The sequence below is a fragment of the Vigna unguiculata genome, chromosome 11 (genome assembly GCF_037176805.1).
Source record: "Vigna unguiculata cultivar grain cowpea cultivar isolate G323 ecotype 2 chromosome 11, ASM3717680v1, whole genome shotgun sequence".
NCBI lineage: Eukaryota > Viridiplantae > Streptophyta > Magnoliopsida > Fabales > Fabaceae > Vigna > Vigna unguiculata.
This window is the reverse complement of record NC_140802.1, coordinates 41,542,628-41,667,860: the sequence shown is the minus strand read 5'-3', so window position 1 is coordinate 41,667,860 and position 125,233 is coordinate 41,542,628. Positions and strand designations below refer to the sequence as shown.

The following is a 125,233-nucleotide window of genomic DNA, read 5'->3' as shown; positions in this document are numbered from 1 at the left end:
AGGGGTGTGAAAAAAAAAATTAAAGTTTTCCTTAATGTAGTTATCTCTAAGTTCCAACAAGTAGTGGTTCGATTATTTATGTACACTTACGATGAAATTATTAAACTCTATTGCAAAGTGTTGGAAATGATTTATTATATAAGAAAATTATTTTTCAAATGGTTGAATAATATTTGCCAATTGATATAGTGGTTTATGCTAAGAAAAGAAGTAATATTTTTTTCTGTTTTTGGTCTGAATTTTTAGAGAGCTTTAAAGATTTTTCTTTTATGAACTTGTTATTGAAAAAAGAATAATTTTAAACTTTTCTACATTTTAACATAATGTCTTCTTATATCTTAAACAAAATCTTAAATCTAAATCTACGAAACTAATAGCTAACCTTATCACTATATTTTAAGTTTGTTTAATATTAAGTTTTTTAATACGGGAGATATTAGGTTGATTTAGTGATAAAATTATAATGGAGATCATGAAAATTGTCGATTCAAATTCCTCCTAACTTTGTTTAAATATAAGATGGATTAAAATATTATATTTATTTTCTTTTAAAATTAAGAACTAAAATATATCAAATCTTTGAAAAATGAAGAATTATAAATTTGGGTCAAATTTTAGAGACTAAAAATATTTTTAATTAAAAAAAATAATTGTTTTAATCTCATATATAATCTATGTAATATCTTAAAAAGTAAAATTTAAATATAATTTAAGTTTTATAAAACTGGTTTATGAAATATGATTTACACTTGATTTATATATTATATTTCTTTATATGAGAATTCAAATAAAATATCCTCTTATATTTTAAAATTAAATTGATAATTATTATTATAACGAAATACATAATATATATATATATATATATATATATATATATATATATTAAGATTGTGTCACTATTTTAATCATTAATATAGTTCTATATTTTATTTCATAGAGACGAAAAAATTATATATAAAAGTCAAGTTTGCGACTTTCAAGTTGACTATGGAGTATTTTCTGAGTATAAAGTGGGTGTTGTTTATTGACAACTGTTTATTATTAATTTGTATGTGTTAATCAGCATCTTCTATATAAGTAAACATTAAATTTCTCCATTTTTTATTCAAGCATACGATTGAGTTTAAGTACTTCATAGTAAATATAATATGACAATATTGCATAATAAAATATTTTTAATATATTACAGACATGAATATTTGCACATCATACACTTACTGTTTAGAATTTATTGCAAGTATAATTTCTAAAATAATGATGATGAAGTTTATTTGTTGTGTGTTATTGGGGAAAAGATATTTTGATCATACTATAAAAATTATCATTTCTAAAAAATAAACATGTCTTTTTATAATGAATTATTGATAAGTTCTTGAAAAAGAAATAAGGGTTAAATATATTTTTAGTTCCTCAAGTTTTAGTGAAATTTGAAATTAGTCTTTTTTCAAAATTTTATATCAATTTAATCTTTCATATTTAAAAATGTGCGAATTTAGTCCTTTTAACCAAATTTTGTTAAGTTTATCTGATGTTTCAAATGCATCTCATGATAGTATTTGAATTGTTTATACCGTTTGACACATTTTCACTCCAATGTTAACTCAAATATTATCATAAAATATGTTTAAAATGTCAAATAAACTTAACAAAAATTGGTAAGAATGACTAAATTCATGTATTTCTATAGATGAAGGACTAAATTGCTATAAAATTTTAAAAAGAGACTAATTCCAAAATTCACTAAAACTTGAGAGACAAAAAAATATTTAACCCAAAAAATAATTATTACGTCGTTCATTATCATCTTTATTCATTCTATTTATCACTTTTTAACTTGCAAAATCAATTTGAATCAGCATTCTCAAACAATTAAGAGATAAACTACAAATAATAAAGGAAGAAAGTTTAACTAAGATAATTAATTAGCCATTGAGGAATAATAAATAAACTTCCAAGTTCTCTGCTTTGTCATGATGCTACCATCTAGAATGTTCAGAGTCAAATAAATGCACTGTTTTCCAGTGGTCTATGGAAACTTTACATGTTTAAAATTCAATTTTAACTATTTTAATATATATATATATATATATATATATATATATATATATATATATATATATATATATATATATATATATACTTTAAGAGTACTGCATTTGATGTGCTTATTTTATTTCGAGTAATGAGATGCAACAGTAAAATTAACCTAACTTTTGAAAATATTAAATGCTTTTTAGTACACGGTTTCATAGTACCAACCATCACTATCATGAAAAAATTGTAATTAAGGATTACCTCACCTAGGAAATTTTTATTTCCGATTAAGGATACTGTTTCGGGAAAAATACATGAACAGGAATAATGAAGAATATCTTGTTTAATAAATTCCTCATGTATTTGAATTAATGTTATTAATTTGTATTGAAAAAACGTGAGTGGTTTTTATTAGTGTAGTATTATTTTTATTGATCTGCGTTTAGATACTTTACTAGAAAAGAATGTCTTCAAAATTGATTATTTTTGGAGTTTCTAAATCAATTTTATGACCGATTTAAATAACAAGTTATGAGAAAGAACTATTTCCTTTTACATTGTGTTATAACCAAGATGGTTAAAATTAAGATTATACTTAGGTGGTAATTTATATAATCATAAATCGTGATATAGTTAGAGTTTACTTTTTTACAAACATAATATACTCATGTATATAACCAAGAATGAAAATAAAATTATTTCCTTGCCAAACTTAATCACTTTCTAAATACAAATGAAAATATACATATAAATAATTACTAATTTAGTATATGTTAAATTGTATTTTTACAAATTTTATGTTCTTACTATCTCAAGAAAAAAAGTTATTATACTCATTTTTAATTGGATAATGTTGTGGTGTTATAACTTTGTATTAATTTTAATTGAAAAATGAATTTTAATAATAATTGTATTAACTTTTAATTAGATAAAATGCGGTGACAACACACATAAAAATAAATTTTTTTAATTACATTAACTTTTAGATAGGTTTAAGTTTAATTTGAGCTAAAATAATTCTCTCAAAAAGATAGAGAGATCGTGCAATATAAAATTTAAATAAAACAAATATTTATATGATTTTGTACGACGATCTTATCATTATACTGTGTTACGATTATGCATGAGACTTAACTCGTAAATATTATGTAAAATCGTAAAATCTTATAATTTTATGATTTAAATATCGATTTTGACTATTTAACTTCTAACAATTTATTTACAAAATGTTTGTTATTTGATTTAGATGAAATATTTCTAAAATGGAATATGAAGTTTTCAAGAGTTGAATTGCTATCTTGTAATAAGAGCATATGAGAAATCTAGTCATAGAAGATTCTTTAAATATTTCTAAAAATAATTAATTATTATATGATATCAATATATCTAATTTGTTTGGCAAAGATTTTGTACACCTAATAGTCATATGTCGTTTAGTGTCGAGGTCAATGTAATTTAAATATTTTTTCCTCTTCCAAAAAATCATAAAAGAGTTATAAATTCCAGAATAGACAATAATTCGATTCATTTTATAACTTGACCGAAAAGATTTATTACATTACACTAGATAATACCACATTACTTATGAATCATGACAAAAATAATTTAAATACATTTTTATTCTTCAACTTCCAATATGTTTTTTTGGACAAAATTAATTTTAGAAAAAAATCTATAAAAAACATACAAGTCAACTATTATACCAAAGACAAGTCTCTAAGCACAAATATATGAATACTATGAGTAAATAAATGTTGCTACAAGGGTTTAGGATACCGTATAATCACTTATGAAAAAGGAAAATACAATCAACAAAGAAAGAAAAAACAAACATCAATAAAATTCCTAAGGAATGTCATAATTTGTTTATACTATACATTACTTCTAATTTGTTCTTATTAATACTTTTGAAATGATGTGTTTGTATTAATGGCTTACCTTCCATTGCTTTGTCAATGTGTTTACTTTCGGTTCCTCTTAGAAATTGCAAGACATATTCTTAGAGAGTTTCATATTTGATTGTTCTTGGAGAACAAAAAAGAACTTCAACTAAAACGAAAAATAATAAACAAAATAGAGTTTCGGGCTTTCAAGCCCATCTAGTTTTCTTAGTTCCAAGCAAGCAAAACGGGTTTTGTTTTTCAGCACTCATGATTTTGCACCCCATCCTCTTTTGGAATTCCATTTTTATCCTTGTTTGTTTTATTTGAAGTTGCTTCCATTTGCAATACGCTTTCCACAATATATGAGATACATTGTGCAAGACCTTTTTGAAAAAAATTATGGAAAAAACTTTTGGAAATATATAATAAACTTTCAGAAACAAACTTTTCAAAATGCATAAAATATATTTCAAAAGTAATTTGTCAAAACTAATCTGTAAAACAAGTTTTTCAGAATATGAAGAACTATCTCTTCTCTTCTTTCACTCAAAGGGTGCAGTTGAAAATAAAAGTGTAGTAAGAAAAATAATAACAACAACAGTGATGATTTAGTCTATTTCATAGGTCTTTTATATAGTAAATTTTGTTGCCATAATTTTTTTTTAATTATTATATGTTTTTTCGTAATTCGATTTTATTTATGACTTGATTATTATATTTTTTTTTGTAATTATATAATAGATTATTTTTTAAAAGTAATAAAGAAAATTGTAAAAATTGAAATAACACATTCTTTAGTTAAAGAAGTATTTTTTAATATTTAATAAATTACAAGCCAAAATTTTCATATTAATAATTTGAAATGTAATCATGAAAATATTTTTATAATATAAAATTTTCAACACATAAAAAGATAAAATTAGAATAATTTTGTTTAAAATAAAGTTTATATCAAATATAATTATTTAACTAACAACAAATATCTAAGAAAAATAATTATAATTTGAAGGATGAATCTTTTAATATGTACAATTTGTTTTATAGTTATAATTATAAATATACTCAATTTTATTTTTTTTCTCGTATTAATAACAATGAATAAATATATAATTTTTAAATTTATTGTTTTGGTTTTCAAAATTATTCATTAGGTCCACCACTAATCCAAATACGACTTACCAATATGGTTAAAAAATTTAAAATTTACCTATTTCGATAATAATATAGTTAAAATATCCCATTTTATCATTGTTTTATCCACTTAACAATAATTTATCAAATGTATTTATTTTCCTATTCAATATTGTATTTTTGTTATGTATAAAATGAATAATGTTAATTAATACTGACTTTAATGTATGTAATATTAAGTATTATATAAAATATTATGAAAAAGAAACAGAGATTAATAAAAATAATGAATGTATTATTTTATCTATGTCTAGATATTTAATATTTTTCTAATGTTAAATGACACTATAATTACTTTCTTTTATATATATATTATAATTTATAAATGTAATAACAAATACTATATTAATTTTTTAATAAACCCGAACCAAAATTATATTATTCTATAATTTAATCTGATTAGTGAAATAACATACTAAGAAGGAAGATTAGTAGAGTTCTCATCTCAATTTTTTATATAAAAATTATTTATATTTATTTTTATAAATACTTTTTAATTATCTTAATAATTTAATAATAATTTTTATTTTAATGAAAATGGGTTATTTTTTATATACATATTTTTACTATTTTATTTTAGCCAATATAATTTTTTAAATTAAAATAACTACTTATACAAAATGATATGTAAAATAATTAAAACAAATACTTATAATAAAACTATTAAAAACATTTATATTTATTTTATAATTATTTTTATAATTTACTAATATTCATAACAATAATTCTTTTATTTTTTATTATATGCGTAAAAACTTTATTAAATTATAAAATGATTTTTAATTATTAAAATGAAAATTCAATAAACTACAAGATATTTTTTATAAAAAGATAATTATAAAATAAATAATTTTATTATAGATAACTTTTTTATTTATGAATAACTATTTCAATTTAAAAAGTAACTATTAAAAAAATTATACATAAAAAATAATTTTGTTATTAATTGTATAGATAATAATCGAATAAAACCTGTATACACGAGTTTACAGAAATAAATAAAAATACTGAATATTTTTGTTTATACACATGCAGACACCAGATTTTCTTTGTTTTCGTTTTGGAAGATAAACAATTGTTTATACATTGATTTTGAATAAAGTATTTTATACTACAATATATTTTTATCCTTTAAAATAAATAAATAAATTCTAATTTATGTTTGATCAGTTTGATATAGGAATATTTTGTATTGATTTTGAAAGAACATACTTTAAGATAACATATTTATTTATGCTGAAAATTAGGAATTATTTTAAATTCTGTTACTCTGTTTGTTACTTGATTTTGTATTGAGATATTTAAATTCTATTACTCTCTTCTAGTCCGTACTTTGTTTACTCTGACATGGACTTCAGAGAAGATTTTACCCTCGTGTCGGAGCAGCGCCGGGAGTTCGCCACCGCCGAGGTCATGGAATCCGACCTGGAATTTGCCTTTCGTCTCCAATTGCAGGAGGCTCTCGAGGTCTCCCTCGCCGTGAATCCGTCGTCTTCCTCCGCCGTTCTTGAACAGCCTATTGTTGAAGTTGAAGACGCAGTGAACCTGACCTCACTGCAGAACGAAGAGTTGGCGCGTGTGGAGTGCGAGTTGAAGGACAGGGAACAGAGCGAGAGGGAAATGCAAAAGATGAGGGACGATCTCAGTCGAAGGTTTCACGACCAGAAGGTGGCGAGGGATTTATTGTTGATTTCTGAGGCGGATTGGCAGGAGTGGGGCGATCACTTTGAGAAACCGTTCGGTGAGGGTTCATCGTCGTCGCGTAAGACGGGGACGGAGGAAGGGATGGTTAGGGTTTACTTGAAGGGTTTGGTGAGCGAGGAAACCGTGAGCGGGAAGAAGGTTCTGTTATCTGGGATAGGGGTTGCGATCTGTGACGGAAGGAATAATTTGCTATTTGAGGTTTCTAAGTCGGTGATTGGGAATGGCACTAGCAAGGTTGCTGTGGAGATGAAGGCCTTGATTGAAGCCTTCAATATGGCCCTTTCTTTGGACTTAAAGCGCATAACCTACTACACCGATTATCTTCCGCTTCTTCAATTTGTGAGTCCTTATGAACATCATTGTGGTTAAAGATACACGTCTTTTTAAACCTTGGTCGTTTACTTGCGAGTTACGTTAAGGGGCAAATGTAGGTTTTATCATTTATGAATGTGACGTGGGTTGTCTTTTTTATTTTTTTCATTGGGAGGAGACACTTTTTTGTGATATTTACCTGAACTAGAGATCAAAAGGGTCTTGCAGACTAAATATTTTAATTGCTAATTGTAGGCACTAATACAAACACGTGCAATTCTTTCATTGTTGAATTGATTTGGAGAATTTGTTCTGATAATAGACCTCATTGTTGATCCATTAAAGATTGGGTGTTTGGATTATGATGTGGCTGAAATTTCATTTTGTTTGGTGGTGATTTTAGGAAGGTGGGAACCAATGAGTGAGATGATATGATGTTATGTTTTTTTTTTTAGGGTTTTGATATCTTTTTTTTTTGTGGTAGGTGAGAGGAAAATGGTCTGCAAGGCAGCGGAAGATTGCCATGTTGGTTGATCAAATTCGTGTGCTTCAATTGAAGTTTACATACTGTGATTCAAGGCTTTTGGCCAGAAATGATGTCAAGTTTGCATTTAAGCTTGCGAGAGATGCCATTGTGTCTCAGTCTATGAGAGCCACGGAACCTGGGAGTACGAGGAGTTTGAATGAAACCTGTGCTATATGTTTGGAGGATACTGATGCCAGTCAGATTTTTTCAGTTGATGGATGTCAACACCGCTATTGCTTTTCTTGCATGAAACAACATGTTGAGGTGAAGTTGCTTCATGGAATTGCGCCTAAGTGCCCTCATGAGGGATGCAAGTCTGATCTTCTGGTTGACAGCTGCCAGAAGTTCTTGACTCAAAAGTTAATTGATACCATGCGTCAACGGAATTTGGAAGCTTCAATTCCTGTTGCTGAAAAAGTTTACTGCCCTTATCCACGATGTTCTGCATTAATGACAAAAACTCAGGTCTTTGAGTACTCGAAAAATCTTATCGGTGGATCTGAACTATCGGGAGCCAAAAAATGCTTAAACTGTCATGGCCTTTTCTGTTTTAACTGCAAGGTCCCTTGGCATAGTGGTATGACATGTTTTATTTACAAAACGTTGAATCCCAACCCTCCTGCTGAAGATTTGAAGCTGAAGTCTCTGGCATCAACGAGCCTGTGGCGGCAGTGCGTGAAGTGTAACCATATGATTGAACTTGCTGAAGGTTGCTATCACATGACTTGCAGGTATAGTAATAATACTTGCTTAGTTTTATCTTCTTTCGAATACTTTTATTTTTCCTTTTTCCTAACAATGGAAAGTGAGCGTATACAATTCCCTGTACACATAACTGTTAACAATTAACCTACATTTAGTTTTTTACTTATTTATAGAGGCGCATTTGTAGTAGTAACAGAGTTTTACTAATACACTATACTGTTAGTTAAAAGTTATTGAAAATTGCAAATTCATGAGAGACTAATGGAATAAAAATGAGACTCAAAAAAACTTGTGTTTAACTAAAAATTTAACTGATAGCAGAGAGTAAGTTTCAATTTGTCTATGCTATACAAGAAGCAAGCGTAATTGGATGGGTGATGTGGAGTACATGTAATCTTTAATAACCTGACTGAAGTTCAAAACACACACGCACATAGATAGATATAGGAGGGATGGAAACAGCTGGATCAACAAAATTAACTTTTATATAGAGTTATTGACAGTTGTAATATTTGGTTTGGTAAAAGTTACATCAGTGTAATAATTTGATCATTCTGCTTTACGTGTGTATGATAGAATGCTGAAATCTTAGTGTTTTTTGTAGAACTAATATTAAATATGGACAACAACAGCCTTTCACACTAGGCAATGTTGAGTACATGGCTTACACAATGTTTTAATGAGCTCGGTTAAAATCTTAATTTTCAGGGTTATGGTTTTATTGTGAGACCCATTTATTAATTCTCTCCAATGTCCTTATTGGTTTTCCTCTAACCACTTCATGTAGTTAAAATTCATTCAATCTATCATCCCTACTGGTGTTTCCATAGGCATTCTTTGTTTGTGATGAATTGGACCTAGTCACATTAACCATTGTTCTCTTATCTATTCCATGATCGGTACCCACATCAATATTTTCGTAAAATAAGTTTTTGTTCTGTCCTTTTCTGTGTTACTACTCATTCATCTGATCATACTAGCTTCTGCTACTATCAGTTTTCTTTTTTGCAGTTGTGCCGTTAAGGGCCAACATTCAGTATCATAAAGTATAATTGGTTGTAGAAGTACGATAAAATTTTCCTTTGAACATATGATTAGAAAAATAGTTCTCATTGTCATTGCAGTAGAGATGACTCAAACTAAGAACTTTAGTTTGTAACATGCATATTACGTAAGTAGTTTCTTATTTGGATGAATGAAGAAGAACCAAGTCATTAGTGTTGAATTGCAATATCATCAACGGGAGCAATAATATGTTGGCCCATTGCTACTTTCACTTCTAATGCATGTTTTTATTTTATATAATTCCCCGTATTTCTTGTGATTGCAGATGTGGTTTTGAATTTTGCTATAACTGTGGTGCTCAGTGGAAGAACAAAAGAGCAACGTGTTCTTGCCCACTCTGGGCGGAGGACAATATTTGGTTGGAGGAGAGAGATCTGGACGTGGATGATGACGACGATGATGATCCCTTTGGATGGCTTTGATTATTATGATGGTTACTAAGCAGCTGACTGATTGATCAGGTTGATGGTCTCCTTCTAAATCTAGTAAATATTCGTATATCCTAAATATATTACTTAGCAAAGTTTTGTCTGTCTTTTTATTTTTTTCTCTCCTTATTTATCTCTCCATTTAATTTTACACTCAGTCAAGCTCCATTTTTTTGTCAATACACTGTAGCCAAGTGCGTCCTTCCCTCAGTGCATTTAAAAATGAAATAAAATCTTTTATTTCCCTCAATTTACTCTTTTCAGTTTCCTTTGGCTTTGCTTAAAAAAACACTTTTTTGAATGAGTACAATGTCTTCAGACAAATCAACCAAAAGGACAACGAAGTATATGATGATGTTATTTTAATGTTAACTTGGTCGCCTATGAATACGTTGAAAAACAATTATTTTCACTCCTAGTATCATCATGCTTCAACGAAATTGCGATGAAGTTACTGATAGGGAAAATGGGCACACACGAACACGATTGATGTGACTTTCTTTGACGGTTTTAGATAAGTTAGTGACGATGTTATGGTTGAGATGTAATGTGTAATCTTCTCTTTAATTAGCTTCCTGTATTGTTTGCCTTATCATTGAAAAATCGTCATTTTTTTATTCAGAAATTTAGAGTTACAGTTATCTGGGCACGGGTTGGTGATAAGTGTCTGATGGTTAGTGTCTGTAAAAGCTGAATAGAGTTTTAAGTTTGTAACATCTTATAGTGATGATGGTCTAGAATTATATTTATAGATTTAGAAATAGTTATTATCCACTTTATTATTTAGGGGTAGTGGGTGTTGTTGAAGAAGATGAAATAAAATTAGGGTTTTTTATTTTAGGTAGGCCTCGAGTCTAATTCTGAAAACCAAATATATCAAAACTTTTTGTTCTCAAAATAACAAATTTCGGTCTTAGAGCAAGTATAAGAAGTTTGGTGTTTTTAATTCTGGAAATGGAAATTGAATAAAGCTCACCTGGGATAAAATATCTTAATTGTGTTGCATCTTGCTTTACAAGACCTATTATTCCATTACCATAATAAGATAGATAATAATAGTTGTTTTTAGGTATATAAATATATTTATACACTATCACTATAGGAGACTCATTAAATGTTACCTTTATTCAACTTTTTGCAATAACAGTTACCAATTTTGTTTAAGATACGCAGTTACCAATGGAATTATGGAAGAATTGATGAGTGAAAAGAGGGAATTTTGTCATCCAGTAACGGTTACACCTGAACTTGTATCGTGTCATTATTTCAACAATAATTAATTAACTTTATAAAAAATCATTAAAATATAAATATAATATTATCAAATAATTAATATAAAAGAACATATATAATGTCAAATATTTAAAAGTAAATGATAATTGTATAATTAAATAAAAGTAAATAAGTTATATAAAATATTATAACATTACACGTAAATAAATTTTAAAACAACCAAAAAATTGTTAAATAGATAATCAAAAAGTTGCTAAATTTTGAAAATATCAGTGAAATAAAGTTGATAAAGCTAGTTAAGAGATATTTCTAAAAAGTTATAAAAAATTATATATTTTAATTTAAAAATATTTTAAATTTCTCTTATTTTCTAAATTATAATGATTTTTTTTCGTATACTAATAAAATCAAAATCGTAAAACGTTACTTAAATGAAATCTATGATAACTTAGAAAACGCTGTATTTAAGAAATTATAAAGTGTTTAACATTATAAAGTATTTAACATAATGGATATTCAATTACTTTAATATTAAACTATTAAAGTATAAATATAGAAATTTTATAAATGGGTTATACTAGTAGGATGATTTTTATGGCGAACTCTCTAAGTCCAATCAATTTTTCAAACTGAATAAGTTGATTTTCTTTTATTTTTTTTCTTGTTTGGTTTCAATTTTTGTGTATGTGGGAAATCTTGGCCCACATGTGTCATGTGAGTTTTTTTTGTGAATTTCTGCTTATCAGTAGTTCTGATTGATGTTCCCATATGTGATTATAGATTGAGTTGTGAGCTCTGTTATCTTTGAAGGAGGGTTTGATACATACTTTTTCGGGTTGTTTGAGTTATCTCGTATGTAAAGAAAGTTAATTGCATTATTTTAAGTTACAAAGATGTTAGAATTGTAAATTTTATAATTGTAATGTAATTGGTTGTTGTATATGAGTTGTGAAATAATGTGTGATATGTGAAAATTATGGAATTTAGGTTTTTAATATGCTCATTTGAGAATGTTTGATGATTTGGTATTGCATCTAAGATCAATTAACATTGATAATTGTGATGAATTCGAGTTTTGGTATGTGTATGGCATCTGTGAAGGTTCTTAGGATGTTTAGACTGATTTGGAGATGCACAATTATGCAAAATCCTGTTATGTAGAGTTATGCAAACTCGTTGGATGAATTTAACTGACTTAGGAGTCACTGGACGAGCATTTACTCGTTGGGCGAGTTGTTGAAGGATTTTTTTCCTGGAGTCCCAATGATAAACTTGCTGGATGAGTCATCTGGTCTCTGGTCGAAAGGGCATTTTGCACTTCTCGTCCAACAAGAAGATGTGCTTGCGAGTAGATTAGAACCTGATAAATTGTTGACTGATTTATTTTATAAACTTGGTAACTTATGAATGATTGATTGAGAGATATTTGATGAATTAGAATTTGTTTATACTAATTTAAGGAGGATTAGTAATGGAATTTTGTAGTGTATGCATTGATCTAGGGGTCCAGTTGAAAGTTATCCTAACCCTAAACTCAAATAACCATTCAAATTCTTAAGTAGAGAGAAATGAGGTATGTGGTGAGAGGAGTAGGAGGTCCTAGTCTAGGGGTTTTATCTTGACCAAAGGTGTTAATGGACTAACCTTGTATGTAATAGAGTATAACTCTTTGTTTATCGCTCTGCAGAGCATGAGATGCCACTACAAGTGCACAACTTATTAGGATCCGATATCAATACAAGTATCCGGATAATCATAGTTTGAAGTCTTTACATGAAATTGAATGATATATTATATATGATTTATGTATCTTTATTTGTAAATGATTTAATCTTTTAATTACACTAGCTTATCATTTTCTTTGTGTCTTGTTTTCTGATGTCTGTTTTTCTTTTACATTGATCACTTAATTGGTGTGAACAGCTGAAGATTCTATGGTTGGGCCAGTACAAGGAAGAGATGATGCAGAAGAGATGATGCACCTGTTATCTTGTGTTCAATGTTTACATTTTGAAAAACTCCAAACTTTTAGATGGTTATGTATAACATTTGTATTTCAATTTATTTTATTTTGAATGACTCTAATATGATATTTATATTTTAGAATTATATGCTTTGATTTTATCAATTATGAAATGTTTTGTTTAATGGGTTAGACTCATAAATGGGATGTCACAAAATCAAACTAGTAATAATTTGAATTTATACTTAAATCTTTTATATCGTGAATGTTGTGATATGACATTAAATTATTATATGATAGTACATGAAATGTATTTATACAATTGTGGTGATAAAAATATCTTTATGAGAATAAGTTAAGAAATAAAAATAATTATCTAAAAAAATGACTAAAATAATATTCTACATGATAAAAAAATAATGCAAATGTTAAAAGTGATTAAATGCATGTCTATAAACAATATAATACACAATTGAATGAAATTACATAATATATATATATATATATATATATATATATATATAATTAAGGATATAATAAAATTTAAAATACTTTAAAGATTTAATAAAAAAAATTCGATATCAAATTAGTTGAATTGTTGATAGATAGTGAAAAATATTTGAACGAAACAAAAAAATTATACAAATGAAATAAAAATTAAGGATCAAATAGAATAAAAATAATTTTTTTTAAATTAACTAATAAATGAAAGATTTGCAATCAAACATTTGAAATTGAGAGAGTTAAATATTTTTATGTTAAAAAAAATGTAAACAATAAATAAAGTACTAAAGATGATTAGAAATAATCAAATGTGATATTTAAAAATTATTTGATTAAATAAAATTAATAATATTTAATTTGAACATAACTACACAAATAAAAAACGTGTAATCAAATTATGATAAGAATGGAAATACTTTAGAAATGGAATGAATTTTGTGAAAATAAAATAATTCAAATAATTAGAAGAAATGAGAAATAAAATTACAGAAAAAAAAATTACAAAACTAAATGCTAAGAGACTAATACATATATATATATATATATATATATATATATTTAAAAATTTTAAGTTTATTTAATAAACTATAAATAATTTAATAATTTAAATAGAAATAAGACGAAAACAAAAATAAATATTAAGATGATTGTGAAAACATAGACGATATGTATAATATATATATATATATATATATATATATATATATATATATATATATATATATATATATATATTTCTAAAACAGTCAATATAAGAATTTTATGTAAAAATAAAAACAAATTCGAATAATACACAAGAAACCAAATATATTTACTATCCTTAAAAGAAAATATGACCATCTATTATGTGTCAGGAGAGGTTGTCCAAAAATTTTACCTTAAACTTAATTTTTATGGTGATATAATCTATAGTATAATTAAAGCGTTCAAAAACTAAAACTGAAAAAAACAAAAGAGAATCCATTAACATTGATTTTTCTTTATATTTTTTAAATTATTTTTTTCTAATTCGTTCAAGTTTCATATTTAAATAAAAGAAACTGTAGATAGTTAATTATTATACATAATATCAGCTATATGTGTTAATTCTAAGAAAAAAATATTACAAATCTTTTAATTTAGACACTCGCTTATCACTCCATCGTCGTTTATCTTCGTCATCTGTAATTCTCAAAAAACAAACTACATGATCATAAGTGTTTCTTTATCTTTGTGATATATATTAGAGTGTTGGGAATAGTCAAAGCGTGAGTCAAAGTTTCATATTGAATAGAAAAGACAAAGTTAAACACTATATAAGAATAAAGACCCATAACAACATTGCCTTAAGATTTTTGTGTAAAAGTGGTGTCTAAGGTCTTATATGTGTAAGACCTAATGTCATATAAGGATATAGAACCACAATTTCTCAATAATTATGGGGTCACCGAAGTGACTGGCCGCATATGAAAAGAAAAAAAAAAAAACAAGGGACTCACCCTTGAGAGAGTCAAAGTCTCACATTGAACAACATTGCCTTAAAATTTTGGGTTAAAGTGGTGTTTAAGGTCATATAATCATATGGAACCACAATCTCTCACTGACCATGTCTTATGACCATAACCATATCATATATGAGAAAATATCTAAACCTATCATAGAGTTACTTTAGTTTTGGATTTTCAGCTTATTAAACAAAATATAAACACATATTTATATAATGAAATTTGTAAAATTTAAAAATATATATAAATGATATTTCGTGTAAAGTTTTGTAAAAAATACTTATTTATGAAGATTAAATCAAAGTGAATGTAGAGCTTTGATTTGATTTGATTGATCAAGTTTTTAACTTTTCTTCTCAGAACAAGAGTTGGTGGGCACAAGAATCTGATCCCATGCAACAAACAAAAAGATAACACCGACAGAGAGTTATCATAAACCTTTTGAAATGCAAAGAAAAGTTAAACATGTGACTCAACCTCACATTCTTTCTTTGTTCTAAAAAATTAATTACGTTGGCTAAACTCGTTGACTAATTACCTTTGTTTGGATTAACGTGTGGACCCACTCCAACTTCCAACTACAAGGAAAGATCATGGACCACTTATATTATATATATATATATATATATATATATATATATATATATATATATATATATATATTAGATGTTTAATTAGTGAGTTTTTTTGTTTTGTTTCAATATATCAATTATCGGTTAATTAATATTTTATTTTATTAAAACAATTGTAGAGTACCGTAAGTAGGTTCTAAAGATGACAGAAGAACTTTAAATATACTATAAATATAAAATTATATTTCATAAATCATCTTAAAATTCTATAGTCATTACATAAACATGATCTAAAATCAAATAATAAATAATAGAATTAAATGTATTTTTCATCTCCAAACAATCTTTTAAAGTTATATTTTGCCTTTTAATTAAACTTTATACTTATTTTATCTTTATATTTTATGAGAGTTGTGTAAAATAATTTTGTCACCAAATTGCACTTCAAAGATATATTATATTTTTCTATAAAATTAAAAAAAAAGTTAATTAAGCCTAAATCAACCTTATCAAATCAATTTATAAAATAAGATTTATGTTCACTAATATACATCTTATGTGTGTGATTATACATTTTTAGATAATGTGAGATAATTGACTCAACAAATAATAAAAACTATGACAAACTTTTGATGACTGTGATATCATTTAAATAAGTGAATTTTATGACATACAACACCAAATGATAAGATGAAATTTGCATTTATTTATAATAAACTGTAAAATTACTCTATCTCTAATTAATGTGAAATTAAAAAAGTATATATATCACATTAGCGTGACATTATACATTAATAATGATATGATAACGTTCTAATGGTAGGTGACACAATAAACCCAATAAACATAAATTTTCACTCTATTGTGATAAATTTTAGATGATGTTCCTTTTCTACTATCTTAATGTCTTAAGAATCTTGCTTATCATATAAGACTTACTTTATTTATTGTTACTTTATTTGTTGTTTGTTAAAAATAATGATTTACACAAATTTAAAAAAAAGTAGAGACAAGATGGATAAATAATTTAGTATAAGAATAATATTTTGTAATTGTGTATATTAATCAAAAAATGATATTTTATAATTTTTATCTTGATTTTCACATTAGCGTTAGTTCCACTTTATTCCAAATTTAATAATTAAATATTTTTCTTTGTTTTTCTGAATTGAGAAAAAGAAAAAAGCCTAATGCAAACATGAAAATAAAAACAAAAAAAAAAATATAAAATATTATTTTTTGTGTCAAATACAGTTCGGAAGAGAAGTTATAGAAAATGGTTGTAAAAATATATTTTTTTTAATTAATATACACAATTATAAAAGGTAATCCTTCACTGTATTCATAATATATTATTTATTATTTACAAGTTGAATAATCTAAACCAATAATACAAGAAAATACTAAATTATTAATGAAAAAAAATTGTTAATAAAACATATATAACTTATTAATGAATATCGATGAATTGAAAAATTATAATTATTCATTGACAAATCATCATTCTTATTATCCACGAAAATATTTGTTGATAAAATATATCTCGATAAATATTTATGTTAGTACAAGAGTGTTAAAGTTTTTGCTTTGCTCTTTGATTATTTCGTTATAAAATTTATTGATAAATTGATTGGTAATTGATTTTTTTTAAACTCATCCGTTATATTTTAAATTGTTGATAATTTTTTTTTTAATTTGTTAGTAATTTCATCAATATATGTTTTTTTTTAAATTTGTTGTTAATTCCATTGTTAATTATTTTTTAATTTGTTGTTAATTATTTTTTGGTATAAATACATATTTGGTACCCAAACTTTTTCGGAAAGTTCAATGTGGTACCCGAACTTTAGGAATGTTCAATTTGGTACCCCAATTTTCTAAAGAGGTTCAATTTGGTCCTCTCCGTTAAGTTGGAGTTAACACTGTGTCCGTACAGGACACGTGTCAAGCCATGAAATTTTTATTTTATTTTTTATTTTTTTTCAAAAAATTATTTTTTTTTTCAAAAAAATTAAAAAAACTGCCACGTGTCAGTTTATCATCGTGCCACGTGGCAGCTTACAAGCATGACATGTGGCAGTGTAATAGTTGTTTTCAATTTAGTACCCCAATTTAAATTTTTGGTTCAATTTAGTACCCAAATTTTTTAAAATGATCTAATTTCGTCCTTTCCTATTTGAGACCAAATTAGTAAATAAGCTTAATTATAATTTATATAAACATGTTAAAATAATTGTTTTGAATTTATACATCAAATCACTACACCTAAATATTCAAATTATTTTATTTTTTACAAGTGTAAAAAATTTCATGTATAAAAAATTACAAAGGTTAAAATAATTTAAGTATTTAGGTGAAATGATTTGATGTATATATATTATAAAAAGTTATTGTAACGTGTATATATAGGTTATAATTAAGCTTATTTACTAATTTGGTCTCAAATGGAAGATGACGAAATTGAATGATTTTAAAAAATTGGGGTACTAAATTGAACCAAAAATTTAAATTGGGTACTAAATTGAAAACAACTATTACATTGCCACGTGTCATGCTTGTAAGCTGCCACGTGGCACGATGATAAACTGACATGTGGCAGTTTTTTAAATTTTTTGAAAAAAAAAATAAAAAAAAAAATAAAAATTTCATGGCTTGACACGTGTCCTGTACGGACACGGTGTTAACTCCAACTTAACGGAGAGGACCAAATTGAACCTCTTTAGAAAATTGGGGTACCAAATTGAACATTCTTAAAGTTCGGGTACCACATTGAACTTTCCGAAAAAGTTTGAGTACCAAATGTATATTTATACCTTATTTTTTTTAAGATTGTCCATAATTAAATTTTCTTAAATTTATTGATAATTATTTTTTAAAATTTTTCAGTGAAGTTGATACTAAAGTTTTATTGACAAAATATTTGTTATGAATTAATTGAAGATGAATTAAAAGAAAAAAAAAGAGAATGAAAAAGTTGAAGAAGAAAAAGAAACAGATGAACAAGAAAAAAATTTAGTAAAAAAAATCAAATTACGATATTTATTAATAAATAATTACCGATAAATTTTAATTTTTTAATCATTAAATAAAATTTTCTAAATATTGACAAAATTTATCTACAAATATTTTACCAAATCTGTTAATAATTTTAATTATCAACGAATTTTTTATATTTATTGAGAAATTTTGTCGGTCCATAATTTTATGTTTTTTCGGTACAATTTTTGTTGAAATATATACTAACACTTTTATTAACGCTCTTTTACAGATATTAAGTAAAAACAAATAAAAGAAATTATATTTTCTTAAGTTAAAACTAACTTAATATATGTCACTTTGTAAAATATATATATATATATATATATATATATATATATATATATTTAAAAAAAACACTCATTTATTTTTTTCTTCTGCGTACAAAGAAATCTATTCAAGTATATCAAAATCTTATTTCTTGACATACTCGTAGAACGAAAGCTGTATGTGGGGAAATTGACTATTATTATTTTTTTAAAATTAGTCTCATGATTTACGTGAAATTATCTACAAATTCCATCAACTACAAAGAACACTCATCGAGAAGTTTTCATTCATCTCTTTCTTTTTCATAAAATAGTTATAATTTTACAGTTTCTGTATTTCTCTTTATTTATTATCAATTAATTTTGAGTTTTCCATTTTTTATTTCCCATTAGGTGAACTTTTAAATCAAATGGTCCATGAGATGAGAACGACATTAAGATTGCAACCAAGTGGTGTTAAAATAGTAAATTTGCACAGAAAACTTTAGCTATTTAAAAAAAATATTTTATCCGTACAAATATTTGTTGATTTTTGTTTCTATAATTCTTCCTTCATATTCGTAGACAATTCCTTACCTCGTTTTCTTTTTTAAGACCATACAAATTGGTTCCAAGTTCTTAAGGTGGCTTGGTCTAAAGGCATTACATGCAGAACCAAGTATTGAAATGCCATTTACTTTTTTTGTTTTTTTAGTTACAAAAATAAGTGTATTTAAAAGTATTTAAAAGAAAAATTAAATATGTTTTTCTCTTTCCAATCAGTTTTGAAATTAATTTATTTCGAAATTTTGAACCAATTTAGTCGTTTATCTTTCTTTAAGATACGAACATTTAATCCTTTTAATCAAATTTTGTTAAATTGATCTGAGTTAACATTGAAACAAAAATATATTAAATCTTAAACAACTCAAATACAATATTAAAATGCGTATGAAACATTAGATAAATCTAACAAAATTTAATTAAAAAAATTAATTTCACGTATTTTAAAAATTTTAAAAAATGAAAGATTAAATTGATCTAAAATTTTAAAATGAATTAATTTCAAAATTTAATTAAAAGTTATATATTTAATCCTTAAAAAATACAAAAGGTTATATTTGAATAGATAAATAATACATATTTTAAAAATATGATATTATACTTCAACACTAATAAGTACTAGTTAGAATAATTATTTGACTTTTCTATTGGAAGACGAAAAAGGATCTTTTTCAATAAGCTAAAGTAGCGACAAAAAAGTATTCGAAGACTTTTTATTTATCAAAACTTTGGATGACAAAAGAAATAAGAATAATTCATAACGTAACGAAAAATTATCTCATCATATTTAGATATTTACAAAAACAATAACAAACATCCAACAAAAAAGATATTACATGGACGTTGTTTTCCTATAAGAAGAAGTGATTGGACAAACATATCTATATGAACATTTTTCAAGAAAAATATTTAAAAGTTTTAAAAAATATTTATTTATTTTTTAAGAGTAGTGGGAGAGAAATTTGTCCTGAGATGTGAATTTTATAAAATAAACTAAGAAAACGGTGTACACGTGGCGACGATCCGTGCAGCGTTCAGTGAGCGTCATTCCACCGCAAAGACGCCTCACCAAAATGAAAACTTTTCAGTTTTTTTCACTTTTGAAAGAAAGATTATGAAGTGGTTTAACATCATTGATTATCTTTGAATATATGATATAGAATATAGATTAGAGTAATTAATTTCTGAGAAACATGTTTTAGAAGTAATAAACAGAGCCATGAAAGGGTAATAGCGTGAGCAGTGACGGTTAAAGAAAAGGTGCTTTGGTGGCGCAACGTCCCCATCCAAATTCCAAACCACCAAAAGCCACTCCCATTTTTCTCACTCACCACTGTTTTTCTTCTTCTTCTTCTTCTTGGGTCCATTTCTTTGTCAGCATTAACCCATCACAATTCCAACTCCATTCTATATAAACAACAGCAAAATAAATATTAGTAATAAATACCTGATTTGTAACTTTTTCCTTTTCCCTTTCTCCAATCCAAACTCAAATCTTCACTTTTCTGCTCCAATCATGTCTACTTTCCCCCCGTTTTCTTCGAGAATGTGATTGTTTGGGGAAAACAAGAGAGCGAGTGAAGCGTGATGGAGTGGGTGAAGATGAAGGAGTGCGCGAGAGAGTTCATGGTTGGGGTGGCGGAGATGACGGTGGAGTTCGGAAAAGGTTGCAGAGACATAGTCAAGCAGAGTTTGGTCAATGAAGATTCATTTATCGTCAAAAACTTAGGGAGAGATTCCTACATTGGAAAAAGACTCAGAGGACCCTGTGCCAAGCTTTTCGCCAAATTGAGCTTCTTCAACGAGTATTTGCCAGAGGATAAGGATCCTCTTCACGCTTGGTCCGTCATTTTCTTCGTTTTCCTTCTCGCGTTCTTAGGTAATCGACTTCAATTTCAATGTAACGGAATCAATTTAATATTTTGGAAGCTCGCTTTTGGATCAGGTTGGGATTAGCTTCGTGGAAGTTGTTAATGCTGTCTGTGGTGTTTGAGTATGATTGATTTGTTTTTATTTCTAGCTTTGTATGTGAATTTTGAGCGTGATCCGGACGCGCCGCCGGTGAAGCAGGTGTTTCTGCATCCTCCTAGTGCTTCTCGCGTTGTGCTTCCTGACGGACGGTACATGGCGTATAAGGAGCAAGGTGTTTCGTCTCAGAAAGCTAGGTTTTCCATCATTGCTCCTCATAGTTTTCTTTCCTCCCGGCTTGCAGGTTGATTTTCTTTTGAATTGTTAGCTTTAGTTGCTGTTAATTTTTTGTGATTTTATGTGAGGAGAAGTTGTTTCGTGGTCCAACCCTACTGTGACCACGGGTCACAACTAGTCTTTACATGAGAAGTAATTGAACTTTGCTAATTTGTTTATGTGGAGATTGGGGTGAGACTATAGAGACCGGTTTGAGGTATAGTTTTTTAATTCTATTAATAGTTTTTTGACATCTTCTTTGGAATTAGGGATTCCTGGAGTTAAAGATTCTCTGCTGGTAGAGTTTGGTATTCGTTTGTTGACGTATGATCTTCCTGGTTTTGGTGAGAGTGATCCTCACCCCAACCGGAACCTGGAATCCTCGGCAACAGATATGGCATGTTTAGCGGATGCTCTCGGTGTGAACAAGTTTTGGGTTGTTGGTTATTCAAGCGGGAGTATGCATGCTTGGGCTGCACTTAGATACATTCCTGATAGGCTTGCTGGTATTTTTTTTTTTTTTTGTTGTGTGCTTTTTTCTTTTTTTGTCATGCAACTTTTGATACAGTTCATGTCACAAATTTTGTAGCTTTTTAGCCATTTACTTTATGTTTTATTGCTGTATTTTTCATTTCATTTAGGCCTTTTTGTTCTTTTCCCTCATTTAAAACAATTGAACAAATTGATCAAAGAGTGTTGTCATAACTTTTTGCATCCTTTTGAAAGTACTGCTTTTTGGAAAATATATTAGGTAATATATGTGTGTAATGTGCTGCAACAATATAATCAAGTTTTTCAGAGGGAATAAGCAGAAATTAATCCGTCGGATGTTCATTATCAGGTGCGGCCATGTTTGCTCCCATGGTGAACCCATATGATCCTATGATGACAAAGGAAGAGAGACGAAGAACTTGGAACAAATGGACACGGAGAAGAAAATTCTTGTACTTCTTAGCCCGGAGGTTTCCTAGATTTCTAGCCTTCTTCTATCAGCGAAGCTTCTTGTCTGGAAAGCATGGACAGATTGATAAGTGGCTGTCATTATCTCTGGGAAGGAGGGTAAGGGAAACTTTTATCCCTTTATATCTTAATCAACAAATCCAATATTTACAATTTGGTTCCTTTAAAGTGAGATGCATACTTAATGTAGAGTTAGAACTCTTGGTAAGAAAATCGAGGGAATAGTTATAATTCATAGTTTGAAATACTGTTGTATGTATTTTACGACATTCAACTGTTGATTTTTCAAATCAATGGTTATAATTCCGTACTGTATCCTTTAAACTGCACCTATCACTTTAGAGAGGCAAATACTGATATGTGACATCCATATATGACTTCAAACGTTTAACATTTTTGTTGATGGTCCACTTTATGACTGTCACCTGTATTCAGTTAGATAGACTAAACATTAGAGTTGTGCCAATTAACTGATCAGTATATGGATGAGACGGCTTTGCACAATTGCTAAAGAAATTCTTGACATTTTCAAATATTGTTTAGCTCTGTTCTGTGATTTAATGCAAAAATTATTACTGAACTTTCGTTGAAATTGATAGCAAAGTAAATGTGTCACCAAAAGCAGGTTCTGATGGCCCATGCTTTCCCAGGAGTTTTTTTTTTTTTTAAACATGTGCATTGACTCATGCAAGATTGCAATGTCCCTTTCAGGATAAAGCACTGATGGAAGATCCAATTTATGAGGAATTCTGGCAAAGGGATGTGGAGGAATCAACCAGACAAAGAAATGTGAAACCCTTTGTGGAGGAAGCTGCTTTGCAGGTCTCAAATTGGGGTTTCAGCCTTTCGGACCTCAAGTTGCAGAAGAGGAAACCGAGTAGTGAGTTACTCAGTTGGCTGAAATCAATGTTCACTGAAACTCAGGAATATATAGGATTTCTTGGCCCAATACATATATGGCAAGTGAGTGCACCTATGTTTCATTCACATAAATCTAGTCATATTATCAGAATTGCTTGCTTGTGTTCTTCTATCCAAACAATTTAATTTAAATCTATCGGAGATCACACATCAATTAGAGATATAACCAAATTATAATATATAGGTGAATGTAAACTTTACTTTATCAAGTTGATTTTATAGAATTGAATTAGATTTAAGGTTCTCTTTCTAAGATGGTATCAAATCTTATCCTAATGAGGTTTGTTGGGTCTATAGTGCCACTTGTTATTAGGTCGGTATCAAACCACTTTCAAACATCCAATCTCACACTTGAGATGTTCAATCTTTAGTGTGAGGAGGTGTGTTAGAACATCAACTAGAGATATAGCCAAACCCTGCAAGCGACTAAGGTTAATTCCAGTTTCTTATAAAACCAAATCACTTAAAGGCAATGATGCAATATGCATATTTGGAATATATTTGATACAATATTGGATAAGAATGTAGCTACACTTGAGTATGTCAAATAATAATATTAAAAATTGATTAGTATATACAAATGTTCTAAAACACTAAATGTATTGAATTTAAACTACTAAACATTATCAAGCTCATTTTCAGCATTTTCAATTGCTTTCTTGCCTTTTGAATTCATTTTAGAAGTTCTAAAAGCTAATTTGTCCATTTTGACCAGTTGGTCCTAAATGTCAAAACCATATTACATCTTTTTCCCTTTTATATTATATTAAAGCAACTTGCTTTGACTTTTTTTCTTTTCTTGTTTCCCATTATCGGTCAGTACGCCCACCTTTCAGTTATCATTATTATGACTGCATTCTAGGAAGCTTAGCTGTTTTAAGTTCCTAATAGGGCCTAATAGTGTAGCATACTCCTCTATTGAGTGCATGAATGAAAACATTAATCTGTTGCATAGAGTGGAACGAAGCAACAAGTTTTCTTGGTTTCTTTCAATTCTGCTGTTGTATTGCTGTACCTTATCTTCTACTAAACAGAATTTATGAAATTGTGAATGTATGATATGGTTCCTTACTGTAGATGTTTCCTTGCCGTTGTTTATAACTAGAATTAAGAAGTCTTTACTCGTTTATGTGTATTCATCATTTTTACCTGCTTGCTCTAATTCTTTGTTAACCAGCAGTTGACTTTTGTTAGATGAAATATGACTTCTTGTAGTGCAAATGTTAAACAGGGAATGGATGATAAAGTGGTTCCCCCATCAATGACTGATTTTGTGCACCGTGTGCTACCCGGAGCCGCAGTACATAAACTCCCATATGAAGGCCATTTCACTTATATATACTTTTGTCATGAATGCCACCGCCAGATATTTACTACACTCTTCGGAACCCCACAAGGTCCAATCAGCATTCCTGTAAATGTAGATCAAGCCACCCTAGAAGAAGCCAATATTGAAGAGCAGGAAGTACTAAACGATGATGATTATGCTACAAACTAGAAGTACACAGTATAAAAATGTTCTTTTCTTCTTCCATTTTTCTGGTCCAACATCACAATTTTATGATGTAAATACCTTATAGTTTTGCCTCATCTCCAATGGAGCAGTATAGGAAAGAAAATAAAAATTCGAGCTTCTGGCCTTTCATTGGGCTGTTGAACTGTCCAACAAAGTACTGTTTGAACTCCTTTAATTCAACAACATCCATGTCCTATTCCCTCTCACCTAGTCATAACTTATACACAAAACTTGCTTTTGGTAACAATGATACTACAATTCGAGTTTAATCAGAAAGTGTGTATTATTTTTACTCGTCGCTTCCCATCCTTCTGTTAGGAGACACCAAATGGTGGAATGTGACAACTGTTCACAATGAAAATAGTCAAACTACTCAAACGAACACTGAAATAATCATTAATGGATCACTGCAATCTTTGTCGTTTACACCAGCAAGGTTTTTTCACTACTTAGTTTCATTTCTATCTAGCCTTGCACCTGAGAACCTTTCTGGTAAATGACTCATTTTATGTTTATTAAAGGGAGCAACTATGCTATTTTACCTGGTAGGAGTAATAACAAATGTGATGTCTATGGTTGTATCATGTAACAGTGTATTCTACATGATATTATTGTATTCATTGTAATTTCCTAGAACACAATATCCATGACTACGTTTATTTCTTTTTCAAAATTATCTTACAGTTAGTATTTCATTCATCATTTTTTTAAAAAACATATAATGAGATTAATGCTACGAGTACACATTAAGAAAATCGACAATTTTTCTAACAAGAAAGGATTAATTATCACAACAACATTAAGGGGAAATACATATAATTTGATATAATTTGATTTACCGTGTTTACTTTTTCTTACACTAAAAATATTCCTTAATCAATAGTCAAGTACTAGTCTTTTTATATATAGTAAATACTAACTTCTTTTAAGCATAAAGACTAATGATGTGTGAAGTATATTCATTTATTCTAAATATATACAAACATATATGAAAGAAATTTATCTATCTATCAACTATATTGATGCTAATGTTGATTACAACATTAATTAATTTAACCTAATATGTAATATAATCTATTATATGAAAACTAAGTTTATGACAAAGTTTAATATACATTTTTATGCAACAATTCACAGGATTTGTGTCCACCAACTCGTTTTTCCCCCTTCAGAAAAGAAACAATGCATATGGCTGTTTCTCACTATTTTTTTTACTACAATATATGTCATTACTTTGTTAATTTATGTCTCATTTTATATTCTTTAAAAATAGAAATCTAATATGTTAATATTAATGTTTTCTATATTATATTTATTTATAAGTATTTTAAAGAATAACATATCGAGATATACTAAATTATTATCATATAAGTATTTTCATTAATATATTCTATATAAAAAGTTAGCAACTAACATTAAGAAATAAGAACTGTGTTTTTTTCTATCATAAAAAACAACTACCATAATATCCATGCAACGATGGGGTTTAATGTAATCTATTTTTTTTTATGAACTCAGAATATTCTTTACTTTTTAATAAAAAATCATTAGTTTCTTAATGAGTCATCTGTCTCCATACCACATACCTCAGCAAAATATTTTTGTGTCTTTTATTCAACATTAACATTTTACGAATTTTATTTGTATTTATTGTTCAGAACGATTTAACAAGTTATTTTTTTAACAAAAGTTAGCTATATGATATACACAAACATGTTTATCATTGTGATCATTTTTACAAAAAAAAAACATTAATGAATACATTTATTATGTATTAATATCTACATTAATATATCGACATAAATTTAATTTTTCATAAATTAACTTGTAGTTTTTTTTATATAGTTTTTTATTTTTAACTGATTTATAAATTGATTTTAGTTCTTCTGAATTAATCGCTTAAACCACCCCATGGCATGCAGGGCGTGAAGCATTTGGCGTCGCACTTCAGCCAGACGCAGGAACCCCCACGTTACGTTAGTTCCCCCTTTACCCAGTCTCAGTTCCCGAAAGCGCCTCTTTGTCCTCCAACTATTCTCAATTTCATCTCATTCGTTAATCGCAATCGCAAACCTCACACACTCTCACACTCTCAGTATATATTTTTATATAACCGTCTTCACTTGAATGTCGGCACCGCAGAGATATCTCTGCACTCTCTCTCACGCCTTTCCTCGCTCTTCTTCTCTCTGCACCTTCAAATCTAGAACCTTCCTTTTCCTTCCCTTCGTTCGCTCTTACCTCACCCTAACTCCCTTGCTCTCACCAATGCCTCGCAATCAGGTACTATTCCTCCTCTGATTTCTTAATCCATCGCTTCCGTTCGATTCTCTTTGCTTTCATCGTCGAATTCCTACTTCTAAATTGAAATTCGGTGATCTTATGCTTTCTCGATCGAACGCGCTGAGTTTTCAATGGTTGAATGTTTTGCAGCGAACTGGCGCGCACATGGAGCGGCGATGGAAAGAGAAAGCCAAAACCGAGGCGCAGTTGTCGGCTACGGGAGACGTAGCTGCTGTAACTGCTGCGGAAACTGTTACTAATAAGATTGCTGGATTGAGTATTGGTGAGAACGGTGGGAAAACCGGTGCGCATGGTTCGGTTTGGAAACCTAAATCTTATGGAACTGCGAGTGGAGGCGCTGTTACTGAAGTGGAAAATGGAGCTGGAGTTGAGGCAAGTGTGGCTTCTGCGCAAAAGAATGGTGGAAGTGGTTTGAGTAAGATATTTCGAGGTAATCTGTTAGAGAAATTCAGTGTGAACAACTCCACGTACACACGTGCACAAATCAGAGCGACTTTCTATCCCAAATTTGAAAATGAAAAGTCGGATCAAGAGGTATATTCTTTCTGTCTCGCTTTTTTTTTTTTTTTTCCTGTTCTGAAATGTGTCTGTCATGTGATATCTACGCTTTTTGTTTGAAATGTGTTTAATTCTTAGCCTCCTTAAGTAAACATATTTTATTGATGTTTTGGAGAGATAGGAGTTTATGATACAGGGAGAGTGAAATAAAGTAAGAATTAATTCCACAAAATAACTGTTGATATAATAGATCAGTTGGAGATATGATCAATGTAGTTCCTATAAGGCGAAAACAATCTTCACCTAGATTGATTTTCACCTTTCAAGCTTAAGCTGATTTTGTAAATTTGAGTTCGTAATTCTCATATGGCCTCGAGTTTCGCTTTCTGTGGGGATATGTATTTATTTCTCGTGGCAAATTACTCTGCTCCATGTTAGCTGATATGGCACTCGATCCTTCCACATTTCCTAGAAGCAGAAGTTCTCTTTGGAATGAAGGAATTTGCAATGTTTTTATATCTTGACTCAGGCATGACATGATCCCAAGTTCCTAAAGGCTCCATGATGTGTTGTTAATTGATACGCTTAGTTTTAACTTCTTAGAAAAAATATTAGAGTAAATTACTTGCTTCTATCCGATCAGGTTTTAATATTTTTTGCCAGTGGGATAATAAATTGTTTTTCTGGATAAAGAGGTATTGTTTTCATTCCTGCAATTACCCATGTGTATATACATTAAAGACTGTTACTTGTATATATTCTGTATCGTTGTAGGTCCGGACCAGGATGATTGAGTTGGTAGCAAAAGGGTTGGCTACCTTAGAGGTTTGGCAATTATACTTCATGTTACATAAATTTATTTATTTAAGCTTTTACGGCTGATGAATACTAGCTGGATGGACTTTGATTTGATTGATTTACAGTGGTGGATTTAATTTTATTCACCTGCTTGTGCAGGTTTCACTTAAACACTCTGGCTCTCTTTTTATGTATGCGGGTCATGAGGGTGGAGCTTATGCAAAAAACAGTTTCGGAAACATGTATGATCAAGCCAGATCTCGTCTTCTTTATGTTTACCTTTTCATTTTGCTTATGGTTGAAATTTTCTTTTTTGCCTTTGATTGTGAATAATGGTCATGCAGTAATTTGGATCTTGTCTTTATTGGGAAATATGTATGGTCAAGACATATCATGCCTCCTTTATGTTTTCCTTTTCATTTAGCTTATGCTTGCTATTATTTTTTTCCTTTACTGTGAACAATGGTCATGCAGTAATTTATCTAATGGTGAAATGTTGTGGCATGAGAAAATTCTTCATTTGTACATAAATGATTTTCTAGGAGTATAATTGCAGTGGTTTTCCATATTTACGAATACATTTTACTTTATTGTCTTGTTTTATGTAGTTAATTTTGTTATTTATTGGTTATACCGCCTTTTCTTTGAGCAGATATACTGCTGTTGGTGTATTTGTTCTTGGACGGATGTTTCGTGAGGCATGGGGAACTGAAGCTTCAAAAAAGCAGGCTGAATTTAATAATTTTCTTGAGGTAAATCAAGAATAAAGAACAAAGAGGATTGGATTTAATAGCATGTATAGGATTCTATGGTAGTAGTATTTAGCAAGAGCATCTCCAAGATTATAACAAATTTAGAGGATTGAATTTTTTTCAGTTTTTAAATTTTGCTTTAGCATGTTCTAATAAATTTAGAGGATTGGACCTTTTAATTTATCTTCAAAATTCAGGGTGTCTTTGTTTAATATATTGTGACTTGAGGAGAATTTTTTAAAGCCACATTAATTGTAATATTTATTAGTGTTTTCCAGCTCATGAAATGAATGTTGTTGTTACCTTCTCTTTCAGAGAAACCACATGTGCATATCAATGGAACTGGTAACAGCTGTTCTTGGAGACCATGGACAGCGTCCCCAAGAAGATTATGGTAAAATTCTTTTACTTTATGAGCTCAGTTGAACAACTAGGTACAAATCTGAAAATACAATTCAGACTATTGCTTACTACAGACTGATTTTTACTGATCAGCCAAAATATTATGTATAAATTTTGGTCAATTATTCTGTTCATGGCTATGTCAGATCTCAGATATTGAATTGTAAGATATTATACCTATGTGTAGACTAGCTGTATGGTTATAAGTTATAGCTTCAATTGCAATTTTAGGCTTAATTATGTTTTAAGCCCTGATAAATTTGAATGTTTTCAATTGAGTTCTTATTAATTTTTTTTTGTCCATTGAGTATTCAAATTTTATATTTTTCAATTGATTACCCTTCGTTTAATTTTTATCACTAATTGGGTGACATGGCTATTATGTTGCCCTATCATCTTGCTTAGCCCTGTCGTCTTGCTTCTTTGTATCCATGTGTTAAGAAATGTGATATTTGGGATTAAAATAAAAAACAACATTGAAAGAATAAGAGTTACTCATCATTTTACATTAAACACAATATTGTTTTATATTAATAAAAAACCTCACATTTCTTAACACGTGAAGACAAAGAAGCAAAATGACGTGACAAGATAGCAATCACTTTACCCAATTAACGAAAAAAATTAAACCATAGGGACTCAATTGAAAAATATTAAAATTGAGTACTTATTAGACAGAAAAAAAGTTCACAAGGACGCAATTGAAAACATCCAAAGTTATTAAGGACTTAAAACTTAATTAAGCCTTTAAAATATGTAGTAGGGTGTAGTAATTGTACTTTGCATACACCTGATCTGTCTTTTAGATCTTTTAGTTATTGCTGTATCTTTCTGATTCACACTATTTGAAATTCAAAGTTCCTCCTGGACCAGGAGTTTAGAAGGGGGAGTGAAACTCTTGCCATAGGAAGCAAATAATGCTTCCAATTTCTACTATTCCTGCTCAAAGATTTATTTCATTTGGAGTTTTTCACGTGAAACATTCATGGTGTTCTTTTTAATCTGGGCAGCGGTAGTTACGGCAGTTACTGAACTGGGCAATGGAAAGCCAAAATTCTATTCAACTCCTGAGATAATAGCTTTCTGTCGAAAATGGCGCCTTCCAACAAATCATGTGTGGTTGTTTTCAACAAGGTGAACTTAAACTATTCTTTTTTATTAAAAAGATAGGATTTTCTTACTTGACATACTGCACATGATTTACTTGTATTTGTTTAAAATTTGGTTTTTAAAAATGGTCATATACTAAAGTAACTAGGGTTGAAGAAGTAGTGGACCAATTGTACTTATATTGATGCACCAAACTGTCTTCTAAATAAATACCTTTTATTTGTGAATTTATTATTTTGTGGTGGGTTAAAGAAGTTTTTGGTAGCTCCAAAATCGACCCATTAAAATAGTTACCTCCAATATTTTTCCAGTGTCTTTGATACTCAACATTTAATGAATATGTGAATTTGGTCCTGACAATTATTCTGGTACTTTTCAATTAATGGTGTTAAAAGGCCAATCTTAATAGTGTTACATATTAGCATACTTCCCAATATCTGACTAGGATGATTACATGTCAATATTATTAATCAAAGAGTTTAAGATTACTCTGAGGACCATATTTGCATATTTATTATGTTAGGTATTAAAAATACAGAATTTTTTTGGGTACTAATTTCAATATGGTCCAATTTTGTAGATACCAAAAACTTAGATTGGAGTGTGATGTATTTTTGGTATTCTTTGTAGAATCTTTTATATAAGTTTTGGACTTCAACTTCTCTGTTTATAATGGTAAACTTTGACTTAGAGCATTATTGGTGGTGTTCTAGCCATAATTACCTTAGGTTTAGTGTTATTATGAATGTTAGAAGTCAGACACATGTTTCTTGTGGTTCTTTTTCTTTGGTTGATTTTTTGTATATTCATTGTTATATCTAAGTATATTTTGAATAACCATATATGTTTGATGAACTAATTTATTAAGACTCTTCTATCTCTTGCTATTTCGAGTCCTACGACTTAACTTGGATTTTTATCATTAATATAATTTGGAGCCTTCAAAAATATGTGGAAATTTTGGTTTAACTATCATGGCTTTATGTAAATGTAGAAAATCAGCCACTTCTTTCTTTGCTGCATTTGATGCCTTATGTGAGGAGGGTACTGCAACGTCTGTATGCAAGGCTCTTGATGAAATTGCTGACATCTCTGTACCAGGTAAAAAATTTTAGCTTCACGTGGTTCATTTGGTAGACTAAGCATTTCTCACTCCCACATTTTTCTTACTTCTACCATAGGCAAACAATATCCTTCTGAAGTCAATTTTGGGTGGTTAGTTCTGCTTTCGTTTATGAACTGATATTCTACTTAAATTTGTTTTCTGAAGTTTGAATTTATTGAAATGTTTTGAAAGTGTATTTTCAACCTAACTCAATATCACAAATTTGGTTTATAAGGTGAGTTTTAATTTATATACTATAATTAGGTCATATTTCTAGTAAACACGGGATCTTTAACACATGGGTTTGTAGTTTATGTATTATTGTTTCAATTTCAGTCCACTTTGTTTTATTAATCTAAGTATTTCATTTTCTTTATTTTTTTGGTCTTTTGTGGAAAACCAAATTTCTGTATGAACTATTTGTTAAATTCACTACAAATGTACATATGTTTTGATAACTGCAGGTTCAAAAGACCATGTAAAGGCCCAAGGTGAAATTTTAGAAGGTCTTGTGGCTCGTCTTGTAAGTCATGATAGTTCAAACCATATAGAGAAAACTTTGAAAGAATTTCCACCTCCACCTGCTGATGGAGGTACGCCTATTTCTCTAAATATCACGTGCCTTTTACTCTGATTTTTGTAGTTGATGGCCTTGTTATTTTATGCCATGTCATATATTGTTGACAGTTGAGGGATGATTAGATATGCTAAAGCTTGAGATATTGGTACACGTAATAAGTAATAGGTTCAAGTGTGCCTATTCAAAGCAAAGTGAGATCTTTTTTCTAGGGTATAGTTTCAGATATTGAAACTCACAGTATTGGTCAAAGTATATATTGCAATTTAAAATAATATTTGTTTTATCCTTTCTCTTTCAGTGGCCCTTGATTTTGGACCAAGTCTAAGGGAAATATGTGCAGCAAATAGATACAATGAAAAACAGGTACAGAGTAAACTGTTTTACCTTAATTTGAAGTTGTCAATTGCAATTCATGGGGTAGACTTAAGGTTCTTCCAATGTAGTTATAGCACATTTCAATTCTAGCGAAGATAATGGTGAGACCCTGTCAAGCAGGAAATATGGGTTCAGCATTCCCTCTGTTCAGGGTGTTGAGTATCTCTAAAATGACAAGATTATATAGGAGCAGAAGTTAGAATATACAAATCCAGATAGACTTAAAGGTATTCTGATTTGGATGTTTGCAGCAAATAAAAGCACTTCTCGAGAGTGTTGGTAGTTCTTTTTGTCCTAGCCATTTGGATTGGTTTGGGACTGATGGTGCCGATTATCATTCAAGAAATGTGGACAGATCTGTTCTTTCAAAATTTTTACAAGCCCATCCTGCAGACTATTCAACTAAAAAGATGCAGGTCAGTTTAGACTTTCTTATATCATAACCTTACACTTGTAGTTATGCTAATTTCCACAAACTCCATGCATTCCATTTTGTTCTTGTACAAGTTTAAAGTTTGCATATCCTGATATTTAAACAACAAATATATCCTCAGTTCATTACTTAGTTCACAAATCTTCCTTTCTATAAATTATTTTTGTATAATGAAAGAAGTGTATAATAATAGTATTTTCCTCCTAGACTTGAATAGTTTTCAATCATCATTATTTTTCTCAATGCATGAATGAGAGGGCCTTCCAATTCTTATTTTGTGCTGAAATTTATTTTAATTTTGCAATGCTTACACCTTTTATAAATCCAATGCTTTATGGTCTTCCGTTTTTTCATTGCAATCATAGCTTTGATTTGATTTGGAATCAGGAAGTTGTTCGATTGATGAGGGAGAAACGCTACCCTGCTGCCTTCAAATGTTATCATAACTTCCACAAGGTTGATGGCATGTCAAGTGACAACGTTTTCTATAAAATGGTCATTCATGTACACAGTGATTCTGGTTTTCGGAGATACCAGAAAGATATGAGGTCTACTTTTTGATTTCTCCCTAATAAATCAGATATTTAATATTCTAAAAGAATTTCTATTTCAGCCTTTTCAACATTTTACGTGAAAAGTTTTACCTATTCATTTTGTTTTGAATGTTTGGCGTTTTCAGGCTTAAGCCAGGATTATGGCCATTATATCGAGGTAAATGCTTTATTTTCCGTTCAATTTTCTAATATCCTATTATTCATTATATAAATTTTAAGCTAATGTATGCATCTCCCTTTGAGCAACTGATGATTATACTTTTAATCATGGTTCCAATAATAAGTATTTACTGGTCTTTGGTATTTTGTTTAGGCCTTTAGTATTTGATAGCTGCTGTTGAGAGATGTAAATGATTGAATGGAAAATGTATATTGACAGTTTAATTTTTTGCATTATGGATCTTGAATTTTTAAATTGAAGTTAACTGACGTTGCTTAGTTAACTTTTTATTGTTAAAAATGTCAAAAGCACTAAACAAGTTTCATTCATCCAAATTTATTTAATTACTATGAAATTCAAAATATGGAAATCAAGGACATGTATTGATAATATGCTCTCCCAAGCAGCAATAGAGAAGTTGGAATAAATTATTAATCCTGTGGATAATTTTTGCGAACATATTATACCTTTGAATGCTTGATTTGAAAGAACATTTCAACTTTAGGTGCAAACTTAAATTATGAAATGGGGATATAGAGTGTATATTGTATTCATTATATATCAACTCTACCGATGAACTGAAGCTTGTGAAACAACACTGCATAACATTTTATATATGGCCAATTTATTCACAGTTTTATTTTGTTCGTATTTGGTGCTTTTTCTTTGGAAAGAAAACACCTGAAATAAGTGGCACCCCAAATTTACACAATATAAATTATTGTCTAGCAGCCTACTTCATACCAGAACCAGATCTTGATTTTTCCTGCTACACAGGGACAGAACATAACCTGATTTTTCTTTCTATACTGCTGTAATATTTTATCCATTACTTCTACCTCGCCTACATCCTAAAACTGAATCTTTACAACCCTTTTAACTATTCCAATGGATACATTCTCATAGGAGGAGAATGAAAATTTCTCTCTTATTGGAAATGCAACTCCAAGATCTAAATTTAATAAACTCTAGAACAGATTCAAGGTTGGGAACCCCATGATGGTCAATGGCATTACCAAATTTCTGTCATTTTTGTTATTCTTATTTATTCATACAAGTTTCTGACTCCTTAATTCTCCTAGGTTTTTTTGTTGATATAAATTTATTTAACGCAAACAAGGAGACAGCTGCTGAAATTTCTAGTAACAGTGTAAATGAAACTGGTAGCAACAGCGCTGGGGAAGATGACTTTGCTGACGAAGATGAAAATTTAATGGTCAAATTGAAATTTCTTACATATAAGGTATACATCCATTTTTGAAATATGAAATTAGATAATAATTAAATAATATTGTTATGTAATTATATGGTGATATTGTATCTCGTTGAACATATCTTATAACTACTTTTGGAGATTATAATATAATGTATCTGTTCTATCCTTTAATTTTAAACTTGTCAAGTGACAATGTAGTTTGTGTTTTTGGCTAAATTTGTTTTATATTTTATGTAATCCAATAGTCTTACAAAAATATCTCCTTAAGAGTGGGACACGAGAGAGAAGATGCAAAGCAATGATAATCTGTTGTGTGTTGGGCTGGAACTATTGGTGACTCCAACCCTTTACTTTACCCAAAACACCAACCTAAACACAGTCTCTCAGACAGGGCCCCCTTATATGCTTTAATATTTTGAATCAATGAAGCATCTCACTTTCTCTTTACGACTACCCTCACCAGCCTTCATTTTTCTGTCTCTGGAGTAGCTTTGAAATTATGTTATAAAATACTTCTCATTTCTTTGTGATATTATATTACTAAGATCGCCTCTTTGGTCAAGAATGATGTTTTATTAGACACTAACGGCCTTAACAAGGCTAACAAATCGAGATTGTAGTGCTGATTTTTGAATCATAAATCATAACTTGTGCTAAATTGTAAGATTGAAAGATAAAAATAGCTCCAAACATATATAGGTGATATATAGTGTTTAGCATTATAATTTTACACTAGAAATAGATAAAAAAACTACTTAAAACATAGGCCCATAAAACAAAGTTACTAGTTATATTTTAGTTTGTGAAGCCATTATTTCAGAAGGATGAAAATGAAGCAATGGAATAACCAAATAGAGTGAGAAATAAAGTGGTGAATAATCAAATTGGATAATATTTTATAAGTGACACTCCAATTCCTTTTCATTTAACAATTTAAGCTTGACGACTTTGCAATTTCTTGCGAGAATTGGTGGAAGAGAAGTATAAAAGAGAGAAAATAATGAATCACTGAATTGTGTGATTTGTATAGTGATACAAAAATTGTATGGATTTATTAATGCATTGTGAAGTTAAAAATCATTTGAGATTCACCTAATATAAATAGGAAGGTATCCAAATATATGTCCAATGGTAGGATTTGAATTGTGTATTTTAAGAATCTAATAACTATGTTTTATTCTTATTCTTACTTTTTATCTCTGCCCCCAGTTGCGAACATTCCTTATTCGAAATGGCTTGTCAATTCTGTTCAAAGAAGGCCCAGCTGCTTACAAGTCTTATTACCTCAGGTGAATTGTTTGTTGCTTGCACCAGGAACTGAAATCTAGTTTTTAGCAGACTTTTGGTTTGCTATATTTTCACAAGTTTACATCTGGATAACTGGCTAACTGCATATACTACTTCATAGATGTCTCCAGTTAAAAATTTCATGGTCCAGGTTTTAGATTGATGTGTTGTGTTGACATTTGGGCAGTTTGTTCATCAGCATCACTCTTTCTGCTGCATGAATGATGTGTTTGCTATGTGACTGTTCTACTAGGCCTAGGTTAGTTTTGTAAGCATGAACAGTGGATTCATAAGCAAACAACAACTTAATAGAAAGGGTTTTTAAATTTTTTGACTTTTGCACAACTGCCAAATTGGGATTGAATGATGTTAGTAGACTAATTCTTAATTTGATTTTTTCCTTTCTGCTACATAATGTAAGTACCTCATGATGTACCACCAAGGTTATCAAAATCAAGTCTTTTTTAGTAGAATTTCCTGATTTATGATCCTATATGCTTCAGGCGAGCCAAAATGGTTGCAGAAGTATTTCTACACTGGCAAGTGGTAACTTGAGCAGGCTCAAACTGAATCACATTTTCAAGGTCATGTTCGTGATTTCGATGAAAAGCCATCCTTTTACCAAAATGACTGTTTTGCCCTTTTTGAGAAACATTTTTAACTCGATTTAATAGACAAACCAGTTGATTTGAAAGCCATTGAAGGCTGAAGATTCCATTGAGAGCTGCTGATGAACCAACTCCATCTTTGTTTTTTTCTTCTCTTTGTTCATCTTTGTTATTAACAAATCATAGCCAAGGATATCAGCAGCATTGTTAAAGAGATAATCATGGTAATCTATTTCTGGTGATTTGGTTTCATTGTGTTTCTTTTTTGTGGCAATTTTGTTTTATTTTTGAATTTTTGGATTTGTTTACACATGGTTATATAGTAGTCATATGAAAAATGATGGTTAAGAATGTAGTTTGATAATACATTGTTAGAATTTGGGCAATTTTTGAAGGAATGGTGATCTATAGGGATTTCCAAAGCAATTGTCAAATTTTAATCTTGCTTTGTGGTCTTAATTTTATGATCTAATTGAGTTATTTGTGCTAGTTTTACCATATGATCTAATTGAGGCTAATTAGAGCAATTTGAAATAGTATATACTAGAGTGAGTAAAATATGTATTTTTATACTTATTCATTCTAAATATGAGCTATTTTTCTTTATTACGGAGTTCTAATATTGGATTATTGTTGTGTTACAAGCTACGATGCATGGATACAATACGCATATATATGAGATATATGTATTTCATATGCCGATACGTTTATTTTGAAAATAATAGGATATGATACATGATATATGTATATTGAAAAACATACAAAAATTCTTAAAAACATGATAAATATATGATTGTTATTGTTTGAATCCAAATTAAAATCATATGTATTAAACATTGTCAAGAGTAATATTGCTTTATAAATTAGATACTTCATTGATAAGTATCGATACATCATAGGTTACAAGTATTATGCTTCAAACATATTTTAATTATTGGAATTTTATTATTTTTTGTATTAGGTAAACTTGTAAATATGAGTTGAGTTTATAGTGTGACAAATTTACCCCCAACATATACCTTTTCTGGTTTTAACAAATCAAGGAAACAAAGCCTTTCTTGATCTTAAATCTATCCCTTCCTTCAATTACAAATTATCTTGCTATTTATCTATCTTTATGCTTGTCATCTAACGTTATGTAATCTGAATTAGATATTTTATTTGATTACTTCTTTTTACATTGTAGACAAATGAAAATTTGGGGAACCTCTCCAGCAAAGCAGAGAGAACTTAGCAAGATGCTTGATGAATGGTAGCTACTGAATCATTCCTCTTGATTTCCTCTAACTATGAGTTTGTACTTTCAGCTGAAGAGTCCTTTTCACTTTCCTTCTGCCTGCCTGTATTTTTCTTTTTCATACTTTTGTGGTGCATTTGGTGAGGATCTTTTCTTTTCTCTGCTTACAGGGCTGTATATATACGAAGGAAGTGTGGAAATAAGCAGCTGTCATCATCAACATATCTGAGTGAAGCGGAACCATTTCTTGAACAGTTTGCAAAACGTAGTCCACAGAACCAAGTTCTGATAGGTTCTGCTGGTAATTTAGTTAGAACTGAAGATTTCTTGGCTATTGTTGAGGGAGGCCAGGATGAAGAAGGTGATCTTGTGGAAGAGCGTGAGATAGCATTGCCAGGGCCTAATATCTCAGTCAAAGATACAGTTCCAAAATATGAAGGGTTGATTGTATTCTTTCCTGGTAAGTATTTTACTGTAAATGTAGTAATTCCCAACAATTAGATTTATATTTGCATGTTCATCATCTACAAAACCATTGAAGATCAGGAGAGCTTAAATTGAGTATTTAGAAGTACAAAAAGGTTTTAAATGTGAGCATTTAGAGTAGTTCACCATTTATGCTAAAGTTGGTGAGACAATTTAAATTGCCAGGAAGTACAAGGATTGGCTGCTTTTCTGTTTCTTGAACTCTTATTGTGGAAAGCAATTTCCAATTGGTGTTAGTGTTAAATATTGTTAAGATATCATTTGATATTACTAGTTACAGTATCTTGTGTTGGTTACAATATTATGAGTACTAGGCTTAGCTCATATTTTTCTAAATACATTACCCTACCTATGTGTATTTTCTACACAAGAGGAATTAATCTTATACCTAGTTTTTCCCTATTTTCAAATGGTATCTAGACCTAGGGTTTTTGGTAACCCCATATACTTTTTTTTGTCGCCACTGCAATCATTTTAGCAGCCACTGGAACTGTCGTTCAGATTGGCGACCTCACCAATCAAATTATCTGGGTCAGGTGACACGATGCCTACCTATCACTAAAGCTCCCAAGTGTCCCAAATTGTCTAGGTCAGGCCACCACAATGCCGATCCTGAAGCTCCCACGTGCCCTCACATGTCGCTCCTAGTCATGCACCTATCACCGCTTTATGCCACGCGTGGTGGCACGCATATGTGCTTGTTGACTTGATTGGAGAACTTTGTTTTTTAGGGTTTTTTTCTCTCCCTTTCATCTATGCCACATCTTCTACCAATGTTGTTACCCCTATTACTACCACTTTGTCTAATCTGTCAACCTATACTAATTATGTTAATGTGCAAGGTTAAAGTTCTTCATGTTATTGGCTTTACATGGACTTTCTGATGATTATTCCCATGTTAGTGATAAGATTTTGGGATCCACTATTGTCTCCAGTTTTACTTTTACTTGTTCTACCCTTTTGTGTGCCAAGTAAACCGATCAATGATATAACTGCTTTTGTTGAAGATTCCTCTGCTTTGGTATCTCAACATGGTGAGTGCAATGGCCGTTACAAGCTGGACAAAGTGCATTACAAGTATGAACACTATTACAAGCTAGGTCACAAGATTGTCCGGTGTTATGCCTTACATGGTCATCCACCTCGATCTGACCTCACCATTAATTAGTTGGTGTTTAATGGGAAAAAATCTGAAGTTGGCTTTTAAACAAATTAATACGTGGCCATGGGATATGGTAGAAGTAATGAGTTGTCCTGGAATTTAATGATCCCTTCTGCCACAATATCACTTCAAGAACTAGGATTTCGAGTTAACTTACAGTTCCAAGCCTTTTAGGCTTTATGTTTTTTGTTTGAGACTTTGAGAATTCAGTCAAAATAAAAGAAACTAAAGTTAACTGAAAATTTAAGCTATGGCTGTATATTTTGAATTGAATGAGTTTCAAGGAAACTTCAAATTTTTCTTATTGGTTATACTTTCTTTTAGTCAGGTTCACAGTGGAGGTTTTGCATTATTCTTTTCACTGAATATTGTAGCTGTATTTTGCACAATAGATTCCGGTGTTGATATAGTTTTTCATTAACTAACAGTTTCATTTAATAGCTGTATAGTCAAGTGTTTGATTTTTTGTGTTTAAGACTCATGCTGAAGGTATCTGACCATTCTTCCAGGGATACCTGGTTGTGCTAAGTCCTCCCTTTGCAAAGAATTGCTAAAGGCCGAAGGAGGACTAGGAGATGCTCGACCACTTCATAGTCTCATGGGTGACCTGATTAAAGGTAGTTTTTCTTCCAAATCTGTTTTTAATTGTGCTTAAATTGCGTAGGTTCTTAGCATGATTCATATCTATATTATATATATCCTATTGCTCCAGTGCTCTAATGTACAAAAGCTATAAATATTTGTAGAATTACTATCTGTTAAATTTTACAATTAACTGCTTAAGCAGTGATAGATACCTTAAATTGGGTTTCTTAAAGCATGCGATTCTAGAATGAACATATGTTTATCAGGTTAGTTCTGCTCAGAACTAACATGGAGTATTGTGGAGTATGGACAGGAAAATATTGGCAGAAAGTGGCTGAAGAGCGCAGAAAGAAACCAAATTCGATAATGCTTGCTGACAAGAATGCCCCAAATGAAGAAGTTTGGAAACTGGTTAGTGTTTAAACTAATTTCATTATGGCTTATTGAATTTATTTCTTCGGTCTCCCTATTTGTTTCTCTTTTGACTTTTGTCCCCTTTTGTTAAATAGGATTTGGTTTAGTATTTTTCGATGGTAAAAGTGACACATTTAATAATTAATCAGTTTCTCTTCCTTGTAGTGTTTTCAATTTACATGATGAAACAAAATAAAATAAGAATTATGTTTGATATAAAATCCTTAAAAAGTATTTCACTGATTTGAAATTCAATTTTCCATTCACTAAAATCTTATGGCGGGTGGTATTTTTTTTTTCATCTTAGATGGCTGGGATATTGTGTAAATAGGCGTCTTTGCTTCAGAGAGTCATATTACTTCCCGAAAATCATATTTCTAGGAATATTATTCCTTGGAGTATATTTAAAAAGGTGTTTGGTTATATATGATTATTTCCAGCTATATTTTCTAAAATTCAAAATAATTTAAATAAAAATGAAATTTATAAATGTAAGAATTAAATAACTTCCCATATTTAGGGTGAGCAAAATCAACTGAAAATCAACTGAACTGCACTATTAGAAATTGTAGTGAACCAGTTTCTCTGAACTGAACTTAAGATTAGTTTAGATGGACTGAACTGAACTATTTTTATTAAACTGTAGTGAACTAAGCTGCGGTGAGCTACTTTTTGTTGTACAATTTTTTTTTATTAGATTTCCTTTTCAATTATTTTATAAGAAGCTTGGTTTTCACCAATGGGAGTTGCATAGTTAAAATTGTTATAAGAAGTTGTACTTAAAATTAATAAAACAATTTTTTATAACAAAAAGGAAAGCAAATATGAAATGAATTGTAAAAAGAAAAAAAAAATACAAATAGGTGTAATAAATTCTTTAATGAAAATACTATTATTGCTAAAAGTTTTTTACAAAAGCATATCTACCCATCAATCTAAAAACTGTAAAGAAACTGGATGGATTCATGATTTAACAACTTTTCTAGGATAGGACGTGATTGAAGGTAAAAGGGAAATAAAAGTTATAGTTCAGTTTAGTTAGTGAGTAGTTAACTAATAGAAGTTCAGTTTTTTAAAACTGAACTGTAAAACAGTACTATTCAACTTTTATTATAAATAGTTCAATTTTGTTGAGTATAATACAATGCAATTAAGGATGATAATGGGTTGGGTCGGGTACCCGACCCGCACCAACCTTGTTTACTTGTTGGATACCCGCATAAAAAAATCTGTGGATTTTTTTCAATCCGCTAGTACATGGTGGATATCGTGGATATTTTAAAACACAAATTAAATTGTAAATATTAAAATTTAAAACAATATTGAATAAACTGAAATTATGTGATTGAATAATAAATCATTCATGACATAAAGCATTATAGATGAATCTGAAACATTCAACACGTTGGGGAAGATTGGCTCAACCACATCAAGGTGGTGCAGGACACCAATGGAACAATTGGAATAGTTTAATAAATGGTAATGAATGCAATTTAAAGCAACTCTCTCTACTCTTTAAAGTGCAGTATTAGGAGAAAAAGCTTATTAGTCAAAATCTATATTGCCTAAAATAGAGCTCTCCAAATCGTAAATCTACAACTCGAAATCAAATTTTCGAAACCAAAAGAAATGGCAGAAGCACCATTTTTCCACCGCCCACCCTCTATGCCAAATAATCCAATCTAGCCATGCTTTTTATTGTCATGTACTTGCTGAAGCTAATAATTTCTACCCGTATATTTTAGTCCTGTCAAATTCCAAACCCTTAATCTTGTTCTATTAATTTGTTTAATACATTATACTATATTTTTATAAATATGTGAATATAATATTAGACAAAAACTTATTAGTCGAATCAAAGAAGTTATTGGAAGGCGTAAATCACCCGCAAGCCATTGTAATCTCATTTTTTTAACGGGTGACGGGTACCAACGGATACGGTATTAAAATATCCGTAGGTACCAACTATCCGCTGCGAATTTTATCCGTAAATACTCTCGAGCACGGGTATTTTTACCATTCCTGGGTGTAGTTAACTATAGTTCATTGCAGTTAGATTAATTTTGCCCACCACTACCCATATTTCCTTTGGAATTCCACTTTCCCGCCCCTTCATCATTGGAATGAAAACTGTGTAGAAGAATGGGAATATAAGTTTCCTGGAAATAAAGTTATCTGAGAGTCACTGCTGGTAACCGTCTAACACACATGGGAATCAGTATTCCTTCTTCATATTTCCAGGAATAGAGGATGACTGAAACAAGTATGTCATATGGGCTTGTTTAGATAAACTTATTTGAAAAGAAAAAAAAAAAAAAAAGAATTTTCTCCAGAAGTTAAAATCAAACTTATGCATTAACTAATTTGTAGATATATTTACAGTAGTTTTCGTAAAAGTTTATTTTAACCTGTCAAAAAGCTAATTCAGATTTTTATTTCATTTTTTCTTATTTTATTCTCCTATAAGTGCTCATGGAGAAATTTATTTAAATAGATCCTGCAATGAGATAACTCCTTTAAGGAAAATGATGTGTGCAGGCAGATGATTAAAACTGCACAAATATAAATGCTAAAAAAAAGTCAAAATTAAAGACATACTCATTATCAATAATCAAATGTTATAGTCTAAAACACAAGGAGGGAGAACACAGGGATGCAAATTTGGCAAAAACAGAGCAGAGAGCCATGAAATGATTGTGGGAAAGTTAGAGTGCTATACATCAATGAAGAGGGAACCAGCAAGGCCAGACGAGTTGGGTTGCCAGAAAATAGCTCGGTCTGTCTAAGAAAGATGTTGAGGTACCTGAAAATAAATCCTTTTCGTAAAGCTCAAAACAGAGTCTGCTATAAATGAAACTAATCAAGTGAGATGGGCTTCAACCCTAAGAGGCTTCATTTACCATAAGAGTAGGTATCAAGGGATTCTCCTTCGTCACCCAAAATTGGGTGGTAAACCACTGAAAACATGGTCAAAGTATGTTTTTGTAGGCTGCACTGACTACAGCAGCAAAACAATGTGATGCACAGGCCGTAGTGGGAATTGCCTCAACAGGGTATAGCGACATAATAGCAGCTGAAATCATTATTGACTACTATGTATAAACGCATAATATTTTTAAATATCTTCTTCAATCAACATTACAGCCAAAAAGAAAGTTTAGGGGGATGGAAGTTGCCTCCGTCCAAGGTTAGAGCATGATGCTGCAAGGGATATAAAGTGTTACTTCTAGAATTATAGTAATACTTTGTTTAGAGAGAACTCACTTGTTTTTTTCTTCTTTTTTGGTCCATTAGTCTACATCTGGAAGCATTATTGTCTTGCTATCAAATTTGTATCATTTTCTTATAATAATTTCTATAAATTAACCTAGTCACACTTGTTAAACATATAGATAGAAGACATGTGTCACAAAACCAGGGCATCTGCGGTACCAGTTGTAGCTGAATCTGAAGGTAATGTTTGTTGTCAGTTCTGAATTCTTTGTATTGACTAGTCTTTTAATATTTGCTAAATATTCTTAGATAACTTGACCTGAGAGAAAAGAGAGAATATGAACAATGAAGTGTGTACAAGATAGCTATTTATAGGAGTCATGTTTCTGTTAATACTAACAGAAACTTACAGCCTGTACATAAGAAAACTATATCACTACTGTACGATACAAACTGATTTAAAACTATATCAACTATCAGCTACTGTATGCAAACAAATATATAAGGAACAGCATGTCTTTTTCACATCATAACTTTGAAAGATTTTGCTTGATATGCTTTAGTCCCTTATAACTTGCTCAATTTTTATTTTGGTAAAAATTGGGAAAAACAAAAGTTAGATGATACGATCTGGCTTGGTAGCACAAGGACAGTTGTGTCATGTTTCTTGGTGGTAAAATCTTGACTTATTTTTAGCTTCATATTCTCATATTCTGTTTCCCGGTAGTGAAGAGGTTGACTTATTTTCTGTTTCCCGGCAGTGAAGAACTTGACTTATTTTCTGTTTCCCGGTAGGTTCATATTCTCATATTCTGTTTCATTTTAGTAGCATTCATCTCTCTATTTTAATGTGCAGGAACCTATTCAAATCCTTTTTCTCTTGATGCATTAGCTATTTTCATGTTTCGTGTGCTTCAACGAGTCAATCATCCGGTATTTATTTCTTTTGCTTTGCTGGATATATTTTCCATAAAGTTTTATTGCCTACCAATGACTTTATTTAATCATTTCAAATTTCTCAAGGGAAATCTTGACAAAGCATCTCCAAATGCTGGCTATGTGCTGCTAATGTTTTATCATCTTTATGAGGGCAGGGTACAGTGCTTCTTTTTATGGTTACTCCAATTTCTTTATATTTTTGTATTTCCTAGACTGAACTTTCCAATATTTTCAGAGCCGTAAAGAGTTTGAGGGTGAATTAATTGAGCGTTTCGGGTCACTTGTCAAGATGCCACTATTGAAATCTGATAGGTACTATCATGTTATCATTATCCATTCACTGGTGTCAATATTTTTTCTGTATTTTCTTTTCTATCATTGTTATAGATTTCTCATTGACTAGTAATATAACAAAATTATAATATATATATATATATATATATATATATATATATATATATAAGTGGGTATGAATCTTTCAAGTTAGTTTTATGAGATTGAGTTAGATTTAAATTTAATTTTTTTAAGATGGTATCAAAGCAATTTAGAGTCTATCCTAGTCAAGTTTGTTGGGTTTATCTTTTCACTTATTATTGGGTTCCCCCTAGTTCAACCCTCGAGATGTCCAATTCTTAGTTTGAGGGAGTGTGTCGGACATCCCACATTGACTAGAAATATGTTTAAATTATGATATATAATAAGCGAAAACTTCGTCTTTCAAGCTGGCTGCACTTAGTAATTTTTATTTTTTTTTGTATTTTCCATTTTTTATACAATTTAAACCCAACTTAGTTACCATGATGAACTGTGCAGTATAGGCTGGCTATGTGGGCTTTTGGAGGAGTATTTATTAGTTTTCCAAATTTCAAATGTTTTTCACTGTTTGCTTTCACTTATATTGACTGTCCAAATATAATAGTTCTCTTCATTAAAATTAGAATGATAGATAGAGAATTTTGAAAGACATTTTCACCACAATTGCTCAAAAAATAAATCACCCAATATAGTATTTGCACTCAATGAGGAATTTACCTGAAGCTCTTGATACCATTCTTGGACATATGATGTAAAATAAAAACATAGAAATAGCGGAACTTGCAGAGAAATTACGGAGATTAAAGAAGTGGAGGAAAAAACAGTTCTAGTATGGTAACACGGAACATTTTCTTTTAACATCTGTGTTGAACTAACTTATTCCTGCTTTTGCGGATAACTCACTGTTGTTATGGGATACCTTGAATTGTATCCATCATTATTTAGGAATAGGAAGCTTACTAGGACTCTGAAGCAGATTGAATTCAATTATTCTCTTAATAACATTTTATTTGTATTTTCTCAATGTGCAGGAACCCCCTTCCTAACCCAGTGCAGTCCATTTTGGAGGAAGGAATTGATTTATATAAACTTCACACTAAGAGACATGGAAGGTCAATTTTAACATATTTTACTTGCATGCTTGAAAATTATTACACTATTTTTTTTATTTGAGATGTTTAAGTGTGTAGTGGATGCACTATCTGCTACAATAACCGTCAATAGGATTTATGACCTTTTTTCATCTGTGTTATGTGTATTTTTGGATGTAATATGATTGAAATGCGTAGAAACTGCAGTAAAAGTGAAAGAACACCTACCCGTGAATCCGCCACCACCAGAGCTTCAGAAATTTTCAGCGCCTCACTCTTTCAAGTTCTGAAATTTCTTTAAGATGCAGAAAATGTTTTTTTCTTGCTTGTGTTTTAAGATAAAACTGTAATCTCATATCTTTAATTCAACTATTGGTCAAACTTCATTTTGAATTGTCAAGTCTTGAGATTTCCTCTATTGATTATGGGAAGGTCTTTGCCCTAGGCTGCATATAGTATATCCTCACCCATGTCCCCCTCCAACAATCATGTGCTGCAACGCACTGGAATTTTTCTATCCCATGATGTTCACTTAGCTGTCAATGAAGTATGAATGATTTGTGATATCTGTTATCTTGATTGTTTGACAACAATATTTCAACTGGCTTGTGTTTACTCTATTTAACCTCTCTCTGGTGTAAATCGAGAAGCTGACAATCATACTGATCATTAATCTGATAGATTAGAGTCTACCAAAGGATCTTATGCAAAAGAATGGATAAAATGGGAGAAACAGTTACGGGATATTCTTTGTGGAAATGCTGAGTATTTTAATTCTATTCAGGTTAGTAAATCTAGCCTTTTCTCCCATTTCTTTTTGTCCACTGTTATCAGTATTCAGCATTTTAATAACATTTTAGTGCTATTAATTTCCTCAAAACGTCTGCAGGTTCCATTTGAGTTTGCTGTCAAGCAAGTGTTGGAACAGTTGAGAAACGTTGCGAAGGGAGATTACACACCACCAGATACTGAAAAAAGGAAATTTGGTACCATTGTTTTTGCTGCTCTCACCGTGCCAGTTACTGAAATTAAAGGCGCCCTCAATAAAGTAATGGAAATATTTACTCTTCTAGTTGCATTTTGTTATATATACTCAAACTAACTTATTTCTGCTCAGTATAATTGTTGATTTGTAATTGTAATTATAAGGGCATTGAAGAGACACAACCTGAATGAGAAAGCAAATGATATTTAAAAATAAGGAGAATAAAGTTTTTTTTTTGGGTGAAGGTGGAGATTCTGAACAAGCAGAAAATTACCTGTATATTTTCTTTTAGTGGCAGTATAATTAACTGGTTTTTATCTATCAATCCTATCTTATTAATTCCAACAGTCAAGAGACTTGACAAGTGTGAGTAATTTTGTTATCTAATTTTTTGCCGTGATCTGCAAGGGAAGTGATAGGATGGCAGGCAGCTATAAAAAGGCTTCCTAAATCCCGTTTATTTTTCCTGATGGAGAGATATTAGTCTTACCTTGTATCGGGGAAGAGGCTTTGTTACTTTGTTCAGTAGTTCCATTAATTGGAAGATGCTTTGTTCCCTTGTGTATCCAAAGAGTTTTTGACATTCGTGTATATTTATACTAGTTTGAAGAAACAGTATCTGATGCAGTAATATGTATATAATGCAGTTGGCCGAGAGTAATCCCAAGATTGACGCATGGCTTAAAGACAAAAATCTCGAGAACCTTAATCGAGCTCATGTGACTCTTGCCCACAAGAAAAGTCACGGCATCAAAGCTGTAGCTGATTATGGTATCTATCTTAATAAAAAGGTTCCGGTGGAGTTGGCAGCACTACTCTTCTCAGATAAAATAGCTGCGTTGGAAGCTTTTCCCGGCTCAGTAGAAGGTGAGAAGATAATCTCAAAAAATCCGTGGGCTCACATAACTTTATGGACTGCTGAAGGTGTTGCACCCAAGGAGGCCAACATGTTACCGCAGTTGTTTGCAGCGGGGAAAGCAACTCGAATTGACTTCAATCCTCCCATCATTTTATCTGGCACAGTTGATTTTTATTGAGTTCTTACTATTTCTAAAATAAAACCAACTGAAATGAAGAAGCTTGTCATGTGCTTTCGTTTGTCTATTTCTTTATTTCCTTAACAATATCATACACTTTGCTCAAGGCATACAAGTTAGATCCAATGTTCAGGGAAGATGATGGAGAAATTTTTGTAGGAGTTAGCATTTTCTCCTGAGAAATCGTGTATATATAGGCTGTTTAGAAAGTGGAGTATGGTTTCTGGAGTTTTCTGGCCGAACTTTCACCATATCAGGTGCGATAGAATTCTCTTCCTTGTTTACTTGCTTAAATTTTGCGCTCTTTTCTTATCCATTCTCCTTGTGGTTACAAGTTTTTTTCTTTTAAGATGTCAATGAAGCATTCATTACTGTCTCTTGTGGATTTCCAGTGGAATTATTTCAAGAAATCAAATTTTAAAGCTTTGCATGAGTTCAGAGTTCGCTTTGATTGCAGATCCTCTGCTGCCTCTGCAGCTCAAAATCTTTCTTTGTTAACTTTCATTGTAATACTTAATCAATGATCCAGGTTTTGCAGTATAGTGGCTGTCGTAAATTTTGGCTGCAGAGAATCCAAATTTTGGAAGGGCAGCAACTGAAATCATCATAATTTCCCTTCAGTATTCAACTTATTTATTAAGCAAAAACGTAACGAAATAATATTGACACTTAATGGTGGGAAAACTTTAATATAAAATATATACTTATACCAACAAAATAATGTGAATGTAAAAAATATAATAATAAAGTACGTTCCATTTACGGATTAGTTTTTACAAGTTGTTTCGTTATATTTTAAAAAAGAAAAATGTGATTTTCACATTCTGTACTATTTACAGTGGATTTCTACAGCGATTTGCATTTACTGCAAAATTAATGCACCAATATTGAAGGTTGCAAATGATATTTCAACAATGTTACTGTATAAAGCAATTGGAATTTCTATGGATCCCCACAACAATAATAATAGTTGCGTAAGTTCCTCTTTAATATTGCAACAAGAATTCTACGTAAGTGTTTTGCTAAAGTTTTTAATAATGACAAGGATATTTTTAATAAGTTTTTGCAATTTTTTTCAAAAGGTTAAGTTTTTTTCAACAAGTTTTCAATAATCTTTTCTATTTTACGTAATTTCATCAATTTTTAATTAATTTTTTTTCATGGAAATTGCAATATATTTAATCTTTTTTTAACTTGCTATTTACCTTGATTTGGATCAAATCAATTATTTAAAAAAAATCTTTAAAATTTTAAGTGCTTGAAATAAATGTGTATTGTATAACGCTATGTACAGTTAATTTTAGATGCCTAAAACAGAAAACTACTATCAATTTTCATAAGAACGAAATAAAGGCAATACCCCGCTCTTAAAATCCCCCAAAACAGATTTACTATTAAATATCATAATAACTAAAAATGAGAAATGGGTATTTGTAAACTCAAATTTATTTTATATTATTATTATTATTATTAACATTAGAATTTAGTTCTCATATGATATATTTGGTTTTTTGTTGTCCATGAGAAAAAAATGGTTTGCTTTCTTAGTTTATTTTATCCGTTGCAATTAATTTAATGAGGTCAACATTATCACATGTTGCATCATTAAAATTAAATTAATAAATAATTGTATCATCAAGAGTATTATATAAATCAATTATTTTATTAAAGAATTCTACATGTAATACATTAGTAGGACAAAGTAAAACTAATATATATGCAAGAATTAAAAATAATAAATGATACATTTGTATGGACTAAAGTAAATTAAATAACTCATTTGTAGATTTAAAAGTAAAAATAACTGAATAATTGAATTAATTTAAATACCAGATTGATTGATAAATAAAGATAATTAACGTTGAAGAAAGATAAATTTGAGTGCCATCAATATGTTTTCTTAAATATGACTACTTAGTATGACATTAATTTAAAAGATATCTTATATGCAATATCTGTTTTCTCACTTAAACTTTCTCTACATTAATATTCGTTGTTCAACAAGTGCGTTTAAGTATGTTGGATCCTAATCACTCGTTTGGTTTAGAATAAACATAAGATCAATCTATTTAGATTTCAAATAATTTTTTGAAATAATTACGTATTTAAGAAGCAAACAGAATTTTCTTATTGAAATAAGAAAAAATAAGTAAATTAGGCAAATAGATAAAAAAAATAGAAATGCAATTATTTTCTTAAATAAACAGATTTAGGAAATTAAACTCCGACAAACTAGTCTTAACTTATTATCATTTGACGTGATAATGCTCATATAAATGAAAATCATAATTTCATTTAAATAATTTTATTGTAAATATGTTATTTTATTTTCTATTTTATTGTATATTTAAACTATTTAATTAAGTTTTAAATATATCAAATTTAAGAATTATTTCTTATTAAAAAATTATTTACTAGCCAAAATAATTTTATTTAATTATAATTTGGTTTGATTTTTTTTTTTTGTAAATGGTATGTGATAGTTATTTTTTATGTAATAGTTATCCTCCCACTTGATTTTCCAAATTAGTTTTCTTTTTCAATTTCCTTTAACTCATGAATTAACTCATTTATTTCATATTTAAGATTTTTTATTTTTAACTCTTCTTACTCTTTGAACAGCTTATTTATTTCATATTTAAAAGTAAGTTAATATGCATTATATGAGATTGAAGGAAGAAAAATAAATTAATCGACAAATTAAATCAGAAAATTAAAATAACATGTCATTCCAACCATCAAATTTTAAAATATTTACAAAAGAAAAATATAATATAATAGAACAATTTTTTTAATGTAAATTTAATTTAGAAATATTTAAATTTATTAGTTCCATAAAACTTTACTAAATCTATTAATTATAAGAACTTTTTATTATTATTCCTCTAAAGATGTCATTCTTTATTCAATGTTGCCTTTTATTTTTGGTCTTCGTAAATATGTTATTTTTTCTCAAATCATGTTAATATGTTATTTTTTATTTTAATTTTCACCCCACTCCGGTGCAGATTCGGGTAGCGGGTTGGGCCGGGTATGAAGAAGCTTGCCCCAATACGGTCCGTTTCAGTCCAGGTTACATCGTTTCCCTTCTTTTGCTCCATTCAAAGACACTCCAAGTAACGGTGGCGACGATCGGTGGTGACGGCGGCGGAATCCTTTTCAGTGACCAACCACGTAATCTGTTATTATCCATTCATTTTATTACTTTGTCTGGTTCCTCATTTCGTTACGCACGCTATTCTCCAATTTGTTCGAAGACAGAATATAGAATTCCGCTAATCGGAAACACTTACGCAATTCGTGTGGTTTATCTTCTAAGCTTTTCAATCTTACTAAAGTGTTTTCCTCGGTGTAGAGTGATAGGGAAAATGGCGTTCAGAGGGAAAGAAATGATGAAGAAAATTCTGAAGACGGTGGGAGAGAATGGTTTGAGTCGAAGAGAAAAGGAAACGTTGGAGAAATGCATGCCTCGAAGCAAGGTTGTGATGAATCGCGCCAAACGCGGTCTCTTTGCTGGGCGACACATTCAGTTTGGAAATAGTGTCAGTGAAGATGGCGGTAACAAGTTTGTATCCACTTCTCCGTCTTCTTTTGATTTTTTTTTTTTTAATTTTGGTGTTAGTTTCTTCTGGTACGGGTCATGACGGAAAGTTTCATGTTGTAGCTTCTGGTGTTAGATCTTTGTTTACGGTTTCTGCTGTTTAATAACTGTGTCAAGTAACTTTTTGAAATGGAGTTTGTTGAATAATATGGATTGAATGGTAATGGGCTGATTATTCTCCCAATTTGTTTCAGCTCAAATTTCTCCAACGTGTAGTTAATTTTTCTCCAACTCTATCAATTTCTGAGGATATTTTTCCCATTGAAGTAATAACTTCTACATTTCATGGTGTGATGTATGGAAGAGGGGACAGCGTCAAATGTAATATTTAGTTGTCCTTGGTTGATGTTTTGGAAGAAGCTATTTGTAGGTAAAAGAATAGAACAATTTGAGGGATAAAGAGAATGAGGTATCCTAATTAGATTAACTGCAAAAGCTAAAACATTGATACAAATGAAGCTTTCCAGAATCTTTCTAGTTTCAATCCCTATCCCTCAAAGGAGGTATGATCCTCACAATCTGCTACAAAGTAGAGCCGTGAAAATATTCCTGCCCGAAAATATCACTGCCTAAAACCTTCTCCTCAAACGACCTTGTATTTCTCTCTAACTAGGGCACCACAGAACAGTGTATGAATTACACTGTTGCTACATTTTGCTCAACTTGTTCCTGACAAATCCTATGCAGTTGAACTATAAGAGTTGCCCCAATATCTGTCTCTATCAATGTTTCCTCAAGAACTACCAAAATACATGTTCAGAAACATAATTGGCTGTTGTGCAATGTAAAACTTATTGTGCATTTTAGTAACTGGTTAGTCAACTTTTTTGCATGCATCATGATGAGCGTGTTGTTAATTGTGTGCTTATGATTATGCCTGTTGTGTATAGTCCTTAAGTAAGTAAAATGACAATGGTAAATGTTATTAATTCCGAGCTATATTGCTTGCATGAAGACTGGAATTGTTTTTTCAATCCTCTATCCTTTGCATGGGAGGCCAGCTTCCTTGTATCCCCTAGCTCAGTGGGTGGCTGTTTTTTCTAGAAGAGAGAGTCTCTAGACTAGGCTCTCTATTTTTCCTTATTTCTCTGTTTTTCTGCTTCCATTGCATGACCCCTTTGTTAAATTTTTCAACAGTATAAATAAAGATAACGTTCTGAATTAAAAAATGTGAGAGTAACGAGCTAATCATCTTTGGGTTCCTAAAAGTTGGATGGGTAAAGAGAGATGATTGATTTGCAAGTTGCCTCTGCACTTGTTTAGTACTGGAATCTGATGCACGTTAAATTGCGGAAACTCCATTTTCCATGGAGGCAGGTTGCAATCATTAATTTAAACTGTCAATTTCTTGGATTCTCCATGGAGCCAACATGGGCTAAGTTTTCTTTGTCGACCCTTTTTTCAGTGATTATAAGTCTGATTGAGTTCTATAATGTACCTGTTCCTGTCATTGTTTGTATCAACTACTATTGTTGAAAACTTGGTCTACAAAATTCATTAGTCTGAAATGTTAAATAATGAAATTGATGATTTCTTGATGGTCAGCACTAATTATGTTTGGAACTATATGTCCTGTTAACAGTTGCTTATATTTGCCACACCAAATATGGAATGCAAAAGTTCTTTTTGTAGTATGTGCAATATCTCCCGCACGATAGTTATGGGTTCAATCTCTTTGTTGTCTGTTGGTTGCACAATTTTATGTTGCGAAGTTCTTTTACCATTTAAATATGTTAGAGAGAATGAAAGAAAAAGTATTGATGTTCTGTCTCTAATGCTTTTGACAGGACAAGGAGAACTTGGAAGCCGAATGTCCAGGAAAAGCGGCTCTTCAGCTACATCCTAGATCGTCACGTTCGTGTTAAAGTGACCACACATGCCATCCGATGCATAGACAAGGCAGGTGGGATTGATGAGTACTTGCTGAAAACTCCTTATCACAAGATGGACACTGAAATGGGCATTCTCTGGAAGGCAAAAATTGAGAAATTGTATGAAGAGCTCGGCCAAAAGGAGGTTGTATTCTTTTCACCGGAGGCTGAAGCGAAGTTTGAGCAGGACTTTAAAGATTTGAAACTGTCTGAAAGGGAAGCACGAAAGGAGGTCAGAAGAAATATGTTCACTGGGATGAGCAAGCACGAAGGGGCTCCTTTTTCGTATATCTTAGCTGCTGACAAGCTCAAAGCTGGAAGCTTTGTTTCTAATTGATGTATGCTGGGGCAACTGATACTGCCGGTGTAAGCTTTATTAGCTCAGAGTGTGAAAAATCTGTTATTTGATTTTTAGATCATATTGGTTTCGTCAGAGGTTTCTGTTCAAAAGCTTTAAACTTTCTGTAGGGAAAAGCATAATCTATTATGTCGAAATAATAATATAGACCATCTTTTGAAGGTTCTGGTATAACTGAAAAACTTTTTATCTTCATTCCGTTGTTAGATTATATATATGGCAACCATGTTATAATTAAATAGTTTTTTTTTTTTTTGCCTTTCCCAATCTTTGTGCACTAAACATGCTGATTCCCTGATTTTCCTTTGAAAATTGAAAGGATGAATACTATCTTTACAGTGATGTTCCAAATAAATACCAACTTTCTATTTTATACAAGACGAGAATGTAATAGATAGCTGCCAAATAATTGACATGCAGTTACAACTTACAACTTACAACAACAGTGTATTTTATGAATAAAATAATACACCTACTGTAAACCTACTCAGGCTTTTACGACAAGCTCTGATAAAATATCAAGCTTTTCTTATGAAAGGCTTTCACCGTTATTGATGCAGCTAACAATAACATTAGAGAGTCAGCATATAATATATCTAGCCTTCTTTGATGTTTAAATCATTGCTTTTAGGTTCCATCGTTCCTTTACTATCATTGTATGCAGGACAGACACGAGCAAATTGACAGTAACCACATTTCCAGCGTTCGTCTTCAGGAGTGTAAGTGGCTTCTTGTTCTCCAACCCAAAATTTAAGACACGAATGAATTTGATTCGTTAGCCAATCATGATCATATGTGAATTTATCTTCACCAAGCAGTGAATGATCTTTCTGATACTCATATCTGACATGGAGCAAAGCAAACACAACCATATGAATAAGGGCTCATGTAATGCGAAGAAACTGCTAGTCATTCTGATTGGTAAATTCATTAACATTCTGACCTACTACTATTCCTTGTCTTTCAGAAATTGGGTCAAATTTTCATGCTTTTTACTCAAAATAAGAAATTATGACTGTCTTTACTGAAAATGTGTGTGCATGTATGTGATTAGGTGAGTCGGTAAAAAGTACACTTCTTCAGAAATTTAAATTGAAGAGTGGTGAATATTATAAATATTCCACTCAAAAATCATATTTATTGAAAGCTATCACGAGTTGGCTCAGAGATGCATACCTCAACAAGAGTTGATCATGAGCAGGGGCCAGCATCCTACATGTATTTCTGTAATATCTCACTACATCATCCAGGGTCTGCATTGCCAATAACGAAATAAAGAAAGAAAATTATGTAAAAGCCATGCTGCAAGCTGAAACTTTTATAGCAGAAATCATGGTGTAAAAAAATCACTTTTTGATTGCATATAGAAACTACACACTCAATATAATGCTTCTTACTAAAAGTGAACATTACCTCCCCTCCCAAACACATTCTAATCAAACACTTACCGAAGCAGAAAATCCAGAGTCAGCACTTGTCACTTTTAGATCTTCACATAGATTATGTTGGGGGTTTAAGCCAAAATAAGTGAAAAAAACATTGGAAGGAAAATTATCAGCAACCAAATTGTCCCACAAATACTTGTAGCACATCAATTGAAGCCTGCCAAAATTAAGAACATCGTAAGGATTCAATCCCAATACAATAGGATGCAATTTCACATCCAACAGAATGAAATAAAATGGTAGAAGAAAAATCAAACCTTCCATTTCTTCGTTGCGGTTCAGCAGGAAGTGTATCTCGAGCGCGAGTCTTTGTGTCAATTAGTATTGGATTATGATAATTTTCTTTTAATGGCATCCGAATCTCATCAATGACTCCCACCATCCATATATCTTCTGCAAAGCCTATTCTGATATCAGAAGAATAGTCCATCATCATCAGAACTGCTCCAAATCCCACCAATGAAGGGTTGAGCAAATTTTGAAGTAAATTCTAAACTGTAACCAGTAACATTAAAAAAAATATTATTTGCTATAAAATATGATACCAGTTCTTAATAAACTGTAACGAGTAGATTAAAATCTTTATTGGCTACAAATAGATTCGCCAATTTAATGCATTGGAACAAATAAAAATCGGAGCATGATTGAATGCATAACTAAATATGTACTAACAACTAAAAGAGATTTCATTAGGAAGCTAAACCAAGTTTTCTACTGTATGTAACTGCTGAAAGAGTCTAAAGATGTTTCAAATTCTTAGTCCTAGAAGATAAGCAGTGATAAGACAGGTAATTTCGTGCCTTTTTAGAGACTTTGCAATCATTTAAAAATGGAAAAAAAACTATTTTTCTTTCAAAAATGAAAATATAATATTTCTAATAAATTCTAAAATCAATTCATAGTTTAGTGACTCTTCCATCACTTACAAATTGGCAGTGTGTAGTTCATAACAATCACTACAATAGGTTCAATCCAACACATTATAAATTGTCTGTTAGTAAAGAACAAAATTTTGCAGTTATGTTAGATTAGAACTACAAGTTCACAACCTTTATCAAATGTCACTAACTTACTCATAAAATGTCATTAACTTACACTGGCAGTTCACGAGTCATTCCTTCAAATAATAATTGATTTACACCATTTATAAAATTAAGAAACTTCAGGGCCCACATATCTTCTTGATATTTGACCTTCACTTCCACCCGTTTCAAAACCTGCACTAGCCAAATTATTTGTAGAAACACTTTCAGCTTTAAATACCAGAAATACAAAAACAGTACAGTTAAAGGGTGAGCATATCATGATGCCTACAAGGAATTTGGATTCTCTCCTAGTTGTTCTATGTTTTTCCTATGTTGTGTTTTTCCTATGTTGTGTCTTTATATGTCCACTGATTTTAAAATTTTAAAATATAATAAGAAAAAATTTAAAATACTAATCTAGTGTGTTTCTAATGTTAAATAGATGATAGCATCAAAATACTCGGTAAACTCAGAAAAAAACTCTTCTTCATTACATTGAGAAGTAAAAGAGGAACATGTAACATAAGAAGCTGAAGCAAGAAGTTGAATGAATGATGAAAGAAACAAGATATGACATGACCTCTTGTTCAAGCTTCGCATGGCGAGCAATGCCTGCTCTCATTGCTTGATTAACCTTTCTCCCTCCAAGAAGAAGAGAAAACTCCATTTGTTTCGGGCACCATTCCTATCGCACAACATTCAATGATAAATACACAGCAACCCAATTTCCCCAAAACACACAAAATTCATGATGGCGAAAACCCAAAAAATTGATACCGTAGAAGTAATATCCGTTACGGACAAACCCCGTTTGTTTCTGAAGCGGCGAAGAAAGGAATCGGAAAGAGTGTGCTTTCTCTTGAGAGCGGGTAAGTCCTCAATATCACTGCCACTCGATGAGCTTCTTTTCGACACAACGGTGATGGATAACGCATTATTGTGAAGGGGTGATTTTGAAGGAGACGAAGAACAAGAAGAAGAACGAATTGCGGAGCAAGTTCGAGTGGAAGCGAAGGCCAAAGCAGCTTCAATGAGAGCCATTTCGTCGTCGCTGATAATTTCGATTGGAATATGATGTTGATTCTGGTCCTCTGAGGAAGATGATGTTTCACCCATGTTCGTGTCGTGACCGTTCAAAACGCCGCGTTTTGGGGTTCCGATTGCTTCGCTTCTTCTTCAACTCTCGCACAAGATTCAAGCTTTCACGTAACGTATCTCTTGCTATTTCACTACAATAAAAATACCAACTTTTTTTTAATTAAAATTGTAAAGAATCTGACCTTTATAATGTGTAATAGTTAATTACGTAAAATAATTCTGTATAAAAATATAACATATTCAAAAGTTGTCTTCAACTTCTTAAATCCAATGTTCAAATATTTCAAAGATCAAATTCAGTTCTAAAAAATGTTTAATACTAAACGTATTGTTTTTAATTTAACAATTTAAAATGAATTTTTAAATTTAAAAGGCTAAAATAGTATTTATATTTAATTTTGAAGGTTAAAAATATTATTCAATTTGAGCTTTTGTTTATTCTGTTGTTAATTGTCAAATGAAATGATTACGATAAATATTATCATGTTTTATTCTTTGTATGATAAGAAAAAAATAATAATTTTACTTTTGAATTTTACTATTTTTATATTATTTTTCTTTGAAAATATAGTTGCCTGAACTTAGACAGCATATCCACATCCACACGAAATGTTAATATAATGCCACCAGATTAAAATAATTTAGTTCTTTGGTTATCAAAAAACAATTAAAAGGAGGAAAATGGTTATCCAAAAAAATGTAACTCAATCTTTCTGTGTTTTCATCTTTAAAAGGGAAAGGATATAGTATTAAAACTTTATATTTTAAAACATAAAAATATATATAGTCGATTATTTTAAATATGTGATATATGTAGAATTTTTCTTTCTTTAAATTGTACATAATTATTTTTAAAAAATAAATTAAAATTTGATTTTGTGTTAATCTTAAATATATCTATATATTATCATTTATATCACACTTTGTTTAAACTAATATAATTGTCGAATTTTAAATTCAGAAACTTATTTTAAAAAATTTGAATTTAAAGACAAAAGGACAAGACAATACATTAAAATTTAAAAATAAATTATAACAGACTGAAATTGTATTAAATTTGCACGATTTGTTTAAACCACTTGGCACGACTTCAAAATTTTTGAAGTCAAAATTACACCCAAAAACGAGAGAAATTCTGCAAGTTAGAGGGAATAAGAAGAAGACATTGATCACAGAAATGTTGGAGCAGACATTGTGTGTGTCTCTTTGATCCTATGTTACTGAAACTCAAGTTGTCTGCACATTACATCGCCAGCAAACCCTCCGAGCTCCACATGGATGACACGTGTGTCTCTGTATTTTCTTCACACTCCCTTCATAACACCACCTCTTTCTTTCATCCTCCACCTCAAATTGCATGTGTAATGGAAAACGCAACGACCCTTTTGCTCTTCTTCTCAGTTCTTCTCTGTCATGGAGCAATGGCCATCCTTGAAGGTGAAGAACACAACTTGTTCTTCATGAAGAACCCCAAGACAGTGGTGAAGACTGATGCAGGGGAAATGCATGTGCTGAAAACCCAAAGTGGTTGTAGGAGGTTTTTGGATAGACACATGCACATTGGCTTCATCACTATGCAACCAAAGTCCTTGTTCGTCCCTCACTACCTTGACTCCAATCTCATCATATTCATCCATAAAGGTATTACCATCATCTCTCAAATCCCACATTTTTTCATCCTAAAACAGAAAAACCGTGTAAATGTAAATAACCCTTTTAGTAATCTGATTATAAGTTTGAGAAAGATTTCATTTTGGAGATGAATAGTGTGTGTGGTACGGACAGAACCCTTTTAAATTAATCGTTCCGTTCTAGTACATGTAATAAGTCTCAGACATCCAATAAATCTCATTATTCAATAAGTTTTACAGTTTTGGTACATCCAATAAATCTCATTATTCAATAAGTTTCACCGTTCTGTTCTGATATATCCGATAAGTCTGGTACATCCGACTTATTGACAAAACCGTGGAGTTATAGGCTCTAAATCAGACGATATTTCGAAAACGCGGTCATTATTTTCTAAGGATATTGTTAGATGAATTTAGACTTGAGTCGACTCGAAAGAATCATATGTAAATTATTAGTGTAAGAGATCACTAATATCATCTCAAAATTTCATATTAGAATGTATGGCAGCTGTGAGACTATTTAGTTAAACTACTTTGATTATGCTCTAAATTAGATCGAAAAATGCATAAAAAAGTTTGAAATTTTTTGCAGGGGAAGCAAATTTGGGATTCATATATGATGATGAAGTGGTGGAAATGAGATTGAAGGAAGGGGATGTGTATGTGATTCCATCAGGTTCAGCATTTTATTTTGTGAACAAAGAGGAAGGTCAGAGACTTCACATCATCTATAGCATTGACCCTTCCACAAGCTTGGGATTAGATACCTTCCATGTACAATTTCACATCATTCACTTTATTTTCATTTTGGATTTGTTGTGAATGAGCTTTTACATTCTTCAATTTACCTTGGCCATGCATGCAGTCTTTCTATATTGGTGGAGGAGCCAATTCACACTCACTGCTTTCTGAATTCGCACCAGCTATTCTCGAAACTGCATTTAATGTAAGCTGATACAGTCATGATGACACAACTATTCTTGAAACTCTATTGTATTCTATAGTGATATATCTCATAGCATTTTTGTATTATATAAAACCAGAACAATACACAGAAATACTAATAAATTTCCTTAATCAATTGTCATTATAGGAATCAAGAATGGAGGTTGAGAGTGTCTTTTATAAGGAACTAGATGGGGCAATCATGTACATGGATGATTCTGATGTACCTAGCTTAGGGACTAAATTCCTTCAACTGAAGAAGGAAGAAAAAGAGCAACACCAGAAGAAAATGCTGCATGACCAAGAAGAAGAAGAAGAAAAAGAAGAGGAGCAACAAACAAGTAGTGCATGGGGAAAACTCTTGGACACTGTATTTGGCAAGGTGAATGAGAAGAGAGAGAGCAAAAACAGTGTTGATTGGAGCAAGGCAACAAATCTCTATGACAAAAAAACTGATTTCAGAAACGATTATGGTTGGAGCAAGACACTGGATGCAGTGCAGTATCCTCCACTCACCAATCCTGACATTGGCCTTTTCTTTGTCTATCTCAAAGCGGTATGCATACGAGTCCTCCAGTAACTTCAAAATACATTGATATCTATCTTCAAAATGTAGAGGATAACACACAAAATCCAGTAGTAAAGAATCCAAATTTATAGTTATTGACATTCTTTAGTAACAAATTTCAAATTTTCGATTAGTTTAGGATTTGAATATCTATAAAACTCAACTCAATTCCTCCAAGTACTTTGATTGTTCTCCAATGAGAATGCACAATGCAGTATTGGAGAACAACACAAAGATACTTATATAGTACTATAGAAATGTTTTGTCCTAAGAATTGATGTAGGTTAATTGAGATGTTGTGAGATCCACTTTTGATGAACAGGGATCCATGTTGGGACCTCAGGTGAATCCAAGGGCAACTGAGTATAGCATAGTGGTGAAGGGGTGTGGTGAGGTTCATATAGTGTATCCAAATGGAAGCAAAGCAATTAGCACAGAAATCAAAGAAGGGGATGTGTTTGTTGTTCCAAAATCCTTCCCTTTGTGTCAAATAGCATCAAATGATGGAGCCTTAGAGTTGTTTGGCTTCTCCACCACTGCCAGAGAGAAGAAGCCACTGTTTCTGGCTGGCTCTGTATCCATTCTTAGGACCATGCAAGGGCCTCAGCTTGCGGCGGCGCTTGGGGTGAGTGTAGACACTTTGCGGCGTGCCCTTGATCCTCAGGACGACCTTCTCATCTTTCCGTCAACATGGTCTGCAACACCATAAGATCCATGGTGGAAGAAGTTGGAAGAACAACAAAAGAAACAAGAAGAAAAAGAAGAGAAGGTACACATGCTGTTAAAGGCTATTAGCAGCTTTTTGGCTAATGATATGGTTTTGAATGCTTTTTAACAGATTATTTGCTGCACAATCATATTATGAATACTAAATTCTTTTATTATTAAATTTTGACAAATCTTTTTATAACATGAAATGTTATTTTTTGATTGATTTTGAAAAATTAAAAATATAAAAATGAAAAATTATTAAAAAAATGACATTAAATATTATAAAAAGAAGTTATTAAAAAGAAAATTGTTAAAATTTAGTAATTAAAAAGAACATTTTTCAAACCTACTTCCAGTAGTGCTATAATATCCCATTCATATTTTTAAAGAAAATTATCAAAATTTAATTTTTAAAATATCAGTTTAGTTTAATTTTGTGTTGTGTTTGTTTGATTGAGATATGTTAGTTTGGTGTTATCAAATTCCCTTCTGCATTGATTTCAATTCTTCACGTGTGCTTTCTGAAAGAGCTGGTTTTTCTTCTGTTCCTGCTCCTGCATAATTCAGCTTTTGATTCTAATAAAGATGACAGTACACAACTTTTTTCCTATTTCAACGTGTCCTAAATAATGGAAGTAGTTTGACACTATTTTTTTTTCTTTTTTGGTTTGACACTATTTTTGGAAAGTGATTTCTTAACAGTTGAATTTTTACAATTTTTTCTTATTATTTAAGAAATTACAATTTTTACTATTTTTTCAAATGGTGATGGCGAATGTCAAATAATCTTTTCCATGAAATAAAAGTCTAGTAGATAAACTTAAAAAAAGAAATGTATGATAGAAAAAGGCATTTAATTTTTTTAAAATATTATAATATTTTTCTGCCAGGTCAATTATGTTGTAAAATTTATTTTAAGAAAAATTGAAGTAATGGGTTAAAATAGGAAATATAAAAATAAAGAAAAAGACATGACGAATTGAAGATGAGAAGCACGTGATGTGTTACGGCATTGGAATGCGTGAGGTTGATACGTGGTGCATGGGTGAACCACTATTTATTTATAATCATTGGATCAAAAATATTTTTAAAATAATGAGTGGATGAGATCAATTTTTGTTAGAGAAGTGGTAAATATAAATTTATAATAATTAAAAGAAATTTTAAGCATAATAAAAATAAATATATTTTAACTATCTTAAATTCTGGAAATTTTATTATAAATAAATTTAAGAATTCATAAAACACAACAATATGTGAAAAGATTAAGAAAAACGTGTTGCGACATGTTTTCAATTAGGTCTTGTATTTTCTTGTTGTTTTTGTTAGGCATAATAATTTTTTTTACATTTATAAAACAACTCACTGTAACATATGAAAATGAAAATTTTCAAAGTTTTACAAGAACAGAGACAAGATTAAATTTTGTGCTTGTTTTATTGGACAAACATTATAGTATATAAAATAAGAATTCTAAATATATTGTAAAATTTTGTTTTTACTCTTTTCAAATTATATTTTACATTTTAAAGAAAAAAAATCAAGACCTAAAAAATATTAGTAAATAATACTAATTTAAAATTAAAATTTGAACATGTATAAAGCAAATTAAGCATAAGGAGAAAATAAAATAGTTTTAACATTCCTAATTTATGTGAAAAAAATCACTATGAAAATACTTAATTTATAAAAGAAGAAAAAAAATTAAATATAATTGTTAAGAAATGGATTTGGAACTTTCAACAGTAATTTTCATTTAATGTTATTGAAAAGATAAAATGTATTTTTTATATTGATCAATAGTTATAAGTGCAAATTATTAATTTTCAATGTGACATTTTCATTTGATAATTCAATTTTTTAATTAAATTAAATTTATTAGAATAAAAAAATAAATTAGTCTGAATTAAATACTTTCAGTATTAATTTTTCTATAAAATGAATTTAGATTTACTATAAATGCTAAAAATAAGAAAAATGCATCCTTAACTAACTACGATTTAAAATTTGAAAACGACTTCAGCTTACTAAATTTTATTTTATAGGTATAACGATGATAAATATTAAATATAAGATTTTCAATCTCGCATTTCTATTTTTGAATTATTAATATTTTATTGTCGTTTAAAATTTTATGTTTAATGATTTACCTGTTTAATATATATTTACAAATGGAACCTTAACTTTGGAGGAAAATTGTTTATGGGAGACTTGTTTACTTTTTATATGATAAAATTTTGAATTATTTTTCTCCAAAAGTTAAATATTTAACCTTGCTGTGAATACTAAACATTAGACAAAATTATCAGTGAATTGAAAACTATAATTTAAATTTTAAAATAAGTTCAAATTAACTTTGTCTCTTCGTTTCCTAGTGATGGTAATGCTAATTATTACTTTTCAATTCACCATATTATGTAATTTTAAATTTTACATCTGAATTATTCAATTCTAGTTCAAAAACTTTTTAATAGCGTAATTCAAAACTTATTTTTAATTTCCAGATTACACAATCTAAATTATTTTAACTTCTAAATATACAATTAAAAAATAAAAAATATTTTTTTGAAAATGAGAAAAAAAAATGAAAATAGAGGAATAAGGTTATGGAAGAAGTACAGGAGAAACTGCCATTATTGAATTATCCAAATTCGAATTAATAAAATAGTAATATACTCAGTTTTTTTTTCCTTTTTTTAAAAAAAAAAAAAGACACCGTGTGGAGAAGAGAATAGAGACGTCACACAAATGCTTACAACTATAAACTTTTGTCATTATTATTTATTTCTCTCACTCTCTCTCTCTCTCTCTTTCAGTCTCTCTCTGAAATCCAATCAGAAAATGCAGTTCATGCTAAACCTTCATGGAGTTCCACTATGTCTCTCTGGAATCACTAACCCTCTTTCTTTCTCTAAGGAGTATCTTAACTTCAACCCTTCTAAACTCTATGATCCCACTTTTTTTTTTCTCTGATTCATGATCTTAATAACTTTTTGGTGGTGCAGAATAGCAGATCATGACAGAAGGAGGAAGAAGATGAAGAAGAAGCAGAGATCAGTGGGTGTGCATGGAAAGATTGAACAAAAGGGTACCCTTAATATCATCACAAACTTTCAAACCTCTTCTCTGATCATGGCTGAACAATATGGAGATCTTGCTCATATCATCCTTCATGATCTGTTCTGTACTCACCTTGGTTTCACAGCCAAAGCTGCGTAACCTTAATTATCAGTTCTTCACTCAGATTACCACTGTTGTTTCTGAATTCTGTTTATGTATCCCTGTTGGATTGATCTCGTGTTTTTTTATTTGTGCTTCCAAAAATGTTGATTATCAAACTATAACATGTATAAGATATGAATTTGATTTTTACCGGTATGTCATAGTCATGTTAGAAGTAAATCTTAAACTAGGTTATTTTTTCTTGGGCAAAAGCACCATTTTGGTGCAAAATTACGTAATGGTGTAATTTTAAAGGGAAAATTAATTTTTAACAAAGTTTTGTAATATGATTTAAAAAACAATGTTTAGTGTGTATTAAAAACAAATTTTATCATAAAAATTTTTATAAAAATATCATAGTTTTAGAAAAGTCATTTGGTGGTAAGACTGAAAAACAGTGTCAATTTAAACATGATCTTAATTAAAATTTAAAAAAAATTATAATGTAATACAGTTATATCAAATTTATTATATTAAATTGGTACGATGTCAATTAAAATTAAAAAAAAATATAATACATTGAAATTCTAGTAAGTTGACATGTTATTTTTGTATTTTTTATTTAAATTTACTTCATTTTGGTAAATTTGAAAAGAAATTGCACCATGTTAGTGCTTTTGTTTTTTATTTTTCTTCCTATGCTTATATTTTTCTTTATTTTGTTTAACTATGTGAAAATATGGACCCATTTGTATATTTTTACCTCTATAATTGGCTTGTTGTGTTATATGTTATAGCTTAGAAATATAACAGGTGATTGAAAAATGAATTAGTAAGATTGGGATAAATGCATTTCCATATGTATATCCGAATGTATATAAAATGTATTTTCACACATCCAATTTTTGGTTATGTAAACAGTTTTCTACTGAGAAGCAGTTAAATTTCTTTATTTTATGCATCAAACATATTATTTGATAATAAAATTATTTAGTGTGATAATTCTAAGATTCACGGGAAACATCGTGTTTGAGTTTGATAGTTAATTTAAATAATGAATGTATTGTATGCAATGAAAGGAGAAAAAGAAAATCAAAGTTACAAGCTAGAGAGTACCTAAATAAATTTTAAGATATTATCAAGTTATTTTAAATAAAATTCAAATTTTTTGCTTTGATAATGTGTAATGAATATTCATATTAAAAATCACTGTTGATTGTTGATTATTAGAATTTTTCATTATTTGTATTTTCTGCTAAATATTTGTAAAATTTGCATGAGTGTTATTATTTTTTCTATAAATTTTAATTAGCAGATAATCTTTTTAAAGTAATATTTATCATAGAATTCAAAAATTTACAATATTTTCTGTGAAAAAAAAATTGCTGAATCTTTTATGCAAAACTAAAACTCATTACAATTTTTTTTGAAAAAAAAAAATTTAAGACAGCAAGTACTCCCAGTTACCTTTTTCCTGTTAAATGAAATTGATTTTCTACTAATAATTTTGAAAAAAAAATCCGCAAGAAATTTTTTATAATAAATTTTAAAAACTATATGACTTTTATTTTCATATTATTTTTAAATGAGAAAACAACTTATAAATTATTTATTTATTTTATTATTAATACTTAAAAATAAATAATAAAAACTAGTACATAAATTAAATAAATACAAAATAAATATTTATCTAATTATTAAACATGCATGATTCATTAATTAATTAATAAAACAATAGTTTACATGTATATTTAACTTCTTTACACAACAATTCTTAAATAACATCATCCAAAATTTCATAAGCTGATATCCAAATCATGATAAATGATAATAACTAATCACTCATCAAAAACATCAAAGTAAATCAGTCTTTAACATAAATTATTTCAAATCCTTAATGTGTGGAACAAGATAAACAGCCACATTTGAAGCTAGAGAGTACTATATAGACTTTAGGTCATGCCACAGAAAAATAACCATTGTACTATGATAGTTCTGGGAATGAAAACATCGTTGGAGTTAGCACTAACTTAACCAAGCAGTCTCTCAAGATAGAATTACGAAGCAAATTTCACGTCATACAATGTAAATAAACAGCAGTATCTATATATAATTATGATTAACAACAGATGTTTGAGAAACAAAATATAACTTTAGTTTAATGGTTCAAATTTGCTGATACAAAATCTGAAGTATAATGCATCTGAGAATCTCATAATCACCTCTGGTTCTTCTTCATCCCTCTTTTCTCTCTTTTTCTTCTCTTGTTTTACTAGGTGACCTATCAAGATCATTCTTGACATCTGGTTTTGGTTTGGTTCTAAGTTTTGTATAGTACCTTTCTTATATTGGTGTGACAGCATTGTTAAGGAAAGACTCTGGTTCTCCTCCATATGCAGACATGACCTTTTCCCATGTTGTTAAGCTGATAACACCACTTAAAATATCGTTCAATTCATATGCCATCTTCAGAACTCAAAAATTGAGGAAGAAAATAAATTAGAGATTAATCATATGATGTAAGGTTGTTAGAAATTTCAATCAGTGAAGAAAATAGTTGTTTTCATGAATGCATTATATAACTTCATCATTTATGCCAACTCAGTTTTCTGTGTGATAAAAGAATAAAAAAGCTATATAATTATTAAGATTCTGTGAACAACAAGGTACGTTTCATGAATCAAACAACACTGCAATGTTCCTCTGTGAATCAAACAACACTGCAATGTTCCTCTGTGAATCAAACAACAAGCTGTATAATTATCTATGAACTAAATTGCGTTACAGACCCTTAGCTCATGAAATGTTTAAAAATTCCAAATGGCTTTTAAAGTATCAAATAAGAACAAAAGATATTTTCATAAAGCAATAGACACAAGTGGAGTCTAACATTTTATATTGTTAGACTTCCTGTTTCACAAAATTTTGTGAGTAGGTAAAGCCCAATGTACAAAATTTTATATTGTTGGGCTTCCTGTTTCACAAAAGGTAAACGCAACACAAGTAACAGGCTTACTAAGTAAAACAGAAGGTCAAAACACAGAAATAATGTACACACAAAAAATTATGGTTCAAATAAAATAAATAAAACAGTAGAAAGCTTGAAGGAATGAATAATGTTCAACAAAATGACAAATCATCATTATTATCATAAAGTAAAATAAAAACATACATGTCTAAAACCAAATGCACCTTCAAAATAGATGTTTGGTTGTGTTTGACGAGTCTGCATACTGGATAGGAGTGGAATAAGATGTTCCCTTTGGTTGGCAACATTGATTCTATGGTCAAACACACATATCCAGCACTTACCAAGGCAGACAATCCAAAATCAGCACCAGTCGATTTTAGATCTTCAAATTGATTATGTTGAAGGGTTTAAACCAAAATAAGTTTAAAATAAATTAGACGGGAAATCATCAGCAACCAAATTCTCCCACAAATACTTGTTCCATATCAATTGAAGACTGCTAAAAATAAGATCACCATATAGAACAAATTAAGATGTCATTTCATATCCAACGTAATGAAATGAAAGGGCAGAAGAATAAGCGAAACTTCCATTTCTTCATATGGTTCAGTGGGAAGATTATCTCGAGAACGAGTCTTTGTGCCAATTAGTATAGGATTGCGGTCATTCTCTGTTAATGAAAACCAAACCTCATCAATAACTCCCACCATCGATACTCCTTCTGAAAAGCCTATTCTGATATCAGAAGAATAGTCCACATGATCAAAACTGGTAGTCACACATAGGCTTTGCACCTTGATTTGGACGTGCTTTAGTATATAATACATGTCACATCAAAAAGAGACGATGATTGGCACATAGCATGCATTTTAAAATAACTCTTGGCTTTCAAACTAAGGAAACAGCCAACTACACTGATAGGAGAAAGGGAATTCACAGTGCCTGACTCAATTCCGCTCACTCAATTCCCATGTTTCTGCTTCCCGAAAACCCATAGTCATCCTCAAGCACATACAGAAGCTTCCTGTAAGCATGCCCATCTACAAGGTCCTTTTCTTGCAACTCCTGTAAAAAACTCATGCCCTCCTGAATTGTTCCTTGTCTACATATCTCATCCAGTACAGTCCTATATGTAATAAAATCAGGTGACCTTTGCTTATCAGTCATCTCCCACAGATAATTTACTGCTTCCCCAATCTCTCCACCAAGTGCCAAAGAGTTGACAAGCGAATTATAAGATTTACTACCAGGAACAAAACCTTTGGTCTTCATTTCATTAAATAACTCTTTGGCATTATTTGTTCTGCCCTGGGCACACAAGCCGTGAATCAAGCAATCATATGTCAACGCATTGGGTTGACAATCATAAACCACACCCATTTGATGAAATATCCTCAATGCATCATTAACATGAAGAGATAGCACGTAACCTTTGATCATAGAATTCAATGAAAAAATATCAGGCTTGATCCCATCATTGACCATTTGCCTAAACAGACATCTAATTGTTTCCATATACACATGGTTTATATAGGAGTTGCTTCCTCTACCCAAAAATGCAGCAAAAAGAATATTATAGGTTCTAATAGAAGGCCTATAACAGCAAATTAAATTCCTTTTATTTTTCATGTGCTTAAACACATTGACAGCTCTAGTAAGCTTCCGCGCCTGAGTGAAATAATATATAACTGTGTTGAACAATGCCTCTGAACCAATTAAAGGAACTGCAATCACTTGGTTCACAATGTCATCCATTTCTTGGAACATCTTTGCCGTACCAAGCTTCTTTATGGTGACATGAAACGTGGACACATCGTGCCGAAATCGTGGCTGTTGAGATGCCCAGTGAAATAGTTCTAAGCAAACCAAGGGATTATCTTGTCGACCAATCACAGTGCACAGTTCTTCGGTAGTGAACCTTGGGGGAAGTTGGGACAGTGCCAACTGAAATTGGGCTTGGTCTAAGGTAGGCTTGCTGGACTTCAACAACCTATTTCTAGCTCGTCTTCGGTAAGATCTCGAAGGAGCATTAGTTGAATAGGGTGAACTAAAGGGTGCAAATGGAACAGGGAATTGAATGCAACTACTGTTGATTTGGAATGAAAAGCGGTCAAATTTGTGGGTGTGATAAAAAAAAACAATCTTGGGTAAATTTTTCTCATTGGGGTCATGAAATTTGTGGCAAAATGAGAGTGTGGAGAGTATGGTTTCATTTGGGATATTCCTCCTGAAGTAGGTAGTACGATATTTTAAGCAATTTCTTGTCAATGAGAACATACCTTGATTTTTAAGCATCGAAGGCAAAAGTGAGTGTGGTTGGGTAGTTCTTACTTGCTTGCTGTAACAACCTTAATCAAACCGCTGACACCTGTTGGTCACAACCTATGTTAGATTGTTAACCAAATGAATTAGGATTTTATATAATCTGCAGAGCGAGTATGTGCAAGCACACATAAATTATTATTGGCAAACATTATCCAACTATGGAATTGCATTGTCCACGAAGTATTCAGTAATAGTATAATCAATCACAACATAAAGATCGTGTGAGAAAAAGTAAAGCTCCGATACTAGAAGATGGTAGACTCATCAAACTGAGGACTCAAGGTTCAAAGATGATATTAAACGTACAAAACCCGAATGATAATCAACTATGGATATTAAACGTCCAAAACCAACCTAAAATTCATGGCCCAAGTATATTTAATTTAAATTTTATTAACAAAATTTGATGAAAAAATAAAAAAGAATTCTTCACAATTTTGTCTTCTTGTCTTCGGTAAAATATATACAATTCTTTGCCGGAACGGAGCACATTCAAAACCACATAACAGAGCAGACCCAATTTACAACACATTGATTGAGCCCCAAAATCAAAGCAGAGCGTAAATGAGGTTTCAAATTACCAGAACAGCACCAACGGAGCTCGAGTTCAGGTAGCATCAACTCCGGGAAGCCTCGCCGGAGACAACAGCGGCGGACAAGGGTTCTGACGTCGCCGCTTCGCGTCTCTTCTCTCGAGATGGACGGGTGGTCAGGAATTTGCCCTGCGCGTGGAGGTCTGTCCTTTGCTGAAATTGGCGCGTGGATTGGGTTGGTGGCCAACAAAAAATGAGAGAGTGTTTGGGCCAAAAGCATAATAAAATTAGGGGGAGACTGTTTCTTTCTGCACTTCACCTTTTTCTTCTTGCACCCCATAAAAATTATAATTCTCAAATTACCTTTAATTAAAATTATAATAAAAATTTCAAGGGATTCTCTTTTTTAATATTTTTTAATTGAGTGCTCCCAAAAGTATTTTAGAATCTACAAAATCTTTCGAAACACCAAATTCAAAAAATATTAAAAAAAAATCTGGAATGAGTGTTACAAATGATATTTTTATCTGGAAATACCTTCCAATACATTCAATTAAATGCTTCTAGAGTTTTTTTTCAGATTCAAAAAATGTATTTTATAACAATCAATTTTAAATATAAAAAAATAAAAAAAAATATTTCAAAAAAGTATTTCATAATTTAAAACAAACCTCTAATCCAAAATATAAGGAAAAAAATCTGAATAAATATTAACAAAAAATAAAAATCGGTACCTTCCTCGTCATTCATGGCCTATAAGACCTGGACCAAACACAATGTCATTAAGGAAAATATCTGTCATTAATGTCAAATAGTTAAATCCTTTGTATTACACAATTTAAAAATGATTTAACAAGTAACAACTCTATTGATATTAAAAAAATTAAAAAGTAAATGGTGATAAAGAAACTATATTTTTTTTAATTTATGCAAAACCTTAACTCCAATAATGATTTTTGTCAAATATAATATTCTATGAAAAATTTTAAAAATTTCATTAAAGAAAAACACAATATTGAAGTTTTTAAAGATTAAAAAGAATATGAATTAAAAAAAAAGTAAATAGATATTTGAACAAATGGATAGGCACGGAGGAAAAAAAAAGTAATTAAACATATTATTTACTTTGTTTTCTTATGATTGTGACATATTCCAAACAAATTTCACAACATTTAATGCAAGTTCATGCATGTGTTAGTGAACTATATTATATATTATTATTATTATTATTATATGGTTAACTACATTTTAAACGAAAATATATATAAATATTGTCATACATAATGGTACAACTTACCTTTATTTAACTAAAAATGTGCACGTAACACTAAACTTTCTTAAATAGTGTCTAAGTACTTATTCTTTTAACAGTAGATTAAAATAATAAACCTTAAATTAATATCGTAAATTCACATCAATAACGCCTGTGCTTCTTGTGTTATACTTTGAATAATTAAAATTTGTAACCTTAAATTAATATCGTAAATTTACATCATGACGCATGTACTATATGTTGTTCCAATTTAGTATTAAGTGTTTTTGATTTAATTTTAATTTAATTTATTTTAATAATTAAAATATTTTTATAATCATTTTTTTATAAAATTAAAATTAATTAAGTATAAATATTTTTACAAAAATTAAATATTACAAATACCAAATATTAATAAAGTTGATAAAATGAAGAGTTATAGAGCAAAGGTTGATAAGAAAAAAGAAAAAGAAAAACCCTAGAATCATAAAATATGGAGGTGCAACAAGATTGATATGAAACTTGACTAATATTGATATGAAAATAATTTCTATTAATTTATTACATTTTAAATTTATTTTGACAATATTTATTTGTTATTTAAATTTATAGGATCTTTCTAAAACTATTGTTATTTCATGTTTAATATTAACTTGAGTTTTCCTGATGATGTCGGAAAGATTATTTCTAACATATGTAAATTTTTTAAAATTTCACCTGAAAAGAATTTACCAACTTTGATTCAAGAATAACATTAAACAAAATAAACTAAACTTATTACAATATCAATATTTTGTAATTTTTAATAATTGTCTGACATAATTAAATAATTTATTTCATTTATTTATAAATAAATTAGTTTATTTGAATAAAAAATTATAATAAATTTGAATTTCTTTACTTAAATAAAATATTTGAAAAGTAAAATAATTAACACAATATAAATGAAAATTTGATATATTGAAATATATAATTTTTTATAAATTATCCATTAAAAAAACATTATAACACTAGTGCAAAATTGTACTTTTACCTCGCCTTATAGGTTTCGGTTGTCAAGGAACCGAAACATATAATGGCATGATGGCATTTTTGCAATTCCAAACAATTTTTATGTCTCGGTTCAAGTAAAATCCGAAGCCAAAAGGTGTTATAAGCTTCAATTCAAATAAAACCGGTGCAAAAAGGTGTTATATGCTTCGGTTGAAAAGACCTGAAGCAAAAAACGTGGCCAGAATTTTCAAAAATGTCATTACCCGTTACGTCTTTGGCCTCGGGTGACAGTGAACCGGGGCCAAATAGTACTATATGCCTCGATTATCAATTGAACTGAGGTCATATAGTTTAATTATGGCACAAAAACGCGAACCCCTCTTCTTCTTCCTCGCGCGCGCTGCATCTCCTCCATCTCTCTCTGCAACTGTTCCGACGACACCACCACGCGAGCTCCGCTTGTTCTTCCACCATCGTTGTGTTGCCACCGTCGCGTCTTGCCTCCGGCCACGCTACTCCGGCCAGTCGTCCCTCCGATTGGACAGTGTCTCTCTCTTTGCAACTGTTTCGGCGACCCTCCACCACCACGCGAGCCCCTCTTCTTCTTCCACCAACGTTGTGCTGCCACCGAACTGTCTCGCCTCCAGCCACGTTGCTCCGGCCACCGTCACTGCACCTCTTTTTCCTGCACCTCCATTTCGTGCACGAACATTTTCCTTTTTTCCCGCAATTGTCGCACTGCGGTTCCTCCAAGGTAAATTTCCAACGCGTTTTTGTTTGGTTTTCCGTTTTGTATATGTTAATTTTCAATTTTAGTTATTGTGAGTGTTGATTTTCATTGAGATTGAAATTGTTTGGAGTGTTTTGATTAATTCTGTGAGAGAATTGAGTCTCAATTTAAGAGCATTGTGTCTTCAAATGTAGAGCATTAAGTCTGAATTTAAGAGAATTGTAAGAACACTATAATTAAATAGGTAATATATGATGTTAAGAAAATTGTTGGTTTTGCTTTTATTTGTTACTTATGACTTTCTCTTGTGTTTTTTGTTATCTCTTGTAGCTCTCGAACGCGTTGAATTGCATCATCTTCTATTGTCATCTGCTTTTTACGCGCTCCCAGGTTCCTAATTCTAATATTTTCCTATGATGCCAATATGTTGTTTGCTTTATATATGTGATTAATTATTTGTTAAAATATGTTGTTTCCTTTTCTTAAATGTGAGCTAGCCTTAGTTTCCCGTTTGAAATTCAATACGAAAATTATGTATTGTCCCCGAGTTTTCATTTTGAAAAAACTACATCTTTTTTAATTGTGAAACGAATTTATTGATTATAAAGTGATTTGCCACACTATTATGTAAAAGAAATTTGTTACAAAATTTTTGAAAAAGGAATAATGTCTTAGTTCAGACTAAAATTTTATCAAATTAAATAAACTTTAACAGTGTGTTTGGATAGAACATTTTAATTAAGTAATTTTTTTTAAGAATTTATATATCATTGTGATGAAATCCTTTATTTGGATAGATAAATTAAAAAGCATTTAAAATGTAAATATTTTGTTAAAGTATTTCAATTAGCTAAATTAGTAGAAATTCAAATACCCTCAAAATAGGTGGAATTTGAAATTCTTCTCACTCAACCTCACTCTAGAGACATGGTAGAATTGTCGATTTGACCTAGCCCATAGGTGGGCTTAACGAGTTGGACCGACAACTCGATGAGGAGGGTCGGTCCAAAGACCAAGACGGATCGACAGACCTGACGATCCACATAAGTCGAACAAACCTAACGATCCACACATATCGGGTCAGACAACCAAGACGAGTCAAACGAGCTTGATGACCAAGACGGGCATGACAAGCCCAACGATCGAGAAGGGTTGGACGAGCTCGACGACCAAGACGGGCCTGACGGACCTGACGACCAAGACGGGTCGAACAACCCAAATAGACCAAGTGAGACCAACAACCCACACATGTCGGGTAAGCCCGATAACCCAGACCAGTTGGGCATGCTCGATGATCGAGATGAATCGGACGAACCCAACGACCAAGACGGGTCAGACGGACCTAACGACCAAGACTGGACAGACGGGTTCGACGACCAAGACAGGTCATACGACCCTCAAGGTTTCCCGACCGACCTAGTCTGTCTGGGTCGTCGGATCAGACCAACTTGACTGGGTAGTCGGGTCGGCCCAGCTCATTTGAGTCCTCGAGTCTGTTTCCAAATTTATAATGAATTCAAAACATAATTAACCCTAAAATAAATATTGTTAAAATGAAATTTTATCTCATAAAAAATTCAATTGTTTATCCAAACAAGAGATTGAAATGTAAGATATTTTTAATTTCTTTAACCAAACAAATTATTTGGAAAATAAAAAGAATTTAGTTATAAACAATTCAAATATAATGAATTTCAATTTTTTAATATTGTTGAAATGCATCATTCAAACATAAGATAAAAACTTGTACTTACTCCCAATGGTTGAGCATTCTAGTTTTTTCATTCTTAATTATAAAATTGAATATCTTTTATTTAATATTTTTTATAATAAAAATATCATTTACATATCTAGCTTTTAATATTTTAGTAATTGTTTTGTACTACAATTTTTACCACCGTTTTATTTTATGTTTCTCATTTCTTTATTTTTAATATATTGTTCCAATAGTTAGTCTCAACATTATTATTATTATTATTATTATTATTATTATTTATTCATAATAAATTTAAAACAGTCACACATGATAAGTTGAATTCTTTATTATTTTTATATCATAATTTGTAATATATATAACATAAAAATAAGATTGCAATATATATATATATATATATATATATATATATATATATTTATTTATTTATTTATTTATCGTTAATATATTGTTTCAATTGGTCTCAATATTATTATTATTATTATTTATTCATAATAAGTTTAAAACAGTCACATGATAAATTGAATTTATTATTTTTATATCATAATTTGTAACATATATAACATAAAACGAGATTTCATTATATATATATATATATATATATATATATATATATATATATATCGTTAATATATTGTTTTAATTGGTCTCAACATTATTATTATTTATTTATTTATTTATTGATAATAAGTTCAAAACAGTCACATAATAAGTTGGATTTATTATTTTTATATCATAATTTGTAACATATATAACACAAAACGAGATTCCATTACATATATATATATATATATATATATATATATATATATATATATATATATATATATATATATATATATATATATATATATATATATATTCATAGTTTTATTACATTAGAATATGTAACTTTATAATTTATATAATTTGATTATTTTTATGAATAATTAATTATAAATTAAAATAATAAAAGTTTAAAAATACATAATTTTGTTATTTATGAGTAATTTATGAAAGAATAATACAATTTAAATATATATATATATATATATATATATATATATATCGTTTTATAAAAATAATATTAAAAAATGTATATCTATTATTTTAAAAAGAAAATATTTAATTTTTTTTTTCAATAATTATTTTATTAAAAAAAATTATTTGTTTATTTATGTAAAAAAAAACTTATTAAAAGATGTGAAATCCCTTTTATTCTTTCTCCTTCTCTTTCCATTCCATGTCCATTGAAACACCCTCCAGCTCCACGTTCCTCTTCATCTCTTTGCACTGATTCCCTTCACTCCCTCAAACTAGAGGACTACAACCTCCATTCTGACCCATCTTTTTTCCTGTTGCAGCAAGCAAGTTAGAAGGATCAGCTCGGGACTTCCCTTCCTAGCTAAACCTCCATCCTTTCAGCGTAAGTCAGAATCTGCTCCCCAATTCTCATCATTTTCGAATTCTGGAAGTTCTTTTTTGGCTAAACCGAAATTAGGGCTCTACTTTTACTGTGTGAACCTCTATTTCAATCTCTTAGGTTGTAAATTGGGGTACCTCACTGTGAGAAGCCATACTTGCTAGTTGGTGATCAATTGAGGTAAGGGAAGCTAACTATTTACTCAATTTTCGGGTATAAAGTGTCTTTGAGCATTAGGATTGCATGATTATGTGTTTAATTGATGTTTGGAACTACTTGCTGTGTGAAATTGGGTTTTTGTATAAATTCCGTAGCTCTGTATGTGAGGAACATATTGAAATCCTGATAATTTCGCCCAGGCGAGCAGCTCTCCCCTGAGCAAAAGTATCAGAGAGTCACATCTGTCACTACGTGAGGTTTCGCCTAGGCGAGCTGGAGTCGCTTGAGCGAGAGATCCTCTCGTCTAAGCGAACCAACTTAGCCTGAGCGAGAGTTGCCCACTGTAAGAGGTCTTGCCCAGGCGAGAGCAGCTCGTCTAAGCGAGACAACTCTCTAGCTCAGGCGAGATCCTCTAACTTGAGCGAGATTCACTGCAGAATTGGATTTCTTCTTTGTTTTAGATTAAATAAAGCTATGCTAAGTGAATTGATGTGATGATTGTCTATCCTGTACATGAGTTGTATGAATAATAGTATACGTGATGGAATTGTGTGAATTTGGTTTATTAGAAGATGTGATGGAATTAGGATTTCAAGGGAAAATCCAAAGATTATGGTTTTAGTGAATGTAAGGACATGAGGACTCATTTTGATGGTATCCTGACAGTCCAATAACCATTAAGACTCATATAAAGTATAATGGATTATGTCGGGAGGAGTAGCAGGAGGTCCTAGTCTATGGACCCAATCCGTCATAGACGCGAAGGGGACTTACCCTGGGAGTGGTTGGGTGAATACCCCTTGTGCCCAAAACTTTGTAGAGTTTGGGAACCGTCACAAGTGCAAGCTACCAAGAGCTCCAATGTCTCTTACATAATCCGGATATCAAGTCTAGAATCATGAATGCGTGTTATGGTTGTGGTGGTTTGAATATTATGAAAAATGTGGTAAAACTGGATTGATGTCTAATTATTAAACTGCATGATTTCTCTTAATTAAGTTAGCTTACCCTTCTTGCATATGTTTGTTCTCTGATGTCTTTCTCTTCTGCAATGATCGCCCTTAATTATTGGTGTGAGCAGACAAAAGTGTAGGTGAGGACACACCCCTCCTAGATAGGAGTTGAGTTGTGGCTCGAGCGTTCTAGCAGTAGTATTTACCCCTTGTTTAGCTTAGATGGATGAGTGTTTTGTAACCTTTTTTCAGTATAAGCTGTATTGTTAGACAGTACATGTATGATTATTTTTGGATGACTATATTGATATTTTATACCGACCTATTCCTGTCACATGCTTTGAATTATCATAATATATTGTTTGATAGTGTAAAAACTATTAAAACGAAATGTTACAAAAGATATAACTTTTAACTTTTAGAATCTCCATTCAATTTATAACTTTCAAGATCTCATACATAAAAAAATAAACAAAATAAAGATGATATATATTTAAAATATTTATTTTTCTATAAGTTTTTTTATTATAATATTTAATAATGATAGTTTTATTTTATTTTTTAAAGTACAAACACATTTGCAACTTATATTTTTGCTAATAACACTATAATATAAAATAAGATTGTGTAAAAACACATACTCTTTTGTGATATCATTTCACCAAAAGTTATGATATATATTTTTAATTAAACAGTTATTTATAGAAATTACATGTTTCAATAATTATTTATAATTTAATAAAAGATAAATCTGTCAACTTGAATTAACACAAAAAAGACACCAGTAAAAATGTGCTTTTAAATAATTGTTCAAATCAATGATGAAAATTAGGTTTAAGAAAACTTAACAACAGTATTAACCATACTTAATTACCGTGTCCTCTTATATAACTTACACTTAATAAAACTTACATGAGATATATCACATATTTCATATAGTCCTAAATACATATTCATAGGTTAGTCAGAGGATGATTAAGCATTGGTTAGGTGAGTCAATGGTCAACTCAAGATTGAGAGTACACAAATAAAACAGAACTCTAAGTTAATTTATTTTGAAAATAAAATTCAACCTAAAATACTAATTCTTAAAAGCGATTTTAATTTATACAAAATTTAGGAGAAAGTCACGATAAAAAAAAAAAAAACTTAAAATTTTGGATGATTCTAGAGCGCCTATTTAGTTGGAAGTTCATTGATGTGTTCACCTTACTCAATATTTATTATTATTATTTATTTCGGATATGTGGTCGACATATGCTTCCTGTGCACGTGAGCACACCCAACCCGAACCCGGACATGTTGCAGCAAAAACTGAATTGGATAATCCGCAATGGGTCCGAATTTTGTAAGTGGAGAGAGAGAAAGAGATTGGTTCTGGTTTTGTTTGGAGTCTCCTCGGTCAAAAGAACACGCAAAGCAAACCACCCACCCCCAACACAACGCCACACAACACAAACCGTGTGCAACACAAAGAAAGTCGGTGTTAACCTCCCTCTCTTCCAAACCCTAATCGCCATCCCCAACCCTCGTTTCTATGGTCAGTGATTCCTATTCCTCGCTTCCTCCTTCCAACAATCTATCTCTCTTTCATTTCCAATTTCGACACTTCCCTAATTGTCTAATTCTGTTAATTCTTATTTTCTTAATTTGATTTTAGCAGACCGAGTGCTGTTGGGGCCGCTATGTGTTAGCTTCGTCGTCGATTCTTCGTTTCGTGATTCTCCTGATTCTCTTTCCACCAAATTATTCGGTTTGACGCCATGGATTTGGTACCCAGCGTTAAGGTGTACCACGCATCTCTTACTTTTTCACTTTATGGACTCTAACACACTTTCTGGATTGATGTGTAGATAGTACAATTGATCACTTTCCTTTCACTACAATTCCTTTGGAACTAGCTGATTGTGCATGGGATTGCAAATTCACTTTGCTTTGTACTTATCAATAAATCATTGATGCAGATTATAATTTTGATTTCTTTTGGTGATCAGAGAAGTTCGAGAGGTTTAGAGATTAAATACGAGAGAATTGTTTGTTTTGGAAACTGACTTTGTTTGCACGGATAATGGAGGACTTTTCACTGCATAACTGTGCCTTGTTCAATTGTTGGATTTGTATTTTTTTTTTGTTCTTTATAGGTTTGGTAATGTATTATTTACTTATTCTGTGACTGGTATTATTTTTCCTGTGATTTTAACTGCTTAGTATTCTGATTTGATATTATTTATGCTGTGATTGATTATTATTGAATAATTTGTGGGCAATGTAATTCCATGGTTGAATAATCTTTAGGTATTCAGTTTTTGTCATGTACTATGTATAGTTGGCATATAGATATACTAGAGGTTCATTTGCATTACCTCTGCAAACTTCAGTGATATATTTGGTTCTTTTTTTTGTGTGTTTTTATTTGAGTATTGGGTTCTATGTTGTGTTAATATTGAGTTATGCAATTATACTTTTCTGATCAATTGAATCTCCTGTAGGAAAAATTGAACTATTTTCGTATTAAAGAGCTCAAAGATGTGCTCACTCAGTTGCACCTTTCAAAGCAGGGGAAGAAGCAGGTGAGATAATAAAAATAGTACCATGTCTACTGTTTTTATTTCTGAGTTTTTTTCTGTGATGAATCCTTTATGCTTTTACATTGTTGTTTTAGTATTTTAGGTTGGTCTCCGTGTATTATTTCCTTTTAATTTCTGGATTTAGATCGCTGTCTTGGAGTTTTGGTATTATGTAATGATGCCGGTGTTTCTTTTTGTAGGATCTTGTTGATCGAATATTATCTGTACTCTCAGATGAACAAGGTAAAATTATACACATGCACAGACACACACAACTCAACCTTTGGGTCTAATTCTATCTTATACATTTAGTTAGTCTATCTTCACAATGTTTGTTTGGGTTGTGATTGTGCCTGTACATTTAAAATTTACACAATATATGCTCTTAGAAATATGCATTGAATCTAGTTGTTAATCACACACAATAGTGCTGTGATTACAGTGTAGCGGAAGTGGCATCCTGACACTCCCAATGAACTGTTTTGATGGTAGCCACATGTTTTGTGGTCATTTTTGCCACAGAAGTGGAGGCATGAATTTCTTTTTTGTTTTCTGGTTGGACTGACGTCAGTAACTTCCTGTGAGGCAGAGGTGATCTCAACTTCTGGTTTGGCAAACTCTACGCAAAGAGTGTTTTCTTCCTAAGTTTGGGGCTGTAGTAGGATTTGGACACGTTTTTATTTTTCTGAAAGATAGTGGATTACGATGTGGCTGCTGATGGTGGAGAAATGGGTGTTGGACCTGCAACCCAAATTGGGTCACTCTCCATCCAGAACAGTCCTACAATTGTGGAGGGTTTTTTGTGAATAATCATACTGTATACTTTTATTTAACCATTGAGTACTCTTCAAATATTTAAGAATATTTTAAAATTATAAGACTATTAATTCTCAATAACTATATATTATGTAATAGTGACATTTATATATGCTCAGAAGGGTAAGTTGGGGTCTATAGAGGAGGCCTATGCAATATTCCGAGTTATAGTAGCAGAGGGAAACTCCTGACTGAACTTCTCAGATTGAGCTTCTTGCACAAGTAAAAGAGACTTGACATTTCAATTGACAAAGGATCATTTAAAAGAATAATATACCGTTCAAAGCAGAGCTATGAATCATTGCGATGAAGGAATTATATTCCTGTGGAAGACCAGCAAGGACTGTACAAATGTGTTATTGATAAGAGTCAAGATTGACAACAGCTAGAAGTGACTCCACAACTGCTTTGGTCTTAAGTAGGTATTCAGAGATTGATAGATTTATGTGATTTCTTGGTGGTACACAGTTCGGTTCATAGTTGCATGGCTTTTGCTAGCAAATTTTCTGAAAGTAATTATCAATTTTCCCACACTCCACACGAGTGTTTGCAACCAATTATTTGAGTGATAATTGATTCAGAAAAAGATGAAAGAAGCCAAGAAAAGAACATTTGATCTTGAATTTCACTAATTGTTGGTAGTGTGCCGAGACAATGTTGAGCTCTCAATCAGTTTCTGATAAAAACTTAGTTGGAATCAGAGGGATAACTTCAAAGCTACAAAGATGATACGATTTGGTACTCTGCTTTTTACCTGCTGTTTCGGTAGCAAGAAAATTTTATCATCAAGCTCAATGGAGAATGATGCATAAAGTGGATTGTGCAGAATAAGACTGTGTGGATTCAGGGTAGTGGTACCATCAAAGAAGTATCTCTGGCAGAAGGTTCTGGAACTAAAGGTTGAGTTTCCATTAGAGAATTCAGGCCCCTTGTAAGAAAAGCAGCTCTTGATAGCATAGAGAGGGGTTTCTGCAAAAGTTTTAAAGACTAATAAAGTATATTATTGTTTCAAATGTCGGTACAAGTATTATATATATATATATATATATATATATATATATATATATATATATATATATATATATATATATATATATATATATATATATATATATATGAGAGAGAGAGAGAGAGAGAGAGAGAGAGCACCATAGTTCTTACTATCATACTGAGTCAGCATGCAACTGGGTTTTTGTAAAGGGGAACTATTACACATATATGAGCTATATGTGTGTGTGTGTATGTATATATAAACAAAATTTGAAAATAAAAAGTATAATAATTGAATAAAACAATTTAATATTGAAAATTTAATATCAAGTTAAAAGAATATAACATATCATTGAAAAATACATTTTATGTTGTATATTAGGGTATAAAACTGTTAAGAGTTGTTTAATTTGCTCCTATATTAACTCCCTTTTTATTGATAAATTCGAGCTGCTTGTTTTACCCCGAGCTTGTATATGAACCCCAAATTTTATTTATTTCACCTGTAGCATTTGTATTTAAAGCTGGATTGCGTATTTTCTGGGAGTTATGGGCCACTTTGTGGTATAATTCAGTGAATCATAATGCATTTGAATTCTTGTGCACCTGATTTAATTGTGATTTTTATACATAGAATACATTTTCATGTGATCCTTCCTCTTTCCACTTTTAGTTAAGCAATTTGTTTTTGCTCTTCCCAGTTTCAAAAATGTGGGCTAAGAAGAATGCTGGTGGAAAGGAACAGGTGGCAAAATTAGTTGATGATACCTATAGGTCAGTGTTAGAAACGAAACTCTGTATTATGTTATTTTCTAGCTTTAGTACGCTTCTGATGCATGCAGTCACACTTGGCTGAGCTCACATAAATGATCTGGTAACTTACTATTAGGTCTGGTTGAAGCTAGTTATAGTGCTCCATATTTTCTGTAATTATCTTGTCTCTTGTTTTGTTAACTTTTATTTTATTAACATTTGTTTATTTCCTTTTTTGCAGGAAAATGCAGATATCTGGGGCCACTGATCTAGCATCTAAGGGACAGGGGGCATCGGATAGTAGTAGTATAAAGGTGAAAGGTGAAATTGATGATTCCTTCCAGCCAGATACAAAGATTCGCTGTTTATGTGGAAGTAGATTGGAAACAGAGGATTTGGTCAAGGTGTACCATTAAATATGTTTCTTCTTTCTTTATGATCTAAAGAATTGTATGCATCCACAACAGATACGATTTATTTAGCCAATTTGATGATCTGGTGCACTTTTCATTAGATATCCAATCTTTTGCTTACATATGGTTATTTTGAAATTCCATTTTCTTGTCATATTGCAGTGTGATGATCCAAGATGCCAAGTGTGGCAACACATCAGTTGCGTTATTATTCCAGATAAACCTACAGAAGGCATCCCACCAGTTCCTGATAAGTTTTATTGTGAACTATGTCGGCTCACTCGTGCTGACCCGTAAGTCAAATTTTCTTTTTGTTTTATCTGGCAGCTAGATGCGAAATAATGATTTGTTTCAAAGGTTTCCCTTGTCTTAACTTTTTTATTTTTAATTTAGTGTTAAGAGTTTGTTTGTGGTTGATATTATTTGCTTATGATTTACAATTTTTCAGTTACGATACTTTGTTGTCTCTGTGAACTGGCTATTTAATTCTTCTGTTCTGTTTATTGGATGTTCTTCCTTTATTTTATCTTGTTATATTCTGTCATTATTGTCAGGGATAGTCTGTGCATTCTATTATTTAGTATTTTTCTGTTTTTTTTGCCAGTTAACTTTGCTCCTTCTGCTGTTCTCTGTTGCAGATTTTGGGTTGCAGTGGCACACCCTTTACTTCCTGTGAAGTTAACAACAACCAGTAATCCAACTGATGGGTGAGTACATTGTGTGGGTATTAGACATGATGTAATTGAGTTCTTGATCTTACTAACGGAATGTCTTGGGATTTAGATGTACCTTTTGTTGCTTAACTAGCATGTAAGGGAATAAGATGCTCATCATTCAGGCTTGAATGCTTGCTTCTTTTTGTTTGGAGTGGTGTGTCAATTTCTAATTTTTTAGCACAAGTGCAAGTTCCTTGACTTGATAAGTTCTTTGCTTTCTTTAGATGATTTACATACAGAGTCATGTTATGCTATTTGTAGGGGTTGTAATGTTGAGGCAGTCTACTATGTATGTTTTGTTAATTAAAATTCTTTAGCTGTTGAGTTTTGTTTAAAGTGACATAGGCAACTTTGAAGGAAGGTCTGCTTTAGTGCAACCATAGGTTGCAATGGTATGTTTATATTGTTGAATTTTGGCCTTTCACCATATTCCACAATTGATTATACTGTTCTGTGGTTGAATTACTCAGGAAAGTAACCTATTATTATTAAGTGCATGTTTGGACTAAAGTGCAATTTCCACCATGTCTTGCAAACTGATATTGAGTTTTCAGGCAAAATTTCAAAGTGCAATTGCACTTTTGAGTGTAATCACACATGTCACATAATTCAGTTCACTCTCCTCTCCTAACTGAGTTCGGAGCACCTTAAACTGAAACCAAACATAGTTTAAGAAGTGAAGACTTTCTCCTTTTGTTTTTCTTCTTTTTGTATCTCCGTGTTTGTCTAAGTTTTTATTAGGTGGTGCTAGTCTAATAAACTTCATTTTCTTTCCAATACAAAAACTAGTGACCCTGTGAAATAATTATCTAGTCTATGCTTAAAATATAATTTTCAATGTGGCTTTCTGCTTGACTGGCTTAACCATATTCCTATTTAAATTGTTCAGGACCAACCCTGTGCAGAGTGTGGAAAGAACATTTCAGCTTACTAGAGCAGACAAAGATTTGGTTTCCAAACCGGAATTTGATGTTGAGGTTGGTTTGGATTTTCAGTTCATGGTGGGTTAATGGATATCCTTCTGTGCAATGCTTTTACTTATTTATTGAAAAAAATGACAAGTAGGCTTGGTGTATGCTCCTAAATGACAAGGTTCCATTCAGGATGCAATGGCCGCAATATACAGACCTGCAGGTCAATGGTATGTTTGAAGTCGTGCTATCCCTACTATTAATGAATTTGGTTTCATGTTGGCAGTCTGGTTTTAATTTTCACGGAATATTATTCACCTGGAAACAGAGCTTTTAAAGTAAAACCCTTATAGTGAAATCTATTTCGATTGGTTTGACTTTTATTTGTACAGGTGTTCCTGTTCGAGCAACTAACAGACCTGGTTCACAGTTGCTTGGAGCTAATGGCCGGGATGATGGTCCAATTGTATGTTTTGTGTTATTTGTAGTTGTGAATCGTATAATTATTTAAATTTGCCACACAAAAGTTCATATACTGTTTGTTTTTGATTTATTCAATATCTTATTGTATTTCTCATTTGTCAGATCACGCCATACACAAAAGACGGAATTAATAAGATTTCGTTAACAGGATGCGATGCTCGCATTTTTTGTTTAGGGGTTCGTATTGTTAGAAGGCGCAGCATACAGCAGGTAGATTGCATTCTAAGCTTGATAAATATATAAGCTAAATATTTTGAAGTGTTGTTGGTTTCTTAATTTAGCCTTGTGATATTGGAATAATAAAGATTGAAGTATCTCCTTGTCTGATATTGGGCCTGAGTTTCAAATGTTGGTCCCTTTTAGTTGATTTCTTAAAACTTAAAACATGACAAAACTAGGTAGGTTTATGGTTATCTTTCTTGTCAATTTTGAATAGCACCTAAACATACTTAACCTAGGTAGATGTTATAGAAAACCTCAAGAAGTGTTGCTTCTATTCTAAAGCAAGTTAAAATATTTGAAGTTTTTTTCTCGTTTCTTGGGCGTTCTTTTTGTTTCAAATTGTCTGGCTTGTGAGATTTTTTTTTAAAATAAAAGAATGCTGAATTTTTTCATATTGATAAATATTACTAATAAATAGATCTGGTATGTGTTTTGACCTAGTTTGCTGGTTTTATTTTTTTGTGTTGTGTCTGGTTTAACTCTCAGTTCATTGGTTACTAACACAGACTGGAAGTCTGATTGACAACTTTTGAGCCAACCAACAGTCTGTATTTAGATGTTGGTGTTGGATTTTAGTTCCTACTTTGTTGTGAATATGTTTTACGCAAAACTGCTTCCCTTTTGCTACTGTTGCAAACTTGTTTAATATTTGAGGCTTTGTTTTCTAGATCCTAAACTTAATTCCAAAGGAGTCCGATGGTGAGCTATTTGAAGACGCTCTTGCGCGGGTGTGTCGTTGTGTTGGGGGCGGAAACGCAGATGGTGATGCTGATAGTGACAGTGATTTGGAAGTGGTTTCAGATACTTTCAGTGTCAACCTTCGTTGTCCTGTATGGCTTTCATTAATAGATGGGTTATTTTGGCAAGTCATGAAGTCCTACTAACAGTTTTTCTATATTTTGGCGAAATTTTAGATGAGTGGTTCAAGAATGAAGATTGCTGGAAGATTCAAACCTTGTATACACATGGGTTGCTTTGACCTTGAAGTTTTCGTGGAAATGAATCAACGATCAAGGAAGGCAAGATTCCAAATGTTGTATGATTTGTCTACTCCCCTCTGATTTTTTATCTTCTGATGAACTGAATTTTTTCTACAGTGGCAATGTCCTGTATGTCTCAAAAACTATGCTTTGGAGAATATCATCATTGACCCTTATTTCAATCGCATCACTTCTATGGTAGTTATTTAAAAAATTAATAATAGTTTCTAATGTTCATAATTTTCTATTTGACAAAATATGTAGCCATTATTTAATTTGATTTGGTGGCACAGATGCTAAATTGTGGTGAAGAAACTACCGAGGTTGAGGTGAAGCCTGATGGTTCTTGGCGTGTGAAGACAAAGGGTGAAAGTGAACGCCAGGAATTAGGGAGTCTAGCGCAGTGGCATCTTCCTGATGGATCCCCATGCGTTTCAGCTGATGGAGATTTGAAGAGAGTGGATACATTGGCATTGAAGCAGGTCAAACAGGAAGGTGTTTTTGACACTCCAACTGGTTTAAAACTTGGCATCAGGAAGAATCGCAATGGAGATTGGGAAGTCAGTAAACCTCAGGGCACAAACACATCTTCTGGTAATAAATTGAAAGCGATTTTTGGAAATCCCGAACAGGTTGTTATTCCGATGAGCAGCAGTGCTACTGGAAGTGGCCGGGATGGTGATGATCCTAGTGTAAATCAGGGTGGTGGCGGGCATATTGACTATTCCACTGCAAATGGAGTTGAAATGGATTCTCTGTGTCTCAATAATGTTGATTTAACGTATGACTATACTGGACATGGCACTTCTGCTCAGGTGGGTGGTGCAGAAGTTATTGTTCTTAGTGATTCTGAAGAAGATAATGATCTCTTGGTATCTCCTCCAATTGCGTATAGGAACAACCAAAATGATGCTACAGATGGTTATTCTGTACAGCCACCTGTAATGGTTGATTCGTACGCTGATGATCATAATCTTGGTGGAAATTCATGCTTAGGACTCTTTCCCAATGATGATGATTTTGGGATGTCTTCCCTGTGGTCTATGCCTTCTGGAAGGCAGGCTGGTCCTGGATTTCAACTATTTGGATCTGATGCAGATGTGTCAGATGCATTGGTCCATCTGCAACATGGTCCTGTGAATTGCTCTTCATCACTAAATGGTTATGCATTAGCTCCTGATACTGCTTTGGGATCTGGTGGTATCTTGCAAGATTCCTCTGCTGGTCGGTTGGATGCTGATTTGAATGGTGGTTTGGTGGACAATCCATTAGCATTTGGTGGTGATGATCCCTCACTTCAAATTTTTCTCCCCACTAGACCAGCAGATTCATCCATGCAGAATGAATTGAGAGATCAGGCAAATGTGGCTAACGGTGTCTGCACTGAGGAGGATTGGATATCCCTAAGTCTTGGAGGTGGGGCTGGTGGTAACAATGGTGATGCTTCTACTCAAAATGGATTGAATTCTAGACATCAAATCCCAACCAGAGAAGTTGGAACGAATACTTTGGATGATACTGGTTCGTTTCTCTAACCTTACTGAATCAGAATATTTATTACTTTTTTTAGTAACAAATATTAATGAAGCAGAATTGGGGGCATATTCTTTTTTGATGCGTCATTGACCATGTTTCTTAAATCAGTAAAAGTAAAAGAAATAAATAGTTTTTTTATAAAATAAAAAGTGTCCCTGTTCCTTGTTATATATGTAATATACCATCAAAGATATATTGGATTATAGATTAATGTGACATTTTGTCATAACAAATTATCAAATAATTTGATAATATAAATTCCGTTAGAAAACACAGCATTTAGCCTTGAGAAATTTAAGGTCTGGGACAAGAATATTTATTGCACATCCTAGTAATACTTAAAAGAACAAAATGGTTGACGGTTTTGAAATTTACCAGATAGTAAGCGTATATATTTGAAATATAATAGTTTCTCAAACATCTTTAGGCAAATAAAATAAGCATTTACATTTACAATATATTGTGGAAATATATGCATTCTTAAAATTTTATTGGTTTTTCTTTTATGGACACCTGCATGCCTCTGCTATCTTTTTGTCTCAATCGTAGATGGAAATATATTATATAGTTAGTCTTTTGAGATGGTGGGTTTAATTCTTTCATGCGTGATTTTTAGTACATTCCTAAGCTTCATATCAAGTTTGTTTGAGGGGCTATGAAGGAGGATTGGGAGCTGGGTATTCAGTTTCTTTGCATCGAGCACTGCTATACCTTCTGTTAAATGGTTAGAAACCTTCAAATGTTTAGTTGTGGATTTGCCAAGATACATTATACGGCTGTGTTAATCTGCTGCTGCATCATATCCTTGTGACAGAAAAATGATTTTTTTAGAACTCTACTCCTAAAATCAGTCAAATGCTCATAATTTGCTTAACAGATAGAAAGTTTAAATGGTTACTTCTATTACTAGATAGTACTAAGGATGTTAACCTCTAAACAAAGTTGAGGAGGTTAGTGTTCCTCATATCTTTCATGCATTTTGCATCTTCCTCATCTTTCCTCACTTTCCTCATTGTGTTCGGTTCCCCTTTTCTGCTCCCTATCAGATAATTGCATTTTTACTTCTGAGATAGTGACTATTAATGCAGTTTTGGCATTTTTTATTTTTCCGGTACTTTTCTTGATTAGTTATTCCTCTCTATGCAGCTTCTTTACTCCTTGGGATGAATGATGTTAGAACTGACAGGCCAAGTAGGCAAAGGTCAGATAGTCCTTTCTCATTTCCTCGCCAAAGACGTCGCTTGTACCTTTCTATTGATTCAGATTCAGAGTAAAAGTCAGACCTTGTGTCTCAAAAACTTTAGGTACTCTTCTTAAAACCAGATTTCGTATTTATTAACTGAAGAAAGTTGAGAGGCATTTTTGGTCCTCATGAAATGGCAGTTAATACATATATGTGGTCTAAGGCATCTCTGGTGGAACAGAGCTACAAGTTACCCTCCCAAAATGTTTGCACCCACCCCATCGACAAGGATGTTGGTCGTAATGATTCTTTGTGCTTGGTATCTAAATTGTCTTATGTTGGTAGGCCAAGCTGGAGCTATTATTCCCATCATTTTTCGAAGAGGGTGTGCTGGAGGTATACTGCTGCTTTTATTGTATAGTTGATCATTCGAATATGGTAGTTTAAACTTTGAAATTTGGTGGGACATTATATCAGCATTTTTGTCTCTGCGGAGAGCAATAACCTGTAAATGATTTAGCCATATCAGATCCAACAGTTAAATCAAAGATATTGTTTCTCTTAAGTTGGTCATTTTTCTAGAATGTTATGGTGTTATCATTCCTCATCACATCTTGACGTTGATATTTATTTATTTATTTTAACATATTTAGTCATCAGAGGTGCCTCCCTGCCTGCCTACGCCTGACTACGTGTTTTGTTTGCACGAGATTGATAGGAGAAAGAAGGACAAGGAACCTCTCCTTCATCTTTCCTTTTCAGCCCTCGGATGTAATTAATTGCATGGATGTGATTGAAAGTTAAAAAAAATTATATCTAGAAAATGTTTTGACTTAGGAATGTTCTGTATCCGTTTAAGGTTTCTTATAATATCTATCTTATATCTAATTGAGAACATTTGTTGTGCACACGACGGTAAGAGAGATGTAGGAAAGGAAAAAAGAATATCGAATTTTTGTAAATAAATTATAGGAGGGTTGGACCTCTTAATATGATTTTTGAGTAGTATTTTTTCGTCCACAGAAAATCGTCAAACTAATTTGATTACTAGTATTAATATTAATCAACTATATGAACGAGAATAATTATATACAAAATGTAGGGTTGTTGTATTTATAAAAATGAGATTAATATTATAACTTATTCTATAATATTATTAGCATTAAAATAAATCTCGCACAACTATATCTAAGTTCATCCAATTCTATTTTAGTTTGAATATAAATAAGATTACATGGATATTATTAGAACACATAAGTAATATTAATATTACTCTAATAAAATAAAATAAAAAACTGATTATATCTTTTAAAGAAAATAGATATCAATGAAAAGAACTGTACGAGCAAACGATAGGCTATCAAGAATAAATTAGACCAAAATTAAAAGGAGAATATATATGATTTGCTATTATATAAAGAGATTTTTTATGTATATATCTTGTTTTTAATTTTATTCTTTAAATATTTTTAAATCAAAATAATTATTTTATCAATAAGTTTAAGTGATTTCTTTCTTAAATTTAACATTTTTTTAAATTTAACTATTATTTTAAACTAAAATAGATAATTATAATAAAATGATTATCTAAAAAGAAAATTACCTATAATAAGTTGCATTTATAAAATGTAGGGTTGTTGTATTTATAAAAATGAGATTAATATTATAACTTATTCTATAATATTATTATCATTAAAATAAATCTCTCACAACTGTATCTAAGTTTATCCAATTCTATTTTAGTTTGAATATAAATAAAATCACTTGGATATTATTAGAACATATAAGTAATATTAATATTACTCTAATAAAATAAAATAAAAACTGATTATATCTTTCAAAGAAAATAGATATCAATGAAAAAAACTGTACGAGCAAACGATAGGCTATCACAAGAATAAATTAGACCAAAATTAAAAGGAGAATATATATGATTTGCTATTATATAGAGATTTTTTATGTATATATCTTGTTTTTAATTTTATTCTTTAAATATTTTTAAGTCAAAATACTTATTTTATCAATTTTATTGTTTAAGTGATTTCTTTTTAAAATTTAACATTTTTTAAAATTTAACTATTATTTTAAACTAAAATAACTAATTATAATAAAATGAATATCTAAAAAGAAAATTACCTATAATAAGTTGCATAATTTATTTAAATTTACTTTTATAATAATATTGATTTTATTATTATAAAAAATAATACACATTTTTTTAAACATAATATCGTTCTAGTTATTCTTTAGTTGACTAAATATTGAAGTTTTAAAGAAGATCTGCATCAGGGTTAATGATAGCGTAGTGTTACACAAACACACCAGCCGCGTGCAATTTCTTCTTGCTCGACCATTACCGCAGCTTCTTCTCCTTCTCCTTCTCACGCGAGTCCTTAAGCACAAACCACCTGAAGTCCTACCACGCTGCACGAACTTAACTGATTCATGGGAAAGAAGAAGCAGAAAGTCGTTCTTCCACCGGAGCTTCCGCCGGAGATTCCAGACGACGAGGTTGAGGTTTCCGACGAAGACCTCCAATTCATCAAAGAGAATCGCAACTATGCCTCCTTGCTCTCCACCTTGGACACCCATTCAATCACCAAGTTCGACTCTTTCTTTCAATTCTCTGTTCTCTTGTTTTCATAATATTTTATGGCGCCCTTACTTGCCTATGCTACATTTTTTTTTGTAAATGGTTAGCGAAAGTTTCAAGCTTTTGTCACGATTTATAAATAGGGAAACTTATAAATTTGCACAGTTTGTCTCTCTGAAACCTTTTGTTTGTTGTCTGACTGATTAGGTGCATAATTTGGGGAAATATCTGAAATATTTTATCTTGCCGTTTATCAAGATAGAAAATTTTTGCGGACTTATCCTTCAAAAATTTCCATAGCAATAAGCTTTAGAGTAACAAGAACTTTTCCTAATTTTTTGCTTTAGAACAAGTTTTGATCGGTTCTTGTACTCTGACAGACTTGACCCTGCTATTTGAATTTTTAGGGTAAGCGGGCAACTGTTACCTGTCTAGTGTGGAAATGTCTTCTTATTGTAACTGTTTAGTCTGTGATAGGAGCCCAATGCAATACGGGTAGAAATTTGTACTATAGATAGAAATAAAACTATTACAGAAGAGAACCCTGTAATCCCAGAGCAGGAGCTCATGTGAGAAACTATTTCTCTGCTTAATAAAAAGCTACAACTCAAATTCTACTCTTCTATCATTATAGCTAACTCTTTCCTTCTTTCGTATTCCACCTCAGATAACTCTGGTGGGTTCAGAATATCTGGGCCTGCTGGTACCCCATACTAGTTTGCTATGATTCTATAGAAAGTGGAAACATATCACCTCATGTCAATGTATGTTGTGGTGAATTTTATATGATAATGTTACTTATGAAATGACATTCTCACATCCTTAGGCATGTTACACGGGTTGCTGATGCCAAAGATGATGCATTGGAGAAACTTTATGAGAAACGCATGCAGAAAAATGCTCTCAAGAAAGAAAAAGAAGAAACTGGTTTGCAGGTTGATCGTGTTGATGCTCTTCCAATCAAGACATTGGATGGAAAACTCCATTACCGGACAGGTATCTAGTGTTCAAGATATGCATTGCTATCTCAATATGTTACTTTTTTTAGATCTTTTACCAAGTGCTTGGGTTCTCACAACAATTCTGCAGCTTCAAAGACCGTATCAGAAAATGATCTTAGTGAAGAGGGAACTGCAGAGGATACCAATATGGATGAAGGTATGGTGAAGCTAACTAAGGCTGAAAAGAGAGCCAAACTTAAGAAAATGAAGAAAGAGGCCAAAAAACAAGGGAAAGAAATGGCTAAAGCAGAAGTGGAAGAGACACCACATGCAGCAGTGCTGGTATTATCCAATCAAATTAAAAACCATTCTAGTTTTTTTATGGTTTCTCAAAGCTCCTTTTCTTTTTCACATCTGATACCGTAACAATTTTCAAATGGAATGTTTTGTGAAAAAAAAAAAATACAAATGGAATGACAACAAAAGTAAATTTTGTCTTAATTGATTCCATGCAATATTCACATTTTGAATGTTCTGATGAATAATGTGTCACACATTAGTATAATGTTAATATAATGCTAACTTGCATCCGGCATCCTCATGTCCTCTGACAAGTTGTCAGCTAATTGAACTTTTAACTGTTATATGCATATTTATCTTTGATATGTTCCATATCTTTCAACTGTTATACTGTTATATTATATGCCCATAACGCTATCCACTTGTATGATTTAGAGAAATGATATCCATTAAAAACATAGAAATGATACCAGCAGCACACTAATGTTAATTTACTTTCATGTATGTCTCACTAAGTAAAGTGTGTTTTATGATTCTTATTTAACAGGATCCACATTCCAGAGAAGTTCACCTATTAACTGTATTTTCATATTAATTGTAAATATCATATATTATGTTGAAACTGCCTACACCTTTTACAAGGCTAAAAATTATTGAACTAGATATTGTGCAAATTTTTTGATATATTGTCTTAACTTTGTTCAGGCTGAGGTAAAGGAAGATCTTACAGCTGAGCAGACATTTGAAAGCAAGAAGTGTAAACTTGCAGAATTGGGGAATGCCTTGCTTACAGATCCAGAGTCCAACATTAAATTACTGAAAGAGATGGTGCAATTATCTAAAGATAACGACCATACCATTGTTAAGCTTGGACTTCTATCCCTCTTGGCAGTTTTCAAAGATATTGTCCCTGGGTATTTCCTGATAGTTTATATATTATAATGCACAATTTATATGTAACGATATTATGATTATTTTGGCTCTGAATCAACTTTAATCCTACTTTTAATGTTTGAACTTTCATGTTAATACATGAAATGTGACAGTTATCGGATCAGGCTTCCTACTGAAAAGGAATTAGAGATGAAGGTTTCAAAGACTGTTAGAAAGATGCGTTATTATGAGTCTACTCTTCTTTCAGCATACAAGGTTGACATTCATGCTAAAATGTTTTGCAAATACTAAGATTCCTTTATTTAACTAAATCATAGTTATACTGTTCATATATATGATTTTCAGTGCCTGTGCTTTTGATGGTGGTTGTTTCCTTTTTTCTTGAATCTACTTTATTGGTCAATTTTTTTTAAGATATATTGTTTGAAGTTGTTACAAAATATGAACTTTGTTGATCTTTATTCTTCTAAGATGTATTTTTTTTGTCATGTTGTCAGGCATATTTGCAAAGGCTGGTAATCTTAGAGAAGAAGCCTTTATTTCAACATGTAGCAGTTCGTTGTATTTGTTCTTTGCTTGATGCAAATCCCCATTTCAACTTTCGTGAAAGTTTGTTGGAGGCTACTATCAGAAACATAGGCTCTACTGATGAGGCTATAAGGTTCTATTGTATATTTGTTGTTGATGATTCTTCATTATGATAAGCTTTCTCCTGAATTTTATGGAATTTGCCATGGAAAACATGAAATTAATTTTGTAAATGTTATTCTTATTCATCAGAAATGGAAACTGTGTATGCTGGCATTTCGGTGATTAGACCAAAAGTCTATGGTAATTGGGTTCTTGTTGGATTAAAATTTAAAATGCTGGGACTGCCTTCTTTGGTATACATAAAAATTGTCTGTGATTTACTGGTCATTGGAATTTATAAATGTAAAGAAAATGCATTTTCTTTCTCAATGGAAGTTCCTTTGAGTCCTTTGTTAGTGTGTTCAAATTAATTTCTTGTGATTGAGGTGGTTTGGAGTGGGGAGTATACAGAATAGTTTTGGAAACCCTACCTTGTCAAAAAGAGTTGTAGAATGTTATTATTTATGAAGTTGCATTCGATGCTTTAGCATAACATCATTGTGTTTTTGTTGAGTTAAACAACTATTGTGAAGAATAATAACTGCTTGAGGCATGTAGTCAGTTATGAACTTTTGCCACAGGAACTTGTTGCCAAGTTGCATAATGAAATATCTTGTTTCATTCCATGATTTATGTTGTGACATCATTCACTTCTCCCTGGAAGCTGAATCAGAAATTCAGGCATATTTCTAATTTCAGTTTCTCCAGTTGTAGAAAGACATAATGTACTGTTTACTTAGCTTCTGTTTTTAACGTTGATCCCTGAATCTTTTTGGAAGACAGTACTTTGTGGGTTATGAATTATTTTGTGCTTAATATGGGTACTGATTTTTTTTTTTTTCATGACACTTGCTAGTTATTGCTATTTACGTAGTTGAAATTTCTTGTTTCTTTTCAACAGGAAATTTTGTTGTTCCACGATTAAATCACTCTTTACAAATGAGGGTAAACATGGGGGTGAAGTGACTGTTGAGGCAGTTCGATTGATTGCCGATTATGTTAAAGCTTACAACTGCCAAATGCACCCAGATTCTGTTGATGTATGACCCACCCCCTCGATAATTGTATCTTTTGTTTGAAATCTATACTTCATCAATTTTCTGTTTCTCTAGACAGTTTCCACTTCACTCTTTTGTGGTAAAATCAGTTTCTACCATTTTAGACATGTTTTAATAAAAAAAAGGTTTTTTCTTTTAAAGGGCACAAAACAAGTTGTGTACTGTTGCTACTTTGGTGAAATCTATTTTATTTTATTTTTTGTGGAATGTTTGATAGAGCTGTTAAGTAATGTTTCTTTTTTGCAATACCTTTTCAGGTTTTCTTGTCCCTTTCATTTAATGAGGATCTCTTGAAGTCTGGAAAGACAGAAGAGGATCAGAAATTAAAAGATAAGAAAAGTAAGAAAAGGAAACACTCTGAGGCATCAAATCAGTTGACGGAGAATGATAGAAAGAAAAGTAGGCAAGAATTGATTTCTAAGACGAGAGAGGAGGTTGAAGCTGATTACAAGGCTGCATCCTTTGCCCCGGATGTTATGGAGAGGAAACAGATGCAAACTGAAACACTCTCTGCTGTCTTTGAGACATACTTTCGTATTTTGAAGCATACAATGCAGTCCATCGGTGCCAGGTGTGTTTTATATTGCGTTTATTACTATATCATGGGGAAATATTGGTTTTCTTGTTTCTATAAAACTCTGTTTTCGATGAAATAGCTACTTTATTTTTTTGTTTATATTTTCTTGTGTCTATTTCTTGATTAATGCTTGTTTGTGTTGATCATTAAGTAAGTTTTGAATAATAATTAATCACTTTCAGTCACGATGGTTCGATAATTTTCCCTCACTTCTTTTCTCAGGCCTGAAGCTAACGCTGGGGCATTATCTGCTGCAGTGGAACCCCTCCCTTTACTTGCTCCTTGTCTGAAAGGACTGGCAAAATTCTCACATCTGATTGACCTTGATTTCATGGGTGATCTAATGAACCATCTGAAAGTACTTGCTTCTGGAAGTAGCAATTCAGGCAACACTTCTGACAAGTCTTCTAAATGTTTGACTGTATCGGAACGTCTCCAATGCTGCATTGTTGCTTTTAAAGTGATGAGGAACAATCTTGATGCCCTGAATGTTGATTTACAGGACTTCTTTATCCATCTTTACAATCTTGTTCTTGAATACAGGCCAGGAAGGTTTGTTTTAAAATACAATATCCTGAAGTCAGCATTTTCCTTTTTTTCCAATTTGTTTTCCCAATATCCAGTGTTTTCTGTTGCTGAAAATCAACCAGACATGCAGGATAGGTCATTTCTGTTGGTTTGATATTCGTGTATTTGTTCTTGTGTGTTGTCTTTCATGCTAGTTTACGTTCATTAGTAAGTATATGTTTGGATATCTTATATTGACTAAAGATTTGACAAAATTATAGCATATAAGTGAGTGTCGACCTCACTTTAAAAATTATATTTTGTGAGATTATGTTTAAAATTCACTTATTGAGATAGTATCAGAATCTATTATAGCGTGATTTGTTGAACTTATCTTATCACTTGCAATTAGTTTTGCTATCAAAACCATCCTTAAATATTTATTGCTACACCGATGTACATTCTTTGGTATGAGGGTATGAGGAGAATGTGTTAGAAATCCGATTTTGTGAAAGTGAATTAGATTTAGAGTCTACTTTTTAAGACTTAATTTTAGTATCTACGTTAACAAATTGGAGAACAATACATCCTGTGGGTCCTGGCTACCTTAAGCTTTCAGAAGATGTAGGTATCAGACTTTTCATTTCCGTATGGCTAGGAATTCAGTCTTATCTTCCCTCATTTTTCTAATTAAATTATAGTTTTAGCCCAAGGTAGAGTTTGCTTGCATATATTGACACCTAAAGAAAATGTTGTAACTAAAATGATATTGGCACCTAGAGCCCCGGGGCCCCTTGTCATGAATGAATGTATTAGAGAAATGGAAATAAAAATTACTAACATGCTTTCACCTAACTTCTTGTGCTTTTAGAATGAGTTAGTTCTTTTGATATATACTTTTGTAGGAAAACTGATCTTATTCCATATGTGCTTGATGCGGACACACACATGTGCATCCAATGAAAGCATGGAATGGAAACATAAAATACTGTTGAATTTTTGTTTTATGCGTTTCATATTTTTGTTCCTTGTTTGATCTTTTTAATGTGTGTACAAGGAAATGCACCTCATTAGCAAATTTTTCAGTTTAATTTTTATTTTTTAACTTGTTCCTGTTCCTGCTTTATATTTATGAAACAGAGATCAAGGAGAGGTGTTGGCAGAAGCTTTGAAGATAATGTTGTGCGATGATAAGCATCATGACATGCAAAAGACTGCTGCATTTATAAAACGATTAGCAACATTTTCACTGTCTGTTGGATCAGCAGATTCCATGGCTGGTATGCTCCATCCTTCTTATTCCTCCAATTTCATATTCACTACTACCTTTTGGTAATAAGAAACAGGAAATATTTGGAAAAGAGAAACTTACTTATGTATTTAGTTTTCCTTTGAACCCATTTCAGCCTTGGTCACAGTAAAGCATCTCCTTCAGAAGAATGTCAAGTGCAGAAATTTGTTGGAAAATGACATTGGAGGAGGCTCTGTTTCTGGCACAATTCCTGTAAGCTTCTGTCATTGTTATCTTTTTGCATCAAGTGCAGAATCTTTGCTTCATTTTTTCTCCTCTTTTTTTATAGCTTGAGAAATTTAATTAAATATGGAGAAGGGGGTGGTCAATAAGAGTGCAGATGTTATGATATCTTTTAAGGAGTTATAGTTATTGTAGATCTGAATCATCTAGAGGTATAATAAGGATGTAAAAAAAATTCGTACCCGCGGGTATCCGCAAATAAAACCCATAATGGATAGGAAATAGATATTGTAAATGGATATCCGCGGGTAACGGATACATATATTTTTAATACCCGCGTGTTAATGGAGCGTGTACATGTATTATAGTATACTATCTATACCCGTGGATACCCGTACCCGCTATACTTTAATTTAAGTTAAAAAAAATTAAAAAAACTTGATTAAAATATTAATATATTGATTTTGAATGAGTTATTTTTTATTAATTAGCTTTAAAAAAATTTCATTTCTTTGTAAACTGTCATTCAACCCATTTAATTAGGTTATTTGGACTTTGTTTAAAATTTATGAATGTTATGTATTGTATTTTATTTGAATTTACGATTAAAATATGTTGTTAAATATTTATTTATTTTTTGTAAATATTCACGGGTATGCATGGATATTAAAAAATTATGCGAGTACCTGCATATTGGATACTCGACGAATATGAATACAGGTATGGGACGAATATTTATCTAGCAGGTGCTCCGTTGATATCCCTAGGTATAACTAAAATAGAGTCTCTAATTGAAAGCAAATCTTATTTTACAAGTTGGTTTTTGGAGTTGATATAAACTTAAACTCATTCTAAGATGATATTAATGTTTATCCTAACTAAGTTTGTTAGGTCTATGATATGTAGTCCTATGTTCAAGATGTCCAACCCTCAATGTGAGGAATGTGTTTAAGATCTTACATTGTCTAGAAATATGATTTAAACAAATAAGTTGGTATAAACATCAAGTTAAGCCTAAATCCACATTTTAAGAATAATAAAAGAAATAATGAAATTATACTGAGTATCGCAAAACAGGGAAGTCCTCCATTGGTTGAATTCTCTTTTAAATGCATGTTTAGGGTTAAGGATTTGTCAGAATATATGTTGCGTAAATAGGCAATCTTTTTTGTTACATATCTGGTTACATTTGCATCTGCTAGGTTAAATGCATTTGGTCGTTCCTGTATTTCCTTTCAGTATCTTACTAGTTATTAAATTACCTTCTGATCTATGACAGTAAAGTGCACTACAATTACTTTTTTGGATTGTGGAATAGCTAATTGAGTAACAATACAATGCATTAGTTCAAAATCCTGACATACAAAGCCTAAGATCTTTCGTTTTGAGATTAGTGATAATGAAATGACAAGAGCATGATATAATTATAAGGGAAAGGGGAAATAAGGGAGCATGCTTCCTTATTCTTTTTGAAAGTAACTGGATATGAATTTTAAGTAGAAGGGTCTATGAAAAAAATGCAAAACTTGTGAATTTCATTACAAAACATTGAAGTGTGGAGTACCTTTTTATGTCTGTTTTTATGGATTGTCTCGTTCTTGGTATGCAGAAATATCTACCATATTCCACAGATCCCAATTTAAGTGGTGCCCTTGCCTCGGTACTTTGGGAACTCAATATTTTGTCCAGCCATTATCATCCATCTATATCGACACTGGCCTCAGGCATTTCAAGCATGAGTACTGCACATAACCAGGTCCTTTTATCAAAGTCCTCTCCTCAACTAGCTTTTAAGGAAATGTCTCTGGACCAAGAATTATGTTTCACACAACAAAGTGGCAGTATAAAATTAAAGAACAAGAGACGAACAAATGGCCCTGCTGCATCACTTTCCATTGGTTCTACAACTGTTAAGAGCTCATTTGATGACAATGAGTTGCAGAGGAAACTTATTTCCCATTTTATGGTTCATCATGACATCAAGGAAAATGAAAGGTTGAGAAAAGAGCTGGACAGGACTGCATCATCGCTGCAGCTATATGAACAATATAAGAAACAAAAGAAACTATCAAAGCCAAGGAGATGATCGACCAGTGCATTGTGATGTATGGCCCTATAGGTTCTAACAATTGTTGCATCTTATCTCATTGCTTCCATAGCGTCCATTTTTTAAGTTCTGCAGTTACAGTTATTTTCCAGTGGAGATTATTCTCAAGCCAACAGCCAGTGTTTCTAGTTCACCTCATTTGAGTGCCTGATACTTCAATAGAATTAGTAGTAACAGTTAGAGGCTATAATTATTTAGGAGTGTTAGTGATCTTGTATTGTTATTTATTTGCCTTATAAATCGAGAGTGATTTAAGGCGCAATCAAAAATCGGATTTCACGACTGTATTTTAAAGTGAGATGGTGAAGCGTATCTACTATTGAATATTGGTTAAATATAGAAGTTGGTTTAGTAATTAATGGTGAATTCTCGTTTTTTATGTTTGAGAATTCTGAATTAAATCTAAGAAAATTAAGTTAATGATATTAATGGAAGGGAAATACTTTATATTGGTATTTTTATAGAAAATCATTAGCTAACATTAATTAAGAGTGAATATACATTGTGAAAAAGAAATGTTGTACAGTAAATATTTGTGCATCTTGATATTGAGAGTTTGATGTGGAATTAATTAAGATATAGATTTATAAAATTTGAAAAGTTATATTACAATATAAAATATTAGGAGTCATATAATATAATTAAAATATAAAATATTATGTTACAAAGATATATAATAAATATAAAAAATATGTTAAAAATATATATATATATATATATATATATATATATATATATATATTACAAAATGTAAAGTCAAATAATCTTATAGACTTAAAGATAAACGAATGTTTACTGAATTACTTATTATTCTCCTATTTATTTTTTAAGAGAGTATAAGCTTTACTGATAAAAAATTATTAATGTAGAAAATTCATCATGTTATTGATTTTTTTTTGTTATTATTATTATAATGGATTAAATTGGTAACAAATCTATAATATTTTAATACATTTAAATCCGTTGAACTGTACTAATATTTTTATAGAAAAAGTATACTAAAAAGGATAAGCTAAAAATTTTCGTTAAAGACAAGTTTACAAATTTTATTTATACGCATAATTGATGTGAACTATTTCATACACATTGAATTAAATTTGATTGTCATTTGCTTTATTGAAAAGGGAGACGAAAGGTATCACTGAAAACTATTTTTTAAGCTGGTCTAACCGATGGATTATGATAATAGACACTGAAGTGGTTGTGGCTACCATTACATTGCTCATTTATTGCTGGTTGTTACCCACTTTATCACGTCACACTAGCAAGATCAAAAAGTCTCACGCATGATTTGAGAGTGTTGTGCGTGAAAATTAGAAATAAAATGGATGTGACACCAGAATCGGAAAGCTTTTGCTTGTCAAGTACACGATGTAATTGTACAGAGACTTTACGTTTCTAAATATTTAAGATATAATGGAAATAACAATCAACTCGTGTTAGTGTAAATAAACAAGGTTTTAGACGGTAAAGGCATTTAATTGATCAATATAAAAAAAATGTTAATGTGTAGTTGATTTTGTTTTAGTTTTATCAGCCATATCACATGTTTTACCCTAAGTAATAATATTAAGTATTGTGCGAATGCATTTGGGGAGGACAGGTATACAAAAGATTGTTAATTTCTTTTTGACAGTGCAATATCCCACAGATACAGTGAAATTAGCTGGTCAATGTAAAGGCATCTAGAATACAGGATGCAGCATAATGTTAAATCAACACTCGATCAGAAGGAATTCACCTCCAGTGTATTCTTTCCTGCAAAGTCTGACTTCAAGAAATGCAATTTGTTGCAGAAGTTTAAGTCAGCGTGTGGAATGTTGATAGAAGGGACTGGTTTGTCATACAGAACTTAATCTTCGGATTCTGCTTCCATAACTGGGAGAATGCTTAAAGCTGAAGCGCCTAGATGCATGCCCCTGATAACACCTCCATACCCAACTTTAATCTTATGGCACAGAAGCAAAATGGAATCCCAAAGTGCGGTTCTTCCCTGACATATAAATACAGAGCTGTTAGCAAACCAATATAAAAATTAACGTAGTGCTGGTATCCATCGGATAATCATGTTTAGTAGTTCACAAAGTATAAATATGTATTGAAAAAAACAGTATTAAGGGTTAAATAACAATAGTATAAAATAAGGCTCAACAGTAGGCATTACTGACCTGAAGAGAAAATTGCAGTTTCTTATCCCAGTACAAGGCAAAAATTGGGGGACCCTGTTTTCCAACTGCCAGAATACATGCTCCAGGGTGCAGTACAGAAGGGACAGTAGACACTACAGCAATGTATTTCTCTGGAAACCTTTCCTTAGGGGGAAGGACACCCAAGAATAATGGGTTTTTGCTAGACTGAGCTCCAGCATAAGACAAAGCATCCACATGTAACATCCACTTTGGATGTTCTAGGAAAGCACAGAACAGATACAACAGCAAGTGAGAATCAGAAGGTAGCTCAAGTGTCCACTTTTTATTCTTTTTATCATAAACCTCCCCACTTCCAAGATACTCATAATTCTTCAAGCAGGTTCCTTCCGCAAGCTCTGAAAATTAAGACAGGGTAACTAAAGTTAGGTTATATTGGTGTATGCTGCTGGCCATAAAACCAATCTTAGACTAATGATGTTCTGCTTCGATTTATACAGGAAATTTAAGGAAGGTTACTCTCTAATAAAATCAAGATATCCATAATTCTGTCTACCTCGGATCCTCTGCACAGTGTAATCAGCACGAACACTGCTTTGAGGAAGCAAACCTTTAACCCACTCTCCTTTAACCAAGGCTTGAAGCCTTTGGTGTTCAGTGATAGCATCCACACACTCCTGCATGATAGGAACTAAAGAAGTCTGCTGTGGGGACTGCTGTATATTAGATACAAACGACTTGGCTGTTTGCAAATATAAACCAGTAGAAATTTGTAAGAGCTCAGAAGCTATCAGCATATATAATCAAATTTGGACCAAAAATCACATTCAATTGACAAATGTGAAGCAACATACATTTGGAAGAATCTATTGCCAGCACTAGTGTAGAATGTAACTGATGAAGAAGTCCATCTTCATTGAGAGACAGCGCAGATTGCCAGTCTTGACTCTTGTCAATTGTTGGCAAAGTAGCAGGAGTAGACAGCATATCATTGCCCACTTGACTAATTGTGATAGAAATACCAAGTTTAGCAGCAGCTTGCATAACCTATGAATGTGAAAATCTTAGACCCAGGGGGAATAAATTAACTTGGTTGATGTTCCAATCATGTTAGATGTCATGGGCTTCTAGCATAAATTTACAAGAGCTTGTTCGTATACAATGCCAAAATTAGTTTTAAACTGTTTTTTTAGTTTGGATGGCTCATCCAAATATTATTTCATCCTCCTAAGATTGAGAACTTAAATTTCAGAAAAAGATAAAACTTGTGGAATGTTCAACCTTTTTGTGGTACATATTAATAACCATAATCCACATTAGTCAAATAATATACTTTATACTCCTTTTTCTTGGTAATAACATATCAAATCATAAGTAATTTTTAATAATTAACCAAACAAGAGCCTTTCTAACAATATATTTACATGAACACAATCAGGAAAGTAGATTAACCAATAATTAATTCTCCAAAACCAGTTCTACACCATTTATTGGAACACACAAATGAGAGGTCCATAAACACTCCATGAATATTTTAGCTCAAACATACTTTGTCATTGAAAAGTATTGACACATATATTGAGTTTCACAAACAACACTTTTCTGATTGTTTAACCATGATAAGAACACAAGAAGAAATGAAGAATAAATTGAACCTGAATGTGGCTAGTCTCGATCTTGTTGAGCAAAGGATTGAGCAGAACTGAAGAAAACCATTGCCTGAGTTGGTCATGCCACTGTTCAATTTGTGGATAGATGCCAAGATGTTCAAAAGCTTGGATAGATTCTTCCATAGACATTGGTGAAGGAAATTCACCCTCACCCTTCTTAGGGGGAGTATTAAACTTTTGAGATCCAGGAGACATCCTCACAGGCCTCAGAGGCACAAGTCTTGTAGTTCCAGAGGTATTAGATGAGCCTGTAACTGTATTAGGGCTCACTATCCCAAAACCAGGAACTGTAGGTGGTGGCGTAGACATCTTTCCAGCAGACTCATTGATCCTTTCATCCACTTCAGCTAGGAATTTCTCCAGCTTTTCCTCTGACGTTATCTTACTAGCAGAGGAGGCTCTCTTGTTAGACCAAGGACTGGAAACCACATAATCCACTCCATTTGGACCCCTTGGCGGCGAAACCAAACCCGGTGCAAGATACAACGATGCTGATCCTGGAGACCTAGAGGGAGTACCAATAGAACGAGTAGCAGCACCCCTGTTAGAATTTGAACCATCCACATCAATGCGAGATGAAGAACCCCGAGTAGGGCTGGGAATGGGCTGATGAAGGGGAACAAGCAAATCTGAAGAAGGCAATTGGGGTTTAGACTTGGGAGGCTTCTTGGCAGAATCAGGTTGAGCCAAATCAACCTTCTGCCTCACTCCTAAAAGTCCTAGTTGATGTTTGGTTAGCAAAATGTCAGTTCTATTACCATTGCTAGAATCAGACACAGGCTTAACTGCAACTACACCTCCAGCATACCTAGCCCTACGTAGAAACACAACTTTGAGGAGTGCAGAAAAAGTTCCAATCAAGATAAAACCCACTAAAGCTTGTAGAGTCTTGGCAAGCCAATCTGAAGTTCAATAACCGGACCAAAAATCACAAATTACCCTAATTAAAAAAAAATGCAACAAACAAAATTGAGGTTGAGCACTTACAAGCTGTGAAAGGGGAAAAAGTTCTGAAGCTCAAAATGTCGATGAAGCAGTTTTCCCTGCAATGTGTGCATAATGTTATATAGAGTGGGTAGTTAATCGCGTGAAGAAGAAAGTGTGAGTGTGCACCTGAATATGATAGCGAGAAAGGCGAATGCGGAAGCGGAAAAAAAGGAGAGGATGGAGAGGATGGTGAATTTGGAAGGTTGAAGACTGTTGGAAGTGAGAACCGCGGAAAAGGAAGGGTTTTGATAGACACTGAACTTGGATTTGGGTGCAGAAGCCATGGAAATGGGGAACCAACCTCGTTAGGGTTTTGGTTTGGGGTTTAAGCTTCGCACTTCATACAAAAATTGCAAATACAAACCCAGTTCTTCTTCTTCCCTCCCTCCATCTCTTTTGTTTAAAAAAGTACATTTTAATAGTTTAGGTCACATAATTATTTTTTTCAATTTTGTTTTTATTATTTTTAAATTTCCCAATTATATATATATATAGTCTAAATAATTTATTTTATTTACACTAAAGATTTGTATGTTTACTTTTTTTTAAATAATAACAGAAAATAATAAAAGATTATAATTATAAAAATAAATAAAAATAATTTTAAATAGATTTTTTTATTATAGAAAATTTAATTTAATTTAAAAGTAATAGTCAAATTGAAAAAAATATATAAAAAATCGCTCAAAATATAAAATTAGTAAAATAATTATTTTATGTTTTAAAAAGTAATTATTTATTAAAAATGAAATATATATATATATTAAGAGAGTGAATATTTGTATGTAATAATATAAATTATTATTAAGTTGCACAAGAGAAAATGAACATATTAAATACACCTTTAACAACGTTTATTTGTTGATAAGATGTATTTCTAAGATTGTTTGACCTTGAAGTAGACATTTTCATCTTTCATCTTACTTTTATTGATTTTTCGGACAACTCATCTTTTAGCTTTTATAATTCTTTATTAGAGTTATGCGCGATCTTATTATAAGCCTTTGATATTTTGTCATCATTATTATTTCATGACTTTTTGAGTAACTTGTCAAAATTAAAGTTGAATTGATCTGTTTTGTTCAATGATCTATGAGCATATCTTCGACAGTTCTAGAAAAAAAAAAAAGAGAGAGAATATTATAGATGTGTCTTTTAATTAATCTTGGACAGAGTTCTAGAAAAAGAAGAATAGTATAGATTGTCATTTAACTCTACAGAGAAATCTTTTTGCAATGAATTATTCATTCTGACACATACACTATTTTAAAGAAGTATATTAATAAAACATTGTCCATTTTAATATATTATCACCTACATGGTTACTTAGTTATACTTATTTTTTTGATTTAATGATCGATTAAGTTTGTTCTTTATATACTTTTTACCATAAGAAACTTTAACTTTTCAGCAAACTTGTTAGAATGAGGCGACCTAAAGTAATTTTTTTTTTTGAATAATTTTGTTTTGATCTTGTTTTATTTATTTTGTTTTCATGTTAGTTAGAAGATAACATAGGAATAAAAAATTCAAATTTTTTTTGACAATGAAGGAGATACTTACTATTCTGGGAAATGTTTGGTGACGAGATAACTATCATCTCATTGTTAGCGTGAAGATGATCCACGGAGGCTACCATCTTCATCCTTATCTGAATCTGCCACTAATATGGTATTTCTTCAATAATTTATTTATATTTAGGGTAATGCTTTTCACTTAGCACCAAAAGTCATTATATAGCCATGTGCATACACGTACGCATGATGGCAAGAAAGGTTCATTGATCCATTTTTATTTTCATTTCCATTTTCCAACATTGACCCATCATTGTTGCAGCTACCATGCATAGGATCGTCACCGCAAGGTCCTTTTTTTCTGCTGTTTTCAGAAGCAAACCTCAACCTCACTCTGCTGCCTTTTCCACATCGTTACTCTTCGATGAAACTCAGATACAGGTTCTTCTTTTTCGGGGTTTCTTTAAGAACTTAGTGAAAATGTTTGACCTTTTCATCTGGGTTACTTTAAATCTGGGTTGGGTTTTTTATTACTCGTTCCAAGAAAATTGGACTCTTGATGTAAATGATTGTATGATCAATTGCTTAAGAAGAATAAACTAGTTTTTAGTGGAAACTATTTTGGGGGAGGGGGCATCTATGTATCTTGCGTAGGAGAGACAGTTCTGGTGGACACATGTTTGAGAACTGAATGTGGATGCCTCTGGCCCTGGCATGTGCTATTAGCTGGGAATGGATTCGTTGAGGAGTCTTACCCCCAAAACCCCTAGTTTCATCAAATTGTTTGGTTTGTAGTAACAACAAATTATGTGTTTTGGTTGTCCACTGGAAGAAAGCTTATCATATGTTGGATCCAATGCAAAGAATTTTTTCCTTTGTAATGGTGCGACAGCTTCCCAACGGGTAACCAAGCACGGCATTATTCATTTGGTTTTGCAAAGTGGGTGGAAAATCTTGAGAGTTTTTCTAAAAGTTGCTTTCTGTTTCAAAACATTTTAAACAATGTTTGAATTGATTAAGATGATTCTGTGTAGTAGCTTCTTTAAACTTAAAGTATGCCTGTTTGTAATGATTGGAAGGTTTTATCGAATGATGCAGTTTAAAGAAAGTGTTTATCAGTTTGCAACGGAAAATATTGCCCCTCATGCTTCAAAAATAGACCACACAAATTATTTCCCTAAGGTTTGTATGAGAATCTATTTTTATCATGTCAGTGAACACCATAATATTTTGCATGTTTTGATTGCATTTTGATGTAATTTTAGGAGGTGAACTTATGGAAAAGCATGGGGGAATTCAATCTCCTTGGGATTACTGCTCCAGGTATTTCTTTTTCTAGCTCCATTGCTTTCTTTTTCCATGTGAAAATCTCCCTTTTCAGTATTGCAAGCTGTTGGTGTGATCTGCTATCATTTGACAGTTGTTATTTTCCCTGTACATATACTGTGTGATACAATTGTGAAGATAATAAATTCTAACAAAGAACAATTCATTCTGATGCGCATAACTTCTGTATTATTCTATGAACATAGTCACATGGACGGGGCCTCATTTCCTGTTCTATTTCTGCTTATTTGCAGAAGAATATGGAGGGCTTGGTCTAGGTTACTTGTACCACTGTATAGCAATGGAAGAGATTAGCCGTGCTTCGGCATCAGTTGGTCTTTCTTATGGTGCTCATTCAAACTTGTGTGTGAATCAGCTGGTGATTGAAGAGAACTTAAGTCTTTTTCGTTATATGCTTTATGATCTTCCAATGCGTCTTCAGGATTGACACCTTCTGTTTTGTTCAGGTGAGAAATGGAAGTCCTGCTCAGAAAGAGAAATATTTACCAAAGGTTCTAGTTCTTTTCAATTTAATCTTATTTATTTTCAGTGGAACGTTTGCTGCCTTGCCCTCTTGCTGATGATGTGTGAAGGATTGACTTTGTCAGCCAAAATGCTCTAACTTTCCTCCCACTTCTTGTGCTAAATAGTAGTGTTTCTCAACTTTTCTGCATCTATTTTTCTATCTATTTAAAGACTAAACTGTTTTTCTCTCTTCAAATTTGAAGCTTATTTCTGGGGATCACGTGGGAGCTTTGGCAATGAGTGAGCCCAATTGTAAGATATGTGAACTTGAACTACTCTTTCAATTTTAGATACTCCAAGGACTTTGCAAAGTGAATGATTTTTTCTGCAGCTGGGTCTGATGTTGTCAGCATGAAATGCAAGGCTGATCGTGTAGATGGAGGCTATGTAATTAATGGGAACAAGATGTGGTGTACTAATGGGCCAGTTGCTGAAACATTAGTATGATTCTTTAAAATTCATTTCATTTTCCTATGCTCTTTGAATTGTGACCTTGTTTGTGTTTAATTTTGACTTGGGAAAAGTAATACGTCAGTGTTTCTTTAATTTGTCATTTTCAATGGACTATTTTTCCATGTGACAGCATAACATTATCATGATTTGAGGACCTGATTGCAAAATAATAGTCAAACACCCTTAAGTTTTCATTGCACCATTAGGTAATGTCAGCCACATGAAACACACAATGTCATGGGGCTTGGTCAAAAACCAAATTCTCTAGTATACTATTCATCATGTGTTTCTTTTTAATAATTTCTTTCAATGTCTTTCTTAGTCTCCCTCTACTCTTTTTCATAGGGATAAAAGCAATGCAATCTACACCTCACTTGTGCCACCAATGACCTTCTCTGGACATAATCAAACCACATAAACTGATTTTCTATCATCTTCTCCTCAATATCTGCCATTTCAATATCTCCTTTTATGCAATACTATATTATGTCCTTTCTTGTGTGGCCACACGTCCACCTTAACATTATAATTTCTGCCCCTCCTAGTTTTCTCTAATGTTGTCCTTTTGAAATCTTTCTTTTAGTACCATAGAGTATAGTCGGTTGTGTGATGGTTTGATAAAACTTCCTTCTGAGCTTGGCAAGTATTGTGAGTTGTGATCACAAATAATCCTTGGTACTCTTTTATTTTAACTTTCGAACATGAATCATGTGTGACATATTGATTAATTTTCCCATCATGTTAGTAGTATTAATCTTCAAAAATCTTGTGTTACATTTTTCTATATATTTTACTAGAAAATCATTTCTGTCATATTTGTAATGCATATATCTCTCGTATATTTGTAACACATAATTTTTTTCTATTTTTGGTGAGTACATTTGCGACTAGATTAAACAAGTAATAGTTCAAAGCTGAACCCTAATGTAAATCCATCCTTAATTTCATTGTGTCCAAATATTCTCATATTGCTGCTAATTACCCCCAATTGGAAGTTTAGAGGGGAAGGGGAGCAGTTTTTCAGACAATTGAGTTTTGTATATTTTGTTGTATGATTGGTTAAATTAGAGAAGTTACTTTTCTTTGTTTTCTCTGAAAATAGTGTTGATTCCTAACACCATCACAGTTGTCTTGTCTAGCCTGGATATAATCCAAACACTTTTTTTCCGAAGGCGATTGACAACACTTTCTTTTTGCACTAGATAATATGCTTCTAGTAATTTGATAAAAATCATTGAAAATTCTTGTTCTTTGCTTTGGTTGCTTTCTATCAACCCCACAGAAGATAAATAGATTCTATTATAATCTTCTGCAGATTGATTCTCTTGAATCCCATTCTATTTTCTTAATCCATACTCAATCACTTCTTCCGTTACTGCAAAAATGTTCTGATGACCTTATTACACTATGAATGTATAAAAAAGTAAGGAAGAAAATGCTAAGCTAAGTATGTTATCATAAGGCCTGGATTCCAAGTACACCGTCGGAACTTATATTTAATGTGGGTGGCATATTTTCTATTTATCCACTGGATCTAAGAAAATCAATTTTTGTGTTTTCGATTAGTTTCTTTACCTATATATGAAGAAACATTGATTGTGTTAACATAAAACTAGATCTTAATATAATTCAGACACATGCTGAAAATGTATAGCACATATTTGATTGTGTTTAATTGAATCAGGTTGTCTATGCTAAAACAGACATAACTGCTGGGTCAAAAGGCATTACTGCATTCATTATCGAGAAGGGAATGTCTGGGTAATTGCTCTAAACCTTGACAACAAGTTATAAAATATTAAGTGGACAGACCTCTGTGTTTTCGTTAATTCATAGGCAATAATATGACTGCATGTTGTGGCCAGAAAAAAGATAATGTGACGTCGTGATTTTAAGCTATGATTTCACCTTTTGACAAGTTATGCTTCTCAGAGTAATGGTTTTTAAATTATACCTTAAACCAAGTTTCTCTCATGTACATTCATCAGTAGACTCATTTACGGTGACTTGCCATGGGTTTAGAAGTAATGCAAATAAAAAGTACCGGATCCTTTTAGCATCAGATAGTTCAAATTTGATCCCCAAGTGTGTCTACAGCTTGCAAAATTCCTTTTCTGAAAATGATGCAGAAAGAAAGTGTCATGAATCTCATGATCACTCATAAATAACGTGCAAACAATGTATATGAGAAGACAGAAATTCTCACATGGTTGAAGGGATCAGGCCTCCCTTTAGTGATAGATCCTTTGATTAGTGTGGAAAGTCAAGATGAATGGGAAAAATCTAACATTGTTTCTGTTTGACTACAGATTCAGTACTGCCCAGAAATTGGACAAACTTGGGATGCGAGGAAGTGATACGTATGTATGCATGTCTTGTGGGAAATTTCATCTGTATATTCCATTCCTAATCCTTTTCCCTTACTTTTACTGACAAAATGAGATTCTGGGGGCAGATGTGAGCTTGTCTTTGAGAATTGCTTTGTTCCAGAAGAAAATGTTCTTGGGAAAGAGGGAAAAGGTATTGCTATTGTAATCTTCATTATCTTTAAAGTGAAATAACTTTTATGTTGCTCAAGCAGGCTTGTTTGGGTAGAAAAAGATGTTAGAAAGAAAAACATTGTGTTATTTTTTGATTGTCAAGTGTCAGCCATTACCACTTATTCTGTGTTTCAGGAGTATATGTCATGATGTCTGGGTTGGATCTGGAGAGACTTGTTTTGGCAGCTGGTCCTCTGGGTATTATGCAGTCATGTCTTGATGTTGTTCTTCCTTATGTTCGACAGAGAGAGCAGTTTGGTCGTCCCATCGGGGAGTTTCAGTTTATACAGGTTTCTTATGAACAACATATATTTTGTAATTATCCTGCATATGGATTTTTTGAATACATGAATCTTAGCTAATCACTTTATCGATTGAACCTTGGTTACAGGGGAAAATTGCTGACATGTATACTGCATTACAGTCCTCAAGGTAGAAAATTCCAATGTCATGGTGTTCTTTTCACTAACTAAGTTTGCATAGCCGTAGATAATAACATTCTTCATTTCAGGTCTTATGTGTATTCTGTAGCTCGAGACTGTGACAATGGAAAGGTTGACCCAAAGGTGCATCCACATATCTTATCTGGTTAAATTAGTTCTATTAAGCTTCATTATTTTATTTATTTTTTGTTTATGGAACTACATCCATATTTTCCATATTTCAAGAAAGGATTAACATAGTTTGAAAGCTAACTACTAATGGGGAGAGGGAGAACCAAACAATTAAATATTTCTCTAAACATTTCATATTACTCCATAATATCCAAATCATTTAACAGTTTCTCACCATGGTTGTTTTCTTGTTCATTATGCTATCATCAGGATTGTGCTGGAGCCATACTTTGTGCTGCTGAAAGAGCAACCCAGGTTGCTTTGCAGGTAAATAAGTTGCTTGCATCAGTTATAGTTGCTGTTGTTATTCTTTTATCAGTGTTTACCCCACCAAATGTGCAGGCTATACAGTGTTTAGGTGGGAATGGCTACGTGAATGAGTATCCTACTGGTCGTCTTCTGAGAGATGCCAAACTCTACGAGATTGGAGCAGGAACTAGTGAGATCAGAAGAATGATTATTGGACGTGAGCTTTTCAAGGAGCAATAGCATGCTACAGTTCCTTGCACCTTACACGATTCTAATCTTTTGGATCTTGAATAGTCTTGAATAGTGCTGATCCCTTGGGATGTGGATGAAACTATATGAATGTTTCATTCATCAAACAAGAATTATTTATAATAACGAGAAATGATCATTGGTCCAAGGAATAATTTTTTCCATGTTATATTTTTGTGTGCTTTGAAGTTCTTCACAACGATGTTACCAACTATTTCATGTGATGTCAAACTACAATATTCAGACAAGAGAACCAACAATTCACGCTTTACAACTTGATTTGGTTATCTTAATAATAATTAGATATATCAAGCCATTTGTTATAAAAAATTGAAATATTTGGTCGTGTTGCCTACCATGTTCCAAAAGTAGAAAGATGCGTTGCTTATTTTGTCTCGCACTTACTACTTATATGACTAAACTAAATTTAAAATCAGAATTCTAACGTTCCTTGGAAAATAATGCTAAAACAATGGTGGGATAAAAAAAAATAAACAGGTCTAACATTCTTAATTTGATGCCTACAGTAATGTGTTTGATATTGAACAACGTGGTTTTTATTGCGTAATTTCTTCATGTGCTTCACATGAAAAATTATATTAATTGATGCATATCTAGAGTGTCTTTTCAAGCTTTTACCAAATTATGTTTTGCAATGTTCTACGGCCACGTTTAGGATCTTCAAACCGAATCACACCTCAAAGAGGTTCCCAACAGTGTACGCAACCATGGTGGAAGATTTGGAAACCATCACCATCACCATTATTCCAGAGTACGTAACTCAAGCCATAATGGCTTATTTTATGATGCAAGACTGGCCCTTATTTAGCTACTTTCAGTGCACTTAATTGTCAGTCTTTCTAGCGCTGACCATGCAATTTTTGCTGGGCCTACAAGCTCAAAGGGTAGTAACGAAACACATCATAAAAACATATGTAGATTAATCTTGTACAGAGACAGGACCAGCACAATAAATGTCTAAGACAACCCTGAAACTTAGACTCTAACTGCTGTTGGAGAATAATCTGGCTGACCCACAGAGGAAGACTTTGAAGCCTCCGTAATGATTGGTGCCTCTTCCAAACAGCTATGAGTGTCATCACTGATCATCCCAATTGTCATCTTTTCCACCTCTTCTTGGGTATATATATGGATCTTGGTCACCACATCACAAAACTCACTGCAGCCATAGGAAACATGAGAATTATTTTATGATTTGACAATAGATAGCTTACATAGAATAGAATACAAGAGACACATATTGAAACAGGTGATGTGATCATTGATAACTGATTAAAAGGTGGAAAAAAACAGCATTCTTTAAAGTGTTGATTTTAGTCCAGGAATAAGAATACTCACTGCCATGGATCATCCCCCACAACCATTATGTCATTCTCACTATCAGTGTAGAGGATCCTCCATCCATTGTCAGGATCTTTTAGAAGGCCTTCCATGCCAAATAGTCTCTCTAGTTCACTCAGCAGATCATTGTAGCTGCTCAGTCTTGAAAGATCAATAGCTCTTCCAACTAAGCTGCCTTGCTTGTGAACCTTCATTTAGTGTATGTTATATACGTGGGTAAAACTTGACAGAAAAAGGTATATCATAACACAATTTTGTTATCATCATCCCTCACCTTTGTGCAGCTCCTTTTAGCAGAGTTCTGTAAATTTTGTGCAGTGGTTTCCCCAGACAAAGAAAACCCGAATAGTTTGCAGGCATTTACTTTTCCCTGGACGTTATTCTCATTAGGAACCCCCATATTTGCAGCCCCTAATGCAGCAGCAGCAGAAAGATTGTCCTGCAGCTTATGCTCATTTGGGAGTTCTGGTCTTCTAACTTCATTTACAATGATTCCTGCCTGAGTGGATGGTGGTTTATTAAATGGGACACTCTCTCTTTGGAAAGTGGTGGATTTTGAGCCAAACAAACTAGCTTGACCAGCTTGGTGAATGTCCCCATAAGGGAACAATGTAGGTTGAAAATTGGGTTTGGTTGCTTGGTGGAGATTGAAACCCAGATTGGGCATTCCCCAAGCACCAAGATTCAAATCAACCTTTCCTGTCAGGGATTTCAATGGACATATTTCTTGACCTTGCAAGACCCTCGGAAACCTGTTAGTTTCCACAAAGCCTGCATAACTGAAAGGGTGAACACCACTAAGCTCAGAAGAGGTAACCTTTCTTACTTCAGCTGATCCAAGATTTGGATGACTCGGAGAACTCATCTCAAAACCTAGCGGCTTGGTTACCGTGTCACATCCGTAGTAGAGTGACATAAAACCAGCATTTTCTTGACCTTGCAAGACCTTAGGTGATCTTACAGACTCCTCAAAACCCACCAACCCACTGCCTCGTGCTGCAGAATGAAACAAAGAAGAGGATGATTAGGATAGGATATATCAAGTTAACATATAACAAGCATTTCAGGCTTAGTCTTGTTCAGATAAGTTTTTCTATAAATACTTGTGGAAACAGGAAATAAGAAGGTAAAATGAACCAAATATCTTCATAGGCTAAAACCAATAACTTATGTGCTTAACTTTTGTAAAAGTTCTTTTTCATTTAACTTCTTCTCAAAGAGCTAATGAAAAAACTCAATACATTGTATTTATGTTCTTTTCCTATGAATACTTATATAGAAGTTTATCCAAACAAAATCACATTATAATTTAGTGTTAAGGACTAATACCAGTGATGAGTTGACTAGGTGAGGCAACCTGTAGACCTGTCCGCAGTTTCTTCAGTCTTGGGGAAGACTGAATGCTCAAGGGGGGCAGAGGAGCAGAAGGATCAATCTCCCATGGAGATACTCGGTCTTGATGATTAGTCTCAATATCTTCATCCCATCTGACCTGTTGAATGTCACAACAAGCTTACATTAATGAAGAGATTTTCATATTTTCATTCACTCAATTAATCTATCTTAGCTTTGTCTGTGGTTTGTTAATACAACCTTCATAATTGTTCGATGTGATGATATGAAACAATTTAAGAGTTAGACACCAAAACTGTGCAAGCAAACAGTATGTAGAAATGTAGGGAAAATAGGATCAGATTTCTCTGAGATTCACCAAGTGGCTTCACAATAATTAAGTTTGATGCTAAGAATACTTAAAATCTCAATGATAGTATAAATAATTCTATTTTATTAAAATCATCCATCACAAATATGTACTTAATATTTCTTATCCTTGATTCTTCATGTATTTTTGAAAAACTGCAAACTGTAATCTGAAGAGATAAAACATGGATTTTTAAGTGCCTTGTTAATGAAAAAAAAAAGGTTACTAGAACATATGCTCATTGCAAAGTTGGGAAAACATAGGGAAACAAAAGGGTCCAATGAAGCAAAATCGAAATGTACCATCAAGCACCTCCATTTTGATTTTGGCCATCTGTAAGGATCCAAATCACTAGTTGCAATCAATGTGCCACTATTACACCTGAAAGATTGGAAGTTGATACTGTCACACGCAAAAACCATTTTGAAGGAAGACATGAGACTAAATATTTATAATTATGTTGTTGTAGCTCACCTTCTTTCTTGAGATTCATCCATTTCGAGTCTCATTTTGAATCTTGCCCCAATGCTCACTGGATTCTTGATGCTTTTGACATATCTTTGATATGGAACAACAAAGTCTGCATGACTTGCCCTGTATTATATCAAATTCAAACACATAAATTTATTGCCAGAGTCACAGAGCAATCAAAAGTTAGCATTATTAGAGTGTCTCATAATCAAAATCTAAGGAAAAAATATTTGCAGTAAAAAATTCATACATCTTACAAAGCAAATACATGAACGATCAGTATTAGTACCTTGGACTGTAGAAAACATGAAACTTGCTTTTGGTGGATACTGCATTTGCCACGGAAGAAAGGACATTGGGGTAGCAGTTCTGGCTACCAATAACTGATTCAGGAAGATCATTTCTAGGTCGAACAGCTCTTCTGATTCCCAACCTAAGTTCACCATTTTCACCCCTACAAAATCATTCATAAGCAATTCCCAGTGAGGAAAATGACAGATAGACTTTTCTTTCTCATAAACTGGATAGTTAGAACTTAGAACATTTAGTAAGATTTATCTGGCTTTCAAAGATTATTATTATCATTCATTTTTCATGTTTTCAAAGTTTGGTAAACTTTAGATTCATGATTCTCATGAACAAAGGCCATCAGTTTTGGCACTACACAGTACCATGGAGGTCCACAATATTAGTAATGCACATTAAAAAACTACCTATTAGTTATCCGATTAAAAAAGGGAAAATTAATAAAATCCATACTTTTTTTGGCATTTGATGATTACCTTCTACTAAATTATTGGAGGACCATTATTAATAATTAATAATTGAAGGTGAGACTTTTAGGTGCAGCAAGAGATTTTAAGCCACAACATCACACATACTGTTTTAGGAATAGCTAACTTTCTCAGTACACATGATACATTGATAGATATATTACCTTAGAAAGAGCACTGCATCACCAGAAACAAGATTCTTTTGGCTTACAAAAATACTCCAGCCAGTAGTGAGTAGATGCCGCCTTGGCTGACCTGACATTACCACATCGAATTTTTGTACCAGTTAGTGTCTGTTTGGTTTAGATCTAAGTATTTTGAACAGTTGAGCATGATTTAAATGTATGTCCAAGTTAATTTTAGCCACAAATTTTATATGGAAGTGTTCTACAGTGTCATAAATTGATTCTCAATGTAAATCAAATGTGGCCTCATTAGTCAATATACGAAGTCACATACTCATACTCCACCCCTAGTTTTTCAAATTACATTACCTCGGTAAATGTGACGAAACTTCCACTCCACACCATGCAGGTCTTTGGCAACAAGCTCTTGTGAAGGCCTCTGCTGCTTATAATCCTGCAAAAGAATAGTTCACCAACTTAATCAAGGATATACAATAAAATTTATGCACTCTAATAGAATCTGTTATCTAAATTTTGCAAGAGTTGAGATGCATAAAAAGTGTATTTTAACTTATGTAAGAAGTTTGATTAATTTTACTTTTCATTTATTTTTTGTAAGTGTTAATGCTTAATATTGTGCTGTGAAAGATGCCACACCAAAGGAGGAAAACAGTCTTCAGCAGCTCTACGAGGAACAGAGAAGCCCCCATGTGTGCTGGTATCCGAGGCAGTTAGTGTTTTGCAGAACATGTGAGGGGTTGATTTAGTTGGTGATCTTTCATCTCCCTCTTCTTCTGCTCCAAATTCCTCAAGTTCTTTGCCCTCTGAATTCATTCCTTCCAACTGAAAAGAATCCAGTGTATTCAGAACTACTTGATGTGAATTTCTAACATTTTAAGCTCAGAGACAACTGTTCCTTGTTCTAATTAAGCAATGAAAGAAGCTAAAAAATTTACTAGTTCCCCCTGAAGAAGCACCAAATTTCAACCCTTACAAGTTAGAAACACACCAAAACATAAACAACTACAAATGAAAACCAACCTCGGGCTGAGGAAGCAAAGTAACCTGTGTATAAACCTCATCATTCTCCTTGTTGGCCTGTTCCGCGAAGTAACAATTTAGCAAAACAAAATGAACAATAGAGGCAATGCAAGGGGCAAGTAAATGGCAACATGTGAAAATGAAATTGAGTAAACAACCAAAGTGAATCTAAGAGGAGAATTCAGCACTCACAAGTAGCTGGACATTGACAACCCTGCAAAAGATCTGTGGCTGAAGATCATAAGAGGGAATCTCCATTGGTGTGAAAGGAGAGAAAGAGGCAACCTGTTCTAAGTGACCTTGTGGAAAATAGACCACCACATTTCCTTTCTTGGGAAGAGAAGTGAGAGGGCCAGCACAAGCATGCCAAAGCTCAAGGTAAGAAGAGGACACACGAGCTGAAGAGGAACTAGAAGATGAAGAAGTGGAAGAGGACCAGCAAGTAACACCAGCATCTTTCTCACATTCCCTGTCACAGAATGCATTCTTCTCAACCTCAGTGACTTCATGGTTCAGATCAAATTCCATGAACACCTGGTGGTGTAGGCTCTTGAGAGACTAAAATGGAAGCCAAAAGTAGAAAGAAGCAACAAGCAAAACACCCCAGCAGAAAAATTCAGAGCTTGAAGGGAGGGAAAGAGTGTGTGAGCAAGTGGAATTGAAAAAAGGAAACCCCAGAAAGTGGATAGCATAAATAGCAGGGAAAGGAGGTTAATTTATGAGAAAGAATTCATATTTAGGAGGGGGCAAAAGAAGGGGAGAGTGGAAGTGGATGAACAGAAAAGAACAAGAAAGTCATGTTGAGAAGGGTGTACCCAGACAGGATTTAAAGATAAGAAAAGAAGGAAGAGAGAAGAATATTAAATAATAACAAGAAATTCAACGTATGATTCCACCCCCATTTGCAGGTACTGAGAAGAGGGAGCAGAAGGAGCAGACATAGACAATTGCATAGGAAGCCCATAAACAAAAGGCAAGAAAAGCCAATGTGGTAGTGGCTTTTGGATTTAGACTGTTAAGAGTCATAGAGATAGAGAGAGAAAGAGAGAAAAGAGAGAAAGAGAGGGATAGAGAGAGAGATTGTGTATGTGTGTGTTGGGTGGGGGGACAGGCTTAAGACAGTACAGAACCCACACTCCCCCACACTCACTCCTCTTTGCTTTGCCTTAGCTTTTCTTCATTTTTTATCTTCTTTATTCATAATTTCTTTCACTGTGCTTGTGGGGATCATTGATTGAGGCCCTCCCCCTAGACAACATAAGTTAATGTACAAGATAAATAAACAAACAATCATTAACAAGGTTTCTTTCTCTCTCTCACTCTCTTTTTATCTCCAAAAAGAGACAATTCCAAGAAAAACACAATCTGACAACTCAACACACAATATGGGTTAATGAGTTTCTGAGTTTCAAGGTATATATCATGATTAACAGTAACAGAAATACCAAGGTAAATAAATATATATACTTACCATTAGGTCTATATAATAATGGTTTTTCAGTTGATTTGATATGATTTGGAGGCGTGTAACACGAATATCCGACAAATAGAGATATAGCTACAGGGTTTCATTAATAAAAGGAAAGTGAGAGGGTTATGTTGTGTCTCTCTTTGGAACTGTAAAAAATGCAGTTTTTCTTAAATTAGTTGTCAAAGTACTCGCAACTTTTCTTTCCACTACTTTACAACCCATCTCAATTCTTCACTCTTTCCTTCTCACAAACTCAGACAAAAACCTTAACTCATCACTGCCTCTTCATAATTTCACAACCACCTCTGTAATCTATTTGTTTCAAGCAAACCTAAAAATACGAGATTACTTTTAGTTTTAGTTTAGTTGTATGTTTTCTCTTCAACTGATTATGAAATGAACCCTTTTTTTCTGTCGATTGTTTCCTCTGGTTTTTGCTTTCTCACATTGTTTTCAAACATGTCTATTTTCTACTAATCTAAAATACAGAAAAGGACAGTCTTTTTAAGAAAATATGCATTTTTTTTAAAAATCAAATCTCAAATTTTATATTTTATACTTAAATTCTTTCTTGGGTACTATAACAACTAAATGTTTTTTTTTTATGTAATTAAATATAACTTATGATCTGAGAAAAATGAACCGCTATTGACGAGTAGTAATTTATAAAGGAATTTAAAGAAAAGTATTCAACATAATCAGTTAACTTAAAAAGATTTAAATTTCAGTGAAATTACAAAGGCTCAATATAATTTGGCTCCTTTAAGAAATTATTTACATGCTTTATGCCATAAATTTATGATTAAAAAAATAGTTTTTAGGTTTCTTTATTTGGTCTTGCCCAAAAACATTGATTAGATTTCAAAATACAAAATTAAAATTTAATTCTATTGTCAAACTAAATTCTTTTAAGTTTGACCATGAGTTAAACTACTTTGACCTTGGCTTTATCTCGATCTCACCCTTTATTGAATGTTTGCTCCCCACTTGTATAATTAAACCATGTTCATAGGATAAATATATAAAATAAATTCCAATTTCCAAAATATTATTTAATGTTTCCATTTAAAAAGAATCTTTTATACTTTTAGAATTATATGGAATAAATATAATTAAGAGTAATATATGTAAAATTAGTTAATTTTGTTTATATTTAAGTCTAGAGGAGGTAAAATAATTTAACATACTTCAATTGGTTCATATAATCAATTTCTACAACTTTTTTAAAATAAACAATTTAGTGTTTAAATATTTTTGGTAGTTTTAATTTTTTGGAGAAACCGTACTATTACTATTAATTTACTAAATGTGTTATACTTCTTCGGTACCATGTTACCTAGGACAGTTCTAAATACTATTGCTAACCGTCATAACACTATTTCGAAAAGAAAAAAATAAATTATATATATATATATATATATATATATATATATATCAAAATTAATCATTTTAAGAAAATAAAAGTAAATTTAATAATATTATAAGAATAAAATCTTATAATGTTATATCATTTAAAAAAACTAAGTTTATCTTTAATTATGAGGTTTTATGAAAATATTTTTATCAGTGTGGATTTGATTTGCATGTGATATCTATAACAATATATAAAAAATATTTTTTCTTTCGTGTTCGCATTTTAAAATATTAATTTTATTTTTTAAAATATAATTATTTATTAAATTTTTGAAAATTGACTTTTACAAGTCTTTTATAAAACTGTCTATCTGTGTTTTTTCTCTTCTTCTTTGTTTATCAACGGTTATTCTTTCATCTTTTTTGATATATTTTATTTTATTTTCAATTTTACAAGTTTTTTATAAAATTGTCTATCTCTGCTTCTTCTCTTCTTCTTCATTTATCAACTGTTATTCTCTCATATTTTCTTATATATTTCACTTTATTTTTAATAAATATAATTTTATTTTATATATTAACTTAATAACATTACAATATCATCATCTACTAATATAATATCATATATATTTAAAAAATACATCCCTAATTTTATATAATAATAATAATAATAATAATAATACGTGGAACATTAAAAGTTCATTTACGCCACAATGTATTCATAATCAAACTGATAGTATATATGAATATTATGGAATAATTGTTCCGTAAATGTTGCAGTTTGGCTCCCAGCACTTTTGTTTTACACAGAGAACAATAAAGTTTGAATTTAAAAAGTGTAGGTATAAACTATCTAAATTTTTTATTACTAGGTTTTAACACCCTTTGTGTATCATTGTCTACCTTCAAATGATTGATCACATGAACCATAACCTTAAATTAATATTCTTTCGTGTGTTAATCATTGACTTCATTGTATCAATCTACATTTACAAGTATACAATATTCCCTTTTATTCCATCGTGCTTTCTTGCTTAAAAATAATATAATAAAATTAACGATAGATAAAACCTATCTAAACTTTTATTCATAAATCAAAATTATTGACAATGATGACCAGAAGTTTGTCGATAAAAGACTTTTAGTAAATATTAATAATTATTGATGTTTATCAGTATCCATTTGTAGTGATCTATTAGTAACTTTCGATAGATTTTGAATATCGATAAATCTTGTGATTTTTTTTTCTTTTTTCTTTTTTTCTTTACCTCCTCTCCTTTTTTTTTTCTTCTTCATTTCCAATTAATTTATAAGATATATTTAGTCGGTTTTTATAAAATATTTAACATCCATTTTATCAAAAAAAAATTAAAAATTTGATAATTTACAACTATGAAAAGATGAACATATATAATTTCCATCTTTATCGCACAAATAAGCATACTACTATGTTGTGGATACGTTTAAAAAGAAACTATCTTCTTAATATATTAAGAAACCAAGAGAAGTTTTTTTTTCTTTTCTTTTTACCACATAAAATTCGAGATTGATCCATTTGCAATGGTTATTGAGGAAATTATTGCATTGTTAATGTTGAGTGAAACATGGTTAAAGAAAAGATACGCATATACATTGATGATATATGTGTACAAATGGATAGAAAACAAATGGACATTGACATAACCTAAAGTTTTGTCTAAAGCCACACAAGTTTTTACTTCCCAAAAAAAAAAAAGAATCATGCAATTTTCAGAAGAAGCTGGTTTGGTCCACATCAAAAGTGGGGATATGCATGCAGATTGAACGAAAACTCAGGGAGTGGAAATCATTTTTCTCTTTTGGTGTGCAAATATGAAACCTAAAAAAAAAAAACCATTTTGTTTTCTTGCTTTTCAAACTCCACCCGACAACAAGTATATATCTCACACTTTGTTTAAAAATGTGAGTTATCGGTATTGTTCACTTTGAAATGTAGTACAGTTTAAATTATAGTTTGGTTTAATTAGTTGGATGATGTCCACTTTCATTCAGATGTGTCAGTTTGGTATCCGTTTTTAAATATTTGCAATCTAGTTCAACTTTTGAAAAAGTATTTTAATCAGGTCCCTTTTAGACAAAAATTACTAAAGTCGTTAACTTAATTCATAACTTTTACTACTAAATTTTAATATAAATATCAATTTGTAAATCATTTTAAATATCAATACATTTAACGATATTATTCAGAAGTTGGGACTTAATTGACATTTTGTTAAAAGCGGATACCAAACTAACACATTTAAATGAAAGTGGGTACCATCTGATTAATTAAACCATTATAATTTTGTTCTTAAAAAATATTTTGAAGGGTAAAGACTGAAAAAAATATTTAAAATATATTTGACATCGATTTCTAAGTAATGTGAAATTTAATATGTGTACTTACACACAGTATACATGTTAACTTTCAATGACTTTTTATCATTAATGTGTACATTTGCGTGTCATTGTTATAATCTTTGAAATCTAAGTCAACATTACTTTAAAAGATGAAATTTTCGATGATTTTGAGAATTATATTTGGAAAATGATTACATGTTTAACATTTATCTTTAAACTATTTAAGTTTTTATTTGGAACAATATGATAGCTTTACACATTAATTAAAGCGCACGCACAATATTTTTTTTAAATGTGTCAATGCATGATAGCACGACATATTATATTTCAAGTCAAAGTCAGACTTTTAATTATTAAAAGTGGTGTGAAATGTTCAAGTTTAAGGAATCTTTTGCATGTGGATATGTTGAGCATTTAAGTAACATTCTTTTACTTTAAAAACCCTCTTTTGTATTCAAATCCACTTTGTAATTTCTTTACTAAAGAAAAAACAGTTATAATAATATCTATCATTATAACTTCCAATTATATTGTTGTTTTCTTAAAAAAAAAAAAAAAAACAGAAAAGAGTTTTCACAGTTCCTTGCTAGTGTGCCTTCTAGAAAATAAAAAAATTAAATACAATGCTTAATTCATTATTTAGTTGTACTTTATTTGTCTATATATGCTATAAGAATGGTATTTTCTTTTTTCAGAAAAAAATTATGTGTATAAACCCCCTTTTTAAGTTGTCTTCCCTCTTATTCTGTGAAATCGATACTGATAACTTTTGTTTAAAAAATAAATATTTTTTCTTGTATTAAAATAAATTGATTTTATAAATTTTTAAAATAATTATTTTAGTCTTAAATATCTCAAAAAAAATTGTTTATATAATTAAAAATTACAATTTTTTACGTAATATAATATTTTAATTTTGTAAGGGTACCTCAACTAACCTAATAAAAATTTATTTTCTTTCAAAATATTCACTTTGACAGCATGTTTAACTAACCTTGTGTTTGGATTGAGCATTTCAACAATGCTTAGAAATTGAAATGCTTTACATTTGAATTGCTTGCAATTAAATTTTCTTCATTTTTTAAATAACTTGTTTGGATAAAGAAATTAAAATACCTTACATTTCAATTTCTTGTTTGAAAAAAACAGTTGAATTTCATGTGAGATAAAATTTAATTTTTACAATATTTATTTTAGGCTTAATTATGTTTTAGTTCATGATAAATTTGGAAACGGATTCGACGACCCAGATGGACCAAGATGACCCACCCGACTACCCAACCGAATTGGTCTGACCCGACGCCCCAAATGGGTCGGGCTGGCCAGAAAACCCAGACAAGCCTGACGGCCCATACCTGTCGGTCATGCCTGTCAAGTTCATCAACCTTTTGGTTCGTCTGGGTCGTTGGGCCAGCTCGACACATCTTAGTCGTCAGGCCCGCCCGCCCGGACGGTGTGGGTTGTCAAGCTTGACTGACCTGATTGAGTTGTCAAGATTGCCC

General features: G+C 31.5%; 13 protein-coding genes across 28 annotated transcripts; 9 read left to right on the top strand and 4 right to left on the bottom strand.

Annotated features, from left to right (window-relative positions):
• The first annotated feature begins 6,435 nt into the window (after positions 1-6,435).
• On the top strand, positions 6,436-10,101 carry LOC114169450 (zinc finger (C3HC4-type RING finger) family protein). The gene is made up of 3 exons (XM_085669435.1): positions 6,436-7,154; positions 7,612-8,384; positions 9,689-10,101. The coding sequence occupies exons 1-3, from the start codon at positions 6,459-6,461 to the stop codon at positions 9,843-9,845; spliced, it is 1,626 nt and encodes a 541-aa protein (XP_085525561.1). The 5' UTR covers positions 6,436-6,458; the 3' UTR covers positions 9,846-10,101.
• A 10,592-nt stretch (positions 10,102-20,693) lies between these two features.
• Positions 20,694-25,242, top strand: LOC114169769 (uncharacterized). Of its 2 annotated transcripts, none has more exons than XM_028055067.2 (6): positions 20,694-21,334; positions 21,476-21,667; positions 21,909-22,145; positions 22,481-22,698; positions 23,311-23,562; positions 24,736-24,886. In XM_028055067.2, exons 1-6 carry the CDS (start codon positions 21,043-21,045, stop codon positions 24,745-24,747), a joined length of 1,203 nt encoding a protein of 400 aa, XP_027910868.2. In that variant the 5' UTR covers positions 20,694-21,042; the 3' UTR covers positions 24,748-24,886. The 2 variants fall into 2 exon arrangements, with proteins under 2 accessions (XP_027910868.2, XP_027910867.2); XM_028055066.2 differs by having other exon boundaries at positions 20,705-21,334; positions 24,752-25,242.
• Positions 25,243-26,951: 1,709 nt separating this feature from the next.
• RNL (RNAligase) lies at positions 26,952-48,976 on the top strand. Its single transcript, XM_028054441.2, has 27 exons — positions 26,952-27,319; positions 27,470-27,874; positions 28,613-28,663; positions 28,796-28,878; positions 29,289-29,388; positions 29,704-29,782; positions 30,801-30,924; positions 31,895-32,001; positions 32,470-32,598; positions 32,884-32,948; positions 33,212-33,376; positions 33,781-33,941; positions 34,073-34,104; positions 35,190-35,350; positions 36,533-36,612; positions 38,405-38,470; positions 38,626-38,915; positions 40,613-40,720; positions 41,002-41,099; positions 44,495-44,555; positions 45,172-45,248; positions 45,339-45,410; positions 45,490-45,566; positions 46,601-46,681; positions 47,342-47,444; positions 47,550-47,708; positions 48,293-48,976. Exons 1-27 carry the CDS (start codon positions 27,164-27,166, stop codon positions 48,680-48,682), a joined length of 3,480 nt encoding a protein of 1,159 aa, XP_027910242.2. The 5' UTR covers positions 26,952-27,163; the 3' UTR covers positions 48,683-48,976.
• Positions 48,977-51,623: 2,647 nt separating this feature from the next.
• LOC114169733 (Ribosomal L28 family) lies at positions 51,624-54,673 on the top strand. The gene is made up of 3 exons (XM_028055003.2): positions 51,624-51,856; positions 52,038-52,247; positions 54,071-54,673. Exons 2-3 carry the CDS (start codon positions 52,051-52,053, stop codon positions 54,489-54,491), a joined length of 618 nt encoding a protein of 205 aa, XP_027910804.2. The 5' UTR covers positions 51,624-51,856; positions 52,038-52,050; the 3' UTR covers positions 54,492-54,673.
• A 183-nt stretch (positions 54,674-54,856) lies between these two features.
• On the bottom strand, positions 54,857-58,225 carry LOC114169732 (exonuclease V-like protein). Its single transcript, XM_028055002.2, has 7 exons — positions 57,760-58,225; positions 57,563-57,667; positions 57,053-57,174; positions 56,215-56,364; positions 55,961-56,114; positions 55,689-55,765; positions 54,857-55,355 (listed from the first exon to the last, which is right to left on the bottom strand). Exons 1-7 carry the CDS (start codon positions 58,096-58,098, stop codon positions 55,109-55,111), a joined length of 1,194 nt encoding a protein of 397 aa, XP_027910803.2. The 5' UTR covers positions 58,099-58,225; the 3' UTR covers positions 54,857-55,108.
• A 1,069-nt stretch (positions 58,226-59,294) lies between these two features.
• Positions 59,295-62,134, top strand: LOC114169134 (vicilin-like seed storage protein At2g28490). Its single transcript, XM_028054173.2, has 5 exons — positions 59,295-59,721; positions 60,304-60,485; positions 60,577-60,657; positions 60,805-61,212; positions 61,547-62,134. The coding sequence occupies exons 1-5, from the start codon at positions 59,295-59,297 to the stop codon at positions 61,931-61,933; spliced, it is 1,485 nt and encodes a 494-aa protein (XP_027909974.2). The 3' UTR covers positions 61,934-62,134.
• A 2,559-nt stretch (positions 62,135-64,693) lies between these two features.
• LOC114170069 (uncharacterized) lies at positions 64,694-65,307 on the top strand. Its single transcript, XM_028055547.2, has 2 exons — positions 64,694-64,853; positions 64,941-65,307. Exons 1-2 carry the CDS (start codon positions 64,777-64,779, stop codon positions 65,152-65,154), a joined length of 291 nt encoding a protein of 96 aa, XP_027911348.1. The 5' UTR covers positions 64,694-64,776; the 3' UTR covers positions 65,155-65,307.
• A 1,816-nt stretch (positions 65,308-67,123) lies between these two features.
• On the bottom strand, positions 67,124-71,179 carry LOC114169683 (pentatricopeptide repeat-containing protein At2g27800, mitochondrial-like). Of its 5 annotated transcripts, none has more exons than XR_003600988.2 (3): positions 70,975-71,179; positions 68,270-70,436; positions 67,124-67,571 (listed from the first exon to the last, which is right to left on the bottom strand). XR_003600988.2 is itself a non-coding variant. In XM_028054946.2 (2 exons), exon 2 carries the CDS (start codon positions 70,361-70,363, stop codon positions 69,026-69,028), a length of 1,338 nt encoding a protein of 445 aa, XP_027910747.2. In that variant the 5' UTR covers positions 70,364-70,450; positions 70,975-71,179; the 3' UTR covers positions 67,124-69,025. The 5 variants fall into 5 exon arrangements, 2 of the variants coding, with proteins under 2 accessions (XP_027910747.2, XP_027910746.2); XR_003600987.2 differs by having other exon boundaries at positions 67,124-67,563; XR_003600989.2 differs by having other exon boundaries at positions 67,124-67,563; positions 68,290-70,436.
• Positions 71,180-79,497: 8,318 nt separating this feature from the next.
• On the top strand, positions 79,498-90,707 carry SIZ1 (DNA-binding protein with MIZ/SP-RING zinc finger, PHD-finger and SAP domain-containing protein). Of its 8 annotated transcripts, none has more exons than XR_003601131.2 (19): positions 79,498-79,669; positions 79,793-79,916; positions 80,619-80,699; positions 80,897-80,939; positions 83,204-83,276; positions 83,497-83,659; positions 83,831-83,961; positions 84,307-84,375; positions 85,274-85,361; positions 85,450-85,525; positions 85,688-85,761; positions 85,881-85,988; positions 86,669-86,830; positions 86,915-87,019; positions 87,098-87,178; positions 87,274-88,501; positions 89,663-89,820; positions 89,900-90,095; positions 90,353-90,707. XR_003601131.2 is itself a non-coding variant. In XM_028056288.2 (18 exons), exons 2-17 carry the CDS (start codon positions 79,893-79,895, stop codon positions 89,788-89,790), a joined length of 2,634 nt encoding a protein of 877 aa, XP_027912089.1. In that variant the 5' UTR covers positions 79,498-79,669; positions 79,793-79,892; the 3' UTR covers positions 89,791-89,820; positions 89,900-90,264. The 8 variants fall into 8 exon arrangements, 3 of the variants coding, with proteins under 3 accessions (XP_027912089.1, XP_027912088.1, XP_027912090.1); XR_003601133.2 differs by lacking the exon at positions 90,353-90,707 and adding an exon at positions 89,133-89,240 and having other exon boundaries at positions 89,900-90,264; XR_014986370.1 differs by having other exon boundaries at positions 89,663-90,095; positions 90,418-90,707.
• Positions 90,708-91,988: 1,281 nt separating this feature from the next.
• On the top strand, positions 91,989-101,135 carry LOC114169492 (binding protein). Its single transcript, XM_028054665.2, has 12 exons — positions 91,989-92,302; positions 93,119-93,288; positions 93,382-93,575; positions 94,239-94,447; positions 94,580-94,682; positions 94,925-95,088; positions 95,959-96,097; positions 96,373-96,686; positions 96,915-97,244; positions 98,340-98,479; positions 98,606-98,703; positions 100,283-101,135. The coding sequence occupies exons 1-12, from the start codon at positions 92,145-92,147 to the stop codon at positions 100,757-100,759; spliced, it is 2,496 nt and encodes an 831-aa protein (XP_027910466.2). The 5' UTR covers positions 91,989-92,144; the 3' UTR covers positions 100,760-101,135.
• Positions 101,136-102,384: 1,249 nt separating this feature from the next.
• On the bottom strand, positions 102,385-105,976 carry LOC114168246 (cytochrome B561, amino-terminal protein). The gene is made up of 7 exons (XM_028052997.2): positions 105,711-105,976; positions 105,585-105,640; positions 104,583-105,499; positions 103,782-103,974; positions 103,484-103,669; positions 102,949-103,325; positions 102,385-102,773 (listed from the first exon to the last, which is right to left on the bottom strand). Exons 1-7 carry the CDS (start codon positions 105,866-105,868, stop codon positions 102,633-102,635), a joined length of 2,028 nt encoding a protein of 675 aa, XP_027908798.1. The 5' UTR covers positions 105,869-105,976; the 3' UTR covers positions 102,385-102,632.
• A 1,160-nt stretch (positions 105,977-107,136) lies between these two features.
• Positions 107,137-113,223, top strand: IVD (isovaleryl-CoA-dehydrogenase). Of its 4 annotated transcripts, XM_028055271.2 has the most exons (16): positions 107,137-107,255; positions 107,421-107,539; positions 108,197-108,280; positions 108,364-108,421; positions 108,679-108,803; positions 108,892-108,936; positions 109,153-109,201; positions 109,281-109,390; positions 111,087-111,163; positions 111,712-111,762; positions 111,858-111,922; positions 112,078-112,232; positions 112,334-112,374; positions 112,454-112,508; positions 112,767-112,823; positions 112,899-113,223. In XM_028055271.2, exons 2-16 carry the CDS (start codon positions 107,426-107,428, stop codon positions 113,043-113,045), a joined length of 1,233 nt encoding a protein of 410 aa, XP_027911072.2. In that variant the 5' UTR covers positions 107,137-107,255; positions 107,421-107,425; the 3' UTR covers positions 113,046-113,223. The 4 variants fall into 4 exon arrangements, with proteins under 4 accessions (XP_027911072.2, XP_027911071.2, XP_085525583.1 ...); XM_028055270.2 differs by lacking the exon at positions 107,137-107,255 and having other exon boundaries at positions 107,297-107,539; XM_085669457.1 differs by lacking the exon at positions 107,137-107,255 and having other exon boundaries at positions 107,322-107,539; positions 108,178-108,280.
• Positions 113,224-113,786: 563 nt separating this feature from the next.
• ARF4 (auxin response factor 4) lies at positions 113,787-119,642 on the bottom strand. Its single transcript, XM_028055269.2, has 12 exons — positions 118,721-119,642; positions 118,529-118,585; positions 118,145-118,330; positions 117,857-117,941; positions 117,527-117,617; positions 116,879-117,043; positions 116,593-116,712; positions 116,421-116,499; positions 115,746-115,908; positions 114,691-115,412; positions 114,414-114,604; positions 113,787-114,234 (listed from the first exon to the last, which is right to left on the bottom strand). Exons 1-12 carry the CDS (start codon positions 119,054-119,056, stop codon positions 114,051-114,053), a joined length of 2,379 nt encoding a protein of 792 aa, XP_027911070.2. The 5' UTR covers positions 119,057-119,642; the 3' UTR covers positions 113,787-114,050.
• Positions 119,643-125,233: the final 5,591 nt, after the last annotated feature.

Coding starts and splice junctions, on each gene's coding strand:
- LOC114168246 (XM_028052997.2), bottom strand. CDS start 105,868: ATGGCTTCTGCACCCAAATCCAAGTTCAGTGTCTATCAAAACCCTTCC. Junction 103,975..104,582: donor TCGAGACTAGCCACATTCAG/GTTCAATTTATT, acceptor TCACATTCATAG/GTTATGCAAGCTGCTGCTAA. Junction 103,670..103,781: donor GGCAATAGATTCTTCCAAAT/GTATGTTGCTTC, acceptor ATTTGCAAACAG/CCAAGTCGTTTGTATCTAAT.
- LOC114169683 (XM_028054946.2), bottom strand. CDS start 70,363: ATGCTTAAAAATCAAGGTATGTTCTCATTGACAAGAAATTGCTTAAAA.
- LOC114169732 (XM_028055002.2), bottom strand. CDS start 58,098: ATGGGTGAAACATCATCTTCCTCAGAGGACCAGAATCAACATCATATT. Junction 57,668..57,759: donor TAACGGATATTACTTCTACG/GTATCAATTTTT, acceptor GTTGTGCGATAG/GAATGGTGCCCGAAACAAAT. Junction 57,175..57,562: donor ATGCGAAGCTTGAACAAGAG/GTCATGTCATAT, acceptor TGGCTAGTGCAG/GTTTTGAAACGGGTGGAAGT.
- LOC114170069 (XM_028055547.2), top strand. CDS start 64,777: ATGCAGTTCATGCTAAACCTTCATGGAGTTCCACTATGTCTCTCTGGA. Junction 64,854..64,940: donor CCTCTTTCTTTCTCTAAGGA/GTATCTTAACTT, acceptor TTGGTGGTGCAG/AATAGCAGATCATGACAGAA.
- LOC114169450 (XM_085669435.1), top strand. CDS start 6,459: ATGGACTTCAGAGAAGATTTTACCCTCGTGTCGGAGCAGCGCCGGGAG. Junction 7,155..7,611: donor ATCTTCCGCTTCTTCAATTT/GTGAGTCCTTAT, acceptor TTTTTGTGGTAG/GTGAGAGGAAAATGGTCTGC. Junction 8,385..9,688: donor TGCTATCACATGACTTGCAG/GTATAGTAATAA, acceptor TTGTGATTGCAG/ATGTGGTTTTGAATTTTGCT.
- LOC114169733 (XM_028055003.2), top strand. CDS start 52,051: ATGGCGTTCAGAGGGAAAGAAATGATGAAGAAAATTCTGAAGACGGTG. Junction 52,248..54,070: donor AGTGAAGATGGCGGTAACAA/GTTTGTATCCAC, acceptor TGCTTTTGACAG/GACAAGGAGAACTTGGAAGC.
- LOC114169769 (XM_028055066.2), top strand. CDS start 21,043: ATGGAGTGGGTGAAGATGAAGGAGTGCGCGAGAGAGTTCATGGTTGGG. Junction 21,668..21,908: donor TCTTTCCTCCCGGCTTGCAG/GTTGATTTTCTT, acceptor CTTTGGAATTAG/GGATTCCTGGAGTTAAAGAT. Junction 22,146..22,480: donor CATTCCTGATAGGCTTGCTG/GTATTTTTTTTT, acceptor GTTCATTATCAG/GTGCGGCCATGTTTGCTCCC.
- ARF4 (XM_028055269.2), bottom strand. CDS start 119,056: ATGGAATTTGATCTGAACCATGAAGTCACTGAGGTTGAGAAGAATGCA. Junction 118,586..118,720: donor TTGTCAATGTCCAGCTACTT/GTGAGTGCTGAA, acceptor TTCGCGGAACAG/GCCAACAAGGAGAATGATGA. Junction 115,413..115,745: donor ACCTAGTCAACTCATCACTG/GTATTAGTCCTT, acceptor TTCATTCTGCAG/CACGAGGCAGTGGGTTGGTG.
- SIZ1 (XM_028056288.2), top strand. CDS start 79,893: ATGGATTTGGTACCCAGCGTTAAG. Junction 85,362..85,449: donor AACCGGAATTTGATGTTGAG/GTTGGTTTGGAT, acceptor AATGACAAGTAG/GCTTGGTGTATGCTCCTAAA. Junction 88,502..89,662: donor GAATACTTTGGATGATACTG/GTTCGTTTCTCT, acceptor CTCTCTATGCAG/CTTCTTTACTCCTTGGGATG.
- LOC114169134 (XM_028054173.2), top strand. CDS start 59,295: ATGTTACTGAAACTCAAGTTGTCTGCACATTACATCGCCAGCAAACCC. Junction 60,486..60,576: donor TGGGATTAGATACCTTCCAT/GTACAATTTCAC, acceptor CCATGCATGCAG/TCTTTCTATATTGGTGGAGG. Junction 60,658..60,804: donor TTCTCGAAACTGCATTTAAT/GTAAGCTGATAC, acceptor TTGTCATTATAG/GAATCAAGAATGGAGGTTGA.
- RNL (XM_028054441.2), top strand. CDS start 27,164: ATGTCGGCACCGCAGAGATATCTCTGCACTCTCTCTCACGCCTTTCCT. Junction 32,002..32,469: donor TGCTGACATCTCTGTACCAG/GTAAAAAATTTT, acceptor TGATAACTGCAG/GTTCAAAAGACCATGTAAAG. Junction 33,942..34,072: donor AGATACCAGAAAGATATGAG/GTCTACTTTTTG, acceptor TGGCGTTTTCAG/GCTTAAGCCAGGATTATGGC.
- IVD (XM_028055271.2), top strand. CDS start 107,426: ATGCATAGGATCGTCACCGCAAGGTCCTTTTTTTCTGCTGTTTTCAGA. Junction 112,233..112,333: donor GGGAGTTTCAGTTTATACAG/GTTTCTTATGAA, acceptor CCTTGGTTACAG/GGGAAAATTGCTGACATGTA. Junction 112,509..112,766: donor ATGGAAAGGTTGACCCAAAG/GTGCATCCACAT, acceptor TGCTATCATCAG/GATTGTGCTGGAGCCATACT.
- LOC114169492 (XM_028054665.2), top strand. CDS start 92,145: ATGGGAAAGAAGAAGCAGAAAGTCGTTCTTCCACCGGAGCTTCCGCCG. Junction 93,576..94,238: donor CACCACATGCAGCAGTGCTG/GTATTATCCAAT, acceptor AACTTTGTTCAG/GCTGAGGTAAAGGAAGATCT. Junction 94,448..94,579: donor TTCAAAGATATTGTCCCTGG/GTATTTCCTGAT, acceptor GAAATGTGACAG/TTATCGGATCAGGCTTCCTA.